The following is a 144,179-nucleotide window of genomic DNA, read 5'->3' as shown; positions in this document are numbered from 1 at the left end:
GGTTATATTTTAATTGGTTCTGCATATTTTGTGAATAAATGCATACATCTGCATTTTATTTTCTTACTTTAATGGTACCATATTTATAGTGTTGCATCATAAATTAATAAAGACGTATGCCTTTATTGGGTCTGCCCATTAATAGAGTTTTGTGTGGAATATAGCTACTGTATACATGATATATATCTCATAATATGTAATGAGATGTCCAGGGAGAGGATAAGCCATATGTACACACATTAATATTAGCTAACTCTATGCAACATTCTTATCTTAGAATTTGATTATCTTCTTGTGATGTGCAGATACTAATCCCAGTTTCCTCTTATTCCCATACCTTGCCTCAGAGCAGTATGGAAAATCTAGAAAAGTCAGTAAGGAAATAATGGAAAAACACAACATATTTTTTTTTTTTTAACTTTTTTTTGGGGGGGGGGGGACAGAGAGAGACAGAGCATGAGCAGGGGAGGGGCAGAGAGAGAGGGAGACACAGAATCGGAAACAGGCTCCAGGCTCCGAGCCATCAGCCCAGAGCCTGACGCGGGGCTCGAACTCACAGACCGCGAGATCGTGACCAACATATTTTATATTTTAGTACCATCATCACCTCACTCACATACACAGAAAAAAACCTATAAGCAGGGTCATTAATTTTTTCTTACAACATAGGCAACAGGCAGAGAGAGTACGTTCACGGGATGGAAGCATGCCAGTGCTCCCTCCCTCACGATCAAGTGACCTTCTTTAGCCAGACAAGAGGATATGGAACAGAAATCTCAAGTGAGGAGTTAGTTGGTTTTCTTCATTGCTTGCCATGAATGGCAACCTGAAATGTGAAGTGGACACCTGCATTGCCTTGTCAGTCCAGGGAGCATGAAAACTGATGCTGTTCATTTTATTCCCTTGACTGTGGCCTCATATCCCAGCCATTCTTGCAAGTCTCATCTCCAATGTTGCCTCCTTCATGGAAGAGTTTTCTGATCTCAGAACAAATGGGAGGACTCTTTCAATCTTCCTACCACCATTTGTTTTCTGAAGGTGTTTTCATAAACTTTAATGTAAAATCAGCCTATGTGGAGGAGTTGGAAAGGCTTATGGGGTAAGATAAAAGAGGCACATCACCCAGAGGAAGTCAGGGAAGGTGTAGGATGTAAGAGGTATATAAAGTAACATCTCAAAGACAAAAACAGGCAGACTGGCAAGTTGTTTCCAAACATCATTTACCTAAATTTCTTAATTGAGTGCCTACTGAGCACCAAAGAATGTGCTAAGTGCTTTCAATGCTTTCACATGCTTTCTCTGCTTTATAAATTTCATTTATTCAGCATAAAGTTATGGGGCTGTCCTTGACTTGCGTCTTCTCTCATAACCCACCTATAAGCCATCAGAAAATTTTGTTGACTCTTCTGTTAAAATAAATCCAGAATCTAACCCTTTCCTACCACCTCCTTTCCCTTGACTGAAAGACTGAAATAGCCTCCTGATCCTTCTCCCTTTTTTATAGTTGCCCACACTCCTGATCCTCCCGTACTTTTACAATTGTACTTTCAACCTAAGTCAGATTATGTCACTCCTTAATAAAACTCTATAACGCCCCCACCCCCTTATCCCCACAAAAAAATCCCAAATTCCTACAATGGCTAAAATGTCCGACACAAACTGATCTTTCCCTCTCATTGCCTATCTGACCTCATTTCCTAAAACTATTCCCAAGACTTACTCTGCTCCAGTCACACTGGCCTTTTTGCTCTTCCTTCAACATGTCATACTTGCTCCTGCCTCAGAGCACTGCCTTGGCTGTGTTCTGTCCCTGAACTGATCCTAAGCTATATGCTGGCAACCTTTCTCACCTCATTTCCTCAAACCTCCATGAAGCCTATCATATTTAATACTGTAGCCCCCTCCCTAGTCCCTATTCCCAGATTCCTTCTATCCTGTTCTACTCTCCTTTTCCTCCCATACCATTTATCAACTTGTCACATATTATACAACCTACTTCCTTATTACATCTCTCATTTAGTTTCAGTCTCCTCCCCCAGAAGCTGAGCCAAATGAGGACAGATATCTTTGTTTTGTTCACCAAGATATACCAAGCTCTATTACAGTCTTTGATGTAGAGTAGGCAATCAATAAATATTGGTCCATTAAATCAGTTAAATTATTTACTTCAATGAGTCTATGAAGGAGGAAATTTCTTACACTTTTCTAAGGAGATAATTAACTGCATTATCTATTCACAGCTAGTTAATGTCAAAGTAGATTCAAATATACTCCAGAGGTCAAACCCTTAGTCCTGACTCTCAGACTCTTATACATCTGTAGTACTATTCTATGATCTCCTTGAGGACAGAACTGGTATGGATTTCATATATCTTGATATTGTATCAGTGATACATACAGCACCCTGCACACAGTAGGTGCTCAATAAACATTTATGTAATTGTGTTTGGCCAACTTTTCCCAAGCAATACAACCTTGTTTGCTACAGCAGTCTTTCTGTGTTGGCTCTTAAAACACTTCCTTAAGGTCATGTGCTTAACCTAGGAGTCATAGAAATTATCTGAGTAAACCAAGGTTCAACCTGGCCCAGTGGTTTAATCAATGCCACATGGCTGCTTAGAGAAAAAGTCAACACTAAGTCCCAAATCTTCAGACTCTGCAGTTATTTTTCCTTTCGTGGTTTTAATTTTTAAATGGAGACATGTCCATACTGTTAGAGTGCAAGTATATGAAGGCAGGAATTGTGTTTGTCTCTTCCGTGTGCCCTGCAAAGGATGTATGCCAGTGGTAGGTCCCCAGAGGGTATTCAATAAATACTTGTTTATTTCCAACATGGCGCAAGTGGACTGTACGAACAGTCCAACCAATATAATTTACCTGGATGTTCAAGCAGAGATAATGACGGCAAGTAAGAAATGAAATAGCCCCACAAAAAACATCTAATAAGCCATCAATTTTACCTTTAAAAGTGATCACAGTTTCTGAGATGGGTTTGGGAATTAAATAGAATCTGGAAGATTTTCAATCAATATTCTTCATGGTTTTCATTTTAATTTAAGGGGGAAAAACAGCAAGGCCTTGAGCAAGACTGATAGATTGCTACTTGATCAATTCTTTCCTTGTCCCAGTTGTAAAAACAAAGCCATAAATTATACTAATTCTTATTTTGGCTAAATAGCTTATTTCGGCAGCATAGGTGGATGGTGACAGCCCAAGTCATCATGGATTCATCATTACACAAAGCCAAGAATTTGAGTGTTGGAGCTGTTCTCCCTTCTGGGGCGTTGTCAAAAAAACTGTGGTCCTCTCAGAGTCAAACTGAAAGCCTGTTAAATAATTAAAATTTTTCATTTGTATTCAAATAACTTTTTCTTCCTTTCTGTAGCAGTTTGAGAATAATAGCATTAATTCTCATGATTGATAAGACCTGACCCAATACTATGTCACTTTTTAGCTTAATTTTTCTTACTAATGTATGATTTTTAACTTATGCAAAACTAGTAAATTTGCTTTGGGCATATGTTAATCTCAAAGGCCTTTCTGACAGTGCCTGTAACTATAGGCAGATGTTCCTTGTCTAATAGGAAAATGTTACACAATTCTGTAGCATGAGCAAGAAAATTAAATGAAATCAAAAAAAAAAAAAAAGGAGGGGGTGGGCATAGAAAAAAAGCATTAAAAGAGAAATTGATATGAACCTGAATCCCATCTCAGCCCTGCCACTCTTTTAAGCTGGCATGCCTTGCAAGAGGAAGCCATTTTCCATGAATTAAATCCACAAGTGACCTTCAAATGCTGAGGACTTCTGATTGAAACTAATATGAAAATTTGGATTTGCATCATACTGAGTCCCCCTAATCATCTTCTTGCCCTGCCTTAAATCTATCTATCCGCTCCATCCTTGCCTTAGAGAGAAATTGGTAAGGAATTGGCTCACATGATTTCTGGGGGCAGACAAACCTAAATCTGTAGGGTAGGTTGGCAGTTTAGAAACTCCTGGGCAGGAGCAGGGTGATTTCTATGTCCACTCACAATCTATTTACCTATTACAGTCTTGAGGTAAAATTTCTTCTTTTTCATGAAAATCTCAGTTTTGCTGTTAAAGCCTGTAAACTGATTATATGAGGCCCACTCACATTGAGGGCCATCTCCTTTACTTAAAATTGATTGTAGATGTTAACCATATCCACATAGTCCCTTCAGGACAACACCTAGATTAGTCCTCAATAACCAAGGACTATTGTCTAGCCAAATTGACCCATCAAACCAGCCATCATAGGAAGCTTACAGTTTAGTGGGAGAGATAGACATTGAACAGATAAATACACATCAGAAGAATCACAACTGTGTTGTGAGGAACACAGAGGAATTGGGCTAGTCTAAGGATCACCAAAGGCTTCCCTGCAAAAGTAACATTCAAGCAGAGACCAAATAAATAAACAGTAGTTGGCCAGGACAAAAAGGAAGGGATGCTTTTCAGGCATTCTGTATGGGCTTATACAAAAGCTGAGTCAAGAATGAACCTTCTGTATGGACTTATACAAAAGCTGAGTCAAGAATGAACCTGGCACATTTGAGAAATGAAAAAGGGACGAAGGTAGCTGAAGCCTAATAAGCCTTGCACTCATTGTCCTTAGTGGACAAAGCAGAGTTACTGGACAAAACCAAAAGCTTTAGTTTCCATTGGATCCAAGCACCAAGACTAGATACACTTAAGATATCTTTGGGGGAAATAGAATTTTTCTTAATCCATTGACCTATGATTAAAATCTTCTCACATGTAGAATAAATACTTTGTCTTCTGAAAGTTCTTAGAATCAGGTCCTGCCTTATTATCTTGCTAGTAACTGCTCCCACTTGCCTTCCTTACTACTGTGTATCTCTCATGCCTTCAATCTCAAAGTTGCCAATACTGATCTCATCTCAAGGCCCTTGAGCTTGCTCTTTCTTCTGCTCTCATCACCATTCCCTAAGATTTTACAGAGCAGAACCCTTCTCAGCTTGAAGATCTTAGCTCTAAATTCCAATCCTAACCTTCCCAATTTCACCATCACCCTCTGACTCTATCTTCTTTCCTTAATTTCTATCTTCATTCACTAGCATAGAAAATCCATAATAGCAAAGACTTTGATAGTAAGCATTTCATATGTATTTTTTGAAAATATGGATTTAAATCTTTTGGTAAATAATCTTTGAGTTTAACTTTATTCATCTCTAGAATGAGACTAATACTGCATATTTTCTCTGTCAATATGACTGTGAAGCTATGCAATGGAACATGTACTTAACACAATTGTAAAATTGTAAAGGGCTGCAACGGTGATTCTCTTATGTACAACCAGAGACTAAACTTTTTCTGGCTGACTTTGAGATCTTTTTGTATTTTTGGTTTTTGCTTGGCTTCTTTGCCAACAAATCCATGCCTCTCAAATAATAAAAGAGCTAGAAGGGGTCATGATTTAAACAATGTCCCAGATAAGCCATCCCAAGGTAATGAAAGATGAAGAAAAACTGTTATAAGAATGTCCGATTGTGAAGTAGCAGAAATGTTCTAGACTTATGCCCATTTTTTAGTTGAAAAGAAATGTCACAAAGTATGCTGGATGAGTAAGAAGAACACAAATTATAGAGTAAGATAAATGATGGTCTAAATCTTAGCTACTTGCTCAATTTTTATAAAATGATAAAAGTACTTAGCAAAAAAAAGTTGTCATGAGGACAAACTGAAGCATATATAAAAGCATATATCACTAAGCCTGGCACATCATAGGTGCTTAAAAAAAATTATTATTACTGTTGCCAAAATAACATTCAGAGGGTGAGCATAGTACCATGTCATCCATATTGATGGACTGTGGGTGATCAGTTCAGATTATGCTAGAAGAAGTCTGGGAAGGAACTACTGAGTTATAGACACCAACATAATGAGGGCCCTCTAATGACTTTTAGCCACCAAATTAGAGCATTTCAGATGTTCCCAGACTCAATAGCTTTGGGCAGTGGCTCCAGAACTCAGAATTCCTCCATATCTCCTGATGTTGTTTTCATCTCAGTAGAAAAGGCACTGGCAGAGAAAATGTGGAATCTGAGCTGAGAGTTGCCCAGCCAAGAATGATAATATCTACTCTCTCTTTTTTTTTTTTTTTAATTTTTTTTCAACGTTTTTTATTTATTTTTGGGACAGAGAGAGACAGAGCATGAATGGGGGAGGGGCAGAGAGAGAGGGAGACACAGAATCGGAAACAGGCTCCAGGCTCCGAGCCATCAGCCCAGAGCCTGACGCGGGGCTCGAACTCACGGACCGTGAGATCGTGACCTGGCTGAAGTCGGACGCTTAACCGACTGCGCCACCCAGGCGCCCCATATCTACTCTCTTTAAAAAGAAGCCAATTCTTCCTGTTTCTTGTGGATGGCTGCTGTATCAAACGGTATAGCACTTTCAAGGCATTTTTCTTCACTTGATGAAAATTTGATTCCTTGGTTCCCTCCTCCTTATTGATTTTCTTTCTGTACTCCTCTTAAAGTCTGCCTCTTAAAAAAAAAGTTAGTCTATATGCAAGACCACAGAACATGGACACTTGGAGAAAGAGGGGAGTATTGACCTGGCTCCCTCACCTTCCCCAGAGCCTCTCTTTAGTATGTCCTCAAGGAGGTCAGCTCAACCACTCTTCCAACTACTCTTAGAATTGATTGTTGTCCAATCAAAAATGGAGAAACCACTGCCTTGGGATCACACAGCAACTGTTTTATTGGTCTGTATGGTTGGTTGACTATTCGTAGACCATAATTTTAATGTTTATGTTAAAAAAAATAAGACAATGCTTCTTTTAGTAGAAAGCTATGGCATCTTGTTAAATGTCTAAAATGTTTGGGAAGGCAGATTTTCTATAACTAGAACTGTTCTAGAAGATGGGATACAACAAAACATAAAACACAGATCCTGCTTTTAGAAAATCCTGCCTTTTAGGGATGACAGACCACAAAGCAGGCAATTTCTTTACAGGGCAAGTTATGAGAACATTGAGTGACGGAAACAAAAAGGCACATAATCTAGATAACCAGCTGGGGAGGGGAGGGCTACAGATGGCTTCCTAGAGGAATGAAGAAATACAACCCAGGATGCAGAAACCCCCCCTTCACATACAATGTCTGAGGACACCTGAAAATAAGATCAAAGGCCAGACACAAGGATGCAGAACTGCAGACAATATCTGAATCATGGCGTCACATGGAAAAAAGTATGGACTGGAACCAGGTTTCTAGATAAGAGGCAAATTCTCATTGTTTTGTCATCTTTGTTTTGATTTTGAGGAAAACGTGATCAAAAGAGGGGTGACAGAAAGACGGTGCAAGTAGTCCCATTACCTGAGATGGCAGAGTCAGCATTTAATGAAATCCACTGCCTGCGGGAACAGACGGTGTGGGACTTGCAACAGACGTCAGAATTGCTGAGTCTTTGCTCCCAAGACTCAAAGAGCCAGAAAAAGTGCTCAAGGCCATGTGCCACCAAAGCTTCAAGCACCAGCAGAAGCTCTTTAAATCATGTTGTGTATCTGACTCTGAAGATACAAAAACAGGAAGAGTTATACAAGACTAGTGAAAAAGAAATTGAATAGCAGAAAGAAGTCTTGGGGTCTATTATTATGTTGAACATTCCTTCTTGCTTTATATTAACATTTTGTCATAGATTATATTATTTCCTTTACCAGAATATACTTAATAGTGTTTACCAACTGGTTTCAATGAAAGATGTTTTATTTAGAGAGCATTTTGCTTTAAAGGTGGTCATAGCAAGATCACTGGATCTGTGTCTGGAGAGACCTGTGCTCTCAGTTAGGCTCAAGAGGCTCCTGGTCAGCCCTGAGACCATCTCTTGTAATTAATTCTGATCTGCAGAGGCGAGGCCACATGGATGCTTTCAAGATGATAAACCAATTTTACCATGGTAAATGTGGCTAGGAATATTTGGCCTAGAGAAAGAAGACCAGTATAAAATGCAGTGAAGGAAATTACATATACATGTATAGATACATATTTACACACACACATACATACATACGTACGTATACATATACATGCATCTGTAGACAAATACACACATGTTTGTATGTGTATAGCATACAATTTTCTGTATCAGCTTGATTATTTTCTAAAACTTTTCTCTCTAAACCTTAGTAAAATGGGCAAAGTTCATGCTTCTGTGTAGGTCTCCCTTTAAAAAAAAAAGAGGACACTTTTGATCTACGGGGATGGGGATAGTAATCAATTAGTCAGTAATTAAAATTCTCAAAATGTTCCGACATTTTTTTTTAACCTCTGAGGATCTTGGCTGATTCTTAAGACACTCCAAATTCATTTCCAGTCCAGGAAATTCCTTTGAAGTATAAAAAATCAATCAATTTGGAATTTTCTCCCTAAGCTTTCTGTTGTGGTAGTTCTTTTCCTTTGTTTCAGCATTATTCGATGACGGTGTTTGGGGGCAGGAAAGGAGCTCTGGTAATCAGAAAAATGTACTGTCAGGCAGTTAGAGAGCTGTAATAACCAGGCCTGCCATCGGATACAAAAGTAATCATACCACCCTCAGTCTTTCTTCTAGACTTTTTGGAAAATGGAGAGTATTAGACTTGTTATATAATTGCCTAGAAAAGTTTAAGGAATTAAAAATAAAAAGATTTAACTACAGGGTCTTAATTTCTTTTGAGTTTCTCCTGGTTGATAAGTTACCCTTCCACCTTACTTCTCCCATATTCCCCATATGTATTCTGAGCCTCCTAATAATGCAATTTGATGTTCAACAATTGAATAAAACATAATTTGAGTGGGAATTCCTATTAACATCCAATATTCATTTACGGAGTCTGTTTTCCATTATCTTGCTATTCCCCTCATGTATGGTGCTGATAATGTAGTACAAAATCTGCAATTATAAGTGTCCTTGGTGAATACTACATTTGATGCTCAATAGAATATTCCTGGGGAAGTCTGCACATGGCAGTCTGGCCAACCGAGGTTTCCATTTGTCTTAGAAGCATATGGAAAATATGATCTTAAAAATCTGATTTTATATTTTCACGACTTATCCCCATACCCTCCCCTTTCACCCTTTTTAAGAAACTGCTTTGTAGTAAAGACAAGAGGGCAATTGCATCCCAAGGGAAGAAGCTCATTACAAAGTCTTGCATACTCAAGTATCATGGATTCACCCACTTAGAGGTGAGAACAGCTCTTTGAGCTTCACCCCACTTGAGTAAAATATCCCTAATTACAGTTAAATTACTTAAAATTCTATAAAGAAAGCACCAAATCTAGTTATATTGGTAGAAGAAAACTTTTTAATGGTATTCAAACTTGGGTTTTAAGTGCTTCTTTCCACTAAACGGATGAACCAGAATGAAGATCAGTTTAAAATCAAGGGAGAGAAAGTATCCTCTTAGGGAAAAGGTGGCCTTGTCTACTCCCTGCACCATTGAGAGCTGCCCACTGGCTAAGCCACTGTTTCAAGCATTACTCTCTGGGGAAAGAGACTGGAGAGAGAGCCAAGTGAATAATTGTCTCTGACGGAATTTATAGTGATCTAGAAATGTCAGGCTGGTTACCAGGTTCAAATTATCATGATAGATAAGCAAAGCTCTACGGGGATTTCCCTGCAGAACAAAAAAAGAAAAAGTGACCTCATATATCCTGAAAATTCTGGCTCTTTAAATCAGCAGACATTTGTTGAGCACATACTCTGTGCTAGACCCAGAGGGAAACAGAAGAATGAAACCTGTATCTATGGCTCCCACTACTACAGAGACTGCCTAATACTTTAAATATTCTTTACTTTTAGAATAAAACTTCAAAAACTTGATAGATCCAACACACGCGCATGCACACACACACACACACACACACACACACACACACACACACAATATACATAAATCCCATCTCTATCATCATTCCCTAACCTCAACCACGGATAAGTAGTCCATACAAAATATTTTCCCAGCTTCTTTCTAAGATCTAGACACAGGCTTCAGATACAGATTTAAGCACTTGAATGCTCTCAGCATAAAGCAGTAGCTAAAAGAAACTGAGGATGTGTTAAATAGATCATAAGACAATATGCTCACAGGGTTAGAGAGAATTAAGGAGTTACTTAACAACCATATATAAAGTAAGATAAAGGGTTTGCCTTAGCCAAAATTAATCAGATCATCAGGACATTTAGAACCTCTACTTCTAGGCAACTATACCAAAATATATTCATCACCTACTAGTTAATTAAATGGAAATCAAATGAACAAATACTTTGCTGCCAGAAGACTGGAATACTTGGTAGTGGTTATCTGTATTGATCATGGTCCTTTTCATTAGATCTTCCTGGAAGAGATGATTACAAGTAGTTGATGGAAACAAAACGCACAGACATGGGTGGATGTTTGTAGTGGGGAGAAAAGCATGTATCAGCACCTCCTCCCAACTCCTAGGCCAGGCTGTCCTAAATCTCCCAAGATCAAGAGTAGATTTAGGTTCCTCTGTATTCATTGCTCAGATTTCCTGTTCCAATGGTTTCTGAATATCTGCCTTACACCACCTCTTTTGAACCCCATCTTTTTATTTTCGCCATTATCTTACCGCTTTGCCCCACACTGAACAGGCTAAGGTTCCTTCATTCTGCCAAAATAAACACTATCCCAATACTTTGGAGTGTAGCAGCCTTTTGATTAAAGTTGGGGGTGACAGAGAAAGAAGTGAAAGCAAAGCATAGAAATGATCGATGCAAGTTTAAACACTAGACTTCACTCCCCTAAAATTTCAAATCCATTCCCACCATGGAGAAAAATTTTGTTGGTCATGCCCTCCTTGAGGATCCTATTTCCTGCCAGTTTCTCAAGATCCTCTCCAGATTCCTGGTGTTTCTCCTCTTTTTCACCCTTCCCAAGCTTTCTTTCAGTGCTACCCCCACTTCAATAGAGCTGTTATGAGTAACAACGAATTTTCTGAGACTGGTTATGCAGAGAATAACTTTCAAACCACACCCAAGAGGAAAGACAACTCTTTCCATTATCAAAAACCGCCATTATGGTCTTTTTCTAACAAAAAACAAGCCATCCTTCTTTTTTTTTTAAAGATTTTTTTTATTTGTAAGTAATCTCTATACCCAACATGGGGCTCAAACTCACAACCCCAAGATCAACAGTCACATGCTCTACCAACTCAGCCAGCCAGGCATCCCATGACAAGGCATCCTTCTTAACAGGAGTTTTTACTTCCTTTGACATCAAGAGTCTCATCTTGTGGCATTCTTTTCAAAATAATATATTTTCTCTCCTTTTTTTTCATCCAGCCACTCTTTCAATAAAGAGTTTTTCAGTACCTACTATGTAAGCCACTATGCTGAACTTTGGGAAAAATGAAATCGCTTCAAATAAATAACTCAATTAAGCATTATCAGATCAAGTACTTAAATTTATTTTTCTTCATCTCTACAATGGTTATGAACATCCCAATGAATGGCTCAATTAATTTAGAGTCTTCTTATTTTGGATAATGACTAGTTGGAAGCTGATTATTTGAATTTAACAGCTTCATTTTCAAAATAATGAAGCCTATGCTTTCAACGAGCTGTTTTTAAATTTCTCAAAATGCCAGGCATAGCTTTAACAAGTCTGAAAAACATGATCCTATCATAACATACGCTCGTGTCTATATGACAACACAAAACGATTTCCTGAATTTAACACTGTCAACACAATAAAGCTTTCTGGCCATGTTCTTCTGTTTTATACAGAACTTTATTAGTCTCGATTCAAATAATTTAATTTTCAAGTGTTTTGATACCAATTGCAAACACCCTTTAGAGAGGAGATACATGGTAAGGAAGGTGAAGAACCAATTTAATATGTTATTACCTAGGGATTATGTATGCAATACTTAAGTATTCCTACTTGAAGGTGTGACAGTGAGCTTTTATTTGTTTGTTTGTTTGTTTGTTTGTTTGTTTGTTTGTTTGTTTTGGTAAATGTATCATGCCAAATGTACCCTTTATGATGATAACAGCCTTGGGTGTTTGGAAGAACAGCAAAATAACTGTCTCAATTCATTGTGTGTGTTAGTCATGACCCAAGTGAAGGAAATGTGGTAGGTTTGTGTCAGCTGAGTCAGAGTGAACACCACAGCCTGGGAAAATTATACTTTGTCATAATGATATCTGAACTAAACTTTCCAGGTATCCACGCTAAATGGAGTGAGTCACTGCTTGGGCAGTGCATTCACAAGGTCCTAAATACCCATTTCTAACTACAATATAAAACCTACCTCATTTCCAGAAATGATCAGGTTTTATGTCATCCTATTATCTTCCATTTCTTTCTATCACATATCAGATTAATCTCCTCACAGAAGGTGCTCTCCCTCCTGGAATGATTTCATATATTGTTGTTCCAAGGAGATCAGGAAAAAGAAAAGCATTTGAATGTAAAACTGCGTTGGAAATGATTGCAAGGGGGGAAATGGTTTGTAATAGCAAAAAGGAAGCCTTGGCTCAGGCCACTGAGAATAGTAGCTCTTTCTGACTCATTTTTCTTGATTGGCCTTTTCTCAAAATGAAATCAAGGGTGGTGCGTTTCTTGGCTTAGTAGTGTTCCACGTTCCAATGTGCTTTACTATGGGATTTTTGGAGCAGAGTTGGTCTTAGTAAATTGTGGTACGGGTTTTTTATGGATTCACCTCCTTGCTCCGAGTTTCCTCACCATCCTTTTCTCTTAAAATGTCATTTCCTAAAAGCCTTCAAGAGCCAAAAGAAATCTAATGGTGGATTTTTCAGACACTCTGACATTGTAGATTATGGACCTTCTAAGGAGAAGATAAATCATATTCAATAGAATATAGTTGTAACTATACAAAGGATGGCCACATTTGGAAGAGCCATGCATTTTCACACTGCTTTTTCAACCCATTCCCTCCATGTTTTTTTTCCAATTTGTATTTCCTTTATTAATGAACATTTAAGTTGAACATGGTGATCTAACTTTCTTAGTGAGTGTCTGCTATGAGCCAGGCACAATTTTTTCCTACATACACAATCCATTTAATCTTCCCAGCAATCCTGCAAGGTAGGCATTATCATGCCTGTGTTACATATCAGGAAATTGAAGTCCAGACAGATTAAGTAAATGACACAAGGAGCTGTCAGTGCTGGTCTTGACTCAAACTCAAGCCTTTCTGTCTCCAAAGCTATGTGTTTTTCAATATGTCACTTTACTTCTCATGTAGCTGTGGGGATTACTCAGGACAGACAAGATAGAGCCAAAAGACTTTGTGTTACTCTGAGTTCCGCAGAATTCAGATAATTTTCTCTTCATATTTACTTAGGATACTTAAGTACAGATTCAGTATTTCTTACACCACACAACTCATTTTAATCTATCGATGCCTTTTTTGTCCATAAATTCTTTCATTCTTTCTTCCTTTAAGAGGAAATGTAGGTTTGTGTCAGCTGAGTTGGGTCTTGTCTCTTCAAATCTTATTTGATTTGTAGAGAAGGAATGTTAAGAGCAGAAATCAAAACAAATACCTTGATACCTCATTCTGTGGAAAACTTTCACTAAAATACTCACTATAGGCCATGATAGCAAATGCACACTCCATTACTATAAAAACAAACCCAGAGAAAGAGAACTGTGGCCTGCACTTTCCTGCAGAAAGAAGGAAAAAGATTGGATTGGGCTTTATGTAAAACAGACCTTAGTCTATAACCACATTTGCCACTTTCTGACTAGGGACCTTGAGCCAATTACTACTCAGGCTTTATCAACCATGGCAGTACTCAGTCCTTGTTTTTATCTGCAAAATAAGCTTAGAACCCCCTTCATTTATAAGAAAGGTTAAATGAAATAATTTATGTCCAGCATCTAGCTAGCTAGTTAGATAGGCCTCCAATATGTTCCTTCCCCTTCTACTCTTTCTGCCAACCTCTCCTCCCCAAAACTTGCAATCACCCTGCCTGTAAAAGTCTATCTTCTAAGTAACATAAATTTTGATGGATTGAAATGCTTCTTGTGTCTTCTCTCATTGAAGAGGTAAAATAGCAGCCATGATGTATAGGATCAATATGATTGAATTATTTGGATCTATTTTGCTCCTGGAAGAGGCCATCTCAGATGGACAAGTACAATGTTCGAGTTGAATTTCACCATAAGTCAGAAACCATTAATTTAACATGACTCCTCTTCCCTCTCCCCCACTCTTGTTTTACTTATTGATTAAAAGGGGGAAAAAGAGTCTGTTGTAGTTGTACAACAAAACAGAATCATGATAAACGCTGCCGAGTTAACAAGTTCCCCGTGGCATCACATCAAGCTGGACATGAAAAATAAGAAAATAGGAGACTGATATCAGTTAAGGTCTTGAAATCAACTTCATATGAGACGTTTCATTGTTTCTGGTTACCCTGCTGTGTTTCTGAAGGCCTGAAGCATGGTAATAAATTTGACAACCCTACCCAATTTACCAAATCCTAGCAAAAGACTAGAATATAAAATCTATCTACGCTGGTAGGTGAGATATTGTTTAGCAAACTTTCTCAGTGAAATAAGATGTGTCTGGGATTTTTTAAATGTTTATTTATTTGGATAACAGGGGGATGGTGAAGAGAAAGAGGGAATGAGAGAATCCTATGCAGGCTCCATGCTCAGTGCAGAGCCTGATGCAGGGGTCAATCCCACAACCATAAGTTCACAACCTGAGCTGAAATCGAGTCAGGTGCTTAACCAGCTGAGCTACCCAGGCACTCCAATGTGTCTGGGCTTTGAATTATGATAAAGATAAAGACATTTAAAGGACCTTACTATTTTATTAACTCTGAGTTTGGGGGCCTAAAAACTTGGCAACATGGAAGATTTTGGTTTGGGAGCACATAAGAGCTAGGAAATTATCTTGATTGTTTTATGAATTTGACTCACTTGACAGCATTGTTATTTCCATTTCTTTTGAAATAACATTTGCCATCATGGCATCAGAAATTCCAACATCAACCACCCTGACCTTTAGTACCCCACTCGTACCCCGGTCTGGGGTACAAATTGGCAAATTTCATATTTTATACATATATTATATATATAATATGATATATATTATATATATATCATATTATATATATATTTCCAAAGTTAATTACTTCATCTTCATATGACCAGATGACCCTGAAATTTCTTAAAGTTTGCTTAGAGTCCTACCCTGCTCAATAATTCTTCAGTGAAGGAAAACTGGCTGATATGATGCACCCACTGGAAGCCCCATTTCCTATGTGTTGCTTTGTTGGGGGTTGGCTATACAGAAACTGCATTGCCTGGTGCCATCCCTCTCCACTGTGGTGATGGGAACTGGCAGTGGTAACTTAAGGTTTACTAGAGGAGAAAGAAAAATACTTCTACCCAGTGTTAAGCTCAGTCAAGGCCATTTTATGCCATCTGGAACCAGAGCATCTGATGTTTTATCTCTTTAACCCCTGCTGTCGCTCTAGATCTCCATGCAGCTCCTAGGATTTCCTGAAAGAAGACAATCTCATTCCTTCAGCACACTTTATGTTCAGCCAAGGGTGTTCAAGCTTGGACTTCCCTAAGGTCAAATCTTGAACTTACATTCATACATTACATTATTTTCACTGAGCACTGTCTTAGCTCAGGCTGCTGCAACAAAATGCCATAGCCTGGGTGGCTGATGAACATCAGAAATCTGTTTCCCACAGCCCTGGAGACTGGAAGCTGCAGGTCAAGAAGGCAGCAGGGCTGGGTTCTGGGAGAGCTCTCTCTCGGGTTGTTGAAAATTGCCTTCTCCTTATACTCACATGTGACTGAGAGAGGCCAAAAGAGCTCTCTGGACACTAATCTCATTCATGAGGGCTCCACTTTCAGGACCTAGGTCTAACTACTTTCCTAATACATCACATTGGGAGCTAGGATTTCCATGTGTGAATCCAGGGCTTGGAGGGCCATACAAACTGAGTCAATTGCAAGCATCAATCATAAGGAAAACTTAGTTTCAGCTGTTGATAGTCCAATCATGAACTAGGTACAACCATTTGCCCTCCTGAAGTTTACTTTATTTCTGTTAAAGCATGCCATTCATCCCAGAGTGTCTGATTTGGGAAGGGCATTAATGTCCATCCATTTGCTGAGCCATAACCAGTGCCCAACCCCCAACTCCCAGTGACCTAAGCCCATGCACTGAATTCAGGCAAATTTCCTCAAGTCCCCTGAGGACCTATTGTCTTTTTCTGACAGCAAACTCCATTAGTAAACAGATCACTGGATTCAGATCCTAAGTCCATACCTGCCAACAAGTTACTTAAATTCTGTCTCTGTTTCCTTATCTATAAAATGGAGATAATAACAGCACCTACCTCATAGAGTTCTTATGAAAGTGCCTGTTCCATACAAAGTGTTACACAAATGTTGATTAACTAACTACCATAACAAGTGAAGCTTTATGTGCTAATCATTATGTGCTCATTATTCTTTTAAATAGTTCATACATATTAACTTATTTAATTTCAAAACACTCTATGAGGCAAATTCTTATATTAGAGATGAGGAAACAGGCCAAGAAAATTCAAATAATTTGCAAAAGTCATACAGTTGTTAGGTTGTGACTCTAGGATTCGAATGCAGACATTCTGGATCCAAAATCAGAATTTCTCAAAACAGGGATTTTTTTTAGAGCAACATGTTCAGGAACTTGACATACTCTTTTTTTCTAAGTTGAGAAGGCTCTTATATAAATTCTCCAGGCAGCCAAGACACAAATACAGTCTTTTCCAATGTGATCCACTCTCTTCCAATTGGTAGTCTCTATTACTGAACAAGATTTTAGTTTCCTTCTACCCACACTCTTTGGAAGGAAGAATTCTAAGATGGTCTCTAAGTATAGGTAAGTATGTACTCTGATGTATATGCCTGTATAATGACCTCCACGTGGTTATAAGCAGGACCTGTGAATATAATGATGTACATCATTATGCAGCAGAAAGGATTTTGCAGATGTAATTAAAATCCCTAAACAGTTGACTATGAGCTAACCAAAAAAGAAATTTCACTTGATGGACTTCACTTGTTTCAGATGAGCCCTTAAAAGATGTCAGAGTTTGGGGCACCTGGCTGGCTCAGTTGGGAGAGCATGTGACTCTTGATCTCAGGGGTTGTGAGGTCAAGCCCCACACTGGGCATAGAGATTACTCTAAAAAATAAAATTTAAACATATCAACAAAGATTTTTTTAAAGATGTCGGAGCTATGCAAAGTTAACCAATTCTACTAGTGGACTTAAAGGAGCAAATTGTCATGTTGCCGAGGGAGCCACGTGGCAATAAACACAGGTGGCCTTCAGGAGCAGAGAGTAGCCCCAGTTGAGAGCCAGCCGGAAAGTGGAAACCTCACTCATAAAACCACAAGACATTAAATTCTGTCAACAGAAGGGAGCTTGAAAGAAGACTCTTAACCCCAGAAGAGAGCCCAGTCTGCCTTCTGAGATATTCAGAAGAGAACCCAAGAGATCCCTGCGCAGACTTCTGTCCTAAGAAAGGAGTGTTGTTTTGGGCAGTGATTGTCTGAATATGACACACAAAGTACAAATAACAAAAGCAAAAATCAATAAATAGGACTCCATCAAACTTAAAAGCTTCTGCACTGCAAAAGAAATAACCAAATGCATAAGCAACCCTTAGAATGGGAGAACATTTTTGCAATCCATATAACAGATAAGGGGTTAATGTCTAAAATATATAAAGCACTCATACAATTACTAACAGCAAAACATCCAACTGAAAAATGAGCAGAAGAATTGAATAGAAATTTTTCCAAAGAAAACATTCAAATGGTCAACAGGTACATGAAAAGATGGCCAACATCTAATCTAATCATCAGGGAAATGCAAATCCAAATTACCTCACCCTGTTAGAATTATTATCGTCAAGAAGACAAGAGATGACAAATGTTGGATGTAAATAAAAGGAAAGCCTTATACACTCTTGGTGGGAATATAAATTGGTTCAACCACTATTAAAAAAACAATATGGACGTTCCACAAAAAATTAAAAATAGATCTACTCTATGACTCAGTAATGCCATTTCTGATTATATACTCAAACGAAATGAAGACAGGATAACAAAGAGATAAGTATACTTTCAAGTTTATTGCATCATTATTCATAACAGCCAAGATATGGAAACAACCTAAGTGCCCATCAATAGATAAATGGATAAAGTTGTGATAAATATATATACAACGGAATATTATTCAGCCATGAGAAATAAGGACATTCTGCCATTTGCAACAACTTGGATGGAGATCATATCATGATAAATGAGATAAGTCAAAGACAAGAAATATATGATATCACTTATATGTGGGATCTAAAAACGCCAAACTCATAAAAGTAGCAAATCAAACGGTTATCAGGGGATGAGAGTGTAGGGACAGGGCAGATGTTGTTTAAGGGTACAAAGTAACAATGAGTAGTAATAAGCCCTGGAGATCTAGTGCATAGTATAGTGAATATTGACAACAATATTTTGTTACAATCATCAAACTTTCAAAGACACTAGAACTTAATGATTTAAGAAAGTACCATTATGTAGCATGATAGAGGTGCTAATTGTCATGACAATGGCAATCCTACTACGATATATAAATGTATCAAATTAATATATTATACACCCAAATTTGCACAATGCTATATGTCAAACATATTTTAATTAACAAAAAGAAAAGAAGTGGACATTGTTATAATCCACTACTTTCGTGCTAATTCATTATTCAGCAATAGGAAATGAAGACAAAGGGGCACCTGGTTGGCTCAGTCACTTAAGTGTCCAACTTCAGTTCAGGTCATAATCTTGTGGTTTGTGGGTTCGAGCCCCATATCAGGCTCTGTGCCGACAGCTCAGAGCCTGGAGCCTGCTTCAGATTCTGTGTCTCCCCTTCTCTCTGCCCCTCCTTCACTTGCTCTTTGTTTCTCTCTCTCTCTCAAAAATAAATATTTAAAAAAATGTAAAAAAAAAAAAAAAAAAAAGGAAATGAAGACATACCTCATTGCTTTGTATACTGACACAGAGAAGAGTGACTCAGTGTGATAATTCAATTACATAAGAGGATTTTCCAAACTCAGCAGAAGCATCTGATTCAGTCTCTTTACTATTCAAGTGAAGAAACAAAACTAGAGGGGAAAAAGCTCTTCGCAAAATTTATACTAGAATCTATGTTACTCAAATTCGGTTTCATGCCTGACGTAGAACATGCTAAATGTAGAACTGAGACTTGGAGCCAGGAATGTGCTTGTCTCCATCCAGTGTGCTCTTCTCGGAACATGAACCCTTCCTGCTGAATTGCTACCAGCGATGAGAACAGTGTGGCCAGAGGAAGACGTGGAAGAATCCTTCTTTATGGTTACACTATGGGACTGGCTGAGTGACTGACTTCCTGTGTAGAAAGGTTCCATGAGTGCAAAGATAAATGGGAAGTAATTAATTTTTATATGTGAGTTGGATTTCAGTTTTGCCCTAGAACATACGCAGCTAACATCCAAGGCCATTTGCAGGCTCAACAGAGTGAGAAATGAAAGGTTAGAGTACATAAAAGGAGCTTTCTAATAGTTTAGTTTTCAATTAGTGGCCAACATTATACCCAGCCCCCATTTTATATTAAGAGGCTCATGCTGTGGTTGGTTACAGGCAGGGACCTGACTCTGCATCCTGACTCGTAACTTGAATCTAACTTTGAACCACTTTCTAGGTGTATAACCTTAATTCATATGTTTCAGTTTTCTCATTTCCAAAATTAAAATAATAAGTATAAGTATCTCATAAGGTTTGTGTGTATTAAAGAAGTCAACATAAGTCCAGAAACAATGCCTGAGATTATGGTCAGCACTCATAAATGTGAGCCAGGATTTCTTATGTTTCAGCCCCTAAATACTTGGTTTGAAAAACAAATACCCAGACACATCAATTTGCCAGGTGCTGTTATTGGGATTTTAACACATAAATTCAATGAGGGTATGTTTTCCTTCAGTTACACACCATTTAAAAAAAATTTTTTTTAATGTTCATTTATTTTTGAAGGAAAGAGGAACATAGTGTGAGTGGGGGAGGGGCAGAGAGAGAGGGAGACACAGAATCCGAAGCAGGCTCCAGGCTCTCAGCTGTCAGCAGCACAGAGCCCGATGTGGGGCTGGAACTCAAGAATCTCGAGATCATGACCTGAGCCGAAGTCAGACGCTCAACCGTCTGAGCCACCCAGGAGCCCCTACGTACCACTTTAAATGTCAAAAGAGGTGTTGTTTCACAAGTGACTGTTTTGCTTAATTCAGAAAAAGAACTATACTTGAATAAAGCCATTCAGTGAGTTCAGACACCACTCAAAGTGGATTCATAGAAAATTCCATGCCAACATTTTAAACCAGAATATACCTTGTTAAAGAACATTAGTGCATTACCCTTTGTTTGATTAAGTGTTGAGGGCAGGTGATGCCACGATGATCAACAGAAGAATCACTAATCATTTCCCCCCAAAACTGTGCGTTCTAAAGCTCCCTAAAATTGGACTAATGAGATTCTTAACTTTTTGGAAACACAAAATTTACCTATATGGACTAAATGAACTTGTGATCATTTGTAGGAAGCCGATAGTGTGTTCACAGAGCTACAATATTACCTAGAGACCTATTCAAAATACTCAACCTCCAAGATAGCACAAGGTTTTTTGTAAAGACCTACCAGTGCTTACTGGTAAAATAGCACTCCTATCTGTTAAAGCAAAACACTCTACCCCAATTCGAATTCCACTATTGTGGCTGGGGTTTGATGGGGACTTGGGGTGGAATTTATGCTAAATCATGGAAAATCTATTTATCAAGACATGCACTGGGATGAAGGATGAGGGATCAGGGTGCATTTCCCCGAAGGGATTTTGACAAGAAATATCACAAGTGGCCATTATGAGGGAGCTAATTAAATTCCAAATTGGAAGTCTGAGATGATGGTTTTGAACGTTTCCAAATCCTTCCACGTTTTGGGGAAGGCCTATGTGTGTACTTACAAATTGACCTGAACATTCTGCATCTCGATCACTATGAAATATGCAAAGTACACGAAATTCAGTCTCTCCCAGAGAATCCCAGAGAGTCACTGTCTCTCTGTTATCACAGCGCATAATTTCTTGCTCTGTGTGTGACAGGTGACACAGAGAAAGTGGTAGTGTGCTGTTGCCAAAGTAACAATGTCTATTTGCGACTCTGCCTGTCAATTATCCAACTGCTTTCTTCTGAAATTGAGATGTGTCTAGTCTACACAGAATGAGCTCATCAGTGACTTAGGTTTTGGATAATCACAAGTTATTCGCGAGTTTATGTTCATTGTTGTGTGTGTGCTGATAGGCAGAAACAAAGACAATGTTTCAATCTTAAACGCTGCTGAATTTCTGCCTGCAATTCAATGGGAAAAACTCCCTCAGGTTAGGGGAAGCACAGCAGTTAAAAGTAGATTGCAGTTGTTATAAAAATACTGTAGGAGAAAAAAAAATACTATAGGAGAAACAAGAAAGACACTTAAATCTGGATTTTCAAAATACTAGATGTTATCTCCTTTTGCATTCCTTTGTCAAGAAAGAGTGGCTTTGCCAGTAATGAACCCTCAGTCATATTTAGCATGATGCAAATTTTATGAGACAAAGATTATGTACTCCTAACCCAAACAAGTACCTCATCCCCACATGTTAAAGCTAAACTCAAAACTAGACATGTCTAATATTTGACCTCGTAGCAAACATTTTTTTTATCTGACCTCCATAAAATCATTCTTACAAAGAAGTTGCTTATTATGAAGTCAACAAGTTTTAGTTTGTGGAAAGTTATTCCTGAGTGAAAAATTTAAAGCCTTACCCACAGGCTGCAGGAAATAATGTCAGGGTTCTGAATGATCTGGCAAAACCCAGAGGAACACTGAAAACATCTGCTGTTCCATTCAGACCAGGCAGCATGAAAACACATCCTCCTACTACATCTCAGAGTTTCAGAATCCTAGCATTAATTATTTGTTCACACTAGAACTTAAGGTCCACAGACATACTTTGTCTATCTTGGTCATTCGTAATAGCTCAGTGCTTAAAACAGGATCTGGCATATGATACTCAATTAACACTGAAACTTACTTCATAACAGGTACTTTTAAAGGCAACTTACATGTATTTGCTCATTTAATTCCTTCAACCACCCAATAAGTAGATGCCAGTCTTATTCTCATTTTATGGACAGGGAAACTGAGGCACAGACCATTTTCATACTGCCTCCAACATAAAGCAAGTAGAAAGTAAAGAGTTGGGTGTAGAAATAATGTAAGGAGAAAGTACCAGAGGGGAGTTGGGTGGAGTGATGGGTGGAATAGATGATGGGGATTAAAGAGTACACTTATCATGATGAAATATAAAATAAAAGAATAGGGGCTCCTGGGTGACTCAGTCGGTTGAGCCTCCGACTTCAGCTCAGGTCATGATTTCGAGGTCCATGAGTTCGAGCCCCACGTCGGGCTCTGGGCTGATGGCTCGGAGCCTGGAGCCTGCTTCCGATTCTGTGTCTCCCTCTCTCTCTGCCCCTCCCCCGTTCATGCTCTGTCTCTCTCTGTCTCAAAAATTAAAAAAAAAAAAAAGTTAAAAAAAATAAAATAATAGAATAAAAGAATAAAATAAAATAAAATAAAAACAAAAGGAAAGAAAGCCTGGTTTCCAAGCTAGCCATACTGGCCCCAGAACTTCTACCCTGATCACTGTATGCTGATTAAATCAATCACAGAGAAAAGATTCATTGGAAAACATGGGTATTTACAAGAATTCTATCTAGGATCTGAACTCATAAATTACCCCAGCTATTTCAACCCTCTCTATAAAATGGAAGAAGTGGGACACAGAGCACCAAAGTTTATCACCAGAATCATCAAAATCACCACAGGGTCCCTAGCGGCACTACAGTGCTGACATCAAACTAAATACTTAGTTCCTGACCATCCTATATCACTTCTAACAGAGTCTTTAAAATTTTGTTAATGTTTATTTATATTTGAGAGAGAGAGAGAGAAGAGAGCATGAGCATGAGTGGGGGTGGGACAGAGAGAGACTGAGACAGAATCCAAAGCAGGCTCCAAGCTCTGAGTTGTCAGCACAGAACCCAATGCGGGGCTTGAACTCAGGAGCCATGAGATCATGACCTGAGCTGAAGTCGGATGCTTAACTGACCGAGCCACCCAAGCAGCCACTTCTAACAGATTCTTGTTCACATGTGGCATAGAAGACAAGACACTGAACCCAGGAACTAGGAAATGACAATGACTATCATTGATTAAACATGAACTTGAAGCCGGCCCCTGTCTGGACACAAACGCTGTTACACTATCTTATTTAATCTTCATACAACTCAATGGGATATATATTTTTACTCCATTTGAAGGTAATGATGTTAAAGAATTTCATCATATGGTAGAAAAAGGATTTGGCCCTGTCATAGGTCATCGTCTCTCAGTGGTTGTTGAGCTCAAGCCCCAACCTCTGCCTTTGGTCTGCAGCCCAGCAGTGTGATTTTGATAAAGTCCGTTAGCAGCTCTCTGACTTATGCGTGGTCAGCTATGAACGTGGCAAGGATAAACAATAACAACAACAATAGCGTTTTATTATTCAGCCTATCCAGCTATTCTCAAGGTTGTTATAAAAAAATATATTTAAAAAAAGAAAAAAATATATAAAGTGACCAGATTAGACACTTTAAAATTCATAGTGTCAGGGCACCTGGGTGGCTCAGTAAGTTAAGCATCTGACTCTTGATTTCAGCTCAGGTCATGATCTCATGGTTCATGAGTTCAAGCCCCACATCAGGCTCTGCACTGATGGTGCAGAACCTGTTTGGGATTTTCTCCCCCCATCCTCTGTCCCTGCCCTGCTTGTGCTCTTGCTCTCTCTCAAAATAAATAAATTAAAAAAAATTTTTTTTAATTTATAGCATCTCTCCCACTCAGCTACTTCCCATCCTACGTGTTCTACAAAATGAAATCAATACAAACTACGAAACCCAAAACTTAAATAAAATCTGCAACTAAGGGACACCTGGGTGGCTCAATCAGTTTAGTGCGGGACTCTTGATTTGGGCTCAAATCATGATCCTGCAGCCATGATTGAGCCCCATGATGTTTCCCTGATGGGAACAGAGCCTGCTTAAGAGTCTCTTTTCCTCTTCCTCCGCCCCTCCCCTCCCTCAAAAAAAAATCTGCAATTAAAATAGACATCACGTTGATTTTCTTGTGGCAAAATTGTTGGTAAATTTGCTAAAGCTGGACTGTGCTCATTTCCTCAGACCCCACATTAGCTGTTGGCCTATTTGATAATCCTGCATTTGGAGGCAGGTTTATAAAATGTGAAACGCTCTGTGAAGGCAAGAATTCACCTCTGGCGTGACTGTTACTATCATTTTACAACTAGTTGTCTTCCCGCCAAGCTCAAGAGCTCACTACCGTGCATCGTTCTAGCTCCACGCAGAGTCCACGCCTAGACACGCGCGCCGAGGGAAGCTTTCCCTGATGCACCGAGGCTGAACGAGGTGCGTCTCCTCCGCCTTCCCAGAGCGCTCAGCCCTTACCCCTGTCACAGCCCATTCCAAGACTTTGGGCTTACGAAGTAGACAGCAAAAGGAGAGAATACCCCCCTGCTAATCCACACCAGAGTTTGATGTTTGAAGCACTGGATCAGATTCAGTATTCCAGAACGTGGAAGAAGAATGTCTGGCCGAAAGCCCCTGCCTGCACCCATTCACGTTGCCTCTATCCCAGTAGCCACAGCCGCACTGCGGTGATAATGACCTCCCCAGGAGTTTGCCGACTTCCCTCCTGGGAGTGAATTCAAAAGAGGAACTCAGTGAGCGGTGTTTGCTTAACAGCCTGGCCCTCCAGAATTCATGTAGAAATCAATGACACACAAGGCGCCTTAGCACATCCTAATGGGATGAAGCCTCACTAAAAAGGCCAAATGAGCAAAAGGACGATTCGATTTCCAGGGCAGAGACCAAGCTGAGACAGAACACAGGCGAGAAAACCTCCCAAGGTGCGCTAAGACCGAGGCTGACTAGACAGGAGGTCTATAGCTTTCAAACCGCTACAAACTGGAGAAGAGGAAAAATCATTAGTGAGACCTGCCAGTGACCCCAGTCTGAGCGCTGAGCGCCGGCCAGGGGCTGGCTGGGAAATTCTAGAGAGGGAAAGGGAAGAGATAGAAAGCCATGTCTCTGTAAGCCCCTTTCCCTAGGAGCTCTCCTGATACACAGAGGAAGGAGGGGGTGAGGCACCCGGAGAAAAGGAGCGGTACCCCCAAATTGGTGGTGGGAACTTGTGGGGTCTCCCCCCCCGACACAAGCAGTGAGAAGGTGAATGCCCCAGGGTCTCAAGGGTGCCAAGGAAAGGGTTGCACAAGAGGAGGAAGACGGGGCGAGGCTCTGTAACATTCATAAAATCTGAGTTCTGGGAATTTACCCTCATTTTTTATCAGAGCATAATTCTAAGAGTCAAAGGGTATGACTCTGGTTTAACCAAAAAAACAAAAAATAAAAAACAAACAAACAAAAAACAGAAAGAAAAAGGCAGTCCCCTTCTCCCGTTCTTCCCCACCCTCACTTCCTAACCTCTAGAGTCACCACCTTCAATTCTTCAGCTGTTTCTTCTGATATTTACCACCTCATTTCAACATAAGAAACCTATTTTGCTCTCTCCTGATTTTGTAGTTATAGACCTGCCCTTAATTTTTTCCTCCTAAGGGAGACTAGGGTTGGATTTGCTCAACACCCTCTGTGTCGATCATTGCTGCATTCTCAAACTCTGTCAGAGCTCCAAAACACTTCTCAGTAAGGTCACACATGCTGAAACCTGCTCCGCTTTTTTCCTTGGGGACATGTCTGTGGGGCTGGTCACCCACAGGGAACAGGGGTCCCCCCCCCTTGGCTGGCTGCATTGTAGACATAATGGGCCTCCTCTTCTTTTACACCTCTCTCTACTCTCAGGGACCCTCTGTTTTCTGGATGTCATGCTTTTTGGTTTATTCTCATCTGCCCCTATGCACCCAGTGAGAGGCCACGGTAATGAATCCACGGACGTCTTTTTGCACGCCAGAAAACGTTATTCCACACTCAGACTTGATTTATGGTTTGGTTGAGAATGTGGTTCCAGTTAGAATTCATTCTCCTCAGGACTTTGAAGCATTTCTCTGTTGTCTTCCAAATGCCAGTGTTGTTACTGAGAAGCTTGATGCCATTATAATTCCTGATCATATGTGACTGGCAATTTTTATTCCTGTCCGGAAGCTTTTAGAATTCTCCCTTTAGTGCTAATGTTCTGCATTTTCTTGATGATAGGCCTAGGTGTGGGTGTTTTTTCTTCATTCTGCTGGGCATGAAGTGGGATTTATTAATCTGGAAACTTATGACCTTCAATTAAGGGAAATAATTTGTTCTATAAGGTATTAAAGGGAAAATGTTAAAAATTCTAGATTCCAATTAAAATCTTTTGGAACCTAGGGGCGCCTGGGTGGCGCAGTCGGTTAAGCGTCCGACTTCAGCCAGGTCACGATCTCGCGGTCCGTGAGTTCGAGCCCCGCGTCAGGCTCTGGGCTGATGGCCTGGAGCCTGTTTCCGATTCTGTGTCTCCCTCTCTCTCTGCCCCTCCCCCGTTCATGCTCTGTCTCTCTCTGTCCCAAAAATAAATAAAAAACGTTGAAAAAAAAAAATTAAAAAAAAAAATAAATAAAATAAAATCTTTTTGAACCTAATCTCAGGACTGATGTCCCATCTATTGGCTGTATTCTATTTGTTAGAGGCTGGTCAGCAAATTCAAAAGGAGGGGATTACACAAGCATGCACGGACCAGGAAGGGGATCATTGGGAGCCATCTTGAAGGCTGCCTACCACACCTTGCTTAAAAACAGACAAGAATCATAATCTCTTCACTTGATCTGCTTCTCCTGAGAATGAACCTATGTTTTCTGATGGCAGTTTGAGGCCTCAGATCTGATGGAGGGGATTTTCCTGAGAGAATTTGGGGCGGGGCGGGGGGGGGGAGGATATTTGATTTTCTTTTCCATAGATAAAAGTTTAAAACACTATTATTATTATTTTTTTTTTTTGGTCAAGGAATGGAGAGTCAAACACTGCCTGAGTAAATATGGTGAAAATAGTTTGTATTGCTATGGAAGACTTTTTCCCCCCAGAACAGCAACTACAATAAATCTATGAGATGACCTTATCCTACTAAGAATATTAACAAGAAAAATTACTAATAGGAAAATTAAGGTGAAGATTAGGATAATTAATCATTCAATTAATTTGAACAAAATATTCATTTGTCTTAATAATTGAGGTGTATAAGGATAAAAGATTACTTCTCCAAACCTATACAAATCGATGTATCAAAATTTATTTTCACTTCGCCAACAGAGATATTCATGACAAAAGTGATTATTCAAACTCAAATACAGTTATCTCATTTCTCAAAGAGAAGCCCAAAAATCCAGTAAATTAAAATTTGAGTTTTGAGGCTGTTTCCATAACGCCATCACTTCCAGTGGGGAAAATACCAGGCATTGAACACAATCTTGTTGGTTAATTAAGTTTTTCTCACTTCTTGCATTGATCGTTGGAACTACAGCACAGCTAGCTTTCCTTTCCCTATTTGCTGTAAGATAGACTAATTATTAAAATTTCCCAAACTCTGGGGAAAATGGATTATAGACTTTGGATTCAAATGTATAATTGAACACCTGTTCTCCCCTCTAATTCTGTGTGTGTGCACGCATGTGTGTGCATGCGTGCATGCACATGGTGTGCCATAAATGGGCTGAACTTTATATTATTCCTCTCTCACACACAAAAATATCATAAGTTAGCATTGCTTGTCAGTTAGGTGCAATATATGAGCTATTTTGAGTTCAGTCAAAGGTGACCAAATGTGACATTTTATTTAAGTGAGTTAGAAATTGGATGGGCATTGTGTGACACCTTCTCTCTCCGTGCCAATAGCTTACTTCCTATTATCAAATTCCACTCAAACTTAAACCTGCGGAAATTGACCAGCCCTGGAAGCAGTTATATGGTACAAGAAATTTTGGCCATGCTATTAAACTGAACTTTCCTTATATGCTGATAGAGTAGCTTATCATTTATTTGTGTGTTTTCAAACCAATGCTGAAATATTATTCTAAAATACATTTTAGTTAAAATAATAAAATTTGTGGCAAACCATAAGAGACTCTTAAATACAGAGAACAAACTGAGGGTTGATGGGGAGGGCAGGGGAGAAGGGAAAAAGGCTAATGGGCATTGAGGAGAGCAGTTGTTGGGATGAGGATTGGGTGTTGTATGTAAGCAATGAATCATGGGAATATACTCCCAAAGCCAAGAACACACTGTATACACTGTATGCTAGCTAACTTGACAATAAATTATATTTTAAAAAATAATAAAAATTTTATGTTTTAAAAAAAACATTTTTTAAAGCTCCTGTTACGTGTCTACCACCAAACTAGGCATAATGGGACTGAAGGAGCAATAGAAATTATAATCCAACATTTTGCTGGTAAAACATAGCACATACAAGAGAATTTCACAATAGAAGTTATTCTATTCTATTTCCCACATATTCCTTTGGACTATGAAACTTGGAAGCACAATTCATGTTCTATTCTTGGAAGCACAATTCATGTTCTATTCAGTATATCACCAGTGTCTAACATAGTGACTGGAACAAAAAAAAAAAAAAAAAAAAAGATGCTTAAAAGATGGCTAATGGATGATGAATGAATCAATAAGAAAATCAATAATTAAATATGTAAATGAACCAGATGCATGATACAGAGTCCTATGGGAGTCAAACAGAGGAATATATTCCTGTAGGCTAGTGACCTAAGGAAATTATATAGGTAAGAGATGGGGTACCATAGATTGAATGTGTTGCCCTAAAATTCATACGTTGAAACCTAACCTCCAATGCAATGGTATTAAGAGGAGGGCCTCTGAGAATTGGTTAGATCATAAGGCACGGCCATCATGAATATGATTAGTGCCCTTATAAAAGAGACCCCAGAGAACTCTCTCCTCACTTCCACCATGTAAAGACACAGGGGAAGAACAGAGGTCTACGAACTTGAAGCAGGCACCCACCAGACACCAAGTGAGCCAGCACCTTAATCTTAGACTTCAAAGCCTTCAGAACTGTGAGAAAGAAATATGTTTCTTATAAACCACCCAATCTATGGTATCATTACTGTGTAAGCCTGAATGGACAAGACATGGAATTTACTCAACCATTGGAAAATTAGGAATATTTTGGTAGGATAGAAAGAAGACACGACTGATGTTGAAGTTGTTTTCCTGAGAAAATACCTTTCACCACGTTTTCCAAACACTCAGACACCAAGAGGTGGTCTCATAAAGACTACCTGGGCTGGGTTGAAATCCTTTCCCATTTCCTAGCTGTGGCAGTGTAGCTCACTGATTTAATTTCTCTACCTCAATTTGTCATAAACATTCTAGGAAAACTAACCAAACTGAACGAACTGCAATGATTAAATGGCATATGAAACCAAAGGGCTTAGAGCAGTACTCAGCACACCGTGAGTATTCAATTGGTGGTAGCTATTTTTGCAGAGACCAACCAGCCCCCCACCAAATTCTGTCACCTCTTTCCCATTCTACAGTGTTGTGACTGGAAAGAGGCTGTGCAGTCAAAGACATCCCCAGCCTTTCTGCACATAGGTGTGACCGAGTGTCTAGTTCTCACCCATAGAATGTGAGAAGTGATATGGTCCCTTCCAAAACCTTCTTTGGGAAGCATATGTGTCTTCTCTGGGGCCCTTTTTATTCCTTCTTCTCTCAAATGATTGGGCCCTGTAACAATTCACTAAACCATTCATTATGTAATGAGGCCTAGAATAATTTACTACTGAGAAAATTACTGAAAACATACCTTGCCATTATAGAGACTCTTCGAGTTTCATCAGGATTACCTTACCTTCAATTGGAAATAGCCAGTAGGATAAAGCTTAGGTATCTTTTGACTTTGCTTTCTTCCTGAGCAAGATGGGACACAAAGGCCACAGGGTTCATTTGTGTGGGTATGTCCTGAAGTCAACATAATTACGAAATACGTTCAGTGATCATCATGTCAAGACAGCAGGAATTATAGATCGTTTCAATGAGAAGAAGCCCCACTTTGAAAAGACTAACTTTAATAAAACTTGGCTTTGCTCTAACCAAAACATCTAATTTTGAAGCATCTTCCAAGAATGCTTATCACATTGCCAATCAAAAAAAAAAAAAGCATCACATGATTGGTAAGATCTTAGAGAATCCATGTGTATTAGTTTGCTGGGGCTTCCATAATAAAGTGCCAGACTAGGTGGCTTAAACGATAGAAATTTATTTTCTAACAACTCTGGGGACTAGAAATTCAAGATTAAAGTGTCAGCAGGGTTGGTTTCATACTGAAACCTGTCTCCCTGGCTTATGGATGGCTGTCTTCTCCTTGTGTGCTCCCTCTGTAAATGTCTGTGTCCTCATATTCTTTCAAAAAAATTGTAATGCCTAGTTGTTTTTAAGAGAGAGTGAGAGAGACAGAGCACGAGCGGGGTGGGGTAGAGAGAGAGGGAGACACAATGCAGAGCTTGAACTCAGAAATTGTGAGATCGTGACCTGAGCCGAAGTCGGACACTTAACTGACTGAGCCACTCAGGTACCCCTGTGTCCTCATATTCTTACAAGGATACCAGTCCTATTGGATTAGGACTTACCCTAATGACCCTATTTTACCTTAATTACACCCTTAAAGATCCTATCTCCAAATACAGTCACATTCTGAGACACTTGGGGTTAGAACTTCAACATATGAATTTTGGTGGCACACACTTCAGTCCATAAAACCATGTGATCCAGAAATGGCCAAATTCAAAAAATTGCAGGGCTGCCTCTATCAAAAATATCATCCTCCCCCAAACTGCCAGTATCCCTTCTAATATGTTTCAGATAGTAACGCACCTCATTTTTCTCCTTTAGCATTAACTGGATGGAACTACCACGGCCTCCCAGTGGTTCCAGTATCTAAACTTCTTTTCTACCTAATACATCTACGAAAAGTATCTTTTTAAGAAGCCTTTTTTGGAAACCGGGGATACAACTGATAACCTCAAGGAGTGAAGTGTTTATGTGCCAGACACACAAATTCGTGGTGCTTTCTACAGATGTGTCACATGTCACACATGATGTTCATTTATGTTTCTGCTTTCATGAAGGAGGGAGCTCTATACATCATAGGGTGTCCTTGCTTTGTCCTGAAACCCCAGACAACCTCCGGCCCTGGGCTCATTGTCTGCTGCCCTGAAACTGGGCTCTTTCATCGGAGCTAGGTTTTGAATCACAGCCTCTTCATGTGGTTTTGGTTAGGAGGAAACTGAATACAAAGACATCTTCTACACAGATGTTCCCTGGTGTAAAAGACGATGAGTTTTGAAGGACTTGATTGAAATTTGGACAGAAGTTACATGTTTTATGAGAAAAGTAAATCATCTTCCCAGAACAGTTGGAAGGGGTGGAGTTCATTTATGTCTTGGCTCAGCTGGCAGCTATCTGGGCACTTAAGAATGAAGTAAATCATTTAATTGGAAACTCTGCAGTCACCTTTATGAATGCTGCTGCTGGACAACTGTGGATTCCACTGGCCAGCTTGCCACATTGGAGGAAGAGATTAGAATCACAAATTTGTGAAAACTTTCCAATGCTGGAGGAAGCATTTCAGCAGACTAATGTTGAAATGATAATATCTAGTCAATTTGTCAGAAGTCTGTAGACACTTAAAAATACTACAAAAGTCTGCCGAAAATTACTTCTGTTGAGATGGAAAAAGGATTCATAAGTCTTTTTCTTGCAAACATACATAGCATCAATGATGAAACTTCTGGAAAGATACCCTTTGATTTGAGGACAAAGGAAATGAAATCATAAATTCAAGCCCAAAAGAAAGAGTCTTGGAAATATCATAGTGTTTCATAAGTGGTGTTTCAAACCACTCTCACATAACAAAGTGCGTAATGAAGCATAATGAAGATGAATAAATACTCGGTTTGCCTCTTATTCCTTTATAATTCGGGGTTTTCAGTGCTATTCCTATGAAAATAAAAGTCAAAATCAAATGGATATCAAAGATACCTGTACATCGGTACTTCAATGTGCTCTCTACAATCTTACCACCTCATTATAACCTAACCAAACTGATATTAGGACAGTTTAGATCTTTCAATATTTTTTCAGAAAGTAGGGATAATTTTTATGTGAAAAAATATTATTTCTATTCTTCATTATGAAATAAATTCCCAATCAATTGCTTTCATTGCAGTAATATAAGTTTTGTTTTAGGAAGCAAAATCAGGTCCTAACCAAACTGAGGGCTCACATCCATCTGGATTTCAGAGCTAACCCATGACTGCTATATGTCTCTCACCTCCCCCTTTTTGGAACTAGAGTGTTTACTACAGCCGTCCTATCTCTATACCAGCATTGTATCTTGGGTGTGTTAGGAGCAGACAACTTGCCCTTAGTTCCAAGATTTTTAGCTTAATAGAAACTATAATCAAGAAACCAAATCCATGGAGTCACATGGATTTAAATGATAAAGCTCACTTAAATGATAAGCTCCTTGACTCAGAGCCTGAGCCTCAGGCCCCAGTGTAAAGACTTAGGGGGAAGTTTGGGAAGGAGAAAGCATATTTTATCAGTGGAGTGGTAAAAATAATTTGTGGCTAAAGGGAAGAATGGGGTCGTTTCAAAACATACCAACATTTGTGGACCTTATTCCCATAGTGGGGATCCATGCCTGGTTTTCTAGGGACATTCTGGGGGATGTCCAGCTGGGGACATCCAGCTACCATGTAAAAGTCCAATTTCCCTGGGACTGACTTTCAACACCAAAGGTAGTCATTCTGGAGGGCAACATTGCTAAACTCTCCGTCAACAGCCAGCAAAAATGACCAGTCACGTAAATGAGTCATCGTGGAAATCCGACCCTGTTAGGTATTCCAAGGTCTGATGGGTGACTGCAACCACATGAAAGACTCCAAGTAAAAATGGCCCAGCTGAGCCATCCTCAAATTCCTGACCCCTCCAAATTATGAATTAAGTGATTGTTTTCAGCCACTTAATTTGTGGATGATTTTAAACAAAGCAGTAGAAACTTAGAACAGCAAACAGAAAATGACTCGGGCTAACTTCAAAGAAAAGTAACTTTATTGGATCCATAAATGTGGCTCATGGAGTCAAAGGGGCAGAAGCCAAGGCATATTCTTGGATGCAGGTATCAGAAACTACTTAGCAATCGCATCTGAGTCCTTCAATTAGAATGAATGTGTTTAGCTCAGATTGCTATAACAAAATACTGTAGACCCAAACGACCATAGACTGGATGGCTCAAACAATAAACATTCATTTCTCACTGTTCTGGAGACTAGAAATTCAAAGTCAGTATGCCAACACGGCCAGGTTCTGGTGACGGCCTGGGTCATATCTGATAGACTAGCACCTTTTCATTGTTCCTCACATGAAGGAGAACAAAAAGAAAAACAAGCACTCTACTATCTCTTCTTATAAGGCACTAACCTCATCGTGAGGACACTACCCTCATGACTTAATTCCCTTTCATCAGCCCCATTTTCAAATACTATCACTTTGGGGAATAGAATTTCAACACATGAATTTGAGGAGGGGACAAAAACATACATTCTGTATCAGAATGATTACAAAAAAAAATTTTTTTTTTCCATTTTTCTTCACCCAGACTCAAGTCCTTGATTGGGTTAGCTTTTGGCCATTATCAACAATTTGGACAGAACAGAGGCATAGTATTTACATTTGCAATTCTACTGTTTCAGTTAACTATTGCCATTATAATGCTATATCATAATGATAATGATAATAAGCAATCCTGAGTCTCAGTGGCATATACCAAGAAGTGTTGATTACACAAGCATCTAGCGTTAGCTCAGGGTCAGCTAGGAAGCTCTTCTTACCGGCTGAAATTGCCCACATATCTACTATTAGCTTACTGTTGGGTGAAGTCCAATGGCCTCAGCTTTATGTGCCTCTTTTCTACATGTCTCTCATTTTCCACCAGGCTAGCCCAAACGTTTTCTCATGTTTACAGAGACACAAGAGAACATGAGAAACACTCAAGGTCTCTATATGCCAAGGCCAGCACTGGCCTACCTTCACTTCCACCACATTTCAGAGGACAAACTTATACTTAAGGGATAGGGAAAGTATACTCCCTTTTTTGTGTGACAGGAACTGCTAAGTCACATGTCACATGGCAAAGGCCATGGATACAGGGAGGGGTAAAATGCTGGGCCCATCAAAGCAACCCTTACAAAGGCTACACATAGTTGGTGGGAAAGCATTTATCAGAAGGAATCCACGCTGCCAAAAGACGTTTAGGTTAAATCTGAGAAGCCAATTATAACCATAAAGTAAATTGTGTATAAAAGATTGTATGCATGTGTGAGTGTGTTTAGATTTCTTTCACTAAGTCGTCTAAAGTTTTCCTCAGATTCTCACACCAGTTTTAGAATCAAAACGACAACATTCACATAATCAGAATACATCGTGGCACTTCAGTCCCAATACATTAGCTATAAAAGTTTGACACAGCTCTGCACTACCTGGGCCTCATACTCTGTCTGTAAGCTGAAGGTGTTGCTTAGCTACTTAGCATTTATTAAGCAGAGTTTCCTATTATTCTTCCATTTTTCAAAAACCTCTGTGGACATACAATTTATTGAGATAGTAGTTTGTGTTTAGTCGTCATATATTCAATAAGTCAGAGTAGCAAAATTAAAAGGGTAGACACTGAAACCAGGCAATGAAAACCTGTCGCAAATGTTTACTAGCTGTGAGAATTGGGCAATTTACTGAACCTCTTTGTGCTACGGTTTCCCCTTTCTATAAGATGGAAACAATCACAGTAGTATCTGCCCCTCAGGTTGTAGAAAGGCAGAAATCACAGCCACTGCTGGAACTTTTTGTTCTAGCAACATACTACGGCTGCAATCCAGAGACAGGTTGCCAGCACTGAAACACTAGGATCTTGTTCATGCCCCAATCCCTGGCTCTCATCACCCCTCCAATGCTGTTGGCTCTGTATCAGAACACCGCTATGTGAAAACCAGTACCATGGCTGTGCTTGACAACAGAAAATAGCAGCCATGGAAAGATCACCTGTGCCTCACTCTATCTTTCAAATCTCAGGTGAGTATATCATATTGGTAGAAGTAAACTATATTCACAACTGCAGCTGCAAAGGAGCTTACAAGATGCAAGGTTCTTTTCTGCCTCTCCATCTCCGGCAGTAGACCAAGGCAGGAACCCCTGGAAGACACCACGCTCATTTTATCAGATCTCTCAAGGGAAGACGAGGGAGGAAGAATCTTATTTCCCTTAGGGTGAAGATTGTGGAAGCCACGAAGGCAAGGGGAGGGCAAAATCTCCCAAGAGGAGAGGATGGCTTTCTGTGGCTTCCACACAGAAACAACAGAACCATAACCACCACTTTGGAAACGAGTCGGAGCACACTCGTGTAGCCCTCACCTCATCCCTGAGAGACATGAAGCCTATTTAACCTCAGCACTAACCTGCTACTAAAATCCTAGTATCATCCTCAAAGACACTGGTGAGAAATTAATGAGATGATGAATAGGAAAGCAGTTATTGCAATAATGACAAAGCTACTGAATTCCATGGAGGGTCCCTCTGAATCTCCAAGGGCAGGGAATGTGCCCTGTTCTCTACTATTCACATGCATGGTGCCTGACCAGAATTAGATGTCAATACATATTTATAGATTGTACCAACCAGAATGTACGATTCTACTGCTAATGATGATGCATAGAAATCTGGGGGTTAAGGAAGGGAATAAAGAGAAGAAATTCCTTTACAAAAATCGTGGCAGAGAGGATATCTACTTTGCCTCTATGGAGAACAGGATTTTATCTGAACTAGAAGAAACATTTAGCAATCATTCCAATGAAGAGTGATCTTGCTAAAGAAGCAAGATATTATTGCCTTTTCATATTAAATCACTACGCAAAGCACTTAGACTTCTTATTCTATGTTTCCTTAGGCACTCACTTATTTCATAAATTTCTGAACCTCATCTTCATAGCTTGCAACCTTCAGAATTAACAGGACAGGTAAATTGGGTTCATTTGCTGCTTTGTAAACTATTATTTTACCACTTCTGAAATATACTAAAGAATATTAGGAGAATCAAGGCAATTCCCCTGTTTTCATGCATTTTTTTTCTAAAATCAGACAGTGTGCCAAGTACAGGACAGTCAATAGAGTATAGCTGACAATTCCTGAACCTCTACTCTGCCACTTAATCTGCTGGGCTGCTTACATAAGACATCTTTAAAAAGACAGAGGCTCTACATCAACTGACCTGTGTTCGTGCCACACTATCACAATGACCACTGTCACTTATCTTCTTTGAGCTGCTGTGTTCATAATTCTAAAAGGGTAAAGCCCCTGAACCCTTCCATAGGGCTGTAGATAATATCTACAAAAGCAAAATGTGAAAAATGTAAAATACTTACCACATTAAGAGGTTATTAGCACTGAGCAATTTGTAGAGTTTTAATTATTGAACTAGTCAGTTGATGTACTAAGACACAAATATTTCTAAAATACAAATTTGAATACCTGAAAATGACTTGCAGTTTGAGGAATTTTCAAAAATTTAGCATGGGAAATATCAGTGACAGGTCACAAATTAATATGAGAAAAAGTAAAATTAAAATTAGAAACTTTTCTGGAATTTATACTTTTAGTCTAACAGTCATGCTACAACTACCTTTTAAAATTAACAAGTTCCTAACGTTCTTTAAAAGTAAAGGATTCTTCACAATAACTTTTATGGAAATTTGTACTTTGCTTAAGCTGATAAAGACTCATATCAGATAGATAAAATATCTCTAGAGAAAGAAAATCAAATTACATGCATTATAAACTTCAGACTTGCAGACAGCAAATCAAATCTGGCTTGTCTATAAAAATTACAAATCATGGAGTTGAATTTTGAATTACCCGAGTTTTGACTTTAGTGTCTCCTTAAAGTCCTGCTGAAAGAAAGAAAGAAAGAAAGAAAGAAAGAAAGAAAGAAAGAAAGAAAGAAGAAATCCAACAGTTGTTAGCAATAAATGATTTTGCAAAATATAACCTGTCAATCTCTGAATGCCAGACTCCATATTGATTTTATCCAGCAAATCTGTAAGATGCTTGTAGAGGAATGAATATCATTTACATTGTCCAGGTAGGTGTTCTTTTAGATGCAAAAGCAATGACTTTAATATGAAAGAGAAACAAAGAGGTTGGCTTTTCATATCTCTAAAAACAACTGGTGATGGAGAAGCAAATGATTATTTTAGTGAGAACTTCTAATCAAGGTCTAAAATATCAGAAAATAAAGCTAAACTTAAGAATTAATACTGTACTGTTGGGGGGAATGCAAACTGGTGCAGCCACTCTAGAAAACGGTGTGGAGATTCCTCAAAAAAAATTAAAAACAGAATTACCCTATGACCCAGCAATAGCACTACTAGGAATTTATCCAAAGGATACAGGAGTGCTGATGCATAGAGGCACATGTATCCCAATATTTGTGCTATCAAATATATCAACGATAGATAGATAGATAGATAGATAGATAGATAGAGATATAAAATATATCAACAATTTGTGCTATCAAATATATCAACAATAGCCAAATTATGGAAAGAGCCCAGATGTCCATCAACTGATGAATGGATAAAGAAGATGTGGTTTATATATACAATAGAATACTACTTGGCAATGAGAAAGAATGAAATCCTGCCATTTGTAGCAACATGGATGGAACTGGAGGGTATTATGCTAAGTGAAACAAGTCAGTCAGAGAAAGACAGATATCATATGTTCTCACTTATATGTGGAATTTGAGAAACTTAACAGATGACCATGGGGGAAGGGAAAGAAAAAAAAATACTTACAAACTGAGAGGGAGTCAAACCATAAGAGACTCTTAAATACAGAGAACAAAATGAGGGTTGATGGGGGGAGGGCAGGGGGAGGGAAAATGGGTGATGCGCATCGAGGAGGGCACTGGTTGGGATGAGCACTGGGTGTTGTATATAAGCAATGAATCATGGGAATCTACTACCAAAGCCAAGAGCACACTGTGTATTCTGTATGTTAGCTAACTTGACAATAAATTATATTTAAAAATATATCTATTCACCTAATAAATGGAAAGAATATTAGAGCTCATCTTGCTATTTGCAAGTAAAAGTACAGTGAATCAAGAAAATAAACAAATAAAAACAATTAAAAAATAACTAGTGCTGTAGGTTACTGCTTCACCTCTATTTTATTTTCATTTTGTCATAATTAATTCCTCATGATTGCCTATTCTCTCTCCCCTTAAAGTCTTCCTTTGCCAGTTCCAGCAGGTGGGATTTCTCTCCCCCAAGAGTGTTGGTGAAACAGAATGGTCTTCCTAGGTCTCCCTCTCTTGCTGGCTCTTTGTTTAAAGCATCTACCACCACAAGGACAATTAAAATCCACATGGGGATATTACAAAGCTTTGAAGTCTGTCATCCCAGTTGCCACTGAGCAGATGGCTTTGCTCCTCTCTTCATCCCTCCAACCCTGGGCTTGGTAGCAGCTTCCCACAATTGAAATTCTTGAGGTTCCCTTGTCTTCTGGTTGCACTTCCTAATGTCTTCATAAACACATGTGATAGATTCCTTTTTATTAAATTAGCTAACACGGTTTCTGCTGGCAGGCCAAATCCTCTCTGGTAAAGGAGGATATGCTGGTGATTCTTTCTTCATCAAAGGCCTCACACAAAGTCACTTAACTACCTGGTAGCAACATTTTCCATGCCTCCAGTTCTGGTGAAAGAGTCATGGCAAATTTCAGCAAAACTCTAAGAAAGTCAGTGAGGTGGTTACTTCTAGGAAGATCAAAAGACCCACAACTGGAGTTTCAAACTTCCCACTGGGCTGGGCTGGTGTCAAAGAATTGCTTAGCTAACCAAACTCTCCAATAGCATTTTACTTTACAATTTGTACAGGTTTTTGTTCTTTATTATTATTATTATTATTTACTTATTTTGAGATAGAGAGGGCTGAGGGGCAGAGAGAGAGGCAGAAAGAGAGAATCCCAAGCAGGCTCTGCACTGTCAGTGTAGAGCTTGACATGGGGTTCAAACTTACTAACCATGAGATCATGACCTGAGCCAAAATCAAGAGTTGGACACTTAACTAGCTGAGCCACCCAGGTATCCCTGCACAGTTGTCTTAATTTCATGTAAGGTGATAAGAAAAGTAGTTCCAAGCTTCACATCCATCTCTAGAGTGGGTGGGCATGGTCTCTGAATTCTTCCTATATAGCAATTCTGGAGAACCCTCCACATTTATATATATAAATGGTGAGCAAGGTAACTATGTCACTGTTTCAGGAGCTTTAGATTTATCCTTTCCCCAACACCTGTTCCTTCTGGACTTTTCTATTGAAGTCTATGGCAACTCAATTCTATTTGTTCCTCAGTTCCAAATCCCTAGTATCATCTGTAATGCTCTCTTTCTGTTATACCCTACATCTAACCCATCAGCAAGTTCTCTTGACAAGACTTCTCATCCCTTCTGTCCCAGCATATTCCAAGCCACCATCATCTTCTGCCAGGATGGTTGCAATGGACTTCAAAGTGATCTCTTTGCTTTTGTTCTTGCACTCCTATAATCCCTTCTCAACACGGCAGCTAGAAAGACCCTTCAAAAAATGTCAACCTCATTACATTATCCCTCTACCTAAAACCCTCAGATGGCTCTCCAACATGCTCAGAGAAAACCCGAAGTCTTTATTATAAGATCTAGAATATCTTATAAGATCTTTTTTTTTTTTTTTTTTTTTTTTTTTTTTTTAACATTTTTTATTTATTTTTGGGACAGAGAGAGACAGAGCATGAACGGGGGAGGGGCAGAGAGAGAGGGAGACACAGAATCGGAAACAGGCTCCAGGCTCCGAGCCATCGGCCCAGAGCCTGACGCGGGGCTCGAACTCACGGACCGCGAGATCGTGACCTGGCTGAAGTCGGACGCTTAACCGACTGCGCCACCCAGGCGCCCCTAGAATATCTTATAAGATCTTGAACGGTACATAATCTGGACCCCCCCTTCTCCTTTGTACCCTTATCTCCTACCCACTATCCCTCTTTCCAAGTCCATTACAGCAGCATGGGTACTTTCACTGACCCTCAAATATGCAGGTAAGCTCCATGCTCCCATAATTATTACAAGAGCACTTCCCAAATACAAATTTTAAAAGAGAATCAAGACATAAAGGAATGTAATTACTCATTAGAACATACAAGTTACATGGGGAGAAAGTTTCCAAATGTCCTTGATAGCTCTCTATCCCCAGCTTTGGAAAAGCTCAAATGCCTATAAAAAGTGGTCACTGTTGAGTACAAGTGTTTCAAGGTTTCTGCCCAAGCTTTGCCTCCTGTCCTGGTGCTCTATCTGAATCTCTCAGTTTTCATCACTCACTCAAGCTAGTGTTTCATTACCTGTCTGTCTGAATCTCACCTTGGTCTCTAGATGCTGTCTTTCATATCTCCATTTGCTCCACCATAATTTGCTTCCTGAGGGCAGATCACACTTCCAGCCCCATGCCCAATTCCAGCCCTGTAAATAATAGATTTTAAATTGTAGTTTAAGCTTCCAATTTTTGAACAGAGATGACTCTGCCATTGAATAGCCAAATAAAGATTACAGAGAAAAATACCAATACAGACCCATATTTGAAGTCATTGTAGGATTGTGTTTCAGATTTCAGGATTGGCTTAAATTAAGCTCCATGGAAACACAGCATTATATGCTCCTAACCCATGTTTTAAAATGGTTTCCTGAAGTCACTGGAATAGTGATAACATTTGAGCCCTCTTGGCTGAAAGAAAATGAAGAGAAGCCAGGGAAATCAGAATGACATGGAAGTAGTTATCTATTGCCTATAAGACACAAGAACTTAATATAAACATAGATGGCATGGAGAAAAATGAGTAAGATGTGTATTTGGGATATTTGAACTTCTAGAAGAGTCACACAAAAGATGAGAAGCTCTTTTCACATCCTCCTCTCCTAGACTGTTAGTAAGCAAGCCAAAGTATGAACAGCGAGTATCCCCATCCCTGTTTCTCTTGTTCTTTCCCTGATAGATGCTGTAGTAATCTTAGTTACATTGGGGAAATGGTATAAAGTCTCGGTCTCTCCCTCTTATTAAAGGAGTAAATACTCCTGAATGTAAGGCATGATGTGGTACATTTAACAAAATCTCAGAAGAGAAAACAGAAATGGATTCATAGACAGGTGGGTTTTCCACTCTCTCCAAATGCTTGAGACTCAAGTAAATAAGCCTTCTCAAAGGAGAAGGTTAATAGGGTCAGAGAAGGTAAATGGAGTCAAGGAAACTTGCCTCATCATTTATCAATAGAGAAGCCTGGATAGAATCTCCATATTTAGCATAAACAGTCATAGGAGGAAAAAAAAAAGGATAATGAAGAGGAAAGAGAAGGTGAAGGAAAGGAAAAATAATAATGGAGGGAGACACTGAGGATGAAACACACAGCAAAGATTTGGGAGAACTTTTTATGCCATAGACCCATTGTAGAATAGACTCAGAATGATATTTTTAAACTCATGAAATGACATACCTAAGGTTGTAAAAGGATCTAGTTACATTGTAAATACAGTTAGCAAATATTAAAGCAACAAATTTGTGATACAAAACATATGTGCTTCTTTATTATTCTATTAAATACCAATATACAATGGTAGCTATGAAACTACCATAGTTTCAGAGTGGTGATAGACAAAGTATTACAGGACCTCCATAGTTGTAATGTAATGTAAAAGTAGCTGTGGTTTCTATTGATGACAAGGTCATAGTACAGCTAATGTGACTGACGGATGTGGCCAAAATTCATAATGAAAGACCTGTTTGATTTTAGCTAGAGATCAATGAAATTAAAAATGCAGTATTTCCCCCATCCAAGTTCATAGTACCTTGCCATTCTACTCAAGGATCCTTTGGGAGTCTATAGACCCCATACTCAGAGCCCCTGTAAAACACATACAAACCAAGGAACAAAAGGAAATTTCTTTGGAATGCCTCACACTGAAACTAACATACCGATGAAGACTTTTGCTTCAAAAGTTTTTGTTTGTTTGTTTGTTTGCTGTTGTTTATGTGACTATACCCAATGTTCAAAAACTTCACTCGTTCTTAAAAAAGAAAGAAATACAACTTGATGGACAACTCAGTTCAGTTTATTTTGAGGATTAAGTAAAGAAATACAACTTTGCTACTTGGACAACTCAGTTCAGTTTGAGGATTGCTTCTGCAAGGCGAAGTTATGGATTTCATTACACAGCACATGTTGCTGTTTTGAGCAGTTTAGGTTTGGTTTTTATTTGTTCGCTATAATCTATAGAATGGGAACAAGATACCTGTTTCACAAGGGGGGTTACTGCTCCAGATACACATTAAATGAATCCTCAAGGAAAGTTCTCTTCCCTTTTCATTCTTTGAACACCAGTGAGATCTTTGCACCAGCCAGGTTCCTGACAAAATGTAGCCCCTAGTCATAGGACAGAAATGTGAGAATTGATTGATATAGATCCACCTTCAGCACTTAAAAAAAAAAAAATTAAAGCATAAGGCTTTAACAGTCTCAGCACCGGACGTTTAATTCCTAAATGCTGACATCTTATCTTTTTGGAGAAGTGAATTTTTATAGGGTTCATTTTTTTCTGAATAGAAATTATGTTTGGATTTTTAATAGGAATTACTTGTATCCAAAGAGATCTTTTAAAATGCTGACAAGAGCTTCTAGAAACACTTAAATTCCAAGGCTGAACCAGTTCCAGCATGCATTAAAACAATGGTGGAAGGAGATGAACTGAAAGGGCTACTTTCTTCTGTCTGGACTTGTGTACAATGCTTTTAAAGTCAGGAGTGGGGCATAAGCTCAGGGGATTAAGGATAATTCTCAACTTGGCAAGGGAATTTCCTTGAGGCAGGAAACACTAGCCCAAAGTGTATTAATGTACTTATGAAAGTGGTTACATCATTGTGGTTTGGGGAGTGATTTTTAAAGCTTAGCAAAATACAAAATTAATTTTTTATTTCTTTGTTCCAGATTTCTCTTCAAATCCCTACTGTGATAATTAAAAAAAAAAAAAATCTGCACTTTTTGCTGGAAGCATATCCTTTTCCCAAATTTTGTCATTTGTTCAAATTTAAATTCATTCTTCCAAATATTTATCAAGTCTCTCATGTGTCAGATGCTGTGCTAGGAACCTGTCATACAAAGTGGAGTAAGAGATGGTCATTCCCATCAATGGACTTAATACGGCAGATGGCCCACATCCAAATTAATTGCAACAGGTCCCTCGATGTATCAAAGAAATCACTGCACTCTCATGTTGATCTAGCATGGTTCATAATAGCCAAGACCTGGAAACACCCTAAGTGCCCGTCAACAAATGGATAAAGATGTGGTATAGACACACACACACACGTAAAGTGGAATGTTAGTCATGAGAAAGAAGAAAATCCTGTCCTTTGCAACATCATAGATGGACCTTTAGGGCAGAGAAGTCAGCAAAAGACACTGTATTATATCACTTAAATTTGGATTCTGAAAAAGCCAAATGTATAAGATCCAAGAGTAGAATGGCGATACCAGAGATTGTAGATTAGGGGAACTGAAGATCCATTATAAACCTCCAAGGGTACCACCTTGCAACTGGTAGATAAATAAGTCCTAGGGATCTCATTCACAGATAGTGATTGTAGTTAAAAATACCGCATTATAAACTTCAGAGCTGCTAAGAGACTACCAGATCTTTTTTCTTTAATGTTTTATTTATTTTTGAGAGAGAGACAGAACACAAGCCGGGGGGGGGGGGGGGGCGCCAGAGAGAGACAGAGGGAGACACAGAATTCGAAGCAGGCTCCAGACTCTGCGTTGTCAGCACAAAACCCAACACAGGGCTCAAACTCATGAACCGTGAGATCATGACCTGAGCCAAAGTCGGACGCTTAACCAACGGAGCCCCAGGCCCCTGAGACTACTAGATCTTAATAGTTCTCATCACAAAAAAAAGAAAGACTAATTATGTGACAGAAGTGTTAGCCAATGCTACGGTGGTAACATTTTACATTATATAAATGTATCAAACCAACCAGTTTTATTCCTTAAACTTGCATGTTACACATACAGTTAAATGTTGTATGTCAATTCTATCTCAATAAATAAAAGTCAATTATTAACAAAAGTGTTTACCTAAAAAAAATAAATCCATGGACTGGCGAATGGATAAAGAAAATGTGATATATACATACAATGAAACGTTATTCAGCCTTACTTAAAAAGAAGAAAATCCTGTCATATGTTACAATACGAATGACCCTTGAGGACATTATGTAAGCGAAATAAGCCAGTCACAGAATGACAATACTCAAATACCGTATGTTTCCACTTATATGAAGTGTCCGAACCAGACTGATAGAAATAGAAAAGAGAAAGGTGGTTGCCCAGGGCTGGGGGAAGGGGAGGTAGGGAGTTGCTGTTCAATAGGTGTAGAGTTTCACTTATGCAGGACGGAAGGGTTCTAAGGACCTGTTGTCCAACAACGTGCATGTGGCTGAGGATACTGTACTGCACACATGGAAATGGTTTGGTTGATTTTATGTGGGGTGTTTCTTTTGTGTACAATAAAAAAATAAGAATTGCAGTAGAGAAGGTAGCACTGTTAGAGAAGTACTGAAGATGTAGACTGGAATGTCAGCACGGTGGAGGGAGCGTGAGGTGCTATCTGGGAAATCAATCTGGGATGGCTTCCCAGAAGATGAACAGCTTAGGATGAGATGTGACTGAGCACAAGTTTACCAGGCATGAGGCAGTGAGGACCTTGGGGACCCTACAAGGAGTTCCAAAGGGCTAGTGCAGAGTACCAGGTGCTGCTAAAGAGGGGTCTGCCGAGTTGGAGAGGAGGCAGGTGTGGGGCCAGGTGCACTGAGCTGAGACATTCTAATTGGAAAGAATGCTACGCATGAGAGAGAGCTCAAATCTTGGTGTCTTAGCTTATGTTGCTATAACAAAATACCATAGACCAGGCGGCTTACACAATAGACATTTGTTTTTCATAGTTCTGGAGGGCAGGAGGTCTAACATCAAGGTGTCAGCAGATTGAGTTCCTGCTGAGGTCCCTCTTCCTGGCTTGCAGATGGCCGCCTTCTCCCCGTGTGCTCACATGGCAGAGAGAATGGGGTTGTGTTTCTCTCTTCCTCGTCTTCTAAGGACACTAATCCCATCCTGGGGGTCTCACCCTCATGACCTCAAGTAAACCTGACTACCTCCCAAAGCCCCCACCTCCAAAGGTACCACACTGAGGGTCAGGGCTTCAACATTTGAATTGTGGGGCAGCGGGACATTCATTCTGCAATCCTTGGCTTCACGGACAGCAGACAGCTGGTATGGTGAATCTAGAAGAAAGACCACTAACTACAAACTTGAGAAAAGCAGCAGAGCATTACTCCCAGATTTGTGGACAAATAGTGCAGATCTGAAAGGGTATCTGAGGTGCTAGTTTGGACCTCGGGCTCTAGATTCTGACTGAGGTGGGGTCATATTCTGGCTCTCTGGTTCCTGGCAGTCGTGTGGCCTTAAGAAATCCACGTGGGGGCACCTGGGTGTCTCAGTCGGTGCAGCTTCCAACTCTTAGTTTCAGCTCAGGTCATGATCTCATGGTTTGTGAGTTCAAGCCCTGCATCAGGCTCCATGCTAACAGTGCGGGGCCTACTTGGGATTCTTTCTCACCCCCTCCCTCTGCCCCTCCTCTCTCGCTCTGTCTCTCTCTCAAAAATTAACTTAATTTTTAAAAATGCATAAAAAAAATAAATTCATGTAATGCCTCTGACCCTCAGGTTCCTCATCTGTGAAATGGTGGTGAAAAAAATAATACCTACCCCATAAGGAGTCTTGGAATACCTAAATAAAGGAAGTTTAGTGTGACATCTGGTGGAAAATAAACATTCAATAATAATCCCCATGGTTGTTTTTATTATAATCTGACCCCAAAACTGCAAGCCACTCAAGAAAAAGCAGAACTAAAGAAGTTTAGATCACAGACTGACCTTTTAAGTATGCTACTTGGTAACAATCATTTTTTTAATGTTTATTTTTGAGAGAGAGAGTCCACAAGCAAGGTAGGAGCAGAGAGAGAAGGGGAGAGAAGATTTGACGTGGGCTCTGCACTTACAGCAGTCAGCCCAACATGGGGCTCATATCAAGAACCTCGAGATCATGACCTGAGCTGAAGTTGGCCATTCAACTGACTGAGTCACCCACCTGCCCCACCAATGTTTTGAAGCTATCAAGGAAGAAAACCCAGACACAGCATTTGCACACACACATACACCTTAAACCTCTGAGTAGAAAAATGCAGCAAATCTACCTTAGTGTGAACTGTACTTAATAATGTGCTTATTTGCATAAACTCCCACACATTAATGTTAACAGATGTACTGAAGAAGATATCCAATAAAATGCTAAGACAAGACAAAAAATAAGTGTCATCATTGTTTAGATTTTTTAAATATTCAGTAGTTCATTTTCATTTGTTTTTTTAACTGGCACAATTCTATTTTTACCTCCTTACGTAAAACATATCCAAGAAATGCATTATCCAAAGTAATTTCATTACTGGAAGAATATTCATTAAAATGTTCGTGAAGTCACGTGGTTTTGTATAATTTGCACTTTGTTCAAAACCTTTCAGGACTAAAGCATCTCGAATTTCAGAGTAGTAAACACCCTAAAACCTGTTCCCCACCTGCACTTCTTTTGGATGAATACTTTTCAATGGGCAAGAAGTCTATGATCCCAATCCAATGTTAGACCCAGACAAGCTGGATTCACTCAAACCGTTGTCAAAAACCAACCCCGGGACTTTGAAGCCAAAATAGAACACAAAGAGAGTTTGGGACAAGGAAAAACAATAGCTTTATTGCTTTGCTGGGCAAAGGAGGCTAGAGAGGCTGTGGCCTTCAAAGCACTGCAAGCCCCCTCCAGCCCTCCCTCCCCCCAGGAAGGGGCTGAGGAATTTTACAGGGAAATACAGGATCTGGCTGGTTTTGACAGGATTGTGTACTTGCTGCCAGGCTCCCTTGTCCTGTCTTTAGGGTGGTCCTGGGTGCCTGAAATAAAAGGCTGAGGAGGGAGGAGAGGAGGTTTGCAGAAGAGAGGGAAAAGGTTACTTTAAAATAGAGCTTCACTGGGGCGCCTGGGTGGCTTGGTCGGTTAAGCGTCTGACTTCAGCTCAGGTCATGATCTCACACTCAGTGAGTTCGAGCCCCGCGTCAGGCTCTGTGCTGACAGCTCAGAGCCTGGCGCCTGTTTCAAATTCTGTGTCTCCCTCTCTCTCTGCCCCTCCCCTGTTCATGCTCTGTCTCTCTCCATCTCAAAAATAAATAAACGTTAAAAAAAAATTTAAAAAAAAATAGAGCTTCACTAAAGCATTAGTGCAGCCATTTTGATTTTTGTTCAACTTCATGTTTTTCAATGGTTTCAGTTCCCCCGCTGTCATTGTATGCTTTCCAGTACTACGGAAGAGGGGTGTCCTCTACTCATCTGGCTGCTTCCTGCTGGTCAGGGGCCATGTCAGGGGATTTTTACTACAGGAGGCTTTTCTACAGGAGTGTTTTTTACTACAGGAGTGTTTTTCCCAGTCACCTTTTTCTACCTCTTAACATAGATAGGGTGTGTTTACAGACATAAAGAGACAATAAAAGATGACCTTCAGCAGTGCATATAGACCTGAGACCAGAAATAAAAGAGTTAGAAGAAAACAAAACAAAAACAAATGTTTGAGAAGATGGATTTAGGCCCATCTGGGATCCATGAGAAAAGAGCTGAGAACAAGTTGGTCAGTAGGACCTGCACCCATTCCCTCCAAAAGAGAAGGGTGATGAGCTAGAGATTATTGTAACCAGGTGGCCTGTTGCCAAATTTGTTCCACAATAGTTTCAGCTTGGGAAGAAGTATGCACATCAGGATGTATCTGCAATGGCATAGACACTCCCTTGCTCGGCCAACTTATAATCTAAGGCCATGTGATTCCAAATTGCTTTTACGAATATAATGGATTATTATGTCCCTATACATCGCCACTTGGGATGGGGAAACCTTATCAGTAGTCCAGTGTCCATTAGGAAGTCAGATACAGTTCTGTACTGCATGTATGAATGAGTCACAGTGATCCAGTGTTGACTCTGTTCTTGGAAGGCAAATCCAGCACTCAACAGCCTGTGCAGATGAGGCCCATGTCTGAGCAATGCAAACTAGGGAATTATTTCTCGACCCTGCAGAGAAGGCAAGTAGAAGGCAAAGTGTAAATAACATTACACACCTATTTTTTTCTTAGATAGGTATCTCAAATCTCCCAAGGGTTGACTTTCCCACTGGGATTGGTTGGCTGACTTAATATAGGGTGTAGATCACTTGGTTAACTCAAGGATGATGCGCCCAAGGTTTTATTCCTGCCAATTTGAGGGATGCATGGGTCATCAAGAGAACATTGTGGGGTCCTTTCCACTTCTCTTCCAACTGATGGTTTGGGCCCTGTTCTTTCCAACTTTTGAGTAGCACCTGGTCACCAGCCTTAAAAGGGTACAGTGTTGCTTCCATCTGTGCAAAGTTAATAACTGATTCAACTATTGGACGGTTTTAGTTTTGTTTCCTGAACCAAATGCATACCCTCCCTGCTATCTTGGGGAGTTAGGAATGGTCTACCATACAAAATTTCATAGGGGCTTAATTGGAGCCCACTTCTGGGGGGGGGGGTCACCTAGATGCAGAGAAGAGCAATTGGTCTGATCCCATATCAGGTGTGTTGCCTAGCACAGCTTTCCAATGGTCCTTTTTAAAGTACGATTCATTGTTTTCTGTTTTTCCCATAGACTGGGGCCTCTGCGATGCATGTAATTTCCATTTAATGCTCAAGACCTTACTTATGGAATTGCTGCTGCAATGGAAGATGATCCATTATCACTTTGGATAGAAGTAGGGAATCCACATCTTGGTAGTACTTCCTTGAGGGCTAATAATTTGGCCTTTCATAATGACGTGGCTAAGAGAAGCACTCTTGCTTCCATAACACGCTAGCCACTCATCACATCCTATCCTGCTCGGCGCTGTCTGTGATCAAGAAGACTAGTGCCATCAGTGAACAAGTCCCAATCAGTCTGTGTCAATGGCTGGTCAGATAACTCAAGCGTGCTGGAGTACACAATTGCAAGAACTTCCAAAAAAATTACAGAGAGAGACTGGTTCAAAGGAGAAGGCAGCAGAGTGGCTGAATTTCAAGAGTTCTCGGTATTGAAAGTGACATTTGGGTTATCCAAAAGAAAGTGCTTGCTATTTTCCCATTCAGCCTGCAGTCAACCAATAGCACTCTCCCCCTTTTGTTCTCATAATACTAACACTTGGTGGGGCACATGTATAACAATGGGCTGACCTAACATGAATTTCTGAAGCCCTGAGGGAGCACACCCCAACAATGTTGGATTCTTACCTGCACCTCTGGGTCTTGCCATTCAAAAGCCAATGCAATTGAGACTCACCTTCCAAAGGAATACAAAGGAAGGCATCTTTGAAGTCCAACACCATAAACCATCCATAGTCTCCTGGTGGTACACTCAATACACCGCACAGATTGGGTACTGTAGGATGGATATCCTGAACTATTTCACTGATAAACCCTTAAACCTTAAACACAGTGATATTCCTCTGAATGGGGCTTCCTCACCAGTAGAATGGGAGTGTTGCAGGGAGACTGACAAGGGCTAATCAGTCCATGTTGTAAAAACCAATGGAGACTCAGTTGTATGGCTTTTAATGTTTCCTCCTTTAAAGGATTCTGTTTAACACAAGGACATTTTACTCCTTTTAATGATACTACTGTCAGAGTGGCTGACTTAGCTCACCCAGATATTCCCATGTGCCCAAACAGTGGTGCGCACTTGTTCATAGATATCAGATGGTTCTGGGCCTTCTTCCTTGTCTTCTTGGGTTATCAGCAGGAGCTGGAGCTTTAAGGCATTTTCAGGTGGAACTTGTAACCACAAATGGCATTTCCCAGGTGAGAAAGCTATCTGAGCATTTAATTTGCATAAAAGGTCTTGCCCGAAAAGAGGAATTTGGACAGTCAGGCTTGTATAAAAAGCTATGTCTCAACTTCTGTTCACCTAATTTACATTCCAGTGGTTGTAACAGAGACTGCTGTTGTGCCTGTCCAGTGATGCCCATCATGGACATAGAAGGGCTTCATGAAGCCAGTTTACTATTTTTTATTTTAAAAATTTTTTTTAATGTTTATCTACTTTTAAGATACAGAGAGACAGAGTGCAAGCATGGAGGGGGCAGAGAGAGAGAGGGAGACACAGAATCTGAAGCAGGCTCCAGGCTCTGAGCTGTCAGCACAGAATCTGACGCGGGGCTCGAACCCACCAGCCATGAGATCATGACCTGAGCCAAAGTTGGATGCTTAACCGACTGAGCCACCCAGGTGCCCCGCCAGTTTACTATTTTAAGACCATATAGGTTACTCCAGTATCCACCAAGATGTCTATCAACTGGGACCCGCTGTTAATTGCAGCCAGGACTCCTGTAGGGCTATTCTAATAGGGACCAGAAGCCCCAGGTCCCTTCATTCACTATCCCTGTCCAATCCTTTACTGAGAGTGACCATCTGTTTCCCAGACCTTTCAGTCTGGCCTTCCTTTCCCAGTCTATAAAACCGCGCAATCTCACTTCCAATGCCTTTCTTCTTTACAATATGCACATTGGTCTTTGCTTAACCTGAGATGGGCAAAATGGGCAAGGTCTCTGGGACTCGTTTTGTTTGTGTCCATTTTGTTTGTGTCCCTTTTACCAGGTGCTGACAGCAAAACTCAAATAAGCCTTGCCTTTTGTTTTTCCCTAGCATTATAAGTCTTGTAAGCCATCACCACCAAATGGGCCAGCCCCAGAGTCACGGCATCCTCAACTTATTTAGCTTTTGCCTGATGTCAGCCTGATTGACCAGCTATGTATTCTCAGGGGCCTTGGGATCTAAATTGGCATATCAGGCTATATGTTTTTTTTAGGATCATCTTGACGTGATGGGTTTTGATATTTCCAATTTAACAAATCCAAGGTAGAGAATGGACTGTGGGTCCAGTAATAAGCAGTCAGTTGGCCTTGCCTATTCACGCCAACGTGTAGTTGGTGCAACATAAATTGTCCTGCCCCCACATCAGGTGGGCCCTGTCCAAATTGGATGCCCTGTTGGGTCTTTAAGGGAAAGACCATACCCATTCCCAGGTCATAATATGGGGGTCCCTCTTGTTTGCACCCTCTTTCCGCCCTTCCACCTAGTAATGAAGGACAGAGGTGTGGAGAAACAGTCTCAACTCTAGTTCTTTCTTCCTGTGACCGCAAAGGGGCTGCTGACTGTGGTGGTGCAAGGGGCTGACTGACCATAATTTGGATTAAAAGGATTCATTACACTCGAAATTAACAAGTCCTCTTTTATTTGTATTCTGGGGTTCAAGAATCGTCAAACACGGAAGGTTGCAATTTGCTTTGCACTGTCAACTTACTGCTGGTTGTACACCATCTTTGTTCTGCAATTGCAGAAATGCCTGTACGTATGGAATCTCTTTCCCATTCCTTTGACAAAAGAACTCCAACTATAATAACAGTATAATAATTCCAGCTTCCATTCAGTGGCCACCTTTCCTCACTTTCCAAAACATACCTGGGCCAGGCAGTATTACGGTAAAACACCAATCTCTTTTTTGACATAGAATCATAGCTATAGGTCCACCCATCAGCTAAGATTCTCCCTAGGGGGATGCTTAAGTGAAACAGAAGCAGCACCTCCCACATTATGTCACATACAAAAACCATGCATGCTGTTCATAAAAAATCAAGCCCCAAAGCTCAGCCGTCTGACACAAGCTGGTATTCTGGTCCCCTCCCCAAAAGTCAGAGTTCCACAGGCTCAACCAAATGGCTACCTAGATACACTGAGAGCGCCAAATGAAAACCCCCTATTTGGAGGCAATCGAATGGGAGGAAGAAAGCTCCAGCCTCCTCTGTCCCACCAAGCCTGTGGCCAACAGCTGTATGGCACCTGCAACCTGAGAACCTCCATTTTCTCCTGAACTACAGGCAAGATTCAAGGGGCCTCAGTGTGCACACTGGGGGACTTACCCCCAATTACAGCCAAGGAGTGGCTATGTTTCCCTTTCCCTACGTGCCTTCTTCTCCCCAAAGAAATTTGGGCAGCCACCAGCAGGGCTGGGAATTTGGGCAGCCATGAGCAGGGCTGGCACAGGAAGGTCCCCAGAGTGAAACGGATTTGGTGGCTGTTGAGGCAGTCCCGGAATCTGCTCCCCATGGGCTCCTCAAAGCCTCGTTTGGGCTTTTAGAACAGAGTTGGAACCAGGGAGCAATCCGCCTGACAGAAAACGAAGTCCTCAGTGGTCTGGCCTCCACAGGTTGTTTCTAGCTCTCTGCTCCTCCCGAGGGCAAGCTGGTGCAGAAATGGATCAAACCACACAGTGTCCCTTCGTGGTCACCAAATTTGTTGTCAAAAACTGACCTCTGTGCTTCGGAGCCAAAATATAAAGTTTGGGATAAAGAAGAACAATAGTTTTATTGCCTTGCTGGACACAGGAGGGTACAGAGGCTATGGCCTTCGAAACTTCAAGCTCCCTCACACCCCGCAAGGAAGGGGCTGAGGGGTTTTATAGGGAAATACGGGTTCTGGCTGGTTTTGACAGGATTGTGTACTTGTTGCCAGGCTCCCTTGTCCTGTCTTTAGGGTGGTCCTGGGTGCTTGAAACAAAAGGCTGAGAAGGAGGAGAGGAGGTTTGCAGAAGAGAGGGAAATGTTACTTAAAGATAGAGCTTCAGGGAGCCTGGGTGGCTCAGTTAAGTGTCTGGCTCTTGGTTTCAGCTCAGGTCATAGTCTAGTGGTTTCATGAGTTTGAGTCCTACATGGGGCTCTGCTCAGGCAGTGTGGAGCCTGCTTGGGATTCTGTCTCCCCCTCTTTCTTTGCTCCACTCCCACTTGCATTGTCTCTCTCTCGAAATAAATAAATAAAACTTAATTTTTTTTTTTTAAATCAAGCTTCACTGAAGCATTAGTGCAGCCATTTTGATTTTTGTTCAACTTTAGGTTTTCAAGCGGTTTCAAAACCAAATACACTGAGAAGCTGCTCCCAACATAGGTGTCTTGAGGAAGGCTGCGTCTCTCCCCTACTCCCTACTGTCTGCGTAATCCTGGGATATGAGACACCAGAGTTGAAAGAGGCTTTACAAACCCCTCTAACCAAAGAGTGGGGGAATGAGAAGGCAGCCACAGGAAGTGACTGCCCAAAGGCACATAACTTCTGCAGCAGCCAGGACGAGTCCCAGAGACCTGCCCCCTCTATTCGACAACTCTGTATCACCCACACCTTCTCCCCATCAGTAAAGCAAAACTGCCTCTTCACATTGCTTCTTTATAGACCAACACTACAGGAAGTACTGTTCCTTCCAACACACACAGCACCTTGCACTGAGTTGGGAATAAACCAGGGTGGGGGAGGGGCTAGCCCCGACCTGCCACGGCAGCCAGCCTTTGAGGGGCAGGATTCGAGGGTGGTTGACAGCCCAGGCTCCACAGCCTATTGTCCACTTCCAAATTCCTAGCTTCTGACCTGGTCTTCCCATTCTGAGAAAAAAGAGTGGGACACTAGTTTCTTGACAGAAATGCTGTAAGGTTTTAATATTGCACGTAAAACACTTTTCACATGGGCTGACGTGAGTGTCACCAACTCTACCCAGTGAACGGCTGCTGGCGGCAGAAGCAGTTACTGTAACAGGGGTTGTGCTGATGGTAGTAATCACGTGGTAGAGACAGCAGTAGTCACTCATGGAAGAAATGGTGACCATCGTGGTAATAACAGCAATAGCAACAGCCAGCACTGGAGTAAGGTAGTTATCAGTACTCACGGTGTCATTGATGCAATGGTTAAGAACCCTGGCTTATGGTGCCTGGGTGACTCAGCTGGTTAAGCGTCCGACTTCAGCTCAGGTCACGATCTCACTGTCTGTGAGTTTGAGCCCCACATTGGGCTCTGTACTGACAGCTCAGAGCCTGGAGCCTGCTTCGGATTCTCTCTCTCTCTCTCTCTCTCTCTCTCTCTCTCTGCCCCTCCCCTGCTCATGCTCTGTCTCTCACTCTCTCAAAAATAAACATAAAAAAAAAAAAAAAAAACCTAGCTTTGGGGGAGGCATCTGGGTAGCTCAGTCAGTCAAGCATCTGACCCTTGATCTCAGGTCATGATCTCACAATTTGTGAGTTTGAGCCCCACTGATGGCACAGAGACTGCTTGGGATTCAGTCTTTCCTTCTCTCTATCCCGCCCCCACCCCCCACTCCCAGCTTGTGCTTGCTTTCTCTCCCTCCCTCCCTCTCTCTCCCTCAAAATAAATAAAAAATAAAATAAAATAAAATAAAGATCCCTGGCTTTGGAGCTGGAGGAGCTCCACCCAAACGAGAAGGGGGTAAGATCTCTGTACCATGCTCCTACAAAGCACACACACCTGCCCACAGATTGACTGGTGGTAAAGGCAACGAGGTGGCAACGGGGTCCAAGGGCCGCTCCCAACAATGGCCCGCCCTCTACAGGAAGGTTGAAGAAACCTCATCCTTACAGGCCTGGTGCCGTGGCACTCCGCCAAATTAGACATTTTTAGAAGCACGCTGCCCTCTGATTTGCAAACTTCCTTCTCAGCGTCCGGGCTGAGAAATTGTTCCGCACTTCAAAACAGACCTGCACTTCCTGACGGCAGCTATTGGTGCTCTGCAGGAGGCAAGCGAGGCCCATCTGGTGAGCCTTTCTGAAGATGATGTTAGCTAGAACCCAATGGGTCGTCACCAGGATAAGAGGGCTACAAGCTACTAGCAGAGGGAAAGAGGGGGAAGGAACTAAAGCAGGGAAAGAACATCCGTTTGCCCGGAACAAGCAGCCCTTACCAAGAAGACATATGGCTACCACAAAATACCCCCTTGGGCAAGCAGGTTTGAGCTGACTGGAGCTGAACACCTGTGCAAAAGCCCCTCGAGTCGCCCTAAAGTTACCTTTAGCTCATTCTGATACCAAGATCCCCTCCTTGGGGTGCCTGGGTGGCTCAGTGTGTTAGGCATTCGACTTCAGCTCAGGTCACGATCTTGTGGTGCCTGAGTTTGAGCTCCATGTCGGGCTCTGTGCTGACAGCTCAGGGCCTGGAGCCTCCTTCAGATCCTGTGTCTCCCTCTCTCTCTCTGCCCCTTACCCGCTCATGTCTATCTCAAAAATAAACATTAAAAAAATAAAAAGTAAAAAACTTAAAAAACTTAAAAAATTAAAAAAAAAAAAAAAAAAACCTTTGCTTTCAACACTTCCTTGTGTTGTGTTCAATTTAATGCATCCCACACGGTGAACCCTTGAGTTCAGTTATACAATTTGTAACCATTCATGCTAAACGTGTAACATTTATGCCAAAAGACATCAGCTAACCTGCCCCATATATGGAGAACATACTTAAGAATCCACTATGATTGGAAACATTTCATTCTTTTAAAAAACTTTATCTTTGAGGTGCCCGGCTGGCTCAGTCAGTTGAGCGTCCGACTTCAGTTCAGGTCACGATCTCACAGTTTGTGAGTTCAAGCCCTGCTGGCTGTGCTGACAGCTCGGAGCCTGGAGCCTTCATCAGATTCTGTGTCTCCCTCACTCTGCCCCTCCCCCGCTCATGCTCTGTCCCTCTCTATCTCTCCAAAATGAATAAACGTTAAATTAAAAAAATTGTTTTTAATTATCTTCTTCCTATTTTTGGTAGTTCTGAATATTAAATATGTTTTCCATGGGTTCAAAAGTACCTACATATATGACTGCAAGTGGAAAAATAGGGCATAGAAATCATGTACTGGTAGTTTTTCCATTTTCATTTGTGTCTGAACTTTTAATATACATGCAGAGACAGACATAAAGCATTAATGCGAGTCAAAATGTTTCAGTAAACAGGTGCCACGGCTCAACTTTATAACAATTATAAATAAACCTGTTAGATTTTTCTGGACAATGCCAGCATTTGGATTTTTTTTTAAAAGAGGTCAATTTCTTATTGACAGTAAACAAACAAAACAAAAACAAAAACACTGGCTTTGGTACCAGAGTGTCTGGATTTGATGCATACTTCTGCTGCATACTGGCTAGACCAGTTTTGACTAATTATTCAATTTCCCCAGGTTTTCTTTCCTTCATCTGTAATATGGTAATAAGAAAAGTCACATTTTTTAACTGGCAACAAATCATTTGACACATCTCCTATCAACAGGTGGAGTCCTTGTTCCTTCCCCTGGAGTCTGGGAGGGCTGATGTATGCTTCTACACCTAGAGTCCCATGGAAGGGACACCATGTGTTTTTCCTGTCATAAAAGGCTATGAAGTTTCCACCTTCTTCCCTGGATCACCAAGTGCCATAAGAGAAGTTACAACTTCCCCTAGGTGTCCATGTGGGAGAGGCTTGGTAGAAGAAGCACTTTGCATGACAGGCCTAGCTATGCCCAGACTTCAAGCTAACCATCCGTCCCTGTCAAGGAACCAAATGTATGAGTGAAGAAGCCATTTTGGAAATGGATCCCCGAGTCTCAGCCCCTTCCGCCCCCAGATATTTGAATCTTAGCCGAGGCTCCAGACATTGCGGGTGGATAAAAGCTGTGTTTACTGTGACCTGTCTGAATTCCTGACTCCCAGAACCTGTGAGCATAATAAGAGGGCTATTAGTTCACACCACTCAAATTGGGGAAGGTTTGTTAGGTAACATTAGTAAGAGGGACAAATAGCACCTACGATTATTTGGTGCATTAAAGGTGTTAAAATTGGTAACACACTTAGAATAGTGCCTGGAGCATTGCAACCCCTCAATAATATAGAATTATAGTATTATCGATACTTTTTTTTTTCCCCTCTCAGCTCTCCTTTTTTGCCTTTTTCTCCTTGTCCTGGGTCTCACAGTTCCCTGCCTCCAATTTTAAATTGCTGCCACCAGCATCTGTGGGATGTCTTTTCCCTCAAAATTGGCTGCAGAGTTGGATTCAGTACCTCTCTACTTTCCTGCCACCCCAATTTCCTTCTCAAAGCAAGGACATGTGTCTTTCTGACTGGATGTTTTTATTACTAATCACTATGAGGAACAGACAAAGGAAAACCAAAATGAAAAAAATGCAAAAAGGTACAATGTGTTCTGAATTTCATAAAGATTTGAAAGCTGTGGTCTCCTCTAGAGACTTGGGCCTCGTTCAGAGATCATCAGTAGGAGTTTGGTCCCCTTTCTGCTCTCTGTCCTCATTCCTAAAGTAAAATCAGGACATCCCCATCCCCTGATCTCAGAGGAAGAACATAGTGACTCATCCATTCCTCCTTGAAGGTCTCTGTACCAGCACTATACCTGAAGGATATTTGGTGGAATTTTGGAAGAAAGATGGACAAATAAGCCTCTCTGAGAATTTTTAGAGAAGTGTGATAGTAACCTCAAAGGACTTCTAAGATTGGAATGGTCACATTCCACCATTCTTCAAGCAAACATCTGTTCTTTACCTAATTTACCCACTGTTTCTCCTTTAAGCACTGTAATTCCTCTTCAGACTTCCATCTTCTCCCCCTCTTTTTCTCCTTCACACAAGTTCAGTCCAGCCCATTCTGCTCTGGGGGTGAGTCACTTAATCTCATTTCCTCCGTCAAAAGCAAACTCCCAACACAAGCAAAATCAAAGGGCTCATTTGCCTTTTTGTCCAGTGGGCTTATCCAGACAGGATGGAGTAGGTGGAAGTCTGTTGAAGGCCAGATGGCCTCCAGTCATGGGAAAGCATTTCTGAGGGGGCAGAGGTGCCCAACCCAGTTAAGGAAAGGAAGAGAGCGTCAGCCCCGGGACAGAGGAGAGCAGGAGCCACCTCAGGCAAGTTGCTGGAAAGCATATCTTCTCAGCTTTGTCAAGTGCTATTTGTACCTGAAGGTAAGGAAAGGAAACGGATCTCTCTGCTGCATTTGATGACATGGATTCCATCCTTGAAACTCCACTTGTTGTCTTCCATGGCCTTCTCTTCCTGTTCTTCCCCGGCCCCACACCCTTCCTTCTCTTCCTTATTTGTGGTTCTCCTTCTGCCCACCCTCAAAATCTTGAGGCTTCAGAACTTTACTCTCACCCTGGCTCTTCATCTCACATCTCCTCTGGGTGATACCATTTATTCCATGGTTGTCAATTTCTGTTACAGAAGACCCCCAAACGTCTGTGTGTGCCATGTCTATCTGGCATAGCTGACCTGTGGGAGATGGTCTATCATCAAGTAATAAGCTACTGCTGTCTCTGTATTTACACAATGGCATACATACACACAGAAAACGGTCTTTAAACAAAATAAGACATAGAAGACAAAGACACTTATAAAGCATACTTTTAAGAACACAAACTCTAGAGCCAGAGTGCTGGTCTCTGCTCAGTTCTTCCACTAATCTTGAGACCACGAGATTATCTGGGGAATTCTCCACATCTCAGTTTTCTCATGAACTGGTGATGCTAATTGCAGTTTTCTCATGGAATTTTTGTGAATATCAAATGAGTGACGATATACAAAATTCTGAGAAGTGTCTCTAGCACCTAGTAAGCATTTACTAGATTGTTACTATTATCATTAATTATTTTTACAATAATTATTTTTTTTACTGTTTACTATTTTATAATAATAATTATTACTCATTTTTTACTTTCTCTTTCCCCAGCCTCTGTAAATATCTTTTGGAAAAGGATAGTCTTTGATCAGTCTTTTATTCTTCAGGAACTAGGACAGAGGTAGGCTTCATTGTAGATAGTCGATGATATTTAATGAGTGAAATAGCAAATGGATGTAAAAAAAAAGTAAAAAAACTGGAAGGTTGAGGTGGGTGACTGAAAAGAAGTGGAAGGACAGAAGAAAAAAGGACAAGATTTGGATTAAGAAGAATGAGTCTTATAGGCCAGCAAATTCTGACAGGAAGATAATTTGAATGAAAAATTACTAGAAGGGAATCGTGCTTCAGAATTATTGTGTCCTGTGGCATGGCATTTGATGAAAAATTCCCTTTTGCACTTTAATCTCCAAAGAAATTTCATCCGGCCCTCATGAATCAGTTTCAAAGTCAGGCTGAAGCATGAGTTTGGCCGTTGCCAAAGAGCAGAGAGCCGTCTTTCTCCAACCATTGGAGAGAGCGTGGCCTTTTTCTCACCGGGCTGTCCTCTTGGCCTCTAAGAAGGCCTCAGCGTCCTACTTGTCAGAGAACCCTCCGGATCCCTGCCTGCGGGTGGAATGAGCAACAGCGGGAGATGAAATTTTGACCCATGATAACTTCACCCACTCAAATGGAAAGCAGGGAGCGATCTGAGGGCAAAGGAGACAATTCCTGTGAAAACGTTCTGAGAGCTTCCTAAGGATGAAGCTCTCTTTTTGTGAAATCTTGTTTTCGTTTCTTGTTAGAGAAGCTTCTTTCCAAAGTTCTTTTCAGCTGCTTTAGGATTAAAATTAGCATGGACTAATGAGAAAGCATATAATATGCCCCTCCTCAAAGGAATATGAAAGAAATGAAAAAATAATTTAAAGACGTGCCTAGCAAGGACCCATTCACAGCTCCTCTCTTCAAGTTATGATTTCCCTTGCCCAACCCCCACTTCATCATCTGTAATTTAGAGCCATTGTGCTTTTACCTGAATTTGAGACCTGAGCAGGTCACTTCCTTATTTTAAACCCTTTGTCCTGCTTGGCCCAACCTACTTGGTCCAGACTACCTCTCTCAAAACTCTTGTCTCCAACTCTGGACTCTATGCTTACCCAAACACTTGCAACTCTCCTGCAGAGCATCCTCCATGTTTGCTAGATTTAAGAAGTTAAACCTACTGGATACCTATTTAAATCTGAATTTTCAATAAAATTTTTAGTAGAAGTATGCCCTATGTAATATTTTTAGGACCTATCTATACTAAAAAACTATCCATTGTATATATAAGGTTCAAATTTAACTGGACATCCTATATTTTCCCTGGCAGCATTCTACCCCACAGCCCATCCTTCAGGACACAACTTCCTGAACACATCTTCCTGCTCTCCCCAACCACCTAAGTCCATCTGAGCTGTGTGGCTTCTCCCATGTTTACCCTTTTTATAGAACTGACTACACTCTTTACAATTGTCTGTTTACTTCTAAACCTCCATTATTAGATTATAAATTCTACAAGGTCAGGACTTATGTCACATTGATCACTCTACCCCAAAGCCCAAAAGTGCCCACAGTATAACAGTTATTCAATATTTACTTATTAAATGAACAGAAATTCACTGTTTACAAAGCACCTTCACAACTCAGCAAATTATTTATTTCTATAGTTTATAAATGGAAACTTGTTTTCTGCCCCAGAGTGATCCAAGGGGATCATTTTAAGTATCTGTCAGAGCACTTTATACTTTTGATCAAAATCTTCCAATAACCTGTTACCGTCATTAGAATAACCCCCCAACTTCTTTATGGTTCACAAGTCCCTGTGTGATCTAACACCTGGCTGTTACCTCCAGCTCTCTGATATCAGTCTTCTCCTTGCTCACTTGTCACCAAGCACTGGTGTCCTCGATGTCCTTGTCTTTGATGCTTCCAACCAAAGTTCTACTTCAGGGCCTTTGTGCTTGCATGTCTCTCTGCCTGGAATCCTTTCCTCAGGTATATGCAGGGTTCCCTGCCTCACTTCCTTCAGACTGGAGAGTCTCCTCCTAGTGAAAGCCTTCCCTGACTACCCTCTCTAAAATAGGCCTCTTGTCACTCTCCAGGTCTTCACCCCACATAAGTTTTCTTCAAAGCACTCGTTATTTCAGAAGTAAAATATTCAAAGATGGCAGAGGAAGTGCTTGCTACCTAAGGGCTGGGTTACAGAGTAATCCAGGAGGAATAAAAACCACAAACAGAAGAAAACGTTGAAGTAAGTGACTGATTAAGAGAGAAACCATGGCTCCTGCAAAGGTTAGTTCAACTTTGTCCTTTTGGTCCCTGTGATACCTCCAACCTCCATCACCAACATGGCAATAGACCTGTTTAATTGCCTACTCAACATCCATTCCCACTTTCTCCCTTGCTAACAAAACACATTTTTGTTTGGAACAACTGATTTCAGTTGTATTTCAGTGGATGGATCATTACCTGATCTAAGCCAGGAGGTGGTAAATTTTTTTCTGAAGGACCCGATGATAAATAGATTAAGATTTATAGACTGTATGGTTGCCATCACAATGTGCCGTTATAGTGTGAATGCAGCCATAGAAAATATGTTAATCAATGGGTGTGGTTGTGTTCCAATAAAACTTTATTTACAAAAACAGGCAACAGACAGATTTGGGCTAGGAACCATAGCTTCCCAATTCTTGATCAAAGCTATCCTGTTCCCTATATTCCCAGTCTGCCACATAACTAGAAACAGGTGATTCTTTAACAAACATGAGATGAGGGATCTAATGGCTGGCTGCAGGGGAGGGCACAGGATGGTTGCAGGACTAGCTTTCACTTTCCTGACAAAAGAAGAGGGATGACAACTCTTTCTTTTTCTTCTTTCTTGGGTTACCACTAATATGGCTAGAGCTGCAGCAGCCATTATGAAACCATAATGGATAGGACAGGAGAATTGCTGAGTCTTAGCCCTGCCACCACTAAATCCTTGATCAATAGCAGCCTACCTCCAGAGTTCCTGAAATGTGAGAAAAGGAAACACTTGCTTACTAAATCTACCCTAGTTTGGTTTTCTGTTGCTACCAGCCATATGCATTCTTAATTGACTCAAAATACACATGCATGTGCACAGCCATGCACATACACACTGGTACACAATAGGCATAAGAGTGTGTTCACCAAAGTGTTAACAGTAAACATCTCTTTCCCAAGTATCTGGTGGCCTCTCCTTTATACTTTTCTGTTCTGCATTATTGTTATAATCACAAATAACTTAGCATCTTTTTTTCATTTTAGGAAGAAAGAACAACTTTTCATTGTTTGGGCTCTCTCTGCTGATTTATTCACAAGAACCACTAACTTATTCCCTAAAAGTCCTTTACCTGTGCAGGAAAAAACAAGCAAACTTAAAGATCTGGCAAAGGAAGAGGAGGAACCAGGCAGATGGCCAATCACTGACTCAACATAGCAATGGCAGTTCTGTTGGGAAACTGCTCACTCAGACCCTCTTAACAGAAGAGTCAGAACCTTCTTCCACTTGGTCCATCTCCATCCCTATTCTTTTTTGAGAAGACATTTGGGACTTGTTTCAAGGGTTGATTTTTGCATATTACCATCTTTTATGGTTTAAATTGTGCTTCTAACCACCCCCCCACCATGCCCACCAAAGATAGGTTGAAGCACTAATCCCCAGAACTTCACAACATCAACTTATTTGGAAATAGGGTTATTGCAGATTTATTATCTAAGTTGAGATCACTCTAGAGCAAGGTGGCCTCCAATCCAAAACAGCTGGTATCCTTATAAGAAGACAACCTTACATGAAGACACAAAGACACACAGGGAAAATGCCACATTAACCACGAAGGCAAAGATTGGAGTGATGTGTCCCAAGCCAAGGAAGGCCCTGGATTGCCCATAAACCACCAGAAGCTAAGAGGAGTCAAAAAGGATTCCCCTACAGGCTTCAAAGGGAACACGGCCTCACCAATACCTTGCTGGCCCTCTGAACCATGAGACAATAAATTTCTATTATTTAAAACCACCCAGGTTGTGGCAGCCTTAAGAAACTAATAGAGCGTTTTTGTTTTTGCTTCTTTCTTCAAAGATAAAAACAATTGCTAAGCAACTTTTGAAAACACAAATATCCAGAAACGTACTTCACTTCCCAAACAACCTTGTGGAATAGGTGAAACTGTGTGTGGGTGTTACACATATATTTTTTAATGAGAAAATTAAAGATAAAAGGTTCTTTTTAAAAAAAAAGTTGTTTATTTTTGGGACAGCAAGAGGGTGGGGGAGGGGCACAAAGAGCGAGACAAAGGATTATTGGATAATTGGAAATAATTGTCTCCCAATTGGAAATAATTGTCTGGAAAGACTGTGGTCTTTAAATTCCTCACCCCCCCCCCAAAAAAAAACAAAGGATTCTCGGGGAAATGTACAACCAATGTAATGTCTGGGGCATGAAATACACAACATCAACATTGGATAATTTGTGGTGGCAGAAAGAATGCTGTCATAAACAATAAGGCGTTGACAAAAAGACACAGGATTAAACTTGAAAGGCTTTCCGTGGGCCACCGATGGGACCGTTTAAGCACCAAAAAGAAACTAATGACAGCAATGTGGTCAAAACACACAAATAAATAACACTTCATGAATTCATAATAATATCAATGACAACAACAACCAAGAAAACCCTAATTGGTCCCCTTAAATTGTAGCAAAACCACCATCCCCATATTCTGAAGCCTAATGAAGAGAAAAAACTCAGGCATTTATCCTGCTTTTTGTATACCAAATGTTTTCAGGGAAACTAAATTATTGATAAAGTTCTTCCTTAGAGAAGAATTCCAGCTAATGAATGCAGAAGGAATGATTAAAAAAACAAAAAATACCAGCATTTGTAACCGCAAATGACAACAGATCTGAACAACAATTATCAACAGCTGCTGAAACCACTAGGCGCGAGTCCCTGAGAACGTTATGGGTCCCACTCACAACACCTGCATCCGCCTGTATTAGTGATCTATCCCTGTCCTAATACCACACATTTAGCAGCTTAAAACAACACACATTTTGTACCTCACCGTTCTGTGGGTGAAGAGTCCAGGTGGGCTTGGCTGGTCTCCCGGCTGCAGATTTTAGAAGACCAGAACCAAGGTGTCAGCCGGCCTGGGCTATAACTGGGAGACTCTGGAAAGACCCGGCTTCCTAGTTCATTCAAGCTGTTGGCCACATAAGCTTTGGATTTGGTGCTGCCCTTGGCTCCAGAAGCCTTGCTCAGGACCCCATGGGTCACAGCCAGCGAGGGCACACCACACCTCTCATGCCCTCAGTCTCTCTCGCTTCCCCCCTACCTCATTCTGCATCTGTCTCCTGCTTCTTCTGACTTCGGCTGGGAAGGTTTCCTGCCTTTAAAGCACATGTGACTCAACTGAACCCACCTGGACAATCCTGGCTCCTCCTATTGGAAGGTCTGTAACCTTAGTTACAACTACAAACTACCCTTTGCCAGGTAGCATGACAGATTTACACGTTCCAGGAGTAGGGTGCAGACATCGTTGGAAAGTGGGGGAATACTTGGCCTACTACACCACTGACCAAGTTTAACCTCACTAAGGTGCGGCTGTTCAACCTCACTAAGGTGGCCATCATATAACCGCCATGCTGTGAAAGGATTTCATTCTCAAATGGAACTGGAGGATAGAAAATGGAGAATTTCTTGCATGTGTCCTCAGGAAAATGAAACTTAACAGACTGACAGACTGGTTTCCCCCTAATTCCTGATTTATAGAAAACCAAAACATCCCTCAGCCAATGAACACCACCAAGAACCTCCACCCACCCCCAAGCCAATAAACTTGCTGCTTGAACTCTAGCTAAACTCCCCTCTCTTTGCACTCCCTGACCATAAAAACACCTGACCCTAAACCCTCAAAGACACACCTGTAACTTGCCATAGTTTGTGTGACCTGAACTGCAATTCCTCTGCTATCCCTGAATAAACTCAATTTCTGGTCATTCAAACTTGCCTCAGTTTACCTCTTTATTTAGGTTGACAGTGCAATGATATAGATAGGACATGGTGTCGTCTATGAGTTATTCTAGCCGCTAGATCTAGCTAACAGTTTTACAGTAAGTTAGGAGGATAAAGAAACATTTTTCAAATGCCACCTGGTGCTATCAGCCAAACTGAGTTATATGGGAAATTCTATAGAGCAAATGACTCAGGATTCTCAACAACAACAGCAAAATGGCAGAGATAAATAAAAGGATGACTAAAATTCAGAACACTGACAACATCAAATACCCATGAGAATGTGAACAACAGGCATTCTCCCTCATTTATTGCTAGTGGGAATTCAAAATGGTACAGCTACTTTGGAAGACAGTTTGGCAATTTCTCAAAAGTAGATATCCTCTTACCATATGGTGAGCAATCATACACACTGGTATTTACCCAAAGGAGCTGCAAACTTATGTCCATAAAAAACCTGCATATGGGCATTTATAGTAGCTTTATTCATAAATGCCAAAACTTGGAAACAACCAAGATGTCCTTCTGTAGGTGAATGGATTAAATAAACTGTGGCACATTCACACAGCAGAATATTTTTCAGCACTAAAAATATGGGATCTACCAAGCCATGAAACGACACGGAGGAACCTTATATACACATGGCTAAGTGAAAGAAGCCAATCTGAAAAGGCTACACACATAATCGCAACTATATGACATTCTGGAAAAGGCAAAACTATGGAGATGGTAAAAAGACCAGTGCTTGCAAGAGGTTGGGGTAGTGGAGAGGGATGAATAGGGCACAGAGGAATTTTAAGGCAGTGAAAATACACCGTATGGAACCATAATGATGGATACATGTCATTATACATTTGATCAAACTAATAGACAGTACAATACCAGGAGTGAACCCTAAGGTAAAGTAAGTACTTTGAGTGATTATGATATGTCAGTGCAGGTTCATGAGCTGTAACAAACGCACCACTGCTGGAGGACGTGGATAACAGAGGCGGCTGTGCATTGTGTCGGGCACAGGGGGTATATGAGAAATCTCTGCATCTTCTCAATTTCGCAATAAGCCTAAAATTGCCATTAAAAGTACAGTCTTATAATAAAAACATAAAATAAAATAAAAACTGTTAAATATAACTACATGAAAGGTTGGGAGGAGGTAGGCAGTTATAGATTAGAGAGATGTATGAGGCACATTAACCAAATGCAATGGGTGGGCCTCCTTTGGATCCTGATTTGATCAAACCAACTCTAAAAATACACTTTTGAAAAATGCTAGTAAAACTTGAAGACACATTGATTTTAGACGGTAATAAATAATTATTAGTGGGGCGCCTGGGTGGCTCAGTCAGTTAAGTGTCTGACTCTTGATTTCTGCTCAGGTCATGATCTCCCAGTTTCACGAGTTCGAGCCCCACATGGGGCTCTGCACTGGCAACATGGAGCCTGCTTGGGATTCTCTCTTTCCCTCTCTCTCTGCTCCTCCCCTGCTTGCACGCTATCTCTGTCTCTTTCAAAATAAATAAATAAATAAACTTAAAAAAATAATAATTATTGTCTGCTTTGTTAGGTGAATATTGTGGGTTTTCATGTGTGATATTGTGGGGTTTTGTGTTTTTATTTTTGTCTTTTTTTAAGTTCTGATTTGTTGGAGACACATACCAAAGTATTGATGGGTAAAATGATGTGATGTCTAGGGTTTGTTTGAATATCTAGGAAGAGAAAAAAAAAAGAGTTGTAGAAAGACACAAGAAATACATGATTGGCAAAATCTTTTTTATTATTATCACTGAGGTAAAATTGACATATTATATTAGTTTCAGGTATACAACATAATGATTTGATATTTATATACACTGTAAAATGATCACCATAAATCTAGTTACTAAATGTCACCATACAAATTACAAAAAATTTTTTCTTTTCTTGTGAGGGAAACTTTTAGGATTTATTCTCTTGGTGACTTTCAAGTATGCACTACAGTATTATTGACTATAGTCACCATGCTATACATTACATCCCCTGACTTATTTATTTTATAACTGGAAGTTTGTACCTCTTGACCTCTTTCACCCATCTCACCCATGACCAAATCTTCAAAATTGTAAAATCTGAGTGGTGGATACAGAGTTCACTTCCCTATTCACTTTACCTTTGTGTATGTTTGAAAATCTTCTAAATAAAATGCCCTCTATGTGACTGGAGTTCTACAGCAGGAAAGCCAGGTCAAATCCTTTGGTTCTGCCTTCATAAAATATCTCAAATAAAACCATTGCTCACCGCAGCCATGTACATCCTAAGTTACTGTAATAGTCATCTGATTTCCCCATTTCTGCCCTTACTCTTCACCGTTTTCCACAGAACAGCTTGAGTGATCTTTCTAAAACATAAATCATATCGTGTCATCCCTCTGCTCAAGCCCTCCAATAGGTGCCTACTACACATCAGTAAAAGTGAAAGTCTTACCAAGGTCTATAAGGCCCCATGTAATGTAGCCTCTAGCTTTGTGTCAAATTTATTTATCTATCATCCCTGCTATCTTGGCTTAATCCTCTTTAACTACCTGGCCTCCTTATTAGCTCCTCAAATGAAGTACACTCCTGGCTCAGGATCTTTGCACATATGATTCTCTCTCTCCCAGGAACACTCTTCCCCCAAATTCATGTCTTGTTCTCTCACTTCCTTCAAGACTTTTTTCAAATATTAACCCCTGAGAGAGTTCTCCTTTGACCACTCCCTCTAAAAGAGCACTCAACACCCTTCTTTTTTTTTAATTTTTATTTTTTAAGTAGGTTCCAAACCCAATGCGGAGCTCAACACAGGACTTGAATGCACGACCCTGAGATCAAGACCTGAACAGAGATCAAGAGTTAACCAACCGAGCCACCTAGGTGGCCCTCTTAATCTCCCTGCCCTATTTTTCATCGTAATGATCACCATTTATGTGACATTATTATGTGTCTCCCTCACATGATAAATATAAGCTTCATGAAGGCAAGAACAATATTTGGTTCAAAACTTTATCCCTGGCACCTAGGATGGAGCCCGATGCTCAAATATTTAGTCTTTGAATGATATTGACTGAATGCAAATTTGAAGGTAGGTCTTTTTATTCACAGCCACAGTACCTGGTCATTTGTCTTCTTCATTTCTTTAGTCTTTCATTTTCTGGTATTAAAAGAACCTAGCAAATTCTAGGTGTCTGAAAGCAAAGGCTACCATGTTATGACACACACAACCTCCTGAGTGAACTTAATATCCTTCTAGAGCTACAGAACCAGAGAATATAATTCATCACCTGGAAAATTCTCAAAAGATGATTTTCTTGTGGGTATGGTTTTGAATTCTTTGGCTAGAGCATGAAATTGCAGAAATTCAAGTTTCCCTTCTTATTGTGAGGCCAAGCACCCAAGGTTCACTTAACTGGGGTTTTATAGTCAGATACAATTTTAAGGGTTAATCACGTGGATAAGGAAGAAGCACTTTGTCCCCTTGGTTTATAACCTTAGGCAAAGTCCCGACTTGCCTTAAAGTGCATGAACTGCTCATGCTTCAGTTTTCACTTCCATGTCCCTGAGCTTTGTGTTCTTGCTTTGTACTTTCCCTTTGTATCAACCCTCTATTTTTATCCACAGGCTAGTTACCCAGCTTTTACCTTTTAGCTGAGACAATTTAAGGTAAACCTGAAATTAAACTGTACATTAGCACAGAATTTGGCACACGTGAGAAACAAATAGCAGTATCCCAGATTTTTTTAATGCTTTCATTTTTACTTCTCTTCAAGATAAACAATGTGAGCATATATATTCTAATGCTCATGCATGTATTTTAATTAGTTTAGTGTAGCCCATGACTGACCATTACTGAATGGCAAGGAAGCACCTAAATTAAATCCTATGTTAAAGCAAAGGTTGCTGGAGAAACAGGTTTTTCAGAGATACTAGCTGGAGTAGTGTTACCACAGGCCTGTAAAGTTTACAAAATATTTTCCTTCTGGTCTATTATTTCCTTCTTCCCTTACCTCAACTTTCCAAGGAAAATTATTCTTATTTCACAGATGAAGAGGCTAGCGTTTAGAGAGAAATGACCTACTTCATGTTGGAGGAGATCATTGAGAGGATATGACCACTGGTTGACCCACCAGCTAGACCTGGGTAATGAGTGGCTCTTCAACCCCATCCCCTGTCCTTAGAAGGTACTTTCTGCCCACCATTCCCACAGTAGAAGCTGTTTCAAGGGCACAGCCTTGAGACAGTAAGGTGGTATTGAGAACATCTGGACTGTGTATGTACAGTTAAGGCCTCTATAAATTTTAGAAATTTAGGTGGGTGGGTACAGAATCTGTTCATGTTGCATCCATCCAAGACAAGCCTTGTATATAAGTAATCTTGTTTATTAAGCTTCCCTCTTACAATGTGCCATTCTAGGTATTTCCTACGGGATTTACCCTACTCTCCATTCTACCCAAGCCCAAGGGTTAGGGGAATATGACCTTGGCCAGCTACTGAGCACTCTCCATTCTCCTGACCATAGTGATTAGTTGGGGACCCAAATTTGGTGGGTTTTGTGGAAACATAGTCTCTTTCTCTGTGATCACAAGTTTTAGGAAAAACTAAGCCAAAATTAACTCTGGCAAATCTCCTGGGTCAAATTTAGACAATATCTTCCTATGAGAAAGCTGGCCAACAGAACCAGTGTCAGAGGGAGAAAGAGATTGCATTTATTGGCTGACACAAACTTGAGCTGAACTTCCGGCCAAAGTGTCAGTCCAGAGTATAGCGAGACTAGACTCAAATCCAGGTACTACAATGGCCAATTCTCTCTTTTCATTACACCCAAGCAGTCCTAGCCTAGTAGTATCATAAGAGTCCATGTCACAAGCTTTTTGTCACTCAAAGGTTTTACCTCTATACTTTGGTGTCACAATAGCTGCTTTGGGGGCATCTAGGTTGCTCAATGGTTAAGCAACTGGCTCTTGATATCAGTCAGGTCATGATCTCATGGTCATGAGATAGAGCCCTGGGTTGAGCTTCATGCTGAGCATATAGCCTGCTTGGGATTCTCTCTCCCTCTTTCTCTGCCTCTCTCTCTCTCTCTCTCTCTCTCTCTCTCTCTCTCTCATCTCTCAAAATAAATAAACATTAAAAAAAAATAGCTGGTTTCAAGGCCTGCTGTATCACTTACCAGTTCTGTGATCTGGGGCGATTTACTTGACCCAAGACTCAAAAGTGTCATCACTATAATGGGAATATATATCATGGGAAGACCTGTCTCATAAAGTTGTTACTGTCTGTCAAATATTTAACTGGCACATAGTAAACACCCAGGATATTACAGCTTCCATTGTCGTTATTCACTACTGAATGAGAGAACTTTAATGCGATAAACCAGAGAAACATGAATCTTTCAGAGACTCATGTACCAATACATAAAAATCATTCAGTAGAATACAGAGCAGACCTTATAGCAGTGTTTGGTGCATGGATTCCCAGGAAATGGGATGGGAGAGGGGAAGGAGAAGGCCAGGAATTCTGGGTTTTGTTGAAAAGCCTATTCAGTGCTCCTGATACTAACAACTTCTTATACTGAAGAAAAGTTATTTAATAATGGATAACAAAAGAAAATTGGTATTTACTGAGTATCAGCCAGGTGTCAAGCATAAACAACACAACACTTATTCCCTACAAACACCCTATAAGGAGGTAGGAATTATTACACCCATTTTATGGATCCAACAACTAAAGTTCTGAATGTAATGAATGGAAACACACTACTAGCAGGTAGAGCTAGGATTTAAAAGCAGTAATATCTGGTCTCAGACCCATGTTCTCTTTCCATAGTGGCCCATTTCAAATGGACCAGTATAGCAACCTCTACGTATTTGGAAAACACCTAAGTTCTCCCATAGATGTGGAGAGATAACTATTACTCCCAGATCATAAACTCCTACAGGTATGTCTAGTGTCTCACTTCTGAGAGAAGGGGACCCAACACCTTAAATCATGGAACCAAGAGAATCTTATGCCAATTGTATCCCTCATTCCAGACACCCCATCTTCTCCCCTTCGATTCCTTCATGATTCTGAACCCTCAGTGAGTTGAATCATTATCTACTAGAGCCCCAATAGAGTTACCATCAAAATATCCGGATTGTGTTTCCAAACTTCACTTACTACCTGTGTGATTAAGAATTTTCTCTACCTCTCTATCTATGAAATAGGAATAATAATATTTGCATATTATTATTGCATAATATTATTTCATATTTATTGAGGTAATGTTAGTAAAAAAGCCCAAGAGAGAACCAACCATAGAACAAAATGAAAACTGCACTTCATACATGTTTACTTGTTTCACTCCATTGTATTTGTTGTCTTTTCCTTCTTCGTTTCAACATAAATTCTTAGGGAAGCGAACTATATTTCTCATTTTTCAATTCCAATGCCTGACCCCATGCTGTATGCACAACCGGAACCTATTGATTTATGAACCTTTCACTAAACCCTAGAATACTACTTCTTTCCAGTTCCTTGGTCTCCAAACCAACCCCCTAAGATTGGGGTAGCAGTTATAAATGAGGCTTTGTAACAACTGAAAAATAACTTCACAGCATCCACAAAGAGACTCTTCGCCAGTTACCACATTTTCTGCTGCCCTTCCAATGTGCAGAAATGACCATATCAAAAAGCTCCATAGTGAAAGGTTGTGGATGTGATGAATCGCACAGTATTTTTAGCACGTGTCCTGTTCCAACTACAAAATATCTTCAAATGTCCATGTAATTTGTAGCTGTCTTGGAAGGGACTGTATCATCAAGGAGAGTTTGCTTTTATTATTCTTACTGTAGTTCCCCTCCAAACGTTCAGCATTTTCACCATCAAAGATAGTCTTGGTTTTAGCTATTCTCAAGCACAGTAAAATAAAAACTACTGCTTTCTCTGTTTATTAAATACTCCAGGACATTGTTTTTGGACCTATGCCCCAAAACATAAAAATAAAAGCAAAACCACAAACATGTAAGGTGGTCAAATAAATTTTAGAAATGTTGCCCATTTAAGAACCTTCTTGGAAATGGGACACCTGGGTGGCTCAGTCGGTTGAGCGCCCAACTTCGGCTCAGGTCATGATCTCAGAGGTCATGAGTTCGGGCCCACATCAGGCTCTGTGCTGACAGCTCAGAGTCTGGAGCCTGCTTCGGATTCTGTGTCTCCCTCTTCCTCTGCCCCCCGCCACCACTCATACTCTGTCTCTGCCTCTCAAAAATAAAGAAATAAAGTAATAGTAATTAAAAAAGAACCTTCTTGCAAAGTCACAATGCTCATTTGCATATTTAAAATTCATAATAAACCTGCTCTAAAGGAGTCTTTTAACTTAACATAATTCTTCCCTTCATGGACCTTGTTTAGGTAATACTAGATAACAGTGAAGAATCACTGTTAATTTTGTTAGGCATAACAATGTCTGTAGTGGGTGCTACATGGGCCACCCTGATCCACCTTCGGAAGTTAAAGATTATTCTCTATGCTGCTGGGAGTACTGCCAGCTAACAGCCCCCTGCTATGTGCCCTCTCCAGAAACTGCCCTCAAATTGCTATTGGCTGAAGAGAGACACCTACTTCAAGGTTATACCTGCTTTCTAGGAACAGCACAGTCAATATAGGAGCATCATAGGAGTATAAAGGCCCAACTTCCTCCCCGAGACTCCAGACAACGGAGAAGTCCTCAGCTTTGTAGCTTTCCATGGGGGCCAGCTGAGTCCTTTATAGAGCCTGCCTACCAGCTCAATCTTGTTTCCTTTCCTTCCCTCCTATGGATTCTAATCCTGAAAAGCCTAATAAGCTTTCTGCCTGCTACTCCTCATCTGAGTTTGCTTTACAGGGAACCCAACTTGCAACAATAGCATGGGGGAATGTTTTTACCTATTGGAGATAACCCTTGAAGAATTTAAGGATGAGATGATATGATGTCTCACAATTGCAAAGGGAAAAATAAATGTGTGGAAATAGAAGAAAAAAGATTGGCAAAATGCTAGTAATTGTTGAGACTGAGTGCAAAGAGTGCATAGAGGTTCTTTGTAACATTAGTCTTCTGTATGTGTTTGAAATTCTCCATTTTAAAGTGTTTTTAAGATATTATTCCCGAAGCTTCCAGAGAATCCTCTTTTCAAGAAATACTGTCATCTTGGGACATATTTGATGCTCCTTTTGTCTTAACAAGGAGATAACTCAACCCTGGAAGTTTCCCAACCACTTCCTAGGGCACAGAATAATTTTCACTGACTCTGGATCTGAGTTCTTCAGATGGACCTCATTAATGCTCACGAAAATGTCACAGATGCTAATGAACAGCCAGCTCCCTACAACCAGCTGAGGTGGCTGGAGAGGCTTGGAAATCAGTTGTTGCCTGATGATAGACCCACCCTTCAAAGTAACCTAAAAGTGCAGAGCTTGCTGGACTGAAAACTCCTTCGGACGTAGGAGAGGGAGTGGAATGATGTAGAAAGAGCCTCGGGAAACGAAACCAAGACAGCAGAGCCAATCAACCATCGGCACTGCCACTTGGACAGTTGGAAACCAAGAGCTGTAATTACTTCTCATCTGGAACATTAGCCTTTCCTTGAAATCCTGGGAAATGACCTGGGGGCAGCTCCAGGGGACCTTGTAAATAAGACACAGAACAGGATTCTTTGCCTCTCAGACCTGAGTAGCCCAGGATGGATCCGTTAGCAACTCAGAAATGGAAGAATAAAACAATTAATTATGGAAGGCAACCCGGTTGGCTATTGGGCTTTTTCCCCCTTAATTAAGAGGCCCTTTCTTGGAGTAGCCTCAAGTGTTGAGGTCCTATTCATCGAGCCATCTGCTCTGCCTGCAGTTCCTCTCCCCACATTTCCTCCCAGAGGAGTCTTTTGAGCTTCAAGACAGGAGGGACCTGCCTGGAGCTGAATTGCATCTCTCACTGAATCTATTTTAAGGTTCCTTTTGTGAACCTAATGGCTATCTCCTGTCATTTCCCACTTTCCATGACTGATGGTGTCTCCTCTGAAGACTGGGGAGAGCCCGTTTCTCCCCCAGGGTTTCTGTTTGACATAGACAGACACTCACCACTGCAGAAACGTCTGGCATGGCAACGTGTGACGACACATTCACCTTCATCCTTCAGGGTCAGAGAAACAGATTGCCCCAGAACTTTCTCTGTTCCTCATTCTCACAGACAAGTGCCTCATTCAAGAGTGCCTTTGAGCCAAGAGCCGTGTAGTCTCCCCCTAGTCCAAAGTGCTCCTCTGATTTATCAGACTCTTTGTGACCCACGGCCTTCATACTTCTTGAACCTTCACTTCACCTTTTAGCTCTAGCCATGCTGGCTTCCTTCCAGGTCCTAAACATGCCAATCACATCGCCTCTCTACTTTGCACTTTGCACTTATGTTCCCTTCCCCGAAATGTTCTTCTCCTGGTCACTGTTGCATGGTTGGCTCCTTCTTGTCATTTACATCTCAGCCTGAATGTCACCTCCTCAGAGAAACTTTCCCTGACTACCCAGACTGGAGTGGCTCCCTCGTCACCCTCTATCACATCACTCCACTGCAATTGTCTGCACAGCACCGATACTTTCATTTGTTTCTTTCCTGTCTCCCTCCCCCTCACCCGGTACGACAGCTCCACAGGACCACAGACTTTCTTCTGCTGGTTCGCTGCTTGCCCACAATGCCTGGAACTGTATCTGGCATGTCATGAGTGCTTAATAAATCGTTGTTGAGTTAATTAGTGATTAATTGATCCTGTTTTCCATTGCATCTTCCTAACAATGCCAAAGGTACACGTGACTATTCCTTTTTAACAAAGGAGTAAAGGGAGGTTTAAAAATTAAGTAAGACGTACAAGGTCACTCAGATTTAGGGAGGAACAGGTTCAGGATTCCAATCAATGGCTGATTCTACCTTCTTGGAAGTCAGGTCTGCGAGACCTCAGGTGAGATGTGAGATAGTGAGATGTGAGATGTGAGAATAGGCCAATCCAATGTGTGTCTGCAACATCTACAGATGTAATTTTGCTTTGTACCTGGGATATGTGGCCCATAATGCACATCAGGGACTATCTCATTTTGTGCCACCCATTGTGCTAGGGAACATGCCAACCTGCCAAGGGAGAATGACCGGACCAAAGCAAACACATAACATCCAAAAGTGACCTTCAAACTGAGTTCCCCTGACTCCTCATTCCATGCCACACCATATATGGCAGCACAGGTCCTACCTTCCTGGAGGTGATGGAAGAAAAGCCGGGCAGAGGCCAGACTCCAGGGGCCCTCCATGCCAAGTGCCCATATGGGCCTGTATGTGCCTTAGAAGAGGGCGCCATATTCCATTTTACACATTATTAAACGGTCTGCCATCTCTTAATTTACTTGCTTCCTCAGAGAATTCAGATGTCTGGAAGTAAACTCCTTTCAGCCTATTGGACACTAGAAGTTTTTGGAAAAGTAGCTGAAGGCACTAAAAACCTATTCATCTCAGAGGGGTGAGTTGTTAGCTCTTGATCAGTTGCTGACTCATCACTTCCCTTCCTAATTAATAGATGAATCTAAATGAGCAGTATTGTAACTAAGCCCCAGTCTGGGAGTTCACAAAGATGAAATACTATTACACTGAGGGCTTTTGCATCTTGTGCGTCCAGCGTTTTTCCCCCTTTCTCTCTCTTTCCCTTAGAACGTTCATACTTCAAAATAAAATCCCCCAGGGTGCCTGGGTGGCTGAGGCGGTTGAGCGCCAACTTCGAATCGGGTCACGATCTCCGGGTTGGTGAGCCTGTGCTGACAGCTCAGAGCCTGAATCCTGTTTCAGATCCTGTGTCTCCCACTCTCTCTGCTCTCTCCCCCACTCATGCTCTCTGTCTCTCTCTATCTCTCTCTCTCTCTCTCAAAAGCAAAATATAAAACATTAAAACAATTTTAAATAAAATAAAATAAAATCTCCCTTGGGAATCCACAATATTTGATGAGTAAGATATAATGAGCATAAGCCAGGAATCTTTCAATTCTAAAGCATGTTAAACATTGTCTAGAAGGAGATGTACCAACATGTTTACAGTGTTTGTCTTTGGGGGTGGGACTTGGGATGAATTATTTTCCCTCTGCATATTTCTGTAGTGATGTCCTACAGGAAGCATGTATTACCTTTACAGTGAAGGAGAAAACACTGGATCTTGGAAAAGTCAGTGAAACCGGAAGGTAAAGCTGTAGCTAACAGCTCCAGGCTGGGTTAGGGAGCCACACGCAGAGTTGGCTTCAGCCAGCCGAGCAGGAAAAGGTACTACAATTTAAAGTTTTTGCCATTCGAAGCAGGAATAAAACCATGGGTCCTTCCCTCGTGACAGCAGAAAGACAGCAGGACCTGGAGCTGGGAGAGGTTAAAAAAAAAAAAAACAGACCCAAAAGAGGGAATTCTTTTTATAAGCACCTTTGATTTGGATAGCAGGCACATGGCTCTGTTTTTAAGGAAGTGTTGCTGGGCTCAGCCTCACCACCTTACAGCAGGTGGCCAAAACCAGCAGGCTTCTCACAAGCCACTCAGTGCTGTTTGTTTCCTTTGTGCTGACTTTTCCTGCCTCCTATAAAATAGTTAGCAGGGGAAGGAGCCTCAGGAAGCGTTCAGAGATGAGCACTGAAGAAAAGAGTGTGTCAAAATGAAACAATAAAGCCTAGGAAAACCCAGGCAAGAGAGAAGAGAAAAATCTTCTCTGTGCTCTTAAACAACTAGGAAAAGCAATAGTTGAAAGAAAGGTGCAGCAACCCTTTGGCTTTTCTATTTGTAAATATTTTCTTCCCCTATGCCATACTCCCACCTCCCTCCAAGAAAGTCTAAAAACAGAACTTTTCCCGAGCTGTGTCTAAGACCTGCTCCAACTGCTCCTAAGCCCCCACGGTGGCTGGGGGTAGAGGTAAGAGGATGTCAGCCAACTTGGGTTTCATGGCCCCTGCAATGCAGTCTCAGACCCAGGAGTTTCCTGGGGCATCCTGCAACAGAGAAAGCACATAGGTTTGTTCATGAAGGCATGCTAAGGCTATTGGAGAGAAGGCAGCTCAGGGCCAGAATTCTCAATAAAAACACAAGCCCACCGCTAGAAGAGAAGCAAAAGAAAAGAAACCAGGACTTTCCCTTGGAACAGGATGCAGTTACAACCCGGGTGGTGGCGCTGTGAATGTGTGGTTGGCTTTGTGGGGGTTGAAAACTGATCCAGGGACTGATCCAGAGTTGGCAACTTTGGCAGGATGCTCACGTGAGTTTTACAGACCTCAGCAAAGGGACCCTACTAGAGGGGATGACAGCCAGGCCCAAAGAGAATGTAAGGCTTTCTGAGACTCATTTATTCATTTCCTTTGACTGGTTGTACATATGAACTTGGGACGTTGGGCCAGGCACTAGGAATACAACAAGGATCAGAAGCACATGTGTGCTCACCCCTTCATCCCCCATGAAACTTATTAACTAATTAGGAAGACAGATATTAACCATATACAAATCATATACAAAAAAGTCAGAATTAAAACTACAGTTAAATGATATGAAGCATTGTGGCTTTGGAAGGCTAATCTCACTACGTGAATTATGAATTTTCGAAAGGTACAGAGGATTCAGGCAGATAGAGGCTGATAAAAAGCTGGTCTGCAGTGCAGGGTTAGGTGTGTGGCAACAGTGGGCCACCTGACTACAGCTTTGCTGAGGTTTGAGCTGCAGGAAAGACACACTTACCTAGCAAGGCTGTGTTCAGCAGATGTGGAAACAGGGCCCAAAAGGGTTATACCAGTAACGATCAGACACCGACCAAGCAACACACCCCACTGCCTGAGGCGATCAGGGCAAGGTTAGAAGCCAGGACTGTTTAAGGAAAATTCCTCCTCTTGGACTGCACGAGTAGGAATAAGAATTCCTCCCCCACATTCCCTGTATTTGTTCTCTCAACCCATTGGGTTTAGCCATGAAGTCTATGGTCAGTCAGGGTCGTGTGGTCACGTACCTGGGGAAGGCTCAGCAGACTGCGTCAATTAGCTCTGACCTTCATAAGTCCAGAACACAACACCATTTCAGGTTATTGGAGTATCTTCCTGGGCATTTTTAGGACACTTTGCACCCACAAGGTCTTTAGATAGATCTGAAGAATATAGTAATAAAACTACACCCACTTTCTATTCTATTTTTCATCCCAAACTATATCAGCTATTAACAAATATATGACCTTTTGAGGGTGAAGCCACTGTTTGGGAGTTGCAATACAAGACCTTGGCCATGGCCAATGCAGTGGACAGAGAAAAGCCAAACTCAGATCGCATGATAGGGAGTGACCCCTAAGATGTTGTGGATAAGTCTCATTATCCACATGGATCATCACAAATCCAAGAGTAATGGTTTCTTAACTTGTTCCTCAATGCTATTCTAAATAACAGCCTCACCTAGGCCAAACTTAGATAATTTAAAACTAGAAGCTCTCTCTAGGGACACCTGGGTGGCTCAGTCAGTTAAGCATCTGACTCTTGATTTCGGCTCAGGTCGTGATCTCAGGGTTTGTGAGATGAGCCCCGTGCCAGGCTCTGCACTGACAGTGTGGAGCCTGTTTGGGATTCTCTCTCCTTCCTCTCTCTCTCTGCCCCTGCCTCAGTCATGCTCTCTCTTTCTCTCTCAAAATAAATAAATAAACATTTTTAAAAACAAATAAATAGAACTAGGAGCTCTCACACCAGAACTTTCTGGTAGAAGCATACATGGTGCTTAGTTGTATCTTGAACTCCTGACTTACAGACTTGGCAGAAAAACCATGTAAATGCTAAAAATAACTGTTCTGTCCACTAGACTCTTAGAAGTATGAACTTGGATGGTGTTGAGAAAACTGGACAGCGACATGCAAAAGAATGAAACTGAATCCCTTTCTTACACAATACAGAAAAAATTCAAAATGGATTAAAAACTGTGAGACAGAAAGCCATTAGAATCCTAGAGGAGAACACAGTCAGTAACCTCTTTGACATTAGCCATAGCAACTTCTTACTAGATATGTCTCCTGAAGCAAGGGAAACAAAAGCAAAAATAAACTATTGGGACCTCATCAAAATAAAAAGTTTCTGCACGGTGAAGGAAACAATCAACAAAACTAAGAGGCACGTGACAGAATGGGAGAAGATATTTGCAAATGACATATCTGATAAAGAGTTAGTATGCAAAATATATAAAGAACTTATAAAACTCAACACCCAAAAAACAATCCAGTTAAAAAATGGGCAGAAGACATGAATAGACATTTTTCATGGCCAATAGATACTTGAAAAGATTCTCAACATCACTCATCATTAGGGAAATATGAATCAAAACTACAATGAGATATCACCTCACACTAGTCAGGATGATTACAACTAACAACACAGGAAACAACAGGTGTTGGCGAGGATGCAGAGAAAGGGGAACGTTCTTACACTGTTGATGGGAATGCAAACCTGTGCAGCCAGTCTGGAAAACAGTATGGAGGGTCCTCGAAAAAAGTTAAAAATAGAACTACCCAATGATCCAGCAATTGCACTGGTAGGTATTTACCCAAAAGATTCAAAAACCACTGATTTGAAGGGATACATGCACCCTGATGTTTATAGCAGCATTATCTACAATAGCCAAGCTATGGAAACGGCCCAACTGTCTACTGACTGATGAATGGATAAATAAGATGTGGTGTATATACAATGGATTGTTACTCAGCCATAAAAAAGAATGAAATCTTGCCATTTGCAACAGCATGGATGGAGCTGGAGAGTATTATGCTAAGTGATATAAGTCAGTCAGAGAAAGACAAATACCATATGATTTCACTCATATGTGGAATTTAAGAAAGAAAACAAACATGGGGTGGGGGGAAGAGAGGAAAACCAAGAAACACACTCTTAACTATAGAGAACAAACTGATGGATACCAGAGGGGAGGTATGTGGTTAAAAAGGTGACGGGGATTAAGGAGTGCACTTGTGATGAGCACTGGGTATTATATGGAAGTGCTGAATCACTAAATTGTACACCTAAAGCTAATATTACACTATATGTTAACTAACTGGAATTTAAATAAAAACTTGGAGGAAAAAAAAAAGAAGTATGAATTTGGAAAGGTTCTCTTTTTCTTATTATCAATTTTTTAAAGAGCTGTGTTTGCTCTTCAGTCCTGCACGTATAGAATAGTGCCAAACCCAGCATCACTGAACTATGTGCCGTGTGGATCACCACACAATGTAACAGTGTGAACTGCACGCAGTGTGAGCTAACACCCAGTGTAGAACCGTGAACTGCATGTGGTGTGAGTTAATACCCAGTGTGGTAATGTGAAGTACATAGGGCGTGAACTAACACACACAGTGCGAACTAATACACTGTGGAGCGGTGTGAACCGCTAAGCAGTGTGAACAAATGTGAACTCCAGTAGTGTGAACTAATACACGGTATCATTGACCCTTGAGCAACATGGAGATTAGGGGCATCATACCCTGCACAATCAAAAACCCATGTATAATGTTAGACTTTCCAAAACGTAACAATTAATGGACTACTATTAACTGGAATCCTTATAGATAACAGAGTCAATTAATACATATTTTGTATATGTATTATTTAGTGTATTGATACAACAAACTAAGCTAGGGAAAATGTTATTAGGAGAATCATAAGAAAAAAATACATTCACTGTACTATACTTATAAAAAAAAAAAACACATATTAGTGGACCCATGCAGTTCAAACCTGTATTACTCAAGGGTCATCTGTTTAGTAGTGTAAACCTTTAGTGTGGACTAATACACAGAGTACTGACATGAACGGATTAACCATGTAAACAACCACACAGTGTAACTGTGTATACACTGCAGCCTGAACCACCACATCATGTAGTAATAGGAACCATCATATACATAATAATATTCATAATAATGGGACGCTTGGGTGGCTCAGTCTGTTGAGCGTCTAATTCTTGATCTCAGCTCAGGTCATGGTCATGGGATTAAACCCTGCAGTGGGCTCTGTGCTGAGTGTGGAGCCTGCTTGGGATTCTCTCTCTCCCTTTCTCTCTGCACCTCCTCTGTGCACGTGCTCACTCTTTCTCTTTCTCTCTCTAAAAAAAAATGTTTAAATAATAATAATAATAATGTTCAGTACCACAGTGTTAACTATCACACAAGTTTTTTTCTGTGCAGGTCATACAATCTTTGAAACTTTTCCAGGGGCGCCTGGGTGGCGCAGTCGGTTAAGCGTCCGACTTCAGCCAGGTCACGATCTCGCGGTCCGTGAGTTCGAGCCCCACGTCAGGCTCTGGGCTGATGGCTCGGGGCCTGGAGCCTGTTTCCGATTCTGTGTCTCCCTCTCTCTCTGCCCCTCCCCCGTTCATGCTCTGTCTCTGTCCCAAAAATAAATAAAAAACGTTGAAAAAAAAATTTAAAAAAGAAACTTTTCCATAAACCCAGAATGACTCCAAAATAAAAGTTATGCTCAAGAAAGATTTCACTAAGTTGTATTGTCTTCAGTTTTCAAACATCCTCCTGTTCCAGCAGCCTATTACAATATCACAACCTAAATATGTCAAAATAATTATTGTAGTTAAGTTGAAATTTGATTCTGAGCTTTCTTACTAAAAATTGTGAAACAAGCAATTACAGAATTCCTAGTATTAGAAAGAATGAAACTTACTAGTTCCTTAGCACAAGCATAAGCTTTTCCCGGAAAAATCATCTCAAGTGAGACTTTATTAATGGGACACCAAGTGCTATGGAGGGCAATGTTCTCAGAGGCAAGTGCAATGATAAATTTCAAAAGGTCTTTGAAGTGACTTTCCATAGAAGTTAAAGGTAAAGCTGCACAATAATTCCAGGAAAGCAATTCCCAAAAGGCTAAATAAGCTAATGCTAGATGTATAACAGCCTGGTGGCACAGCGTGATAAGGTTACAATGCAGATCTCCTGGGAGGGAGACAGAAGGCATGCTCCGTTCACCATTCTCCACAATTTCGTCTTCCTTCAGGAGGGCTTGTGTTTGGAGCTGGGAAGCAGAGAGCTCAAAGTGGGCTCTGATCTAACCTAGAATACAAAGATTCTGAGTAGCTAACCGGAGATAATACCTATGAAATGAAGAGACAGGGTTACAGGATTGTATATAAGAAGGGAAAACTTCTTGAATTTCACACTTAATTGATAAAACAATGGACACATTACTCAGTCTCTTTCAACAGTGGATAATGATGACTGCCTTGCAGAACTGTCGTGAGCACCTAGAAATCCACCTGGCCGATAATGATTACTGACGGTAATAACACTTACAGACAACAACACTAGCTGTCATGTGGAGTGCTTACTCAAGTCATGTTCGCATGTACATACTAAACCCTTTAGAGCTATCATCTTCCTTAATCTTCGTTATTACCCAATATTGTTGGTATTTTCTCATTTCTTCAGAAGAAGAAACAGACCTAGAAAGTTAAAACAACTTACGGAGGGCACAAAGCTAGTATTTGTCACAGCCAAATCTGAATTCAAAGGTCAGCTTCAAAACTGACTAGCTAAGTCACCTTGGGTAAGTTATTCAACTTCTATTTGCCTTCGTTTCTATACCTGTGAAATGGGATAATAACAAAACTTCCTTCATGGGGTTGTTGCAGGATTACATGAAACAAGAAATATAACATGTTTAACACACAGTAAATCTTCAATGAATGACAGGTTTTTATATTATGTAAACATCAGATGGGAAGGAGTTAAGGCTAACACTTTGTAAAAATGGAGGCAAGCACTTAACCAAACTTTCACTTGGATCAAAGGCTACCAGAGCTCTCGCTGGGAAGCAAATTGTAGTAAAACTAGACTTTTCCTCAGAAAGCAGCAATATATCTGATGTAACATATGGACAGCATTTAATGTAGTCTTCAAGGTTTTATGAATCATAACCACCATTACCAACATACCGTTTTTGTCCCTAATTGAATATACATCAAGGAACTTCAGACCACAGAAAGAGGTACAACACCAAGGGTCCTCCATTTGCAAGATTAATATCCCTGATTAAGGTTCCATTTCTCTTTAAATATTATAAGAATGCTCATGTCCTATTTCCATTATTTCTGCCATATATTCATGTAACAGATTTTAATATTATAAATTTTCTTTAAGGTGAATCACTTTTTTATTAATTCAGACTCTACTGAACTACTAAAAAAAAAGTACCATCCATAATTAATATCTGTGTATGTGGATCATGACCTTAAGAAAATCGAGATGATACTAAAATAAATTGAGAGTTTAAGAAAAACCAAGCAGCAGGCTTACGTTTTAAAGACACCACTGAACTAGGCATTGAAATGGATTTGGATGCCAAACACTGTTGGAATCTCTTCTATACTTACCTTCAAGTGATCAGCTTTAACATCTACTGGAACAGAGAAAAATATGACCTCCCACAACCAATCATTTTATCTTTGTATTCAGGTTCACCATGAAACCAAAAGTGTGCCACCTCCATGTAATAGCTTCAGTGTGTCTGACTCAGGGCAACTTTCTTGCCTCATACTTACAAAACCTAAGTTGTTATTATATACACTTCTTTTTGAAATGGGACAAGATTCTATTAGTTTTCAGGAAAATATAAATTAAAACTACAAGACAGAATTACTATACACTCAACACAATGGCTAAATTTTAAGAAGACAGACAATATCAAATGCTGGTAAAATATGGAGAACAACTGAATTGTCCTAACTGCCATTGGTAAAGTAAGTTTGTACAAATACCCTGTACAAAACTTTGGCAATATCTGTCAAGCTAAACCCATGTCTATCACATGACCCAGCAAATCCATTCCTACTTAAACACCCAACACAGTTGGGTTTTTGTGTTCACACCAATGAAAACAACCTAAGTATTTATGAAAGGTAGATAATGCATGTAATGCATAATTAAACTATAGTATATTCACACCAGGAAAGCTACACAGCTGTGAGAGTGATCAATCTACAAATGCCCATAGCAGGATAGTTGCAGACATAATACTGAAAGAGAGTAGCTGTGATCTTTCCTCTTTCATCTTTGATTTTATCTATTTGGGTCCTCTTTTTCAGAAGTCTGGCTAGGGGTTTATCAATTTTGTTTATTCTTTCAAAAAACCAGGTCTTAGTTTCATTGATCTGTTCTACTGGTTTTTTGTTTTGTTTTTGTGTGTGTGTGTTTTGTTTTGTTTTGTTTTTAGATTCTATATTGTTTATTTCTGCTCTAATCTTTATTATTTCCCTTCTTCAGCTGGCTTTGGGCTTTCTTTGCTGCTGTGTTTCTAGTTCCTTTAGGTGTAAGGTTAGGTTCTTTATTTGGGACCTTTCTTGCTTCTTGAGATAGGCTTAATTTGCAATGTATTTTCTTCTTAAGACTGCCTTTGCTACATGTTTTCATTTTCATTTGTTTCCATGTATTTGAAAATTTCTTCTTCAATTTCCTGGTTAACCTATTTATTCCTTAGTAGGATGTCTTTAACCTCCACATATTGAGGGCTTTCCAAATTTTTTCTTATACTTGATTTCAAATTTCGTACTATTGATTTCAATTTTCATCCGAAAATATAAATGGTATGCTCTCAGTCTTTTTATACCTGTTGAGGGCTGATTTGTGACCCAATATGTGATCTATTCTGGAGAACGTTCCAGGTGCACTTGAGATGAATGTGTATTTTGTTGCTTTAGGATAACATGTTCTGAAAATATCTGTTAAGTCCATATGGTCCAGTATGTCATTCAGAGCCATTGTTTCCTGGTTGATTTTCTGCTGAGATTATCTGTCCATTCTGTAAGGGAAGTATTAAAGTCTCCTATAGTTATGGTATGAGAATGACAACGCAAATGGGTTTCTACTCTTTAATTCCACTTACCTAAATTTCACATTTTTCACATGTATAATTCCATAAAAAATTCTAGCAGATACAAAGAATATCTCTGCTTATGAGATTGCATATTTACCACCTTATCTGAGAGGGTTCTGACCCTGATGATTTTCTATAAATATATTATTTAATTTGCTCAGATTTGACCCAAATCGAATCATAATTTAATTGAATTTAAAGTGAAGGATACTGGTTGAAATTTGTAAGTAAAACAATTAATTATTTTTTTTATTTTCATTTGAGAGAGAGAGAGAGAGAGAGAGAGAGAGCGTGAGACTGGCAGGGGCAAAGAGAGAGGGAGACACAGAATCTGAAGCAGGCTCCAGGCTCCACGCTATCAGCACAGAGCCCAATATGGGGCTGGAACTCACAAACTGTGAGATCATGACCTGAGCCGAAGTCAGACACTTAACCAACTGAGCCACCCAGGCACCCCAAATAAAACAATTAAACCTTTCTCTAAGTTACATACTGTATATATTTTTTTGATATTCATATCTCCAGTTTTTCTTTGGACAGAATCCCACTGGTCTCAAATTTCAAGTATGTTCTGTTATTTAAAAAGTAGCTTTATCGGAAATATTTAATTTAGTGTAGATGGCAAATATGGAGTACAGAAACCACCACCCTCCGCTGGAATGCTCACAGAGGATATGACAAATCAGCCACATATTCTACTCCATTCTGTTGGGAGTCTCCATCTTCTAGTCAAACAGCAGTTCAGAAAGACAGGAGGTATAGAACAGAGTTAATAGAAGATATGGCGATACTTTTCATTTTCCATCACCCATTTGTTTAACCCAAATTAGTCTTTATGCTGCATAGTCGCCCTCCTGTTCTGCTGCTCCAACCAGACTAGTGCAATCTGTTAGGGCAGGGTGGGCAATCCACGCTGCTGGGTCGGGGGGCAGGTGCACCTTTTATAGCTCAGGGTTCCCTCCAAGCACCATTGCCAAAGAGGGCCAGGAAATAGAACATGGATGGGCCACGGCTGTATTTATTTCCTACACGGGCTCCAATCAAGGTCAGCAGGGGAGTAGTGGAAGGTCATCTATACTCAGGGCACTCCCCAGAACGCGGCACCAAAGCATCCTTTTAATACAATCTCAAATTCTCCTTTCTCTGATTGTGAGAAATCCCTTTTATTTATTTTTAAGTTATATTTATTTATTTTAACTTTTATTTTTTTTTTGAGAGAGAGCGAGCGTGAGAGCATGGGGGAGGGGCAGAGAGGATCCAAAGAAGGCTCTGTACTGACATCAGAGAGACCAACGAGGGCTCCAACCCATGCCCTGAGATCATGACGGGAGACGAAGTCAGACTTCCAACCATCTAAGCCACCCAGGCGCCCTGAGAAAGGCCTTTTAAACTCTTCCAGACCTCCTGTGGTGGAAGACTAATAAGACCACACGTGGACCTACCTCTCATCACTCCTCACGTCTCTGACGGATGTTCTTTCTCATTATAATGCTATTATAATCGGCTGATATCTCTTAAAACCAGGGCACCAGAGGGGCTTTGGCCCAGCCTTTCACTCGCTTTAGTCATATTCTTTCTATGCTCTCAGCTGCATGCTCAAAATATGCAAACTATTCCTAGTCAGCATGTTTTCTCTTCTTCTCTTTGCAAGGTCTAACCTGAACATTTGCTACAAAACAAAGCACGCCTCTGAGCAAGACATCCCACTCATCACAAAGAGCCGGCCCAGTAAGAAGCTGCCAGTCCCTCACCCAGCTCACCACCGACATTCGAAAGCCATTCCCCTTGTGACGCCCTCACTTCCTGCTTCCTTCCCATACTTCACCTCTTCACTCCTGCCCACCTGTCTGGCTTCACGTTCACCCATCAGATCACCAAATCTGATTTTGCTCCTGTAGTACCAATCATGCCTCTCTTCTGAGACAACAGCATTTGCCCACAGGCCCGTGCAGATGCGTGGTTTCTGGGGATAATAACTGCAGAAGGAATAATATAGAAAAAGAAACACTGCGAGCATGAGACAAAGATGCCTGTTTTTTGTGGTGGAGCTTTCCGGCCATCCGGACCTTAGAAAGCCCTAAAACATCTTATCACCTACTAACTAGTTCCTCCTGGCTCACTCAGCTCCAGCCACAAGAGCCTCATCAAAGCTTCCAGAACACATTAGCCCCTCTGGGCTTTTGTACTTGCAATTCCTGCAGCCTGGACTGCTTCTCCCTCAGGCATCTGCCTGGCTCGCTCCAGTGCTCCTTCATGTCTTTATTCAAACATGCCCTTCTCAGTGAGGTGGTCTCTGATGACCCCAGCTAAAATATAACATTCCATTCCCCCCGTGTCCCATCCCCCTTTCCTGCTTTACTTTCCTCCCTAGCATTTATCAACTATTTGTAATACAAGGTATTTTAGGAAGACTTATTGATTTTGCTTGTCCAACTGTTTCCGCTTTTGGAATGTAAGCCCCGTGAGCAGAAGGATTTTGCCTCCTTCACCTGCTGTGTGCCCTAGAGCAGAGCCTGACACATGTTAGGTACTCAATACATATTTGTTGGCTCAATAAATCAATGACCTGGTAATAAAGTGTTAAAACAGGAAGTAGAAACCTATTAGAATGTATTTTAGTCAGCTTGGGCTGCTACTCTAACATAATACCTTAGACAGGTGGCTTAAATAGCAGACATTTATTTCTCACAGTTCTGGAGGCTGGAAGTCCGAGATCAGGGTGCTGGCAGATTCAGTTCCTGGTGAGGGTCTATTTCCTGGTTCATCGGCAGCTGTCCTCTTGCTGTGGCTCATATTGCCTTTCCTTTATGAGTGTAAGTGAAGAGATCTCTCTTCTTTCTTCTTCTTATAGGGTAGTAACCCCGTCATGTGAACCCCACCCTCATGATTTCATCTAAACCCAATTACATCCCACTGGCCCCAGCATTAAATACTATTACACTGGGGTTTGGGGCTTCAATATAGGAATGGGAGTAGGAAGGGATGCCTGAGTAGCTCAGTCTATTAAACATTCAATTCAATTTCAACTCAGGTCATGATCTCAGGATTCATGAGTTCGAGCCCTGCTTCAGGCTCCTAGTTGGCAGTGGGGAGCCTGCTTGCAATTCTCTCTCTTTCCCTCTCTCTCTGCCCCTCCCCTGCTTGCTCTCTCTCAAAATAAATAAATAAACTTTTAAAAACAAGGAATGGGGATAGAGTGATATAAACACTCAATCACTATGGGGTGCCTGGGTGGCTCAGTCAGTTAAGCGTCCGACTTCAGCTCAGGTCATGATCTCACAGTTTGGGGGTTTGAGCACCATGTCAGGCTCTGTGCTGACAGCTTAGATCCTGGAACCTGCTTCAGATTCTATGTCTCCCTCTCTCTCTGCCCCTCCCCTGTTTGCACTCTGTCTCTCTCTCTCTCAAAAATAAACATTAAAAAAATTAAACATTCAGTCAGTAACAGAATATAAGCTTGATAGCAGCAATTTTGTCTCTTTTTGTTTACTGATGTAGTCCTTACATCTAGAATAGTGCCTGGCATATAATAATCACTCAGGAAATATTTATTAAATAAGAACAGGAGAAATTGTAATGTAATTGTCAAGCTAAAATGCAAGGGCCATCATCAAATCACAGAAGTAACAGTAATATATACGGATGCAATTTTTGCTCTCTAAACATAGGGATTTCATCAAGACTATTAGTTAGGATGTTGGTTTTTATGCTGCTAGAGGAGACCCAAGTAAACTGTGGTTTAAGCTGGGGAGCCAAATATAATGAAGTAGATAGATGTGTATTTCTCTCTTATGTAACAATCCAACCTGATAGAGCAGTTCAATTCTGCCAAGTCCTCAGAGGTCAGAATGCTTACTATTTTGCTGCTCTCCCATCTTTAAGGTGGCCTGCATCTCTGGTACAAGACGGCTTCCTTTCCTTGTCTGCAAAACAGACACCTGGAGAGGAAGAGGGTAGGAGATACCTTGCATTACAGGGCACTCCTGGAAGTTATGCCCAGTGATACCATCTAGGACATATCTACAAGTTTTGCTCATATCGCATTGACTAGAAATGAATCGTGGTCACATCAAGCTATAACTTAGAAAGGAAAATTTAATTTCTATTTTGAACTATAAATCCAGGCTTTTATTATGATAGAAGCAGAGGTGAGTAGATCTGGGGGAGAAGCAGCAGTCTATGCCATGGCATACAATTTAAAATGACTATGTAGGGGTGCCTGGGTGGCTCGGTCGGTTGAGCATCCGACTTCGGCTCAGGTCATGATCTCACGGTCCGTGAGTTCGAGCCCCGCGTCGGGCTCTGTGCTGACCGCTCAGAGCCTGGAGCCTGTTTCAGATTCTGTGTCTCCCTCTCTCTCTCCCCTCCCCTGTTCATGCTCTGTCTCTCTCTGTCTCAAAAATAAATAAACGTTAAAAAAATTTTTTTAAATGACTATGTAGAATTAAGACACACGTTGTATAATTAGTTATTGAAGCTGGATCCTACACAGAGTTTCATTGCACTATTTTCTCTAACCAATGTCTGTTTGAAAATTTCATGGGTAAGAGTTCTAAAAATTAATTGCCTCAGCCCATATTGTGGGATTTTGATGGTGTTTGAGTTAAAAGGAGGATTTGTCAACTTCAGTGAGAACACAGTAAGCAAACAAAGGTTTAAGTGCTTGCTTGTCAGGACTTTCCTTCTCTTGCTGCAGTTGAAGACATCGGGAGGAACCTGAACTAGGCTGCTGAAGGGTGAGAGTCCATACTGTTAACCTTAAAAATAAAACTGTCAGTTATTTTACCAGCAAAAATCGGTTCATCCAGGAATAGCGGAGAATTGCAACACAAAAGAAGCAAGCTATGGGAAATCCAGCAAAGGAGAGGAACAGTATTTTATGGAGAAGGAGGAAATTGGGTGAGGCTGTTTGAACAAAAGCCCATGGGAAAAAAGCAAGAATTTAAGATGATGGCTTTTCATTGGCTGAGTTGCAAGGGTAGTCCATTTCTCGTAGGAGATGCAATGTGTACCTTTTCCCTGTCCAGGCCTGTAATTGACAATTCTTCCTGCAATTGACAAGTTGTATGGCTCCCCTTCCAGCTTCCCAACTCCACTTTAATGTGGTTTCCCATTATTAATTTCCACAATATGGAGGAAGATGGGAGATACCTCAGCTGACAGCTTGCCTCCCACCAGATATGTGAGTGAAGTCATTCTGGATCATCCAGTTGAATTCACAACACCAGCCAATCAGAGACCTATGACAGACATCAGCAGAGAGAAGCTAGATAACTAGATGTCATCCAAGGATAGAAAGGGGTCGGGATAGATAGGGCTTTGCAAGACTCCTGAGGAGATGGGCAACTTATGTGGTTCTGCAAAGCTTCACCTGAGCCAGCCACCATCAAAAAGCAGAAACAAACAAAAACTTGACCTGATAATTCTTTGAAATTCCTCAATCTGTAGGTTATTCTGGTGTCCTCCCCAGAGGACAAGTACCTGGAATAAGGATTCTGTTTCTAAGAGACAATTTTTGATTCAGGCTCTTCCAAGCAATGCCTGTCCCACCCCGATTGTGCTCTAGGGGCCTGCCAGGGGGCCCCCACACACCTGCTGCTCCCACTGGTTCTGCTCCAATGTACAGAAAAGGAAAGTGGGTGCTTTTGGTTATTCTTTTTAAAGACCTTGGGATACAGCTTAATAAATCTGGAATTTGATTTTGTAAATATCCCTTTCTTGTTGCAGTGTTTAAGTTCATCCCTAACCTAAATCCTAAAACAGAGTACCTGCCCTCTTGCAAATGAGATTTTTGCATTTAGGACTCTAAAGGGTTTACTGGGACATCACTTCTCAGAGAAAAACTTGCTAGCTCTGCGGGCTAATGCAAATTCTCCCATTCATAAATTTTGGCACCTTAGCAACTTGAGGAAACTGAGGCCCATTTCCTTCATATATGCAGTAAGGATAATAATAAGGCCACTAAAACCAGCCCTAGTGAAAAATGTATCAAAACATAAGTGAAAGTGATCTTTAACTATACACATAAGGTTTTTTTTTTCAAGTTTCTATTTCTCTTTAAAATTAATGTTTGTAGGGATTGAGGGACAATTTTCCTTAAGTTCTAGAAAGTTCTTCCTTGGCTTCAATCCTACTGGTGATAAAATGAAGATTGCATTCAGAGTTTTACACTGTGTTCTTCTGACTCTGCATCCACCCATGATTGTAAGACCACCAGTTCCCCTTATTGAATATTGTATCCTTATAAACTCCTGGGGCTCCTCAGAGGTATTTCCTGAGTGCTTAGCATTTTAGTCCTTTCCAATACAAGGTGGCTTATGCCATGGTTATTCTTGCTCCTTCCCTCTCTAATAATCTGCAAGGCCTCAGAGTCTCACAAAGCAGTCACCACAGTCCAGGACATCTCTCTAAGAGAACTACAGTGGCTCAGGTCAAACATGGAAGATGTTGATGTGCAATTTCTGTTCTTGCCTTTTGGTTCTTGCTTCCACCTTCTTATCGTCAGCCCGACATTGCCTCTGTTTGGAAATTAGTCCCATTTTTTTTCTTTTAACGTAGCATACATTACTATCCCAAGACATCAGTCTTAGCTGGGAGTGCTGTCAGATGTCATCTCCATAATGAAGGGAAGACAGGCTCTCACCACCTTCATATTACACTCAGTTCCATGGGTCTTGGTGCCCGGCTTCTGGTGCTCCCACTTCTTAGTGAGAATTTGATGAGCCTGCCCTTCTTTTTATACATATATATATATATATATACAAATTTTTTAGAGAGGGAGGGAGTGAGGCGAGGGAGAGAGAGAATCTTAAGTAGGCTCCACGTCCTGGCACAGAGCTTGACACAGGGCTGGATCTTGCCATTGTGACATCATGATGTGAGCTAAAATCAAGAATCAGATACTTAACCAACTGAGCCACATAGGTGCCTTCTGATTCATTTTATCCCTTTCTTCAGTATACTCAGCCACGAGTGCATGACATTGAGCTGGAATGTAATTTACAACAAGGACATTGTACCCCAAATCTCCTTCCTCTCTGATCTGCGGCATGTTATTGAATTAAGCTAGTATTTTTCATTTCTTCCTTCCCTCATCAAAATTCTACATACGGATGTGCTTTTGCCCTTCATGCATATGGACTCGCACCATCACTCCCTGTGCCCAGGCACTTATAAATTCTAGGAAGGACACAGCCCTGGCCAAATCTAAAACAGCCACCACGCTTCTTTTTGAGTTGTAGAAGTAGCAATCTCTTTTCACAACCTTACACGAGAAATAAAATTCCATGGATTTGTGAGCTACTTAAACTATTTAGGTCACTCAAGTTTGTCATTTGCCAATACCTATGGATTACTACTAGGTATGGAGCAAGCATAATTGGGATTTGTTACAAGTACCATGTAAACTCTGAACTTGATAAATGTCACCATGTAATCATCTTTCATGGGAGAGAAAATTGGAATATTGTGATTAGCTGCATGTTCTCCTTTCTCATAATATTTCTTGCTTCTTTTCTTCCTGATTTTTAGTCTTATTTCTGGATCTTAATAAACTCAAAATAGATTGTTTACTGCTTAAAATTTCTTTGTTTTATGCTTTGAGGTATACCAAGATAAAAAAAAAGTTACCAGTCAATCAAACATACCAAGTCTTTGCTATAAAAAGAGAGAAAAATATTCAGGATATTCTAGACATAAAACTACTCCAATTTTTAATCCTGTTTTACAGAAATTGGAGACTTGGCTCTAAATTTAGCTGGCTCTGACCTGCTTCACCTAGACTCACTTACCATTAACAATGAGAAAGAATTTTAAAACTCCCCAATTCCTGTCAGTTCGTGTTATTAATAAAAAGCATTTCCTTAATCCTTCACCTAAAGGCAGTTTCATTATAGTTTCAAAGTTCATGGGGAGAATTCTGCTCCAAATGTTATCATTTTTTAAAGAAAACTTTATTTCAAAAGAAATGGAAATTAAGCAACTTGATAACACTATGTTTATAAACTATTCACTTTTTAAAAAGGAAATTCAAAGGGACAGTAGGTTCATCTCATGAATTTGTCCTAAAAATTGCAACTGTTTCTTTCAAGACTTGTGGAACAGCAGGTGGCCAAGGGGTCATCTTTATTAAAATGAAAGCTTTTGACCCTGAGTCACCAGCCTTTGAATTTTCCTCTGGAAGGGGAAAGAGTTAATTTATATTTTTTTCCATTTTTTTCCCATGAAGAAAAGGCCCGAGGCTCTGAATTACTGAGCTTAATGCCAAGACTGCAAAAAAATAATGAGACCCTAATTATAGATTATTTCATCAACATCTCAAAGGGCTTCATACCTGTTAAAATACCACTGTACCCTTCCTGGGTAGATAAGCATGTGGTTTGGTGTGAGAGCAAGAAACTAAATCTCTTTGCAAACACCTTTTCCTATTTGTTTAACTTTGTCTTAATTTCTTTGCATTCCATTCAGTACCACAAATTAAGAGGCTGGTACTTAGCCACTCTGGCCATGCCACTCCAAATAGAGCTTGACACGCCAGCTAAAGAAAAAGCCCCCAGGAGCAGCTTACAGGTCTGTCTCCCATGACCCCCCTTTGACCAAGAATGTGGTCCTCAGGCAGTATGTATTTCAGTCCTATCACTTTGATATAAGTAAATCTTCATCCTTTGAAGGGAGGGACTGAGCAGAGGGAATGGGGCAAATTCAACCTGAACTAAGGCTGATGATGCAGGGTACTTTTGGTAATAGAACTACATTGGAAAGAGCTGGTATCAAAGAGACATCTGTGTTGGGGAAATATTATTGGCAATAAGTCCAATTCCTATAGTGACCATTAAAAAAGGATAATGTACTTGGAGATACACGTTATAATACTTTTTTCGGCCTTTCTGTTTTATAATCATAACTCCATATTTGAAACCAGAGAGTTTTCCAGAGGTCTGTACCTAGGCATCTCAAGGTCAACTTTCATTCTAAACCTAATAATTATTATGAGATCATATGAAGTATGAATCTTAGCCCTAAGTGTAATCTCCCTATCTCTGAGTCCACCCAAATATTCATTTTAACCTTTACTATTATATTTTTATTTGCTTTGAATGTTCTTAGAATGAGGGAAGTTGGCATACACCTAAAGAAAGAGAACATAGCTGAATAAACAAGCTAAATGAGTCAGACACTGCAAAAGGAGTAGGGGCCACAAAGAATAATGAGACACTGTTCCTGTTCTTGAAGAACCTACAGACTAATGAAAGAAAAACAGTAACAGAGAAACATGATTTCACCATAATATGACAAGTACTATAGAAAGATATGCCCTGGATGCAATGAGGGCTCAAAATCAGGGTATTTAGTCCATCCTAGAAGTTCAGGATAGACTTCTTGGAAAAGATAATGTCTAAGCTAAGCCTTAAAACCATAAGTAGGAGAGGGGCCCCTGGGTGGCTCATTCGGCTGAGTGTCCGACTTTGGCTCAGGTCATGATCTCGCAGTCTGTGAGTTCGAGCCCCGTGTTGGGCTCTGTGCTGACAGCTCAGAGCCCAGAGCCTGCTTCGGATTCTGTGTCTCCTTCTCTCTCTGCCCTTCCCCAGCTCATGTTCTGTCTCTCTCTCTGTCAAAAATAAATAAACATTTTAAAAAAATTTTTTAAATCATAAGTAGGGGAGAAACACTTCCACTGCAGAGTAAGGACCTCCAAAACTCCATTTCTCCATAAGAGCAATGAGAAAACTGACAAACTATTTTTAAAAGCAACTTTTCAGAACCCTGGGTATTAACTAAAGGCTTATCACAATATGAGGAGTGTTTATTAAGTAAAAACAGCTAAATCATGGTAAGAAAGGTGAGTTTACTGTGCTTTAACCTCGTTCCCGTACTCCTCTTTCCAGCTCTTCAGTAGCCTTGGAAACTAGCATTCTCACAACTATGATAGCTGTGAAAAAAACAGCAGTCTAAGAGACACAGGATGGGGCAGAATGGATTTGAAGCACTGCAAAAAAACCCATCCCCACAGAATTGTCACTATTTAACCTTTCTGATGCTCCCTTGTAAAAGTCCCAGTCACAGGGTTTGTCCTCAGGTAACCTGACTCAGCTACGACTCCTTGGGAAAATTTCTTTTTTTTTTCTTTTTTCTTTTTTTTTTTTTACCTGTTTATTTATCATTGGGAGACTGAGAGACACAGAGCGTACAGGGGAGGGGCAGAGACAGGGGGAGACACAGAATCCGAAGCAGTCTCCAGGCACCGAGCTGTCAGCACAGAGCCCAACACAGGGCTCGAACCTACAAACCGCGAGATCATGACCCGAGCCAAAGTAGGACGCTCAACCAACTGAGCCACCCAGGCACACCATCCTTGGGAAAATTTCTAATCCCGGGGCATTTGTCAGAAGTAATCAGCAGCAATTGTTAACATCATAGCTGCCTAAGCTGGGGATATAAGTTGGGACTTAAGAGGCCTCCCAAAAATCTGAAATTCTAGGGAATGAAATGTCTATAGCGGGTTTTGAAAATCTCTGGCATATTCCTGGGGATCTAGAAGGCCATGTCCCTGCCAAGAAAGATCTGGGAAAATGCTAAGCTTTCACCCCTGACTAACCTTGAGGCTCTGTGCAAGTAGTAAGGGAAAGATAAGGTGGAGTTATAAGTTGCCAAAGCGTTGAAGGCATGACACAACAAACTATACAGAGTCCCTTGGCAAAGAGTGACAACTAATTGCTGATAGGATTTAAGGAAATTTCTGCCCAGTCATTAGTTGATCACTAAGCTAACTGAGCAGAGACTATAGCGATCATATACAACACAGCATACAGATATTACAAAATTAGTTCAGAAAGTCATTAAACAAACTACAGACATCAAAACAACAGACTCTAGGTAGTGGAGGAGGATTTGGTTTCCAAAGTTGCTGTTCCAAAATATATGAGAAAAACCACAAGAAAATTAAAGTGGAACAATAGAAAATATCTGTTTAACACAATAGAAGATAGTAATGGAGAAATAGAGAAAGAAAACAAATCATACAGGAAAGAAATAGCAAAACAATAGATATAAATCCTATCTTATCAGGAACCACATTAAATGTAAATAGGATAAACACTCTAATCAAAAGGCAAACTTTGGAAGAATGGATACAAAAACATGATCCAACTATTGACTGTCTACAAGAGACACACTTCAAATTCAAAGACACAAATAGGTTGAAAGTAAAAGAACAGGGGCACTGGGGTGGCTCAGTCAGTTAAGCATCCGACTTCAGCTAGGGTCATGATCTCACGGTTCATGGGTTCAAGCCCTGCGTCAGGCTCTGTGCTGACAGTTCAGAGCCTGGAGTCTGCTTCGGATTCTGTGTCTCCCTCTCTCTGCCCCTCCCCTGCTCATTCTCTGTCTCTCTCTCTCAAAAATAAGTAAGCATTAAAAAAAAGTAATAAAAAAAAAAAAAAAGAAAGCAAAAGAACAGCAAGCAAATAATAACCAAAAGAGAGTCAAGTGACAATGCTGATATTGGACAAAATAGACTTTAAGATAAAAATTGTTTCTAGAGACATAAAATAGGTTATAATGATAAAAGGATCAATCCTTCAGGAAGCTATCATAATTATAACATATAACTTTTGTTCCCTCTTCTTTTAGTCCCATAGGAGAAAACAAAGATATATAAAGGAAAAGATATACACATACACCCCAAATGTATTCCAAGTGTGGAATAAAATACAAATATTAACATAAAGAAAATATCTGATTAAAAAGCGTTATTGGTGGAGGGTAGGAGGACCGGTTTACTACCTTTGGCTTGTCTTTATATACTCTGAAATTCTGAATAATCGTGCTTTGGCTAGAGATTTCGTTTATTCACCCTTGAAGGGAGGAGGAAACACACACAAACAGGCACACAGACAGCACATATGCACACACACAGACATGACTAGATCAGAGTCCAAATTCTTACTTTATGCTTATCAAGTGTCCATAGAATTAACTGAACCTTCCAACTTTCAGGCAAGCTCAGGCTCTTACTCCCTGCAGAGGATGTTTAACAGCGCTGTGCTGTTAAACCTTCAGAGAAAAAGCCTAGAAGGAGGTCCATGGGAAGCAACATCAGAAAACCATGTCATTTCACAAATGCTTTGATGTATGTTTTATGTATGTATTGTGTAAGAAATCCTTACATATTCATAAATTCTAGTTAATTCAATGTATGTATATAATTTTACATGATTTTACAATGAACACAAGGGTGATTGATTCGTAATTTTATTTTTCGATAAAATTTGCTTCTGTGAAAAAATAAAACTGATGGAATGAAATATCGTCAAGAAAATTACCAATATGTCTTGTTTTGCTGTTAATTTTAATTATCCTAATTCATCTGGTCTCTCCTGGTCTTGTCTTCTGGCTCAGACATTAATCAGCGACTTAACCTTATACAAGTCATTTTTTCTCTTTACCTACCTAATGATGAAGTTGCACTAGAAAGTCTTCAAAAGTTTCCTTTCAGCTCCACTAATATTTGCATTTCTGAAGTATAGATTAAAATTTTGTCATAATCTAATTACATATTAAATTCCCCTTGCCCCACCATACAAGCTACAGTAAGAAAATCACTAATAAACTAAACATCAGAGAAAATGTCTCAGTTTAGCTCAGGAAGGGAGGTAAATGGGGAATTAATCTCTTAGTTGATTAAGTGTGGACTTCACAATTGCTTATTTTTCTATAATTCCCAAAAAATCCAAAGCATAGTGCCAAGTTATAGCCAGATCGCATACAAGACGACTTTTGGAATTTTAGAAGGTTTAGAAGTACTTAACTATTCCATTTTTAAACTGCTTGCTTCAGAAATTTTTATAGAGTAACTAATAGAAATGTGTTTTCAAAGAAATGTACGTATTTCTATAAGTGTAAAACTGCTCAGCATCTATTTCTTCGGCCTGCATAGCCCATGGAAATGTATGCCATGATGGTAGAAGAGTCTCCCAGATTATATAGCACTGTTTCTGAGCACAACTACCACACGGTAAATATTCTGTAATAGATGTGTGACAAATGTTGTTATTATCTCCATTAAGTTATTCAGTTAGAGGTTATACTTTCATTGCTATGCAAATATATTTAAACAATGACCTACATGCAAATATGTACGTCTACAGCAACAAGAGTAGATAATACCAATATTACATTTCCTCTGACTTCAGCCAAGCATAAATGCAACAAATGGGTTTATTGCTCCACTGTGTTGAGCTCACATGGGGAGATTTAAATTTGAATAGTCCTAAATGGCTGTCTACACTTAGGTAGCACTCCCTTGACCATCTGCCAATATGCACGTTTCCTAATATAGAACACTATTCCTGCAGGCAAATTCATTTCCTCAATTTTCTAGAAGCTACAGAAAAGCTCAGCATAGGCACAGGCTCAAATCTTCCCTTAGAAATGGTAAACACCTCAAACAATGGAAATCATCCATTTCCTTGAAAAATTAAAATACAATTTGGCATACATACTTTCTCTGGGCACGACCTACCCTTAGTAATGCTCAGTGGTTGACTAGATATTTATTTGAATCATTTAGGAGCTATTTGGAGACAGATGACTTTAAATCACATCTTTAAACAAAGCAAAATAGATTTAGACTTCCACAAACATCTGTTAATTTTTCATACACACTGAATCCATTAAGATAATTCACCTTATGGAATATCTTACAACGAGGAGCTCCTTTCATAACATTGAAGAAGGGAAAATTCAGTTATGCAAATGATTTCCATTCAAACTGTGCCCAGTGAATAACAGAAAGGGTAAGTGATTCAAACTGTATGCTAATCATCTTCACTTCTACAGAGCTCTAGGAAAGCCAAAGCCAACAAGGTCAAATTTACAGTAAGATTTTAGAATGACAGTATCCTGAGGGTGGAAGTCCTTTCAGATCTTCCATATAATGGAGAACAAATCTGGACTGCTAGGAGTTTTCTCTACTTGTATCTACTTCATGGATGACATTTTCCTCTGCTAACATATTAGAATGATTTGTGTAATGAAACAATACCTGATGATCTTCCTCAAACTATTCAACTTGGACCAAATTAAAAAGTGGTTGTAATTATCCTGCAGCTGTGCCTAAAACCACCCATGGTCCTTGGCAACTGAGGGGGAGATAATGGCTGCCACTACTTGGTCGCAGCCCCAGGAAAATCTGAGTAGAGAAAGATCAGTCCTAACTTCTTGTGAGACTTGAGATTCCATTGAGGATGACCAAGAAGAAGATTCTGTGGCTGAAAACCTTGGCCAGGGGTCACATGGTATTTGGGACATCTGCAAGGTTCTGGTGTGTTTAGAGTAGCAAATTTTGGTACAGAGGTGTCTTTCAGATATCTCCCACACTGGTTTTAATGCAGTTACAAAAAAGAAGATAATTCTACCATTCCTTCAGTTTCCCAGGGGCTTTCTATTTTGAGTAGTTTTTAAGTATTGAGAACTTACTTCTGGAACAGACAGTGTACTAAACAGTATGTAATTTTATTTAATCTTCAGGACAATAATATAAAATAGAAAATGTTACATTCATTCTGCATTTGAGGAATCTTTAGGTCAGGAAGTTTAAGTAAGTTATTTACACCAAAAGCAAGGACAGAACTAGGATTTGAAACCTAGTCTGAATGACTTCCAAAGGCCATGCTCTTAGACAGACACTCTTAGACAGAAATTAACTAAGGTGTTCATATTCATGCACTCATTTAGCTACAGGTAGTCATGTAGAAGACAGAAGGTGAGTATCAATGGAATGTTTCTCAAAAGGATAAAGATGGGGTGCCTGGGTGGCTCAGTTGGTTAAGCATCCAAGTCTTGATTTTGGCTCAGGTCATGATCTGAGATCACAGTTTATGCGATCGAGTCCCACAGCAGGCGCCGTGCTGACAGCATGTGCTGACAGAATGTGGGATTCTCTCCCTCTCTCTCTCTGTCCCTCCCCTGTTCATACCTTCTCTTGCTCTCTCTCAAAATAAATAAATAAACATTTTTTAAAGGCTAAATATCTTTTATGGGATGAACTATACCCCACCACCTATTCATATATTGGAGTCCTAACCCCAGAACTTTAGAATGTGACTGTTTGAAGATAGGGTCTTTACAGAGGTAATTAAGTTAAAATGAGGTCATTAGGATAGACCCTAATGCAATATTACTGGAGATTTGGACACAGACAGGTACTAAGGGGAGACAATGTGAAGACATAGGGAGAAGATGGCCATCTATAAGTCAAAGAGAGGATCTTAGGAGAGACCTTCCCCCATGGGCCTGAGAAGAAACCATCTCAGTCTCTGATTTAAGACTTTCAGCCTCCAGAACTGTAAGAAAATTAGTTTCTGTTGTTTAAACCACCCAGTCTGTGGTACTTTGTTATGACGACCTCACAAATTAATACAGACCTCCTTCTCAAGAACAGGAGGAATTTTCCCTTCAGATGGGTGTGTTTATTATTCAAATTTAAATTTCATTCTTATAAGATTTTGATCTATTCCAAAGGATGGGATAAGTGCTAATTCAGATTAGGTCTCCCAGGACTTTTGCCAAGCAGGTTGGTCAAGTAGGAAGAAGTCCAAAAGCACACTATTTCTCCAGGAGGTATATGGACCAATTGAAGCTCAGTTGACATCTTCAAAAGCATCCTCACCAACACAGCATTGCCACATTTTCTCATGAATGGCTTTAATGGCAGGAATTAAGATTCTTGGAAAGGAGTACAGAATAGTCCTCTGGTAAACTACCAAGCACACTTTAATTCCCCTTACCATCATCAGGTCCCAAGTCTTCTGGTTGGGGGCAACATGCTAAAAGTCAGTTCATCTATGGGTTTAACCTCCAGACTGTGTGCTCAGTAGGAGCTGCCCAGGAATCATAAACAAGAATAACAGGTGACAGTGTTGTAACAAGAGATTGGTGACTAGACTATTCTTTTACCCTTAGAATTTCCTGGCCAGACAGAGAAAACTGGGGCTGAGAAAACTGAGCCATGTGTTCATCAGGATTGGAGGGATAAACGCAGGAACAGGAACATGAGTAAGAGATGACAATAGTTGGGTGCTAAGGATCAGCAGAGGGAAGTGAGGACTGAAGTCAGACCTAAAACCTCCACTGCAGAAGGTCGGCATGGCTATCTCTTTAAAGGATGAGAAGGCACACTCTATTGCATGGACGATGAGCGTTTAAAAAGGGTGAACTACCCATGAAAACAGATATGTTGGAGGGCAAAGACTCGACTGCAAGTGAATGAGAGTGGTACCTAAGCAACTAGGAAGAAAAAAGAAACATTTTCACCAAGAACAAGATGCTCTGGCAGGCGATGTTGCCATGGCATTTCAAAGTGCTAGTTGCACCAGAATCTTGGCTGTAAATTGAAATGGAGCCATAATCAGGTTGCATTCAAACGCGGGCATATTATAATTAAGTAATTTTTTGAACCAATGTTTTCTATTAAGTTTCTCTCCACAAAAGTCAGCACTTCTCTTCAATTCCTGTCACATTCATGTTATCTAGCTCCTGCTCAAGATTTCTTGGTAGAAAGGCTAAATATCCAGCTTCCTTGTTTATAAATAATAACACAATGATTTAAGCTAAAATATTGGAAGTGTATCGCTTATTAAGATATAGTCAAACCTCTTTAGGGCAAATTGGTCACACGTAAGGAAAAATTATAATTTCAGAACCAAATACAGGCTATGAAGACAATATTGGTTAAGGGGATGGAAAATAACTCAGGAATTATCTATTTGCTTCTCTGAGACAAGGATATTTGAACAGAGACCAGAGTGATGAAAAGAAAGCAGGTGTGAAAAGATCTGAAAGGAAATCCTATTAGAGGAACTGGAAGTGCAAAGGCCCTAAGGTAGGACTGAACCTGACACGGTTGAATGACAATAATAAGAGCAGTAAGACTAAAATGTAGTGTGTGAGGGGGCAAATGGGAGAGATGAGTTTGGAGATTCAACAGGGGATAGATTGTGTAAGACACTGTCGGGTAAACTAAGGAATCTGGATTTTATTCTAAGTGCAATCAGAGACTCCTAAAGACTTTTAGCAGAAAAGTGATATTATCTGATTTATCTTTTCCAAAGATCCCAGTGGCTTTTCTGAGGAGACTGAAAAGAAAACAAGACAATCCAGGAGGCAATTTCAAACCAAACGATGAAGGTGGCTTGAAGTACAGTTTGGTTAGTGGTGATGGTGAGGTAAATGGTCAATTGACTGAAAGCTGTGAGGAAAGAATGAATCACAGTAGAGTCGAAGAGGAACCTTGGGTTTAGGGCCTGAGGACAGTGATACCATTTATAGAGATAGGAAACCTTGGGGAAGAATAAATATGCTCAGAGGGACTATCAATAGTTCTGCTTTGTTCATGTTAAGTTTGGGATACCAAGTAGGCCTCCACACAGAGACAACGAGTAGCAGTTAAATATATGAACCTTGGGCTCAGATTAGCATGTTGGAATAAACCTATGGATTTGGGTTCCATAATCACAAATCTGGTACACTTTAGCAGCATAAGGTAGATAAGATTATGTAGGGTGTGATTTAGGGAGCTGAGAGAAGAACTTCTGGGTCACTCCCATATTTTGAGATCCGGTGAAGGGACGAAGCCAGTAAGGAAGGTAGAGAAAAAAATGACCAATACAGGAGGAAGAAAACCAAAGTAAAAGGGCATGGTCAGCCATCACAAATGCTGCTGGGAATTCAAATTTAAAAATAACAAAGAATTGGCCATCAGGTTTAGAATTAATGGGAGTGAAAGGGGGTGGACACTTTGAATAAAGCAGACTCATGAAGTTGTTCTTTGAATAGAGAACAATGAGATGGACTGGAGGAGGTTCTGAGGCCAAGAGAAAGATATTTTCTAGTAGGACAATGTGTATGAATATATGGTAAGCCCAGTAAGAATAATCCAATGGAGAGAAGTTGATTGACTGTAATAATTAGGCTAAGCTAAGTTATTCTGCAATTAGAAATGAAAAACAAAATCTCATTTGAACACAATAAAATTGTATTGCTCACTTTCAACCATAGTTACTGGTGAAGGGAGAGCTGGGTTGAGGGTGCAGTTCTCTGTTTTGGTTTCCACAGTCACTCAAAGGGGCTCCTCCCACTTCAATACAAACCCTCTAAATTCCTTTAAGGGAGAGAGAGGTTTATGGGGGTGGGGGGGGGTAGGGGGGGATGTTTGATGGAAAGGTCTACAAGTGGTTTAGTATATGTTACTTTTCACCCACATCCTATTGGCCAGAATTCCAGTCATATGGATCCACTAATACAACGGGAGAATGACCAAAATGGTCTTCCAATGTAGTCAGCAGGAAAACCAGGTTTGATAGATACCTATCATTGTCATAGCAAATGTCCCTACTTATGGTTTCCAAATATGTAATTCATTCTTTTTCACTCACACAGAACATGCTCACCCTTCCCCAAGGAGGCAACCCAGAGATCCAATCTGCAGTGAAACTAACTCCAAGTCCAGGATTTCCGGGTGACCTCTCCATTTCTGAATGTAGCTTTCATTGTACTAGCATTTGTGAACTAAAGATAGTTACCTTCCTCCACTTCGGCATACAATGTGCAATGGTACAACAGGGACAGAATAACTATGTAGACACTTCCAATCATAAAAAGGAAGATTGGAAGATGCTTAGTAGCCACTGGTCTGTACCAATTCTGAAATACCACTGGGTCAACTTTGTGAAGGTCTTCTACCACAGAAGAGGTGAAGCTCCTTGAAAGATCCCAATTCTGCTCTCTTAAGGAGAAACTCACTTGCCCTTTGTTCTTCATAATTCTTGATTTGAATCTAGGATCTTCTGGTTTTTTAATCCATGTTGGCCACATCTAATGTGGGTGTTGGACAGCATGCCTTCGTTGAGAACTGCAAAGCTCATATGGTCCACTTCCTGAATGAGGGCTGTTTTGAGATTCCCTGAACAGTGAGATTATCTTTTAGGCAAGGCTCAAGAATCCTTTAGCAGCAAACTCTCTCAAAGAATTACTATGCTTCTGATTTACTTGTCTCTAGTGAGACCCATGAGCTGTTTACTATATTTAAGGTTATTTTATAGATTTGGATCACAGATTTATTTCTTTAGTTCTTCACCACAGACCTGCCTCTCTCTTTAACTTGAGGTGTAAAGCTTAGTAGACAGGCCATTTCTTCTACTCAAAGTTGATCTCTGCCTTAAAGCTGAGTCACTCCATTCAACTAAGAAGTCACATTGGGTCTTTGTCTCTCAAAACCTTTTGAAACAACATCTCTTCCTTTGAGTCCAGTGGAATTGACTTTTCCAATTCTGCAGGACCTTGGCTTTGTAGATCTTATTTCTTTTCATTTTTGCATATAACTGCCTATTTTTTCCTTAGCTCATCTCTTTTTTGCACCATATTTTATTGATTATAAGATGCCCATTTGTTTCTCATTTTAATATCTTTGACACTGGGCTGCATTTCATAATTGATGCAATAAAAAGTCATTATGGGAGAGCTTAATTGAGTTTTCTCTTCCTTTCTGAGTAGTACATAAAATAAAGGTGTGTCTTACAATCTATAACATAACATAGTCTATGAACTATAGAAATAACTTGCAAAATGTAATTAATAATAAGCAATATAAATCTATTAACATTACTGTTTAATCCCTTCCTTAAGAACTATAAGCTCAGGGGCACCTGGGTGGCTCAGTCAGTTGAACATCTGATTCTTGATTTCAGCTCAGGTCATGATCCCAGGGTCGTGGGATCAACCCCCACATTGGGCTCCATACTGAACATGGAGCCTGCTTGAGATTCTCTCTCTCTCTCTCTCTCTATTCCCTTTGCCTGCTCATGCTTTCTCTCTCTCTCTCTCTCTCTCTCTCTCTCTCTCTCTATTCCCCTTGTCTGCTCATGCTTGCACTCTCTCTTTCTCTCTCTCTCTCTTTCCCTCTCAAAAAAAATCTTATATAAAAAAAAAGAACTGTAAGCTCAGTATGTAGGTGTCTTTCCAAGTGACCACAGGTGTCAGTTTTATGAGTTTTGCCACCACATATGTGGATCTTCCATTATCTAGATTTCTATTCTTGTTTTCTCAACACTTGCCACTCAACTGTTAAGCAAATATCATGATACCCTAGGCAGGCACAGTTTTCCCTGCCACCTCTAAGAAGATGCTATATACACATGCTTTCACAGTTTGGTTTGGTCTTTTGCTCCTCCCTTCCTGTGAGAACAGTATATCTCAAGTAAATCTGACCCTTCGGTCTAAGTTCCAAGATAAGACCTACAGGGCAGAGCTGAACAAATGAGAAACACCATGAAATCCAAAACATACTAGGTTTAGGTGATTTTAGAGATGATTTCTATTAACCATTCAAGGAATAAATAATCCTTGTTTCATGTAAATTGCATCACAGAATATTAAAAAAAGAAATATACTAACTCATTCTATGAGGTTACTGTAACATTGGTATTAAAACTAGAACAGAACAGCACAAGAAAAAAATATTTAAGCCAATCTTATTTAAAATATAAAAGCAAGGGGTGCCCGGATGGCTCAGTTGAGCATCTGACTCTTGACTTTGGCTCAGGTCACAATCTCAGGATTTGTGGGTTCAAGCTCTGCCTCAGGCATAAAGCCTGGTTGGGATTGTCTCTCTCTGCTACTGCTGTTTCTTGTGTGTGTGCTCTCTCAAAAATAATTAAAAAAAAACAACCACTTAAAAAATATATAGAGGCAAATTTTTAAACATATACAAGTCTAACAAAAGTAATGGTGTGTTAAAAATATAACTAAAATGGGTTAATCCCAGAAGAGCAAAGAAAATCTATTACTATAGTCACCAGAAGAACATACTAAAGGAAAAACATAATTATCTCAGCCAGTGAAGAATCACTAAATTCTACTCCTGAAACCAATATTACCCTATATGTTAACTAACTAGAATTTAAATAAAACCTTTTAAAAAATCACCTAAAAAAATAATACCATGAAGAAAACCTCTATGCAAACTAAAAAATAAGGAAAATATTTACCTTAATAAAAGTTACATATTAAAAGAACCACACTATATTTCTTTCCTTAAAACCAAACATTAAAGGGATTTCTTAGAACAAAAGTACAAAACAAGTATACAACTAAGATCATTTACATTCAGCAATGTACAAAGCCCTAGCCAAGATAAAGAAATAAAATGTAAGAACTGAGGGGCTCCTGGGTCAGTCAGTTAAGCATCTGACCCTTGATATCAGCTCAGGTTATGATCTTGAGGTCATGAGATGGAGCCCTGAGTAGGGCTCCAAGCTGGTTGTGGAACTTACTTGGGATTCTCTCTCTCCCTCTCTCTCTCTCTCTCTCTGACCCTCCTCAACTCACACACCCACTCTTTCTCTCTCAAAATAAACTTAAAAAATGTAATAATTGAGAAATAATAGAAATTATGTCCAGATTTGTAAACAATATAATTATAAGAATTCCCAGATGATCTGCCAACAAACTATCAGAAACTAAGATAATTCAGCAAGGTTTCTAGATGAAATTGACCAAAAAAAAAAAAAAATTGAGCAGCCTTCCTTATATGGCTAATAATCAATTAGAAAATAAATGGAGACAGAATTCAGCAGGTATGCAACATGGAGAGCTGAACTCAGGGAGCAAGAAGCCGCGAAAGGTAGGGAACCACTTTTGTGGGAGGAGAGAGGACAGAGACTGGAGAGGGGGGTAAGAATATGGGACAAGCAACCCTCCCCAAAAGCAGCTGGAGAGGAAGTGGAAAATTGGAAATAGGCACAGGGACTAAACTCCAAAAGGGAGAAAGGAGAAAGGACAAAGGAGAGGGTTTAAATTCCAGTAAGACTATAAACAAGGGGAGCACAAAGGCTGCAACTCCACAGCTCGATACCTGGCGGTACTCTGGTGGGAAGGGTGAATCCCCAGGAACAGACTGGGGTCCGGGAGGTTCTCGGGCCACATGGGGAAAAGCAGTTCCACTGCTGGAAGGACATTTGGTAGAGACTGTTGAAGCCACCTGGTCCCAGCAGACCCCAGAAGGCGGCCACATTCGCTGGTGCTGGGGCAAGGTCGTTGAGGGTCAAGCCTGGTGCCAGATGTGTGTTGTGATTTTCCATAACCCCTGAAAAGCTGCTGCTACACTGTCTCGTGAACATTTTCTCAGATGGGCTGGCACCTGGCCGCAGTCTCGGGGCACAGGCAACAACAGGGTCCCATGGGTGTACCTGGGTGCAGCCGATATTTGGCCATTGCTCATTTGGCTATTGCTCGGTGAGACCTCCCATGGAGGGGCAGAGCGGGTCAAAGCCGCAGTCCTTCGGAAGTAAGGGGATGGGAAAAACAGCCACATCTGAGACAAAACTCAGGAGAGAGGTACTGCCTGGGACCTGGTCACAGAGAGTGAAGAAGCGCGGAGTGGACGAGAGCTGAAGACAGAGGACGGGTGCGCAATTGCTGATCCAGGAGAATAGACTGGGTAGCTGGGTGGCGCCATTTTCACCGCTCCCTTGCATGCACATACGCACCTACGAGCACTGCAACAATCCACCCAAGTAGGCTATCAGCGCCACCTAGTGGAGAGCAGAGCTGTTACACTTAGCCCCGTCCAACTGGGCCAACCTCACTCTTCAAGAACACAAGTCTCACCGCATGGTTAGTTTATGAACTATAAAGCACATCATAGTCTGACTTCTAGGGGAAAACGAAGAAATTTCAGTCCTACTTCAATCTGTTACCAGGTTCATCTATTCAATTTTCTTTCTTTTTTTTCTTTTTTCTGTTTCTCTTTTATAATTCGTTTCTTTTTCTGGAATACAGAAAGAGAAAAAAATTCATTTTTACTTTGAATTTTTATTAAAAATATTTAATTTTTATTACTATATTTTTTACTTTTGTGTAAACTTTTTCAAATTTTACTTTACTTCCATCATTTTATTTTAGTCTACTTCAGTGTATTCACCTTTTCAAATTTTCAAACAATTTCCTTTTTTTTCTCTTTTTCTTTTTTTCTCTTTTTCATTTCTTTTTCTTGAATGCAGAAAAAGAAAAACTTCATTTTTACTTTCAATTTCTATTAAAAATATTTTTATTTAATTTTTATAACTATATTTTTTGCTTTTGTGTAATTTTTTTTAAAATTCTATTTTAGTTCCATCATTTTATTTTAGTCTACTTACAGTGTATTCGCTTTTTCAAATTTTCAAACGATTTCTTTTTTTCTTTTTTTACCTTTTTTTAAAATTTCCTTTTTTCTTAAATACACAAAATGAAAAAAAATTCATATTTATTTTTAATTTTTATTAAAAATATTTTCCTTAATTTTTTTTCTACTATATTCTTCAGTTTTGTGTATTTTTTTTCAAATTCTATTTTACACCCATCATGTCATTTTAGTCTACTTCAGTGTATTCATTTTTTCAAATTCTCGAACGATTTCCTTTTTTCTCCCCCCCCCCTTTTTTTCCCTCTAATCTGTCAAACCACTTTCAATACCCAGACCAAAACACACCTAGGATCTAGCATTATCTATTCAATTTTTGTGAGTATGTGTGTTTTTAGTTTTTAATTTTAATATTTTTTTAATTTCAATTTTTTCTTAATTTCAATTTTTCTACCTCATTAATTCCTTTTCTCCCTCCAAAATGACAAAATTAATGAATTCATCCCAAAAGAAAGAACACAAAGAAACAACAGCCAGGGATTTAACCAACACAGATACAAGCAAGATGTCTGAACCAAAATTTAGAATCATGATAATAAGAATCTAGCTGGAGTTGAAAATAGATTAGAATCCATTTCTGCAGAAATAAAAGAAGTAAAAAATAGCCAGAATAAAATTAAAAATGCTATAACTAAGCTGCAATCATGGATGGATGAAGCGGAGGCAAGGATGGAGGAGGCAGAACAGAGAATCAGTGATCTAGAAGACAAACTTATAGAGAATAACGAAGCAGAAAAAAAGAGGGAGATTAAGGCAAAAAAGCATGATTCAAGAATTAGAGAAATCAGTGACTCATTAAAAAGGAACAACATCAGAATCATAGGGGTCCCAGAAGAGGAACAAAGAGAAATAGGGGTAGAAGGGTTATGTGAGCAAATCATAGCAGAAAACTTTCCTAACCTGGGGAAAGACACAGACATCAAAATCCAGGAAGCACAGAGGAACCCCGTTAGATTCAACAAAAACCGACCATCAACAAGGCATATCATAGTCAAATTCACAAAATACTCAGGCAAGGAGAGAATCACGAAAGCAACAAGGGAAAAAAAGTCCCTGACAAACAAAAGAAGACAGATCAGGCTTGCAGCAGACCTATCCACAGAAACTTGGAATGGCAGGATATATTCAGTGTGCTGAATCATAAAAATATGCAGCCAAGAATTCTTTACCCAGCAAGGCTGTCATTCAAAATAGAAGGAGAGATAAAAAGTTTCCCAGACAAACAACAATTAAGGGAGTTTGTGACCACTAAACCGCCCTGCAAGAAAATTTACAGGGGACTTTCTGAGGGGAGAAAAGATGAAAATATATACATATAAATAAATAAATACCAAAGGCAAAAAGATTAGAAAAGACCAGAGAACACCACCAGAAACTCCAACTCTACAAGCATCATAATGGCAATAAATTCATATCTTTCAGTACTCACTCTAAACGTCAATGGACTCAATGCTCCAATCAAAAGACATAGGGTAACAGAATAGATAAGAAAACAAGATCCATCTATATGCTGTTTACGAGAGACCCACTTTAGACCTAAAGACACTTTCAGATTGAAAATAAGGGAATGGAGAACCATCTATCATGCTAGTGGTCAACAAAAGAAAGCCGAAGTAGCCAAACTTATATCAGACAATCTAGACTCTAAAATAAAGACTGTATCAAGAGATCAGAAGGGCATTATATCATAATCAAGGGGTCTACAGACCAAGAAGACCTAACAATTATAAACATTTATGCCCCAAATGTGAGAGAACCCAAATATATAAAACAATTAATCACAAACATAAAGAAACTCATCGATAGTAATACCATAATAGTAGGAGACTTCAACACCCGACTCACAGCAATGGACAGATCATCTAATCAAAAAATCAACAAGGAAACAATGGCTTTGAATGACACACTGGACCAGATGGACTTAACAGATATACTCAGAACATTTTATCCTAAAGCAGCAGACTATACATTCTTCTCCAGTGCACATGGAATGTTCTCCAGAATAGACCACATACTGGGACACAAATCAGCCCTAAGTAAGTACAAAAAGATTGAGATCACACCGTGCATAATTTCAGACCACAATGCTATGAAACTCAAAATCAACCACAAGAAAAAATTTGGAAAGGTAACAAATACTTGAAGACTGAAGAACATCCTACTAAAGAATGAATGGGCTAACCAAGCACTTAAAGAGGAAATTAAAAAGTATATGGAAGTCAATGAAAATGATAACACCACAACCCAAAACTTCTGGGACGCAGCAAAGGCGGTCATAAGAGGAAAGTATATAGCAATCCAGGTCTTCCTAAAGAAGGAAGAAAGATCTCAGATACACAACCTAACCTTATGGCTTAAGGAGCTAGAAAAAGAACAGCAAATAAAACCCCAAACCAGCAGAAGACAGGAAATAATAAAGATTAGAGCAGAAATTACTGCTATCAAAACCAAAAAAACAGTAGAACAGATCAATGAAACCAGAAGCTGGTTCTTTGAAAGAATTCACAAAATTGATAAACCACTAGCCAATTTGATCAAGAAGAAAAAGGAAAGGATCCAAATAAATAAAACAAAGAATGAAAGAGGAGAGATCACAACCAACACAACAGAAATAAAAGCAATAATAACAGAATATTATGAGCAATTATATGTCAATAAAATGGGTAATCTGGAAGAAATGGACAAATTCCTAGAAACATATACACTACCAAAACTGGAACAGGAAGATATAGAAAATTTGAACAGACCCATAACCAGTAAGGAAATCGAATTAGTAATCAAAAATCTGCCAAAAAAACAAGAGTCCAGGGCCAGATGGCTTTCCAGGGGAATTCTACCAAACATTTAAGGAAGAGTTAACACCTATTCTCTTGAAACTATTCAAAACATAGAAATGAAAGGAAAACTTCTAAACTCTTTCTATGAAGCCAGCATTACCTTGATTCCAAAACCAGGAAGAGACCCACTAAAAAGGAGAACTATAGACCAATTTCCCTGATGAACATGGATGCAAAAATCCTCAACGAGATATTAGCCAACTGGATCCAACAATACATTAAAAAAATTATTCACCACAACCAAGTGGGATTTATACCTGGGATGCAGGGCTGGTTCAATATCCGCAAAACAATTAACGTGATTCATCACATCAGTAAAAGAAAGGACAAGAACGATATGATCCTGTCAATAGATGCAGAGAAAGCATTTGACAAAATACAGCATCCTTTCTTGATAAAAACCCTCAAGAAAGTAGGGTTAAAAGGAGTATACCTCGAGATCATAAAAGCCATATATTAACAACCCAATGCTAATATCATCCTCAATGGGGAAAAACTGAGAGCTTTCCCCCTAAGGTCAGGAACAAGACAGGGATGTCCACTCTCACCACTGTTATTCAATATAGTATTGGAAGTCTTAGCCTCTGCAATCAGACAACACAAAGAAATAAAAGGTATCCAAATCGGCCAGGAGGAGGTCAAACTTTCAGTCGTCACAGATGACAAGATAGTCTATATGGAAAACCCAAAAGATTCCACCCAAAATCTGCTAGAATTGATTCATGAATTCAGCAAAGTTGCAGGATATGAAATCAATGCACAGAAATTGGTTGCATTCCTATACACCAACAATGAAGTGACAGAAAGAGAAATCAAGGAATCAATCCCATTTACAGTTGCACAAAAACCATAAAATACCTAGGAATAAATCTAACCAAAGAGGTGAAAAATCTATATACTGAAAACTATAGAAAGCTTATGAAAGAAATTGAAGAAGACACAAAAAATGGAAAAAGATTCCATGCTCCTGGATAGGAAGAACAAATATTGTTAAAATGTCGATACTACCCAAAGCGATCTACATATTCAAAGCAATCCCTATCAAAGTAACACCAGAATTCTTCACAGAGCTAGAACAAATAATCCTAAAATTTGTATGGAACCAGAAAAGACCCCGAATAGCAAAAGCAATCTTGAAAAAGAAAACCAAAGGGGCGCCTGGGTGGCTCAGTCGGCTAAGCGTCCGACTTCAGCTCAGGTCACCATCTCGTGGTCCGTGAGTTCGAGCCCCGCGTCGGGCTCTGGGCTGATGGCTCAGAGCCTGGAGCCTGCTTCCGATTCTGTGTCTCCCTCTCTCTGCCCCTCCCCCGTTCATGCTCTGTCTCTCTCTGTCTCAAAAATAAATAAACGTTAAAAAAAAAAATTAAAAAAAAAAAAAGGAAAAAGAAAACCAAAGCAGGAGGTATCACAATCCCAGACTTCAAGCTATACAACAAAGCTGTAATCATCAAGACAGTATGGTTCTGGCACAAGAACAGACACTCAGATCAATGGAACAGAATAGAGAACCCAGAAATGGACCCACAAACATATGGCCAACTAACCTTTGACAAAGCAGGAAACAATATCCAATGGAATAAAGACAGTCTCTTCAGCAAGTGGTGCTGGGAAAACTGGACAGCGACATGCAAAAGAATGAACCTGGACCATTTTCTTACATTATACACAAAAATAAACTCAAAATGGATGAAAGACCTCAATGTATTACAGGAAGCCATCAAAATCCTTGAGGAGAAAGCAGGCAAAAACCTCTTTGATCTTGGCCGCAGCAACTTCTAACTCAACACGTCTCCAGAGGCAAGGGAAACAAAAGCAAAAATGAACTACTGGGACCTCATCAAAATAAAAAGCTTCTGCACAGCAAAGGAAACAATCAGCAAAACTAAAAGGCAACCGACAGAATGGGAGAAGATATTTGCAAATGACATATCAGATAAAGGGTTAGTATCCAAAATCTATAAAGAACTTATCAAACTCAACACCCAAAAAACAAATAATCCAATGAAGAAATGGGCAAAAGACATGAATAGACACTTCTCCAAGGAAGACATCCAGATGGCCAGCCAACACATGAAAAAATGCTCCACATCACTCCTCATCAGGGAAATACAAATCAAAACCACAATGAGATACTACCTTACACCTGTCAGAATGGCTAGCATTAATAACTCAGGCAACAACATATGTTTGCAAGGATGCAGAGAAAGAGGATCTCTTTTGCATTACTGGTGGCAATGCAAGCTGGTGCAGCCACTCTGGAAAACAGTATGGAGGTTCCTTAAAAAACTAAAAACAGATATCTTAAAATGTCAGTTTAGGCCAAATCACTTGTTGAATACAATGCAGTTTCAATCAAAATTTCACAGGGCTTTGATTTGTTGCTCTGTAGTATTATGCCTTGTGGAATGACAAGCCAAGTGTAAATTTCATTATGGAAGACAAAAGATTTCAGAAGAAGGTAAGAGAGTTGCCCTATCTGAAATCAAGAATCATCACCAAGTTGCAGTAACTGACACAATCTAGTATCAGCACAGGAATGGAAGGAAAGACAACTGGAAAGGAATAAAAAAAAAAACCAGAAACAAACCCTTATCTATATGGCCCAGACAGGGTATCAGTTTTCTATCACTGCTATAACAAATTACCACAAACTTGATGGTTTAATGACACAAATGTATTTATATTACATCTCAATAGTTTAGAAATCCAACATGGGTCTTATTGAACCAATATAAATGAATAAGCAGTATTATGCTTGTTTCTAGCATCTCTAAGCATGAATCAATTTGTCTTTTCCCACTTCTAGAAGCCACTTACATTCCTTGACTTGTCACCTCATCTTCAACTTCAAAGCCAGCAATGTTGTCTCTCACCATTCTCTGGAGTCATATCTCCCTCTGCCTTCTCCTCTTCTTCTGTCTTCCTTGTCTACTTTTAAGGATCCTGGTGGTTACACTGGGTCTACCTGGGTAATCAAGGATACTCTCCATATCGTAAAGTCAGCTGATTAGCAACCCTAATTCCATCTGCAACACCAATTCCCTTTTTCCATGTAACCTCACATATTTATTTACAAGTCCTGATGATTATGATGCAGACCTCTTTGAAGGGCTGTTACTCTGCCTACCACAAGACAGCATTAAAAAAAAATCCTTGGGCACCAAATGCACCCAGGCTTAGCAAAGCCTGGAGTTTATACAATTTAGAACAGTTCTAAATTCTCTTTAAGAAAAAGAATACAAAAACATTTTTGGAAGATTTATAGAAATATATGACTGTGTGATCACAGTGCAAAAACTCTTTCTGCGGTCTTAGAAGGGTCTACTAAAAGTGAGGATACTTGAAACTTGTAGTAATTCTGCCCCTGAGCAAAAGATAGACTAATATAAGTAAGTTGGAATCATTTGTCAGCTATATGGATAAAGATAAAAATAAATACCTACATCACCTCTACACAAAAAAAGAAGATAATCAGTAGATTACAAACATAAATACAAAACAAAGCTTCAAAACATTTAGATGAAAATAGAGAAAAATATTTTTATAACCTTGAGATAAATAGGGATTTTTAAAGTATTAATCCTAAGGACAAAATGGAGATTTTAACCACATGAAAATTTAAATCTTTTATTAAAACTTTAAACTCTCTAGTTTCCTTTAGACTCCCACTCTGCTGTGTCTGCATTCAGTCCTTGCCCCTCCTATTCTGGCTTCTTGGTTGCTGCAGGAGGGGAAAGATTATGTGGCATGCTGTCCAAGGAAGTAATAATTTCAGGGTTGGCTGTACAACAAAGACAGATGGTCCCTTGCATAGGAGATGGACAGCATGCAGTTCCGGTGTCACACTGCCCAACACCCTCTCTGATGGAAGGAACTCAAAATCTGTATGATCATTGAGTGTTCAAGACTGCTGGAAAATGTCTGCTCCATGTAGCATATTATCCATGAAATAATTGCCTTGGCTAGTCTTGTAATAATCTTCCTGACTATGGTATTTTTCCTTCAGGAAGAAAGGGGCTTGGATGAGAACTAGAAAGCAGGAATATTTGGAATTAGAGGGAAAAATCAGCACGGAAGAAAAGACACCCATCGTCGTCAGTCTTTCCCACCAGGCTGCTCTACACTAAATTAAGAGTTTCCAACGATCACCTCATGTTCAAATGTAAGCTCCTGTTTATAAACAAAAATGAATTTAAAATCTAAACAACATCATCTAAAGATTCATACATTTAAAATCTTGTAAGAAATGCTGGAGCCAGATTTCAAGCCTGGGGAGGCTCTTGAGTGCTCATGTTTAACGAAGTCCTGCTTCCTCGTCTTTGGATTTTCTGCCACAGGTAGAAGAGCTTAACTAAAACACACAGCCACCTTTTCATTCATGCCTGTGCTGCTCTAAATCCTGAGACTGCACAGAGAAAAAGCAATGAAGTCTGGTCCCCAATGTTCCTTTGACTGCCATTGCTTCCAAGTGCCAAAGGGAGCCAGGGAGCTTGAAGGTTGTCACAGACACTCTCTTGAAAAGAAATAGCATGTCAGATGCCTCAAATATCTCCTGCTTTCAGCCAATTCCTTTGGCAGCTGGCACAAGTGCTACTGTCTCTTGAATTTCTCTGACGGAAGCAGGGAAGGGGCCAACTAGGTTTTCTTGAATCCGTGTCTTGCACAAACACCCGCCACTTCATGCTTCTGCCATTGGGTCTGATGGCTGCTCAAGCTACAACAGCCAGCCCCAATTTTTGTTGGGTTGTATTTGCCGTTCCTGTCATTACCACAACATGGGGAGGAGGTAGGAGTTAAGGAGGAAATGACATGCATCTAGTATATTCTGCTACTTTTTTCTTTTCTCCAAGACTTTCTTCTCTCTCTTGGTTTAGGAAACCAATGCTAAAAACAGCAGGAAGTGTGTCTGCATCTCGGCGGCAGCAGCTCCCACCATTTTCTTTTCATGCCAATGAAACTATGTGCTGAGACCAGTTATCTCAATCCCCCCTCGTGTTCCCTTTCTTATAGTGTATAAGTCCCACATCATTCATCCAACAAATATATCTTAAGCAACCTGCCAGGCCTGTGCACTCTCTCCTAGAGATACAAAGGTGGATGGAATATGGTTTCCTGCCAACTCACGAGCAGGACAGTGTAGAAATGCTAACAATATAATGCTACCTAGGCTGTGTGTGGGAGCACAGAGGTGGGGCCCCCAGCCCAGCCTGGAGGGATCAGAAAGAGCTTCCTAGAGGAAGCAACAGCGCTGCTAGGTCTTACATGAGTAGGACACATCCAGCTAAGGAACAAACCAGGCAGAGGGAATGATAAGCAGGACTTCTCAGTCTTGGAACTACCAGCATTTTGTGCCAGATAATTCTTTACTGCAGGGGAGGAGGGCTGTCCTGTACATTGCACAATGCTTAGCAGCATCCCTGGCTTTTTTTTAAATGTTTGTTTATTTATTTTGAGAGAGAGCAAGAGCACACGTGAGTGGGGGAGGGGCAGAGAGAGAGGGAGAGAATCCCAGGCAGGCTCTAGGGGCTCAGTCCCACGAACTGTGAGGTCATGACCTGAACCAAAATCAACAGGCAGACATTTAACCGACTAAGCCACCCAGGCATCCATCCCAACAGCATCCTTGGCTTCTATTCCTTAGATGACAGTAGCATCCTCTTCGTCAGTTGTGGCAATCATAAATGTCTCTGCACGTTGTCAAATTTTACCCCTAGGGACAAAACTGTCACTCTTTGAGAACCACTGCACTAAGCGTGGAAGAGCTAGAAGCAGCTTGGCCCAGCTGGAGTATAAATCACGAGACCGAGAGCAACTAGCATTGGAGGTGGAGAAATAAGCAAAAGCCAGATCTCCAAAGGCTCCTCAACTTTAGGAAAAAGTGTTCTCTCTTTTGAAAAATGGGAATAGTGATATGTTCCCCAGAGGAAGGCGGTAAGGGCTAAGTGAGATCATATATGTAAAGAACATAGCACAGGGCTTGTCACACATGAGAAGAGATTTGTTCCCTGTCTCCTGCTCAGTCCCACCACCCAGCACAGGAGTTAGGGGGCTGCACAAGGAGGGAAGTGAGTGGTGGGCAGGGCCTCAGAGGCAGGAACAATGAAGCCACGGGCACAGTTGTCAAATGTGGAGTTGGACCTGCCCCCACAGGCTAATGGAAGCTTGAAGTCCCTCCATCCCCATGACGTTGACTTTACCCATTTCTGAGCTTATCTTTCCAGAACACCTGGCTCACATGTGTTAGTTAGTCAGACACACTTCTTTGTGTAATGTTAATCTCAACCCGGCAAACAGCCACACTGTTCCTTATATAGACATACTAGGTCATGGAAAAGAGGGAGTCGACATGATAATAAATAGAAAACCCTTCAGGACCTCCATATCTAGGGTGGGGAAAATAGCAGCCCTGCTCCTCCTGTCAGAAAAAAACGACCCTGTCTCTAAGCCAACAAGGTCAGACCCCAGTCAGGCATCAGTGTCTCCCAGAAGCCAGTGCTGGTGGCTTCCCTGTCCCCATCAGGCCTTGAGCTTCACTTCTCCAAGCGACTCACAGCACTCATACACCCCTTCTATCGCAGCCATCAGCATGCTGCATTCTAACTGACTTGTTGTTTGGTTTGTTCACTAACCAATGACTTAAGTAACTCAAGGGCAAGCATCCTGTGCTTCTCTGATCCTCCTTGAATTAATGTGCCCAGACACACAGCCCCAGTACAGAATTTCAAACGGCCCATTGAGTGCGAGCAAGCAAAGATTTTAAAACTAGGGCATGCTTGCCCTCGCCACATGGCACAGGTGCATCACATTGTAGCTGGCACTCAGTGTGCTTTCAGTTCCTTATCTCAGAGTTTTTGAGGTCCTATGTTGGTTTCCTAGGCTGCCGTTAACATGCCATAAAATGAAAACAACTCTGATGACTTAAATCAACAGAGATTTATTCTCTCACAACTCCAGAGGCCAGAAGTCTGAAATCAGCATCACAGGGCCAAAATCAAACTGCTGGTTGGGCCATGATCCATTCAGAGGCTCTATAGGAAATTCAGATCCTTGCCTCTTCCAGATTCTGAGGGCTGTGGGCATTTCTGGGCATTTTGTGACCTCAATCTCCACCTCCATGACCACACTGTTTCTTCTTCTTCTGTGTCTCTCCTCTGTGTGTCTATTATAAGGACACTTCTCATTAGACTTAAGACCTGGATGTTCTAGGATGATCCCTTGATCTCAAGATCCTTAACTTAATTACATCTACAAAGTCTTCTTTTCCAAAAAAGTCACATGTGTGTGTTCTGGGGATCAGTCAAGGACATTTCTTTTTGGAGGTCACCAGTCAAGCCACTACCCCATACTTCAACCAAAATACATTGTTTAGAAACCCAGTTGGGTATGGCTACTTCCTCTAAGATTTTAGCCTGTTGGAATCCAGCTTTATATATTTAGAATTAAATAGAGAATGTGGGTTCTTTTGAGCTCTACATAGCTATATTATGTAACATGTGCTGTTTAGAAATATTTTTCTTTCCTCCAGCATGTTGTAGCAGAAAGACCAGCGTGCTCGTAGTTAAGCATATGAATGGAGTCCCAGGTTTGCACCTTGAAAACAAATTAGCTACACGTTCCTTATTTGTAAATCAAGGGACTTGGACAAGTTCACGGGTTTCTTTACCTCATTACCCATATCTTCTTTCATTTACTCTTCATAAAAAGCCTTCAAGGTGGGAACTATGACAATACTGATTCTTATGAATCAGGAAACTGTGGTTTAACCTGATTAAGCAATTTTCCCATTATCACAACGCAGGTCAGTCTAAGACATGGTCTGGTGTATAAGCCCAGTCTTTGCTAGGCTCCAAACTCTCCCCTTTCCATTAAACCATGCTACCATATCTTCAACCATATCTGAGAAGGAAGCTCTCCATTTTACCCTCAATTACTCAAATATAAGATTTGATCAAAGATCCATATTCAAAATACTACACACACACACACACACACACACACACACACACATGCACTTATGCACGCACACGCACATTCTCTATTCACAAAAGATTCTATAAATAATTGAAGATCTGTTTCCATCTGCCTTGCACTAAGTGCTGACAGGGCCCTGAACAGAGGCCTGTGTCAGCATTCTTTAGAGGCTTTGCGGGTATTTGATAACTATTTGCAGTGAAACCAACTCACTGTCAAGTAGGCTAGTTTTGGTATGAAAGTTTCTGCAAAGCAAAAAATCTCTTCTCCTGGATTATCAACCCAACATCAAAAAGGCAGTGATCCTGTTATGACTATTTTCTTGTCATTGCTGGCTTTCATCCTGATTTTGTGGTCCAGCAGACAAATAGCCAACTCTAGCTGAAGGCCAAACTTGAAGTAAGATAAGAAAGGGAAGAGCAAATAAAAAACTGTCAACTGTCACCTCATCTGGTGAACAGGTATTTCCTCCAAGGAATCTATATTTTGAAATATTTAGTCCTCCATATTGCATTTGCAAAGTAATGATCCATCTTATATTTTTTGAATTGCAGACCCAGGTAAATGCCAACCAGAGATTCTGCTGAGAAGTTCATTAGCATTTCCATTCTGAGTGAATGTACTTCTATGAAAAAACTCCAGCTCGAAGCACCAAGATCTAATACTATCCTAGGTCTTAACATCTCACGTGAGATGTTAAGGATGAGAAAGTCAGAGTACTGGGGAGTCGCAAGGGGTTGGTGAGGTGGAGAAGGGGTAGGAAGACAGTACCTTGAGTTGCCTCTAGAGGCTGGAGTACTGACCCCCCACATTTGGGGCTCTGAGATGGAAAACCACCATGTTAGGCAGAGTGGGTGTCATCCTGGAGCAGGGCCCATACTGATGGCTCATGCTGACTGCAGAGTTTATGAGCTTGTGACCACCTGAAGGCAAAGCTAGTCTGTCACTGAGAAATGACAGGTTACACCTTCAGTTTTCTCAAGAGTCTTATGAGGCCAAGGTTTTGAGACCAAACTGCATATACAACATTTAGCTCTGACTTCACCCATGAGCACAGGTTCACCCTTAGTCTCCTGATTAGGCAGGATGACCGAGTTTCCTGGACACAATGAACATCATTGCGCCTAAACACACATGCCACACTCCCTTCCTCCTTCAAATCTTTGCTTAATGAACATCATCTCAACAACACATATGACAATCACTCTATTTTAAATAACCCTCCCCCTGACCAAGGCACACCTGATGTTTCTTATTCATCTTTTTCTTGTAGCTATAGTAATGGCCAGCTTTTAATAAACCCTCTTATTATATGTTCTATTTCTTTTCTACTTTCTATCTCCCCTGGTGGAATATAAGATTTGTAAGATCCATGACGACAGGAATCTTTGTCAGTTTCATTCATGATGGAATCCAAGCACTTAAAACAGTGTCTGACACATTGTGAGCTCTCAACAAAATATTTAATGAATAAATTAATGCAAACATCAGCACAAAATGGCAAGTATAGAAGATCTTAACATAGAGAGATGGTGAATGGTAGAATTGTTTGGAGGATGATCTTTTTTGTTTGTTGAGGATAAAATATCTTTTACTTGTTTACTTACTGTCATAGAAATGACCACCAGTAATGCTGGGGAACCACATATATGTGGTAGAAAATATCAGCAAATGCTTCCTGGCAATGCCGAGGTACATCCCACTTCTAGAGACTCCTTATTTAGAGCCCAAACCTTGGAGTCAGCTTCCAAAGGCTCAAGCTCTGAGTCTACCACTTTCTTTACCTTGTGCATGATAACTAAACTCTCTAGATCTCAGTAAACGGGAATATGAAGGTAGTAATAATACCAGGTTTAAGTAAGATAATCCACGGAAAAACCTAGAACTTTGTCTAATAATTTCCACTATTACTATATATTTAAATTAAATCCTAAAATACTTTTAGTTCATCTTGACTTGATAAACTTTCAGCTGATAGAACATAACCATGTATAAATCAATAAATAAAACCAACCACAAACACCCAACCATGCTCAGAGTGATTTCCTAGAAGCTTACTAAAGTATAGTCAATCCGTTTCAGAAAATCTCTCCCACTAAGCTCCCAGTTCATCAGTCTGTTTTTTTAAGGTTTATTTATTTTTCAGAGAGAGAGAGAGAGAGCGCACAAGAGAGTGCACAAGTGGGAGAGGGGCAGAGAAAGAGAAAGGGAGACACAGAATCTGAAGCAGGCTCCAGGCTCTGAGTTGTCAGTGCAGAGCCTGGCGCGGGGCTGGAACCCACAAGCTGTGAGATCATGGCCTGAGCAGAAGTTGGACTCTTAACCGACTGAGCCACCCAGGTGCCCCGCCCCGCTCCATCGCCCCAGTTCACAAATCTTATTTTATATTGCTGATCTCATTCTATCACTTTGGCTTCCCTAGCTCCTAATGCTGCTTCAAGAAATCTAACTCAGATTAACTCCATCAGCTCTTCCAACTTCGATCAAGTAAGTAGGCTACGCAACCAAAATAGTACATCAGGATCTGAAGTTGTGAGCTGCTGCCTAACCAACCCAACTGATTCTCCTTGACCAAAGGCCTTAAACATTCTCAAGCAGAAAACTTGAATCCACGACTTATTTTCTTTTATGTTATACGAGATATTTACTCATTCATTCATACGTTCAGTGTTCACTGAGCATTGGTCTATGTGTTTATGTACTGACATTAATGCCAGGATAAAATAATTTAATATACAAAAACAAAATATACTGTGTAAATTATCCCCAAGACTTGCAATATATTCAATGACATGTAATACATTTTCTAGCATAGTCAATAGAAACTGGGTGACTGTACATCTTGCTACCTGTGAATCACAGTAATAAACCATCAAGGCAAAAGGCAGATAGACCAATTCAGATCAATAGAGCTTAATGTTGCTGCAAACTTATTAAATGCCATGCCACCACTGCCTCTCTCATGAAGGATGAATTGCCTAAGGAATATTAATAAATTTCCAAAATGAAAAATCTTATATAAGACCATATCTAACCGAGACATACATCATTCCTTTTACAATTCAGATTTTCACATCCATAAATGGGACAATAAATTTTGGGGAAAGCTATTCAACAGGCAGTGGCTTCTGTTCTTGCTCCTGGCATTCTCTGTTAGTGATAGTATCATCGGGAGTCCAAAGAATTGAGCTCTGTTTTGATCTTGGGAAAATCCAATTCTGACGCCACAAAAATGAACTACTCTTTTCTTTTACCATTACCATTACCATCTGATCACGGTAAATGCTATCTCTCTGGTTTGATGTGATTAAATTACAATCCCTTGTATTGTTATTACCCTCGCTCCTCTCCAGTTGGATTTTTCTAAAGGACTCACTCTTTGTGGGATGCTAGCCACAGTGACGTAGCATGGTGCACAGAGAGCCTTATGAAAGTTGTGCCTTTCAGCACTCGGATGACATATGGTGGCACGGACAAGATTGCAGAGGCAAATGACAAAGTCTGCAGGCTTGGAGTTGAAGGAATTTAATTATAGTTTTAGCTCAGAGTCTGAATTTCTTGGGGCACATCCAAGGTCTCTACCTCAGTGTGGGCATCTATAAAATAGGTAAAGCACGGTTCATCATCTGGCTTCTCACAAGAAAATTATCACCCACAACAATTCCTATTCAGGAGCTCTGGCTCTGCAAGGCTAGTTAGATGGGAACAACAATCTTTAAAACACAGGTGGAGATCTGCTGGTGAAATTGGGCAAATTAAACCATCATAATTATTAAATATAGAGCTAAGGCAATAGAATTAAGACAAGAATCGTAACGAGCACCATTTCTTGAGCACATGGCAGATGCCAGCCATTCTGCAGGCTGCCCTACGAACCTCCTTGTGAATCCTCACTGCCACCTTGTGAAATAAGTACTTATCCTTTTATTTTTTTTTATTATTTTTTTAATGTTTATTTATTTTTGACAGAGACAGACAGACTGAGCATGAGTGGGGGAGGGGAAGAGAGAGAGAGGAAGACACAGAATCTGAAGCAGGCTCCAGGCTCGGAGCTGTCAGCACGGAGCCTGATGCGGGGCTCAAACTCAGAGACCGCGAGATCGTGACCTGAGCTGAAGTCGGACGCTCAACCGGCTCAGCCACCCAGGCTCCCCAAGTATGTATTCTTATTCCCATCTTTTCAGACAAATGAACCAAATGAGACTTATAGACCTCAAATAGCTTGGCCATGTGCCCACATCTAAGTAGCAGAGCCTGCAGTTAAATCCAGCTTCCCCTCTGATGCCTATAAACAAGCTGTAGCTATGTAATTGTCATGAGATTTAGAAGAATTCAGGAGGAAGAGGTGAGCCTCCATTCGTTTTACAGATATCTCAACATCTCCAGTGATTAGAAGTGTGTGTCCATCTGTCGGTTTGTAAAACACCAACTCACATGCCTCCTTTCTTCTCCTTTGTTAGTCATTTCCTAAATCACAGCAAATCTGTAGCCGTCTTTGGGATTTTCCACAAAACAATGCGATTTCAGCGCACCAGCTTCAGTGTGTCACTTCTGGTAACAGCTCATATATGTGCAACAGGGATTTTCACTACTCTTTTCTGTCATGATTCTAGAGTCTCTGGTAGCCATCAGTCTCCCAAAGCGATGGAAATTCCCATGTTTAAGGCTCTTGTGTCCACATCTTTTTTTTTTTTTTTTACTTCTAGTGAGAATTTACCATTGGAGAATGAACAATCTGGCGGCTACACCACCTGTCCACTCCACACACTCCCCTTGCTACCTCTAGGTCTTGGTCCATGCTGTTTTTCTCTACCTGAGAAAGGTCTTTCCCTTCTATATCTGGCACAGTTGTATTGATTGTGTTCATCCTTCACGGCCCAGGTCAAATAGCACAGCTTCTAGAAAGCTTTCTCTAAACACCCAGATAAAATTAATCTCTTTTCTGTGTTTCTGTTAGTACTTTATACTTTATTATGAACATTTAGCATAGAAAAAGCTGTGTTCATCTCCCCTGTTGTACCTCATTCCCTGCACCTAATACAGGGCTTGGAACAAAACACATTCATGGGATTGCACTGACAAATTACCCCCGACTTGCAAATTTTGAGGAATTGGAAAGATGGTATGTCAAGGATCATTCTGGATACACTGCAAAGGCTACCTTGGGAAGTAAATACTACATTATGTTTAACTTTCAACTTCTATGTAAGGATTTTATGGAGATAAAATTCATTCTGAAAGGATTGAAGAAAGAGAAACAGAAGATTGGGCTGGGTGGGGGCACAAGCATAGGGAAGGCAGTGAGGCAAACATGGAAGCCCCCATGGAAGCACATTTGCTTGGCCTCACAGTTCTTATCTGTAGCCTTCACTACACATTTGTGAAGTGCTGGGCAGCTCCCAAAAATACCTATTACAAGAATCATCTAATGCAAGAAGCGTGACCCCTCTTTGCTAACAAAAATAACTGAGTTTCAGAAAATTGCCTAAAGGTCACATTGGAGATCATACAATTGGTCGGAGGCTGAGATAACACTAGGACCTAGGTGGGGCTTGTGGGGGGGGGGGAGTTGTTTTGTTTAGTTTTGTTTTATTCTACTCTGTGCTCTTTGCCTTGCAGCATATACAGTGTCAATCAATAACTTTCAACTGGCAGTTGTCCTCAGCTCACTCTTCTCCTTCATTATCCTTTTTTATCACTTTTTCCAAATCCCTTCACTTTTCTCCCTGAAATCCCTGCACAGACTCTTGTATATTGTCACTGTGAAGAAAGAGCCCTGTAAACAATGCCAGGTGCTCTGTCTTGCCTTAAATCATTAAACCCCGAGTCTGCAGCAGGAAAGTGACTATTGGCAGCAAATTGGTCTTTTCGGATACACCTGTTCATACAGAGAACTGTCACTCCTGGGAGAACCATCCTAAAATATTGGCTGTTCTACTTTCAGAGTTCTCCAAGGTACTGCCATTTAATGCACTTGGGGAGAAAGAGTGCTGTTTGCTAATAGTATTTCATGTCTACTGCTCTATAGCTGCACAAATTTCAAGTCAACAAAAGTATATTGAGCATCTAATACGGGTCATGCCCTGTTCTGAACACTGAAGATTCTCCAAGTTAAATGAAATATGGTTCCTCCCATCACTGTGGTCTTAAGAATAGTGAGTTATAATACAATCACGGGGTGTAACACAATAGGGTGGAGTTGTGCATCACGAACTGAGCAGAATGGTACCACTACCAGTTTATGCCATCCTTCAGCTTTTTCAAAGCCACTAACCTGTCCAGCCGACACACTGCCTCTTCCCAGGCGACATTCCTTTCTATTGTCTGCAACAGTTCATACCCTCACCACCCCTCACCTCTCCCACCTGACGCTCGATCCTTATGCTTAGCCAAAACTTCGTCTGTTACCTGTTAGAAAAAATGTAAGAAGTCCATTAATCTTCTGAGCACTGCTGCCCCGTCCAGTGTGTCAGTACAGACTTAGTGCACCTGCTTCCCTCTTTGTCCCTTGCTCTCCCATCTTGTAGAAGTGATGCTTCTATTTGCACTGGTACCCCGTATCCTCTTGAGTCTCCAAGACCTCACAATACCAAACAGCCTCTACGCGTGCTTTCTAGCCAACATTTTCCACCATCCCTGGTCCTTTGCTCTTACCAGACAGATATACAAGTCCCTCCCATCCTCCTAGTGTCCAAGTCAGAAACCTAAGAGTCCTCCTTGACTCTTCTCCCTTCCTCTGCATCTAATCAGTCACCACACATATAGATTCAAACTCCTAAAGACCTCTTATATCCACCCCGTCTGCACTCAGTACCACTGCCTCAGTTCGAGCCACAATCCTTTCTCACAATGGTCATTCCAGTAGCCTGACTAGTTCTCTCTTGCTCCATTTTGTTCTCTCCAATCTAATGGACAACACACTTCCAGAGAGCTTTCTAAAATCTGCAAATAACCATGCTACTACTCCGTTCAACATCTTTTCATGGCTCCCTTTTGCCTGTGGAATAAAATTAGACTCACTTACATAATGCACAAAACTTTCCCAGATCTGCCTCCTACCTACCTGGCCAGCCATTCTGCCTCTCCCACTGGCATTGCAAACTTCTTAAACTGGTTTCCTCCCACATCTTTATTCCTTTGTTCATGCTCCCCCTCTACCTAAAACACATTGCCTCTTCCATATTCTAGCCTTGACAAGTCCTTTTCTTTCAAGAATTCAGAAAGATTTCCCTGATTTCTGTTAGGTGCCTCCCCTGTGCTCACATGCACCGACAGTGTGGTCTGTAACGTCAGATGCTTAGAGAAACCCGAAAAGGAAAGTAATTTCACCCGTCAAAGTATTGTCTGTCTTGGGGACTTTATCCAAACAGTCCATGTCTTATTTGGGGCTCTGCTTCTTTGAAAATCTAGTGCTAAATTATCGTGACCTCACTCATTTCCCTTTTTGCTATGAAACTCTTGTTTGTATAGAACCTAATTTTCATGTCAGGGGGAATTGCTTCAGAAATTCCAGTTGCAAAGCACAGCAGATGCAGACGGCTCTGGGAAAAGAACAGTCAAAGGCAGTTAATCACGAGCCCCTGCTTTTCAGTGAGCAAAGCCAGATGCTACCGTTGTAGGTCAGTGACAGGTAAACTGCAAATAAAGTAAATTATCACAGAGGCCATTTCAGGTGCCGAAGCCTTTATTGGCGTTCTTCATTCTTCAGGAGAAAACACGCACTTGTTTTCCATCAGAAGTGAATAAAGACATCGCTCCTCTGTCTGGATCATAAAAAGATCGCCCGGTTATATATAATCAGTCCACTGGTAGCCCCTGTCCTCAGGATAGGTTCTGACCGTTACAGAGGTGAGCCAACAATGGTGCACTGCCTAGGTTGGCCTTGGGAATCCTTTTGCCTGGGTTTAAACCCTGGCTTGGCCACCTACTGGCTACATGGCCTGAGCGTGACCTTGACCTCTCAGTGTTCCAGTCTGCTCCTCTACAAGAGGAGATTAATAAAGACAATAAAAGTTACCTCACAGGATTGCTGCAAAGATTAAATGACATCCGCAAAATACCCAACACAAGGTAAATGTGCAGTAAGTGGTCTATCGTCTCAGTGCTAAATGGCAAATTCTAATGGAATCCATTAAGAGGCAAGCGCTCTTCTTACACAAATTTTGCTCACATTTCACCCCCTCTCCTAAGCTTTACCTCTAACCATTGTTCTCTTGATAGCACAGTGCAGCTTCATCTGGGACCGTGGTTGAAAAGAGGTTTGGACCGATGCAACAATTTTACTGCAAAGACCTTTTTTTTAATTCCAACATTTTTTCAATAATTTTAATTCCAGGAGGGAAATCTGGAGTCCCTGACTCTATATTTCAGGAAAAGATCCCTGCCCAAGATTCAGTTTGATCCCTCCGTTTTCCTATAGGAAGGTCACTCAGAAGCCCCCCAACTCAGATATTTTTTACTCAGTGGGTTTTAATTCATTACTGTCACTATTCATCCTGATGTTCAACTTGTCACATATTTGGCCAGTAGCATGTCTTTTGACCTACGTCTTGTGTCCTTAATGGTATGTTTCTTTCATTTTTCATATATTTCTTTACTTTTTACCTTCTGCTTTAAGATATTGTAGGCTCATCTTGTACACTCCTTTTCCCAGAGCTGGAATCAGTTATTTTTCCAAGGACTCCTGGTTCTTTTTAGTGGGGAATGCAATTTGAGAAACCAGCAACTTATGGCTATTATTGCTTCTGGACCCCGTAGCTCTGCTTCCAGGTCCAGTCATCTGATAAAGAGGTCAGTGACATGGTAGCAACGCTCAAAGCTCAGAGCACCCCACTCCTTGATCTGCCTAGGGATGAGGTCTCTAGTCATGTTGACTTTTACCATCTTCTCTTAATGAATTCAACAGCAGGAAGCTATAGAAGGATCTTCAGGACCCTTGAGTGTTCCACCTTCCTATTAGAAGGTCAAGAGTGCACAGATGTTTCATGCCATCATACTGGGCACGTGGGGCACAGAAGGATCCCTCCACAAAGATTAATGTTGCCCAGACTGTGAATAAAGAAAAATGCCCAACACCTGCCAGATGTAGAGGTCAGCAGAACTTACTTTGGTGCTTTCTTTAAAAACTTGATTATGGCCCTCAATACCTAAAGCAAAATTTTAAGTTCATCAAAACTGCAGAAGATATTCCAAAGTAAAAGGAAAAACCTATTCTGGTATTTATTTTGATCTGATCACTTCAATAAAGAAAGGAAGGAAGGAAGTGGGGGGAGGGAGGAAGGAAGGAAAGGAGGGAGGAAGGAAGGCGGAGAAGGGAGATGATTTCAACTTTTTGTTTTATGAAATCTCACTTTTTACTTATTTATATATCAATGCAAAAAATCTATCACTAATTAAAATATATGGACAACTATGGACAGATGCATTCTGAGCTATGGATGAAGAGACAGATATAGATATATACTGTACACACACACACACACACACACACACAAAGTATTTAGGATGGGTCGAAATCAGAGGAAACATTTTCTAGTTTCTTTTTCCAAGGATTTGAATCTTTTTTGAGCATGTACAATCCATTCTGTTACATTGTGCTCTGTCCTGCTTTTTCGTTTTTCTCAAATTTGTTTCATCATATTCCCTTAAGAAAGAGTAGCCTATAAGTTCATTGAATTAAAAGAAAATTGTCAAAGGATAAGCAATTTCTTGTGTAGGAACCAGGGACTGGGTCCAATGCTTCACAGATGCAACCCCAATTGGTACCAATGTAAGGAGATTCTGCTGTTGTCCCCATTTCACAGATGCAAATGAAAAGAGACAGCTAGGCATGGGCACTTTTCACTTCACAGAACTGCCTCATCCTGCAACATTCTTAGCTCTAAATTTTGCCATGTCAACTCTTACTTTTTTTTTCTTAGCACTTATTTTCCATTCTCTTAATGGGTCTGAAGGTTCTTCTGAGATCTTCCTGGAGTCTTCAGGTCTATCCTGTGGGTCTATTTTGTGTCTCTCACATGCACGAGTGCACACACATACACACATGCATGTGCTTGTTTCACCATAGACCTAGATTTCCTCATTCACTCAACAAATATATATGGAACACCTGCTCTGCCCCAGGCTCCATTCTACACATGAAGGATACAAGAAGCCTATGTGAAGCTTGCACTTTGCACCTGTCACAGATATTAAAGAAATGTATCAAACAAAAAAAATCATTTATTACAGTTGTAATAAAATGCCATAGTAGGTGTAGAGTATGGAATTACAGCTCCTAACTTGGGGACCTAACCCAAAGTTGAGGGGGAAAAACATCATTTTTATTAAGGACATATTGCACCGATCCCTCCACGAGCACATCCACCTGCTTCCTGATGGTGTGAACTAGTTCCACTCCTCCCCCTTGCTTTCTCACTGCTTGAAGCAACTGTACATCTTTGCTCCATGATACCTTGTCCCTATATCAGACCAAAGGTTGCAGAAATCTCAAAGCTTTTGAGGGTTCAACAGATGCCTGCATTCTGATTGTCACGATTCATTCTCCTATGATAGTTGTTTAACATATATATGCCATAGCTTCTATCTTTAACCTATGGATATGTGTCTTTGGATTTGACATTCTGCCTCAGGTATCCTTTCTCCTGATTGCTCTTACCTGTTAAATGCATGCTATAAAAATGGACACAGGAGGGTTTTTACCGCACTTAGCTCTTCTTACTCATTCCCTCAATCACAAAATGTATACTGGACACTTACCATGTGCCGGGCATTGTGTTACCTACTGAATACATAACCTGGGACCAGAGAAGGCATGACCCCAGCCCTCACGGAAGATTCTCTGTTGCCATATGATTCCTCAAATACTTACTAAAAAATTTTTTTAAAGGCTTAGCACTGTCATAGATGCGATGCAGCAGAAAATAACACCTCTGACCCTGCAAGAATTTAAGTTTTTATGAAGGAGACAACCCCCAGCACACAAAACAATACATGAGAGTACCCTGTTGACAAAGGAAGGTGGAGAGGGATTTGAGTGTCCAGGGGAGATTTATTTGAGGAGATGAGGTTTCAAAAGTGCTTTGAAGAAAAAAATAATCTTGATAACTGATGAGAAGAGAGAAGGCCATGGACAGAAATAATAGAGGACCACCTAAAAAAGGCTGGAGAGAAGACAGCAAAGAGACAGGATTATCCAGATTGCAAGCTCACAAAAAGGAAAAAAAAAAAGGTGGGGCATTAAGTGTTAAGTTATTGAGGATTATTTTTTTTAATTTTTTAAGTGTTTTTTTTTTTTTTTTTTTTTTTTTTTTTTTTTTTTTTTTTGAGAGAGAGAAAGCTTGAGCTGGGGAGGGGTAGAGAGAGAAGGAGACACAGAATCCGAAGCAGGCTCCAGGCTCTGAGCTGTCAGCACAGAGCCCGACGCGGGGCTCGAACCCACGAACTGTGAGATCATGACCTGAGCTGAAGTAGGACGCGTAACTGACTGAGCCACTCAGGTGACCCGAGAATTGTTATCATAGATAATGTGAAACTAAACTGACTGAGCCACTCAGGTGACCCGAGAATTGTTATCATAGATAATGTGAAACTAATCTCATGGTAAGTGAAGAGTTCATGGATCCCTTTCTAGTCATGGTTACACTGTGAAAATTGTCTTTGAAAATGTATCTGGGTATGAGGAACAAAGAAATAAGAGGCAGGGAGACAAATGAGAACATTGTCGATTTGATTCAGGTGTGATGAAATGTGTACAAGTGTGTATCCAATGGGACTAGCAGCAAGGAATCCAAGAGATAATATATAAGCCTGTGCTACAGTCTGAATGGAAGGGATGAGGGAACGGTGGATAGGCATACCAGAGAGGGAATGTGGGAGATGCGGGGGTGAAAGATAGACCAAATGGATAGCAGAAGAATCTTGGTTAAGTTGGGGTTTGTTGTATTTTATTCGGTGGTGGATCTTTTGCATGAAAATGTCCCATGGTCACTTGAAACCATGGGCCCAATGCCTGGGTAAGAAGTCTAGGCTGGAAATCAGGATATCATTGAGGCAGAAGGGATGTCCAACTCTGAAAACAGATGAGCTCTGTGGATAGAGGGGATGCAGAGATCAATTCAAACCTTCAGAAGCCAGAACAAGTTAGCAGTGACTATCTATTAGAAATAAGAAAACAGAATAATTAGACTTCAGATGATAAGAATGTCTATGCCATTGACACCAGACATTTATTATGGTTATACATTTCTTGGGAAAATGTAAATGCTAATTTGAAAAAAAAAAAAAGAAAAAAACCTCTTCATTAAGTTGTCCACGTTCTAATTTTGTGGTTTCTAGAGAGGTCAACACTGTTGGTTTATAAGAGGCCAGCTTCCATAATTATAATTACCTGTCAAATGTTCATGATGGGTGGGAAAATGGTGAACTCCCCATAAAGACAATGAGAAGATAGAAGCTGATTTATTTCCAGTTCCTCCATAAATCATAAGAAAACTGGAAAGTTTCAATTAAGAACAAAAATGGCCTTCAGACAATTTAGTAAAGGTAGGGATCGTTTTCCCCCAGGTTCTTGTCACTGTTGGTTTAAGGCCTATGTTAAAAAGCTTCGGTGATGGGTAACAAGCTTCTATTTCCAAGACTCTTGCAAACAAGGTGCGATCTTGTCATGGAGTATGTTCCACATATACCAACGTATTTGTCAGTGAACTCTCATGACCCCTCTTCCCAATCACATATAAAAGAAGCATTTAAATTTTAAATTGCCATTTCACTTTTAAAATACCAGACAGTGAAGATATAATTGGAAAGATATAATCCATGAGATTTATTTCTGAATGCAGACACCAGTTCCAATAGTCAAAACTTTTAAAAAAATCAAAACATGTTCCAAGTGTTAGTATTCAGTCTTAGTCTGGCTCTGCCTTAAGTGAAGCATGTTTCAATCCATATACTATGCCTGCGTTCAGGAAGTTGTTCCCAACTGGAATATTAACCATGGTGTTGCTAGTTCCTTGCCTTTAAGTGTCTCTCTCACTAGGCAATAGCTGATAGTTTTAGAATCTCACTCCATCATCTTGGTCTGATGAGATCTTACCTAGTTCCAATGTCATTTTCCCTCTGAAATCATTCGTTCATGCATTCAACAAACGGTAAGTGCTGGGTGGATACATACAAAGAAGACAGAAGAGATCCTTGATCTTACAAAGCTTTCATCTGTGAGTTTGTATGCGTGTGGAGGGCCAGAGTGGGGAGGGATTGGGAAGAAAAGATAAACAAATGAGAGGCCAGCACAATTTCAGAGGTAAGTGCTGTGAAGAAGGAAATAAAGAGTGAATTGAGCCAGGGTGGGGAGGGGACTCCTGAGCTCAGGTCTCCAAGAAAACAAGGAGCTATCCATGAGCATATCTGGGGAGAGCGAGTTCCATGCAGCAGGTCTGAGGCGACAGCAAGCTAGACCTATGTAGAAATAGAAAGAAGGTTGAGATACTTGCAGCACTAAGATGGCACACCGATTGTACATGTCACAGCTGTTATGACTTGGAGCCGAGAGGAAAGTGGAGAGAGAGGAGGACGGCATGGGACAGACAGCTCATGTTGAGTCTTAGAAGTCTTGGCTGGGGGCTGGGTTTTATTTTAAGCATAACAGGAAGCCACTAGGGGCGCCTGGGTGGCGCAGTCGGTTAAGCGTCCGACTTCAGCCAGGTCACGATCTCGCGGTCCGTGAGTTCGAGCCCCGCGTCAGGCTCTGGGCCGACGGCTCGGAGCCTGGAGCCTGTTTCCGATTCTGTGTCTCCCTCTCTCTCTGCCCCTCCCCCGTTCATGCTCTGTCTCTCTCTGTCCCAAAAATAAATAAAAAACGTTGAAAAAAAAATTTAAAAAAAAAAAAATAACAGGAAGCCACTGAAGAGCTTGAGACAGTAGAACATGATTTGGTTCGTAGTTTTATTTTTATTTATTATTTTTAATTTTAATTTTTGAGAGAGCATGAGCAGGGGAGGGGGGAGGGAGAGGAGACACAGAATCCAAAGCAGGCTCCAGGCTCTGAGCTGTCAGCACAGAGCCCGACATGGGGCTCGAACTCACTAACCGAACTCACTAACCGTGAGATCATGACCTGAGCCAAAGTCGGACGCTTAACCGACTGAGTCACCCACGCGCCCCTGGTTTGTATGTTTTTAAAACGCTACTTACTGCTGTGCAGAGAAAGCACTGTAGGGTGACAAGAATGGAAGAAAGGAGACCAGGGGAACCGGTTACTGGAGAGGACCCGAGGAAAGTGCACAACAGCTTGAATTTGGGAGAAAAGTGGGAATGGAGGTGAACTGGCAGGTTCAAAATTTAGGGGAAGGGTGTGGCTGGACCAGCTGATGGACTGAATGAGAGAGATCAAGGAAAGGGCCAGTTCATGGATGATGACCTCTATGTTTGTGGCTTCATCAGCTGGGAGATGTGGAGGGCCAGAGATTATTTGGAGAGTTGGAGCAGGAAATTAAGGGATCACCCCCCAACTCTTACCAGTAACTTCTTACTAGTAACCTCCTTAACACTTTAAATACATCTTGTCCCGGTGTGTGCCATGTTTTATTGCAACTTGCATTTTAATAGATTTTGAGTCCCTAGAAAGGATCCTGTTTTATTCATATCCCAGATACTACCAAAGTGTCTGGCACATAGTAGGTGCTCCAAATATACTTACTCAATAACACATGAATTGAAGTAAAATGTTTCAAGTCCAGTTGCTTGTCTTTTTGGAAAAGTCGTGTTTGTGTAATTGAATATAACCTTTTACTTTGATTTATAAACTATGTTATTCACACTGGGAAATAAATACCATAAATTAAAAAAAGAGCTATAATTGTGATTTAGATGTATTATAATTAAAAGAAGCCTCTATTTACATGTAAAACAGGTGATATATTATGTAGAGAAGAAACCACAGAAGTTGTTTATAAACAAGAAATCTTTGGAGTCCCTACAGGGCTTGGATTAGTCCCTCTGAATTTAGTAGGGTTTCCATACATATTTATTTAATAAATGGAATTGAAAGTGATGGAGTATTTTACCTAAAAGCCTTCACTGGTCTATAAAAATTATATACAAGCAGAGTACTTCAAAATAAACTATTAAAATCTAGGAAGGATTTAAATTTGCTATCTCGGAAAAGAGAACCATTGATATTTAAAGGCCCCCGTAAGGTATCAAACAGTCAACTTTTCATGTGAATTGACCCCTGGAGATTATACTTTCTGGGGCTGCACAGCATTTGCTATTTCAGTACAGTGTTCATTGCATGTAACTTACTGTTTTTGTTGTGGCTGCTTCACTATATCTCATACTTATAGGAAAATGAAATGTTTAAACCACAGAATCCCAGGTGGTTCACCTGACAGGTGTAAAAGCAATGTGATACAGAAATAAAACACTGTCAGTTTTTGATTACTGGGAGGAGAAGTTTTGATGCAGCATGCAGGCTTGAGGTTTTTTTTTCCTTTTCTAAGCCAGAGTGTTCTATAAAATCCCCACCTACACAACCACTAACAAAAAGCACAGAGAAAAATCATCCCCTGGGTGCGGTAAGGAACAAATTGGAAGAAAGGCTGGTCTTCCTTCCATGTAGCTAATATACAAGAAATTACAGAAACACATGAGCTCAAATGGAGAAATAGGATGGATGAGGACTCTGTGGTTTATGGCTGAAAACTGAAGCCACTGCAAGCCAGGAATTCTGCATTTCCTGTCTATCAGGACCTGACCAGTCGGTCACAGGGTAAGGTGGGACACAGAAGAGGATGGATGCTAATGAATGAAGAGCCAACAACAATAAACAGAAGCATTACCCACTGGAACTCTTAGTAAACAAGCCCTGTGCCACACACATGGCCATAAGCTTTGTGTTTGTTGTCACTAAGTCCACAATCATGGCAAAAGAAACGGCAATTCAAAAAGACTGAGAAACGTATTCAAAACTATATTTCTTAGGACACCTGGGTGGCTCAGTCGGTTAAGCATCTGATTCTTGATTTCAGCTCAGGTCATGATCGAGTTTGTAAGATTGAGCCCCACGTCAGGCTCTGTGCTGACGGTGTGGAGCCTGCTTGGGATTCTCTCTCCCTCTCTCTCTGCCCCTCCTCCACTCACGCTCTTTCTCTCTCTCAAAATAAATACATAAATAAATGTTAAAACAAACAAACAAACAAACAAACAAACATAAAACTATGTTTCTAGTAAGAGGCAGGCCAGAATCCAAACCCAGGTACACTGGATCTAAAACATTGCCTTGAACTAGTGAGTGATGCAGGCTGGTCTCGCCTTATCTGCCAGGGACTTCAACAGGAGGTTTGGGGGAAAGGTTTAGCACTGCAGTCTCCTAAGCAGCTTCCTTAGAACCACCTGTGAACTTTTTTTTTCCCATTTGGGGAACAGAACTCTACTGTACCTCAACTTCCCTCTCTGGCACTCAGGAGTTCGGAGTCCGTGTTCGGAGGTACCACAAGCGAAACTCATAGTACCTCTTTGGCCACAACATGTAAGCGTCACCAGCTCTCCAGCCCGCGTGTCTGTGTCTATGGCACTTACCACCTAATGGCTAAGCCAATATCACATGCTTAGGTGAAGTTCAGGAACACAATTGAAAGGGTGAAAGTCTAAATGAGAAGTATGTTGCACGGGGTGGGGGGGGGGGGGGAAGTACGATGGGAATCCATCAGATCGAGTTTCTTACCTCAATCTGTCATAAAGTATTGGGAATAATCTAAATTTAAAGTGCTTTATGCAATATAGTCCTTGAGAGCAATGAGAAATACAATTCAGCATGTTTTTTCAAGATCTTCCAACATTGTATCATATTATCAAAAGTCTTTCCAGACATTTCATATGTTTTCCCCAAACTGCTTTAGATTGCAAACACCAAGTTCTTTTCCTGCTAACATCTCACAAAAGCCCTGGAGGAGGAAGCTGTGATATGTCTTCATTCCAGGGTGCTGTCCTCACTCCCGGTGTTCACTGCTCCAATGCCGACTCTCCTGCAATGCCCCTCATGCCCTCCCGTTAACCTGTACTGGAAGCCTTGAGTTTAAAGCCAAATTAGTTAAAACTCTTAACTTTTTACTTGGGCCCTGAGAGTGACTTTGGGTCTTTATGAATGTGTGTGCGTTCCTCTGATTCTAATAGAAAGTAATAATGTGTATATGTGTGTCTGTGTATTTCTTGGCAAAATGAATAAATCTCTTACCTCTTTCTTTTTTTAATGGTTATTTATTTTTGAGAGAGAGAGAGAGGAATCGAGAGAGAAACAGAGGATCCAAAGCAGGCTCTGTGCTGACAGCAGAGAGACCAATGCGGGACTTGAACTCATGAACTGTGAGATCATGACCTAAGCCACAGTCAAACACTAAACGAACTGAGCCACCCAGGTGCCCCTGAACCTCTAATCTCTTAATTACAGTCTGAATGCCAAAAGAACAGATTTTAGGATTCGATGTATTTCCTTTCCTTCCAGACAATGTGGATTGACTTTTCCTTTTCACGGGCAGGTAAGTAGATAGATGGATAACCGATAGATGGAATTGATAGATAAATGGATGGATGAGAAAGAGGGGTGGGGGGTGGGGTGACTGGCAGACTCTAAATTTTTTATTAATGTTTACTTATTTTTGAGAGAGAGAGCAGAGGAGGGGCAGAGAGAGAGAGGGAGACACAGAATCTAAAGTAGGCTCCAGGCTCTGAGCTATAACACAGAGCCCAATGCAGGGCTCAAACCCACGAACCGTGAGATCATGAAGTCAGACGCGTAACTGACTTAGCCACTCAGCACCCTGACAGACTCGAAATCTCGGTTTGGGTCATCCTGAATGAAAACCTATTTCGGTGCTCATAAGGCTCCTGAGAATGATCCTTCTGTCACCTCTCGCTCTCTTTGAGCCGTGTACTCTGGTCTGCTTTCTTCCTTCCATTTCAAAGCAGTAGGTAGCTGAAGCAGTTCCCCTGGAAATCTTGGCCTGCTGTTTCATAGACTCATTTATCCTGTCTTCTGCTTTTGACCCCAGCTGCTCCCCCCACCTCGTGCACTCCGACTCACTGGCCATAACAGCAAAGGCCCAGGGTGTTCCGTGAAGTTTTCTTTCAGAAGGCCATGCCGGGCTTCTAAGTTCACCAAAGGGGTGTCCTCAGCTTGGCGAGTGCTGCAGACAGCAAACCACCAGCACCAGCTGACACGTGAGGTTTCTGTGCAAAGCCTGCCCTATTTGGCCCTTCCTGCCAACAAATGTGCTCCATCAAAGAAACACCAGGCAGAGGTCCTGATGCTCTTGAGCCTATGGATTCCAGAGTCAGCAAAAGGAAAATATGGTGAACAACCAGTTAAGGTCCCCTGACCCCAGAGCCAGCTCCCAGGTGAAGGCAACAGTTCCAGAACTCTGTTCCTCCCAGTGTGTGATGCTATATCCGTTAAAAATTTATTCTTATTGACAAGCACCTCAGTGAGAACTAAATTAGACTGGTTTTTTTCGAATATGTAGCCACTCTCATCTTCACAGAAGCAAGAAATATTATTAAAGAGGGAGAGGAAAAAATAACGGGGCGATACAGGGCATGTGAGGAAGAAACTAGAGAAGTCCTAGGTAAGACTAGCAAAGTGCCCTATTAGGGGATGCAGGCAATAGGAGCCTAGACCATTTTAGTCTTGGTGTGAAGGCTCTGAGCCTTGGAGAGGGTGATGGGGGGCGGGAGGGATCGTGTCCTTTCACTACCTGTAAAGTGGTGGGAGGGGTGGTTCAAAATCGAGTAAACCTCATTTCTCATTTCTCATTACTTCTATTCAGGTTCTCCTTCACACCCCACTCAGGCCCCTCCGGCCACTTCTGACAGTCTTCTACCATCCCAGACACGTCACCCAGAATTTTCCCTAAGCCCTTTCCTGACTTACTTTCTATCACTTCCTGCCCTCTAGCATGTTTTACACATTTTGCTGACATATAAACAGACTTCCATCTGCGTTGTTCCCCCACCATAGCTCCACTGTAGCTAGAGAAGGGCCTGGCTAGAGCAGACCCCCGCTAAGCATATGTTGACACTTTGCATGAATGAATGAGCAAAGGACAGCATGGCCACCCACAGAACCCGTTTCAAGATCCGACCTCTTCTCTCCTCCTTCAGACACTGTGGTTTGACTTTTCTTGTTTATGTTCATCAGAGCAGAAGTCGACATCCTGATCACCTACTACTAAGACAAAAGAAGGGGTCACGTTCACGAGAATCTCAAAGTTATATAAGCCACACCAAGTGAAGGTGAGGCCGTAGATGGGAGTTTGTCAGTCTGGGCATGCGTTAGATTCCACAAACTAGCATGGTTGAGGCTTTCAACCACCTGCATGCTGGACTTCAGATGCCAGAGGGTGCCTGGTGCTCCTGCGGCACAGGTGAGATCAGGTGAGCAGGACGAGAACAGGGACTGAATGACCGTGTTGCTGCCTGGTAACACGGCTGTGTAACAGCATCACATGTGAGGCTGCTGCACCTGACCCAAACCTACCTGCCGGGATTTCCATGGTCCTTTCTGGAAAATGATTAGGGCCGATTTCAATACCCAGATAGGACTGAGATCCAGTGGTTTAGGGAAACCACTTACCTTGCCTGCAATCCCTCCTCAGGATTTCTGTAGCGCAAGAAACAGCCTATTTCCCTACGGGCCATGTCGCACAAGGGTAGGTGTGTTACAGCATATAAAGCAAACCTGTGAGTGTTGTAGGGAAGCTGCTGAGTATAAATGCCAGGCTTCCAAAATCTGGCTGTGAACCCAGTGCCCAGGAAAGTGGGTTATACCACTTACACCATTCTTTTCATGTGAAAAGACATTCTCATTTCCCAACCATAAGGTCACCAAATAAATTCTGAAGTGAAATTGGTTTATAATTTGGGACTTGCCTAGAATACTGCAGTTTTAAAATCCGTAACACAAGGCAGATAAATCACAGATCACACTGGCAAAGACACATCCTGACAAGTATACTGGGCAATTTATGAACTGTTTACACTGGTTTTATTGAAATCTGGGCAGAAGCTATGGCTAATGGCTCACGTTACCCAATGCATAGTAAGAGCTCAAGTGATAGTAGCTGCTATTTTAAGAACGACAAAGGCCAAAGACTATGGTTAATGTCTGATGTGGAAACTCTAAGACACCGCAGTGGTGGTTTTAGAAGATGCTCTTTATAAAGATTTTGGATTATTGCCCCTTTTAGTTACTTAGGTGTAAGAAGGTATTTTTCTTCTAGGCTTCCAATGTCTTTTTTGGGCCCTAAATCCAATCACCTGTGAATCTGTGCACACTTCTGAAGGAGCTCTGTGTTAAGGGACTCTGGGGATGCCTATACCTTCTTTCCAGGTGTGTTAGTTGCATTAAAGGGCAGTTGTCTCCCCAACAGTCTTCACACCTTCCTCCACAATAAACATAACAGGTATTGCCTTTGCAGCCCAATCCTGGAGGCCAACGCACTCACACTGGGGAACGAGCAGGCGCAGAATCACTGAACAAGAATCAGCAGCATGGGAGCACCTGAGTGGCTCAGTTGGTTGAGCGTCTGACTTCGGCTCAGGTCGCGATCTCATGGTTCGTGAGTTCGAGCCCTCGCATCAGGTTCACCACTGTCAGCACAGAGCCTGCTTCGGATCCTCTGTCCGCCTCTCTCTCTGCCCCTCCCCCCACTTGTGCTCTCTCAAAATTAAATAAAAACACTTAAAAAACAGAATCAGTAGTATGGCTATGAGCTGACCTCCTTTCCTACTCCTACAAATATACAGTCTTACTTTATATAAATTATATAAATTATATTGACCTATAAATCAGGTTCTCCCTCTTTATTAGTTTCCACTCAATAATATCACTTTCAAGATGTACCCAGGCGCTGTATGATTATTGATTCTTCATCCTGATAACAGGTTTTTGTGTGTCCTTGTCTCATTTTACTTACTCTTTCTTCAGCCATGGTTTCCTCCAGCTTCTCGCTACCACAAACTGTGATGCAAACAGGGATCCTTAGACGTGTTGAAGAGAAGTCTACAACCAAGAACAGGGTTGTGGGAGTGTTAGGAGATACACATATATAATTTCATTAGTACTGCCAGATTTCTCTCCCGCAGGTTTCTACCAGTTTATACTTTCTCCAGAATATGAGAATTCCCATTTCATTCCCATCGCCAGTGCTCGCTATCTTCCTAATTATCAATCTCAGAAGTATAAAAAATTGTATCAGCCTTGTATTATCCATCTGAGGAGTATAAAGGATTATATCTTTACTGTTTTAATTTATAATTCTCTGATTATTTGTAAGCGTAAGAATCTCTGATACTTAAAAGCACTTAGGTTCCCCCTGCTTGTGAATTACCAATTCACGTCTGTTCATTATTTTCTACTTTGTTTTATTTTAACTGCACATCAATAGACACTTCCATTATGTTCTAGATAATAATCCCGGTGGTTTTTAATGTTGCAGATATAGTTCCTGGTCCCCAATTGGTAAGTTGTTTTGTTACCTTCACTGCCAAAAAATCCTTCATTTTCTTGTAATCTTAATCCAACAACCCACTCTTTTTTTTGAGATCTTAAAAAAAAATTTTTTTACATGTATACATTTACGTCAAAGAAACATGTCCACAACATACTGGTAAAAGAAAAACAATGAGTTCTAAACCAGCATGTATACTATGATCCTACTTATGTATAATTATTCACAAGCAATAAGTATGCCCCCTTCATTGGTTTGGGTATAAAATAAAGTCATATTTCTTTTACTATTCAAATTATAATATCACCAATCCTATTCTACTCAGTTTAACAGAAAATATCACTTTTCCTTCTTGGCTCTCCTTGCCCAAGATTCCTCAAAGTTAGTTTTGTTGATCTTTTCATAGAACTAACTCTTGGTTTTGTTGATTTGTTCCTACTGTTTTTCTATTCTTTGTTTCATTTATATCTGCTTTACTCTTTATCATTTTCTTCCTTCTGCTAACTTTGCTCAACCCACTTTTAAGTTTTAGGGTATGTGCTTCAGTGTTTTATTTAGAAAGTCACATTTTTAAGTGTAGCTTTCTAATTGGTATAGACTTTAAAAACATCAATTTTGGGGCGCCTGGGTGGCGCAGTCGGTTAAGCGTCCGACTTCAGCCAGGTCACGATCTCGCGGTCTGTGAGTTCGAGCCCCGCGTCAGGCTCTGGGCTGATGGCTCGGAGCCTGGAGCCTGTTTCCGATTCTGTGTCTCCCTCTCTCTCTGCCCCTCCCCTGTTCATGCTCTGTCTCTCTCTGTCCCAAAAGTAAATTAAAAAAAAAAGTTGAAAAAAAAAATTAAAAACATCAATTTTAACTTTTTTCACATGAAAAGCAAATTTCTTCAATGATATCAACTAAAAAGTCCTTCTTTGTGGTGTAATTTGTATTATTTAATAAGGACTAGATTCTGAGCTCTTCTTTATATTTTATCAGCCCTCTTTGAATTCATTTATTCTTTTATCCATTAATTCACTTAACAAATATTTACTGAGCTCCTGCTATAACTGAGATATTATTTTATGTGCTGGGAAAACAGACAAAAGTTCCTGATTACCACAGAGCTTATCTTGGGGTAGGTAGGAAGTGTAGAGCCCTAAAAGTCATTTTAAGCATTTTGGTGTTTGGGGTGCCTGGGTGGCTCAGTCAGTTAAGCGTCTGACAGGTCATGATCTTAGCCCCATGTCGGGCTCTGTGCTAACAGCTTGGAGCCTGGAGCCTGCTTCAGATTCTATGTCTCCCTCTCTCTCTGCCCCTTCCTCGCCCATTCTCTGTCCCTGTCTCAAAAATAAATAAAACATTTAAAAAATTAAGAATTTTGGAGTTTACCAAAATAACAATAACAATAAAATAACAGCTGATACACATATTGCATTACCATATGCCAGGCACTGTTCCAAGGACGTTATACATATTAATTTACCTAATCCTCTCGACAACCCCACCTGAATGATGAGGAAGCCACAGCACAAATAGCTTAAGTAACTTGCCCAAGATCAGGTAGCTGGGTCACATGACTGATTGGGTCTGATTCTAGAGCCTGTGCTCTTACACACTACCTTGCACAGTCTCTGATTGGGATGGGAAACCACTGTACAAATACCATAACTGATCTAGATGTTAGGTTTACTTATGTTGACACCAGGCTGTAGGTGGGGCAAGAGTAGAAAACGAAGACCAATTAGGGACTATTTCAATAGGCACAACAAGAGATGATGGTGATTTGGACTAATTAGTAGCAATGGAGGAGGTATGAGGAGTCACATTCTGGATTTGTTGACAACTGGGCAGTGGAGTATTGAAGAGAGAGGAGTCACTGATGATTTCAAGGTTTTCAAAGATGCAGTTGTCATTTTACTAAATGGGGAAGAGTTCCTAAAGAACAAATTAAGGGAAGAAAACTCCCTTAATCTTTTAGATGCCATTATATAAGGGGATCAGTAAGATCCCTTTTAGATGTCATCAGACACTCAAGTGAGATTTGAATAGACTGTTGTATATGTGAGTCTGGAGTTGAGAGTCCAGATCTGTCCAAGAGATAAAATTTGTAACATTACCATATCAACTTAAAAAACTAGAAGATATCACCAAGGAAGAGAGAATAGGTCAAAAAGGTCCAAGGACTGATCTTGGTGTATTCCAGCATTAAGAAGGCACAGAGATGCAGAGGAAATGAAAAAAGAAAATCAAGATGAGCAGCCAGTGAAGGTGGTGTAAAACTAGGAGGCTACAGTTCTATAGAAGCCAAGTGAATCGAGTGTTTGGAGGAGAGAGTTACCTACTTTATCAAATACCAGTAATAGGTGACATTTAGTACCACTATTTGTTTTTCTAAACTGATGTTTCAGCAACACTGCCACAAGATCTTATTAGTCATAATCATTTAGTGGTTTTCTTTTATTTCTTGTTGGTTTATGTAAAAACTCATAAATCTACAAGGAGATAGTTTTGTGTCCTTTCCTCATTTCCTATGAATATGCCTCTGTGGTAGTTGTTAGAAATGTCCACCGATATTTCCGTATCTTCCCCTTTCTAGGCCCATTAATAGGATTCCACTTCCTGCCTTGCCAGTACATGGGTGGGGCCATGTGGCTATTTCTGGCCAACTGAGTTTTGAGCAAGTGACATTGTTGCTTTGGAACCACAGCATTTAATTGTGGATGCCAGACCTTCCCAAGTTGTCATCTTCCCTTAGACGTAATGACTGGCAATGTTTAAGATGATGGCTTTTCCATCAGCCTCCCTCTCCGAGGGACAACGAGCCCGACCCCTCTGCCAACCCATAAGGAACGTTTAGTGTGAGCAAGAAATAAACTTGTGGAGGCGAAGCCGTGGTGGCCGCTGTCCTGCCCTCAGCTGTCTCGTGGGACAGCGATCACAGGCAAGTTCTCAGCTCCCTCCTGCCTTGGGTTCCGGCCGGTGCTCTTGCCAAAACGGCCGTATCTCCCCCGTGGACCCAACCAAAATCACCTTCCAAGTGTCTTCACAAAGATTTTTGGCCAAGGAGACCTTGTACCTGCCTCCACCACGGCATCCTCAGCCTGGGGCGCCGGAGCTCAGGCGGCCCCGCGCAGCCCCCCAGTGGAGCGCGCTCCGGGAGCCCCGCGCAGCCGCCGCCGCCGCTCGGGCTGCGGTGGGGAAGCCCTGCCCCCGGCCCGCCTCCTCGCCCGCACCCCGGCTGCGGCGACCGCGGCTTCGAGGACCCAACCCCCGGCCCTGCCGGAGCGAGGGTGGCCGTGACCCCAAGGGCGACGTACAGCGCCATCTTTCCCGTCTTCAGCCGCATCTCCCGGGAAGTGGGCCCGGAGACCGTCGACCACGGATACGCGCCCACCGCGCTGGGGGCGCTGCCTACACCTAGGAGACGCTCGGGCCGCGCAGAGCTCAAGGGCCGCCCGCAGCCCCGCCCCCCGGGCCTGTGCCCGCCCCGTCCTTCCTCCCGCCGGCGTCCTGGCGCCTTCTGGACGCCCAGCGGTGGCTCAGGCGGACGGCCGGGGTCTCTGCACACCTGCCCGCCTCCATCGCCGGCCGCCCGTGGGGGAGGAGGGCGCCGTGCGTGGGCCCAGCAACTGGCTCAGGGGCCTGACCGCCGTGGGCGTCAACTTCACCACCTTCGACCTCGTGCCGCTGGTGCTGAGGCATCTGCA

General features: G+C 40.7%; 1 long non-coding RNA gene across 3 annotated transcripts; it reads right to left on the bottom strand.

Annotated features, from left to right (window-relative positions):
- Positions 1 to 81,528: 81,528 nt before the first annotated feature.
- On the bottom strand, positions 81,529 to 143,922 carry LOC131507767 (uncharacterized). 3 transcript variants are annotated; one of them, XR_009259692.1, is made up of 3 exons: positions 143,503 to 143,637; positions 139,960 to 140,045; positions 81,529 to 82,172 (listed from the first exon to the last, which is right to left on the bottom strand). It is a non-coding gene; the product is annotated as an uncharacterized LOC131507767 (long non-coding RNA). The 3 variants fall into 3 exon arrangements; XR_009259693.1 differs by lacking the exon at positions 143,503 to 143,637 and adding an exon at positions 143,790 to 143,922 and having other exon boundaries at positions 81,530 to 82,172; XR_009259694.1 differs by lacking the exon at positions 143,503 to 143,637 and adding an exon at positions 143,790 to 143,922 and having other exon boundaries at positions 81,530 to 82,131.
- Positions 143,923 to 144,179: the final 257 nt, after the last annotated feature.

The sequence above is a fragment of the Neofelis nebulosa genome, chromosome 3, assembly GCF_028018385.1.
Source record: "Neofelis nebulosa isolate mNeoNeb1 chromosome 3, mNeoNeb1.pri, whole genome shotgun sequence".
Taxonomy (NCBI): domain Eukaryota; kingdom Metazoa; phylum Chordata; class Mammalia; order Carnivora; family Felidae; genus Neofelis; species Neofelis nebulosa.
This window is presented reverse-complemented; position numbering and strand designations above follow the sequence as displayed.